The 103,017-nt window shown below is 47.2% G+C and overlaps 4 protein-coding genes across 7 annotated transcripts; 2 read left to right on the top strand and 2 right to left on the bottom strand.

Annotated features, from left to right (window-relative positions):
• Positions 1-23,978: 23,978 nt before the first annotated feature.
• On the bottom strand, positions 23,979-31,196 carry LOC134410782 (uncharacterized). Of its 3 annotated transcripts, none has more exons than XM_063144305.1 (4): positions 31,117-31,196; positions 27,896-27,991; positions 26,772-26,909; positions 23,979-25,037 (listed from the first exon to the last, which is right to left on the bottom strand). In XM_063144305.1, exon 4 carries the CDS (start codon positions 24,997-24,999, stop codon positions 24,076-24,078), a length of 924 nt encoding a protein of 307 aa, XP_063000375.1. In that variant the 5' UTR covers positions 25,000-25,037; positions 26,772-26,909; positions 27,896-27,991; positions 31,117-31,196; the 3' UTR covers positions 23,979-24,075. The 3 variants fall into 3 exon arrangements, with proteins under 3 accessions (XP_063000375.1, XP_063000376.1, XP_063000374.1); XM_063144306.1 differs by lacking the exon at positions 31,117-31,196 and adding an exon at positions 28,697-29,318; XM_063144304.1 differs by lacking the exons at positions 26,772-26,909; positions 31,117-31,196 and having other exon boundaries at positions 27,896-29,318.
• HNF1A (HNF1 homeobox A) lies at positions 29,223-52,055 on the top strand. The gene is made up of 10 exons (XM_063144303.1): positions 29,223-29,573; positions 40,416-40,615; positions 41,376-41,562; positions 43,278-43,516; positions 44,744-44,979; positions 45,688-45,889; positions 46,192-46,383; positions 49,238-49,359; positions 50,313-50,454; positions 51,544-52,055. Exons 1-10 carry the CDS (start codon positions 29,239-29,241, stop codon positions 51,669-51,671), a joined length of 1,983 nt encoding a protein of 660 aa, XP_063000373.1. The 5' UTR covers positions 29,223-29,238; the 3' UTR covers positions 51,672-52,055.
• A 2,778-nt stretch (positions 52,056-54,833) lies between these two features.
• C18H12orf43 (chromosome 18 C12orf43 homolog) lies at positions 54,834-66,367 on the bottom strand. The gene is made up of 6 exons (XM_063144059.1): positions 65,992-66,367; positions 62,689-62,734; positions 59,554-59,652; positions 56,982-57,055; positions 56,451-56,544; positions 54,834-55,559 (listed from the first exon to the last, which is right to left on the bottom strand). The coding sequence occupies exons 1-6, from the start codon at positions 66,278-66,280 to the stop codon at positions 55,193-55,195; spliced, it is 969 nt and encodes a 322-aa protein (XP_063000129.1). The 5' UTR covers positions 66,281-66,367; the 3' UTR covers positions 54,834-55,192.
• Positions 66,368-66,593: 226 nt separating this feature from the next.
• On the top strand, positions 66,594-85,962 carry RNF185 (ring finger protein 185). 2 transcript variants are annotated; one of them, XM_063143775.1, is made up of 7 exons: positions 66,594-66,711; positions 73,642-73,862; positions 75,474-75,492; positions 77,495-77,607; positions 79,280-79,334; positions 81,080-81,197; positions 83,078-85,962. In XM_063143775.1, the coding sequence occupies exons 2-7, from the start codon at positions 73,690-73,692 to the stop codon at positions 83,173-83,175; spliced, it is 576 nt and encodes a 191-aa protein (XP_062999845.1). In that variant the 5' UTR covers positions 66,594-66,711; positions 73,642-73,689; the 3' UTR covers positions 83,176-85,962. The 2 variants fall into 2 exon arrangements, with proteins under 2 accessions (XP_062999845.1, XP_062999846.1); XM_063143776.1 differs by lacking the exon at positions 66,594-66,711 and adding an exon at positions 70,386-70,816.
• Positions 85,963-103,017: the final 17,055 nt, after the last annotated feature.

Raw genomic sequence — 103,017 nt, 5'->3', positions numbered from 1 at the left:
CTGCAGCAAAAAAGGCAAATGTTATGTTGGGGACCATTCTGAAAGGAATTGGAAATAAAATTACCAATCTAATACCTTTATCAAAATCTACCGGTGTGACTACGCTTGGAATACAGTTCTTGTCACTATAGGATAGAAGGGATAATGAAGAGATGGGAAAGGTGTAGAAAACAGCAGCCACGATAATCGAGGGGCTGATGATGCTCCCCATGAGGAAAGGTAACAACATATGGGGATTTTTAGCTTAGAATATCTTCACCCAGTGCATGGTTCAACTGTGAAATTCGTTTACACAAGATGTCGTGATGGCTACCAACTTGGTTGGATTTAAAGGGAGATTAGATAAAATCACAAAGGATCAGGCTACTGGTCATTATGGCTATATCTTACCTCCAGAATCAGAGGCAGATTTTTTGTCTCTATATTCCAGCTGCAAGAGCCGGAGGGAGCTTGGTGGGTTTCCCTTAGGCATCTGGTTGGTTTCTGCAAGAACCGAATGCTGGACTAGACGGGCCTTTGGTCTGTTCCAGCAGGGCTCTTACGTTCTACCCAGTTTCCAGTCCACTGCTTTAAGTTCTGCATGGACAAGAGGAAACCTGCAGTTTTTCTTTCCTAGGGCTCCATCACACTTCCCCCGCCCCCCGGTTTGTTTCAGAGTTTTAAACCTCCGTTTCATAAGCGCTGCAAGGGCTCGGTTTTCGCTTGTTTGCTCTTCCATTCCACCCCGCCTCTTCTCCTTCCTCCTCCAGTTCATTGGTTGTGGTACTCTGATGGGCGTGGGCTCTTCCCCCCACCCTTGCTCTGGCTTTGTTATCTAGCAATTACTTTTAAGGTTTCATCTGGGCTCCGGTTCTGTGGGCAATGGGGTGGGGGTGGGCAGTTGGAGCACTAAAAAGTCCATTCAACTGACTAGCAAGTCCCTACGATGACCGTGCTGGAGGAGGAGAACTGCCTTGCCCTCCCCTTTAGTCATCAAGGTTCATTTAGTACAAGCCCCCAACAAAGGAAAAAGCAAGAGAGGAAAATAATCCAGACTTCCCCCGCACTGAAATAAAACGCAACAAGGGGGGAAGGGGCAAGATGAGGACAGGGACATCCACATACCAGGAACGGCGAGTGTGCAATAACTCGATGGTGTGATGGAGCTCCTACTGGACAGCAGGCTCCCAGGCATTATATGGGAGAAAAGAATGGGAGAATTTATCTATATAAATTGGGGGCGAGTATCGTGGATTACGTTACGATCTCCCACTTTTCTTGCCCTGCAATACTATCTTTTATGGTTGACGGTGGAATTATCCCAATTCCTCCCTCTTTTTATGAGCTATGCAGATCCTATAAGAAATTAGTTAAAGAAAATAAGAGAAATTATTATAAGGAACAATGAAGGGAAATGGGACTGGCGCTTTGTAAAAAAAAAAAAAAAACCTAGAAAGTTTTGGGCTGTAGTATCTAAGATGGAAGGGACATCAGCCCTGTTACTGACGGCTATATTGCCATGACCAAATGGGAAAGCCATTTTAGGGAGGTGTTTAATGATTTAAATAAACAAGAATCGGATTGAAATGCTACCCTCAATCTTAACTGGGTCCATCACTCAGTCTTCTCCCAAAAGCAGGTCTATGACCCCCCTGGAAAAAGTGAAGCAGAAGTTGAGGGGGCAGGATTACAGCTTGAGATTGATAAACAAATGGTCAAAGAACACCTAATTTCCTTGAATGAGTTTAAATCTCTAGGGCCTGATGAACTGCATCCTAGAGTAATGAAGGAGCAACCTTTGTCTATTATCTTTGCAAAATCATGGAAGACGGATGAGGTGCCGGACGACTGGAGGAGGGCTAACGTCCCTATCTTCAAAAAGGGCAAAAAGGAAGAACCTGGGAACTACAGACCAGTCAGTCTGACATCCATCCCTGGGAAAATTCTGGAACAGATTATAAAGAAGTCAGTCTGTAAACACCTTGAAATCAATGCGGTGATCACTAGAAGCCAACATGGATTTGTCAAGAACAAGTCCTGTCAGACAAATTTGATCTCATTTTTTAATAGGATAACCTCCCTTGTGGACCGTGGGAACGCTGTGGACGTCATATATCTTGACTTCAGCAAAGCTTTTGACAAAGTGCCCCATGACATTCTGATTAACAAACTAGCTAAAAGTGGGCTAGATGGAACAACTATTAGGTGGATTCACAGTTGGCTACAGAATCGGACTCAAAGAGTACTTATCAATGGAACCTTCTCAAACTGGGGAGAGGCAACGACTGGGGTGCCGCAGGGCTCAGTCCTGGGCCCAGTGCTCTTCAATATTTTTATTAATGATTTGGACGAGGAGGTGCAGGGAACGCTGATCAAATTTGCAGATGACACAAAATTGGGTGGGATAGCTAATACCCTGGAAGACAGAAACAAACTTCAAAGTGATCTTGATAGGCTGGAGTGCTGGGCTGAAAACAACAGGATGAAATTTAATAGGGATAAATGCCAAGTTCTACATTTAGGAAATAGAAACCAAATGCACAGTTACAAGATGGGGGATACTTGGCTCAGCAATACTACAAACGAGAAGGATCTTGGAATTGTTGTAGATCACAAGCTGAATATGAGCCAACAGTGCGATATGGCTGCAAGAAAGGCAAATGCTATTTTGGGCTGCATTAATAGAAGTATAGCTTCCAAATCACACGAGGTACTGGTTCCTCTCTATTCGGCCCTGGTTAGGCCTCATCTAGAGTATTGTGTCCAGTTCTGGGCTCCACAATTCAAGAAGGACGCAGACAAGCTGGAGCGTGTTCAGAGGAGGGCAACCAGGATGATCAGAGGTCTGGAAACAAAGCCCTATGAAGAGAGACTGAAAGAACTGGGCATGTTTAGCCTGGAGAAGAGAAGATTGAGGGGAGACATGATAGCACTCTTCAAATACTTGAAAGGTTGTCACACAGAGGAGGGCCAGGATCTCTTCTCGATCCTCCCAGAGTGCAGGACACGGAATCATGGGCTCAAGTTAAAGGAAGCCAGATTCCAGCTGGACATCAGGAAAAACTTCCTGACTGTTAGAGCAGTACGACAATGGAATCAGTTACGCCTCCTCCCATATGTACCTACCCGGACCTTAAGATCATCTACAGGGGGCCTTCTCCGTGAGCCCCTGCCAAAGGAAGTGAGGCAGGTGGCTACTAGGAGGAGGGCTTTCTCCGCTGTGGCACCCCGGTTGTGGAACGAGCTCCCCAGAGAGGTCCGCCTGGCGCCTACACTGTACTCCTTTCATCGCCAGCTGAAGACCTTTTTATTCACTCAGTATTTTAACACTTAATTTTAACTTAAATTTAAATTTTACTGTTTTAACTCTGTATTTTAATCCTATATCAACTTTGCTGTGTGGTTTTATCCTGGTTGCGCTTTTTATACTGTATTTCGTAATTGTGTTTTAACCTGTTGGGTGTTTTACTGTGGTTTTAATTTTTGTGAACTGCCCAGAGAGCTTCGGCTATTGGGCGGTATAAAAATGTAATAAATAAATAAATAAATAAATAGGGAGGTTGTGGGCTCTCCCACACTAGAGGCCTTCAAGAGGCAGCTGGACAGCCATCTGTCAGGGATGCTTTAGGGTGGATTCCTGCATTGAGCAGGGGGTTGGACTCGATGGCCTTCTAGGCCCCTTCCAACTCTGCTATTCTATGATTCTATGATCTTGTTACAATTGATGGGACCAAGGCACTGATCTTAAGCTTACAGAATGGGAAGGCTCCTGGTGAAAATGGCCTTCCCCCTGAATTATGTACTTCTTGTGGGTGGTTCTTCTGGCTGGATAGTGGGTGTTCAACCTGTTCTGGATGGGGTTGCACTCCCCCTGAAGGAGCAGGTTCGTAGCTTGGGGGCTCTCCTAGAACCATCTCTGTTACTTGAGACTCAGGTGGCCTCAGTGGCACAGAGTGCTTTCTACCAACTTCAGTTGGTGGCCCAGCTTCATCCCTATCTGGACAGGGATAACCTAGCTTCAGTTGTCCATACTCTGGTAACCTATCGACAACTCCAAATTAGATTACTGCAATGCCCTCTACATGGGGCAGCCTTTGAAGACGGTTCAGAAGCTGCAGCTTGTGAAAAATGCAGCGGCCAGATCAATAACTGGAACAAGGAGGTTCGAAGATTTATCACCAATTCTGGCCCGCTTGCATTGGCTACCTATATGTTTCCGAGCCCTTTTCAAGGTGCTGGTTTTAACCTATAAAGCCCTACACAGCTTGGGACCACAATACCTGATGGAACGCCTCTCCCGACATGAACCTTTCCATACATTGCGCTCAACATCTAAGGTCCTCCTCCGAGTGCCTACTCCAAGGGAAGCTTGGAGGATGGCAACAAGGGAGAGGGCCTTTTCAGTAGTTGCCCCCTAACTGTGGAATGATCTTCCCGATAAGGCTCGCCTGGCGCCAACGTTGTTATCTTTTAGGCGCCAGGTCAAGACTTTTCTCTTCTCCCAGGCATTTAACACCATTTAACAATGCTAAGTTTGTTTTTTAACGACCCCCCAGAACTGTTGTTTTCATGTTTTTAAATTTTGTATACTTTTAATGTTTACTGTTTTTAACTTTTGTAAACCACACAGAGAGCTTTGGCTGTGGGGCGTATAAATTACATTTATATTACAATGTAATATAAATGTATAAATTACATTTATATTACATTGTTATATAAATGTAACAAATGAATAAATAATTTTCCCAGATTGGTGGGCACCTATATTAGCATCCCTCTTTTCTCTTACTGACCGATCTGGTAACCGTCCACCTAGTTGGCTCTCAGATGTTGTAGTTTCCATTTATAAAAAGGGCCACAAGGATGATCCAGCTAATTATAGACTTATTAGTCTACTTGATGTGAAGGGGAAAATTTATGCCAGGCATCTATTGGAGAAATTGGAGGACTGGATTGAGGAAAAGGCCTTGCTCGCTCCAGAGCAGGCTGAATTTCGTGTAGGACGATCGACACTCGACCACTGTCTTTTGCTTAAGCATATTATAAATATCTGATGGGTCTCACCAAACAAATTTTTGTTGCTTTTGTTGATTTAAAAGCTGCTTTTGACTCCATTTCCCGGAAATGTCTGTGGATTAAGTTACAAACATCTCTTAAAATTAGAGTAGGCCGAGAGGGCCAACTATCCAATATGGTGTCTGTCACAAAAAGAGTTAGACAAGGATGTTTACTTGCTCCAATTCTTTTAAATATTTTTTTTAAATGATGTTATAGAGTTTCTAAAGGGTGATTGCTATTTTCCAGTTAAACTTGGACAAAACAAGATTTCAATCCTTCTTTATGCAGATGATGCCATTCTTATATCTCGTTCTCAGGTAGGATTGCGTAGACTGTTAAGGCAGTTTAGAGCTACATCACACTTACACATTTGTCCTGGTTTTCCCTTGAATGATTCCACTTCGTTTCCATAGCGTATGAAAGCTTGCAAATTTACACCTGTGCGCTTGTACATCCCAAGTGTCTTTACACCTCTCCTGTAGCGCATTGCTGTTATCTCACTGAGGTTCACTCAAACACCTTGTTGTTTTCGCCATTGATCTCCAGAGGACAACGAGGATGATCATGGGTGTGGAAACAAAGCCCTATGAAGAGAGAGTTACAGGAAGCCAGATTCCAGCTGGACATCAGGAAAAACTTCCTGATTGTTACAGCAGTATGACAATGGAACCAGTTACCTAGGGAGGTTGTGGGCTCTCCCACACTAGAGGTATTCAAAAGGCAGCTGGACAGCCATCTGTCAGGTATTCTTTAAGGTGGATTCCTGCATTGAGCAGGGGGTTGGACTTTATGGCCTTATAGGCCCCTTCCAACTCTACTATTCTATGATTCTATATTCAGTTGATATTAGCAGCAGCATTACAGCCCTATCATGCCATATATTTTGCATCCAAGACATTCTCTCTCCCTCTCATCCATTACCCCCCCCTTTTCAATGCAATGCAATTCAGTGTAAGGAGAAAAAGAATTATGCCTAGCAGATATTTTAATATAATAAATTCTATCCTCTGTGTCTTATCAACAACAACAACAAAACATTAACAATATAAGTGAAAAAATAATATTAAAAGAAAAAAAATTGGAAGAGAAATACTCCATGTAAATAAAAAGAAAATCCAACCTTCCGATCAATTTTACAATATTGGCAACAAAAGAGGAAAGCTTTCAGAGTTGTGTGATTTTGAAAGCTGCTGAGACCAAATCGCAAATGGATTTATTTTCCCTCATACCAAACGCATTGCTAAAACCATCTAACTTCTGTGGGAAGTTTTGACAGCTGTTGATACTAATTTCCATTCTTTCTCCTCTCCAGGGTTCCAGAGGTGCTGCTGTGCATAGCTTGAATCCCAAGACTAGTTGTCTGCATGTTAGTTTTGTCAGCTTTTATTCTGTCTAATACTTTATTGAAAGTTAAACTTTCCAACACCTGCCAGATAATTTGGAAAATAAAGAAGACTTTGCCTTTTCTACAAAAATGGTTAGAATTGGTGTAACACTTTTTGTTTCTTGACTGATTATAATTTCATACTAGATGGACATAATGACTGGGTTCAGACTAGGGCTGTGCACCGTCTCGGATCGTAATCCTGAATCCGAAGCAAATCAGGGTGATTCGGACCTCCAAATCACCGATCCAAGGTGGTTTGGGGGGTGTCTCCAGATCAGTCTGGACCGGATTGGACCTCTCCAAATCGATTCGGATCGATTTGGAGATTCGGACGCCATTTTAGGTCAAACCGTGTTTTCCCCCCATAAGGTTTCATTGTGATTTATAAATGCATATAACTTTTTTATTTTTAAAGATAAAAGCATGAAACTTGGAGAACCTAGAGATTGCTTCATGTATGTCATGTGTGTAAATTTTCAGACACATGTGTTAAGCGGTTTTGTTGTAATTGATTTTTTTAAAAAAAACTTTAATAGAGAGGGGGAGGAGTTTGTGGGGGTGATTGACAGCTTCATCTCCCAATCATGCTGATTAGTGATCACACCACCACTGTATCCGCCCAATTCTGCTCAAGTTTCCAGCCCCCACCAATCACAATGGTGGAGGAGGGCTTAAGGAGGGAGAGATGCAGAAGACATCTTTCTTATTCTCTCCCTGTGGGGCTGGTGAGACAGAGTGTGGTTTTGGAGCTCTGTGGTGGGTGGTAGATTTGGGGGGAGTTTTGCTTTGGTCTTCCTTTCCCTCTCTTTCTTTGTCAGTGTGTTGATTCTTTCTTTCTTTTCATCTTTCCAAAAAACATGTATCCTTTTCTCTCTGTCTCTGTCTCTGTCTCTGTCTCTCTCTCTGTGTGTGTGTGTGTGTGTGTGTGTGTGTGTGTTGGTGGGCTGCCTGTGTTACTGAAGCAGGCTGTGTACACAAGCACACACAATTGTGTGGGCAAAGCAGCATTATAAAGATAAGACTGCATTATAAAGTCTTTTCTAAGTGCCAGTATTAAATCATAATATGATGATGATGATGATGATGATGATGATGATGATGATGATGATGATGGAAATAATAATAATAATAATAATAACAACAACAACAACAACAGAAAGAGCTTGCAGGAAGTGCCTCCCAGTGAGGCGGGGATTGTCTATCTTGGCTTGCAGCGGCGGAGTCTCCTGGCGCATCTTGAGCCAAGATGGCAGCGGGTTGCTGGGAAGCACTTTGGCTGAAAGAAAGGCTTTCAATGTAGGACCTCCCTTACTTAGTCTGGAGAGCAGAAGTAGAGCAGGGAGACATTAAGAAACACACACACACACACACACACACACACACACACACACACACACCAAGAAAGCATCATTTGGCCTCCATTGTGATCTTAAAGTCACTTTCTGAAATGAATCAGTTTCCACTTTCCAGGAGCAAGATGCACTTGGAAGAGTTTGAAGAGGGAAATCAGACAGATGTGAAGAGATGGCGCTATACAAAAAGCTCTCCGTCTGTTCCCTTGCCACCAGTGCATGCTGTCTTGGTTTTTTGGAAAGATGAACAGAAAGAAAGAATCAACACACTGACAAAGAAAGAGAGGGTTAAGGAAGGAAAGGATGCCTGGCTGGAACAAGGGGGAGGGGGGAAGAAAAAGAACAAGCGCACACACACACACACACACACACACACACTCAACAACAGGAGCAAACTAAAGTTTAACTTAATATAATCTAAAGAGAAGAAGAAAGGAAATGCAAGCGAGAGAGAGAGAACTGGGAAAGGAAGACCAAAGTGACCTTGATGACACCTTACTAGAGCCGTCTTATGTGGAAAAACTAGACTCGCCCACTGGACTCTCCCTCGAAGCTGAGGAAGAGTCTTTTGAGATGCTCTCCTCCCCAAATTCTGTAGAATAAGGACTGCATTCACAGGACGTGGCAAGTGTTTGCATGTTGGCATCTCTTTGGGGTATTTTTTGTAAAGCAAACTTTAAAACAGCATAAATATCCTGTCAGATGCATACACACACACCCTCACACATGGTGGCCAACATGTACACCCTGTCTTTGTAGATGGCCTCCATCCTGCATGAGAGGCCATCCCTTAGCCTTGTCACCACTTCTTGCACTTCTGGCAGGAAGTGCCTGCATCTGCCCCGAGCAAGATGGACTGGTGCTGCCTTGTTAGATGCAGACGCAGGCTGCTGGTGCTGAAGTGCCCTGGCATTTTACCCCTGCTTAGATATGCCTTACAAGGGAGACTGCTTGAACTGTTCCTTTGAAAAATCCAATTTTAAAAAATTTGCGACAAAACCTGTGAACAGATCATTCTCAAAATTTCCACAGATAACAAGCATGAACTCATCTATAAGCTCAATGAGATTTATGTTGATATCTTGAAAATTGAAAAAGTTATAGGACTTTGAGTTACATGAAAAATCCAATTTTAAAAAATTAATTGCAACAAAACCTGTGAACATATCATTCTGAAAATTTCCACAGATGACAACCATGAATTAATCTGTAAGCTCAGAAATTTTCATGCTGCTATCTTGAAAAATGAAAAAGTTATAGGTGTTTATTTCTCCCAATGGAACTCTATGGAGAAACGCATCCGAATCGCGATTTGGATGTCCAAATCTCGCCTCAGCTCCGGCTCCGAGGCAGATCAGGGGAGGTCCAGATCGGTCCGAGGCTGATAGGGCCTGATTTGGAAGGTCCGGATCAGTCTCCAAAGCGGATCGGGGGGTCTGTGCACAGCCCTAGTTCAGACAACACAATAAGCCATGGTGGTTTAAATAATTGACGGTTGGTTATTTTACTCACCATGGGTTATCATGTTGTGTGGAGGGAGTTTTTTTAACCCATGGTTGATTATTTGCCCCAAATAACCAGCGCTGTGCAGAGTTGGCTATTCGAACCACCATTGGTTATTGTGTTGTGTGGAGGGCACCGCTATTTCCTCAGCCACCACTGGTTATTCCATCAGCCACAAAGTTGTGAGGCAAGAGCGATCCAAGTGGTGACTGCTACACTAGTCCAGCTGGCAGGATAGATTTTTCACAGCAATGGCTGATGGGATAGAAGATATTCATAGTTACATTGTAATCCATTGTTCCAATAATTTCTCCTACACCAAGTAGCGCCCAGAGATTTAGGGCAATCTTTTGTACGAGACTCACAAGAGCATCCACCTTTGTGCAATTGCCCTGTCTCGTTCATGGAATTTTATGGAGGATTCAGATGACACCATAAGCCTAGGTTTTCCCACCATTATAAGCCCAGCAGTGCAGCTGGATTTTTATTTATTTATTTTTATACTAGGCAATGCTGTGAGTAATATTGAGTCATGTTATTTTGTCTTAAGGGTGCAGTTCTATAATATACTTGCCTGGGAGTAAGTCCCATGCAATTCAGGAGATATATAAATAACATTGCAATATAAATTGCTCCCAGACAGTGTTTTGTCTTGAATTCTGGTGTTTTTGTTTAGGAAAGTTAGTTTGCGTCTTTTTAAAGATATTCTGTGAATAGTGTTTGAATTGCTTTCCTTGGTTCTTAAAGTTGTGCATTTAGCTTTTGGTGGGATGTCTGGTAAGCTTTTTTTAAAAATTGTTATCACAGCACATGTCTACTCAGAAGTACATTCCATTGAATTAAATGGAACTTACTCCCAGATAAGTAGATATAGGATTGCAGCCTTAGTTTTCAAATCAATGTCAGATTTCCCCCCTCCTTAAATATGAGTTTAGTGTTGATTATTGTGTCTGGGGTTCATGTGTGAAGATTTTACAGGTCCAACTTTAATAGCTGAATAAATCTAGGGGTTAGATTCAGATTTAGTCATATTTACCATAGAACCATTGAAATCAGAGGGATCTAAATTAGTCTAATTTAGGTCCCACTGGTTTTAATGGATCTACTATAAAGCTCTCTAAATCTGAATCCAACCCTAGGAGTGTAAGTAATGAAATCTTGTAGTTGATAATTACAAGTTTTTAACTGATTCATTCATAAAATACACTTTCATACATGCCCATATTACCAAAACCACAACAGAGGCATCCTTTTAAGATATTTGAGGCTGTGTAGAGGGAGATGAGGGGGAGAACAGGGCCATTGTATATCCCTGCTAAAATAATTGTTTTTCCTCTTCCCTTCTCATTCATTTTTCCTTGTGTGTCATGCCTTATTCGATTGCATGCTTGCAGCACAGGGTCTGTCTTGTTTAACTGATTATATGTAAACTGCTCTGGGAGCCGTTTTGGCTGAGAAGTGGCATAAAAATACTTCAAACAAATAAATAAAGAAATTAAGTATTGAAAGAAATATAGGATAACCTACAGTGTAACAACCAAAAGCTACCATACATGTAACAACATGTGTGACAGATTTCGATTTCGTGACAGAAAGACATCTTTGTGTATTGTCCTTTTCATTCCCTAGGACAGTAACACTTCAGAACAAAAATAGCCTTAAACAAGCTATTGGTACCTGGTTGGCTGGACGCTGTGGAAACAGAATGCTTTGGGTCTGATCAAATACAGCTCTTCTATTGGCCTTAACAAGTGTGCCTTTAGCTTACACCCACCAAATAATTAAAATTAGCTCCCACGAATTCATTAGAGTGCAATCCCATACATTTGTACTCAGCAATCCCATTTAATTCAATGGGGCTTACTCCCAAGTAAAGTTGTTTAGGATTGCAGTCTTAAGTTTCTTTCTAGTTAACCTACACTGTTATCTCGTATCGTCACCCACCCAGTGGTGGCTCTTTGCAACTGATGTGTTATGATTTGAACCTTGGGTATTGGGCTGCTCTCTCTAATGTTTTTCACTGTAGCCTTTAATATTGAGAGAGAAACAGTCATTTGCCATATCACAAGGAGAACTCATCTAGATGCCTTCCCATCGAGGAAAAGTCCAGTAAGGAGCAGACAACTTAATCGTGTTTAAAGTAGCTGAAGCAATTCCACTCATTATCATTATGATAATAATAGTAATTACAGCATTAACCTTTCTGGCAACTTTCCCAAGAGAGCGGAGGCGCTCCGTAATGCACACACATCGTAACGACGCAGTGGTCACAGGCTGCAATCTTCAAACCACTTACTCTGAAATCGTCTCATTAGAGCCCCTTGGGCGCCTCTCAAGGGTAAGAGATATGAAGGCTGAATACTTCTAATGGGTGCAGGCAGTGGCACAATGTGACATGGGATTGATGGCGGCCCTCATGCATTAGTGAGATCACTTGAAATGGAGTGGAAAGAGTGGGGAGGAGCCGAGCCCACCTTCAAGAAGCATCTCAGAGTCCGGGGGCAACAGTGGAATCTGTTTTGCAGCCCCTCCTGTCTGGTAGACTGAATCCCTGGGGGCAGGGGATGGTGCGTGGCTTTCCTGTATTAACCAGAGTGCAGAAATGGAGATTCCATGTCACCCAAGAGCTGTGTCTCGATGACCAAAGAGAGTCAATGATACACAGTGCAAGCCCCGTCCGTGGAAAACCCAAGCAACTGACCGTGAGTTGGCCCCAAATCAGTGCTTTATCTAAGGAAGGCCTCATCAATGTCAACTCCAGCTTTGCAGATGACTTTTTTTTTCTGCACCACCCATAATTTTGTAAACTTCCATCATCCCTCCACTTTAATGTAAATAAATGCTCCACTTTCACTCTGTAAGAGGATTAAACTTTAGCTTATTTTTCATCAATCTCTCTTCAAAGCTAATCACAATTATTTTAAATGTTTTCAAGGCAGTTCAGACATTAATGCTAACTCTTGTTATGAAAGAAAGCAATAGAGAGAAACCATGCAGGGAAAATGAAGCTTGTCACACTAAGCCAGGATTGTGGATGTGGGCATGTATGGAGACACCAGTCTGCAGGTCACCTAGCAAACTTAAAGGCAGAAGAGAGGCAAGAAAACAGCCTTAACTGTGGTTTGCTCAGGCTGAGAGACTTAACACAAATCATGCGAACTAACTTCACAGCTAATCCTTAATCATGGTTTAGATATTGGTTAAGCCTTATAGTCAGATTGGAAATGGGGCATTAGTACTTAAATAAACTTCTAGAGGCATTTTCAGTAGAAGCAAGAAGATGCAATTTTTTTTACATTTTGGGTGCTGAGTATGAATCTGCTGTATGCTGGGCTGTATTTCAGCCCCTTCACAGAGGAAATTCTAATAACCAACTACGCTGACACATTTTTGCTGAGGATGAAAGACCATTTCGTTGAAGGTTTTTTATTCCCATTCCTGAGCCAAAACAGGCTCCCAGAGCAGCTTCCATCAGCAAAACAAGACCGTCTGCAGGCGTACAATCTAAAAAGGCAGGACACACAGGGAAAAGGGGTTAGGAAGGTTGCGGGGGGGGGGGGGGGGGGAGGGGACAAAGTCAACATTCAGCAGGGCTGGTGGAATGGCCCAGCAGCATCCCCTCCCATCCCCAGGGGGTGGAGTGGGGTCCATTCAACTGGAGCAGGCCTTGATGTGTCCTTTGCATAATATTATGCTGAAAGGGGAGAGCAGCTGTGTGGCTACCCTTGGTTTGGCGAGACCTAGCTTCCGGCCACATGGGCTGCTATTTGCTTTGCAGGACCTAGGAGGTCTGTTTAATTTGGGTGCTCCTTGGGGAGGTTTGTGCATGGTAGATGGGTGGTACCACACTGTGACTTGGTGGTGTGTTCTGAGGTGTCTCAGCTGCAATTGCTTGGATGTGGGAATGGCTGGGATTGACCCAGTGTGTAAGCGGCCATGGTCTTCCCTGGCATCATTTGCACACATTGGCTTGAATGGGATTAAAAGAATTTATGCCTGTCTCCAGGAATGTCTAACTTTGTAGCAGCTGTGAGGTTGGGGGACGCAGGGACAACTTCCAAACGCAAGGGTTTTCCTTCCAACCACAGTACTTCTTGTCTAAACCATCCTACGCCTCAGCAGTCAACTCTGAGCTTTGGGATTTCACCTTCAAAGGTCACAAAACTGTGCAAGCTTTCCAGATCCACAGCTCTCTTCATCGGGCAAGATGTTACAAAAGAGAAAAACATACAGGTGGGGGAATAGGAGAGGGAAACAATGCTGACCTGATGTGAAAGTCCTGAAGTCAGCATGGTCAGAATCATTAGATGAATGGGGAGGAAAAGGCTGCAGAGATGAAAAATAGGCTGTACTAGGGGATGTAATGGTTTCAGGTGATTAATCCTTCATTTTTGAAAATGTAAAATCCAGCTGTTACTTGGATTTTATTCCCTACAACTACTAAGCAAAACTATCCAGTGTAGTTTCCATTGCCTAGTGCACCATCTAAAGTTATCTGTAGTTTTGCTAATAAAAACAGTCTCTTTTCTCTCTACTTCTGCTTTCACTTAACAAAGAATCTTGCCTAAGGATGGAGACAGTCTTGATCTTTTCTGGCACAGAAACGTATTTTGAACACATTCATGATATCGACATTAATTAAGCAGTCAACCCATATCCCAGGTGCCACAGTGCACAGCATGGGCCCCTATCATTCCGGTCTCATGCTGAGTGCACTTAGAGTACCAAAGGGGAGCACATTGCCTGGGGAAGAAGGGAGGGACGGAGGGGGGGGGAGGGAGGAGCCCCACCCTGTGAACTGCCTGGAAATAGCATGGATACTTCTGATAGACCAAAAGGCAGAAATTGTTAAGGAATCCTATGCACATTTTCACAATGGAATAGCATTTCTCTTTCTTATGTTAGTTGCTGGCAAATTGGAATACAAAAGCCACCTGCAGTTGCACTGATGAAGGCATACCTCTGGCTATTGATCCAGGAGCCAGCAGGGGCCTCATGTCACCAGGCAGCCACATCATGGGTTACTTTAGCATCCTGGCTCAACAGCCCAGTTTGCAAGACAGGAGGGTGATTAATAAGTCATAGAATCACAGAATCGGAAGGGGCCTACAAAACACCCTGCTCAGTGCAGGAATCCACCCTACAGGTTGTCCAGCTGCCTCTTGAAGGCCTCCAGTGTGGGAGAGCCCACCACCTCCCTAGGTAACTGGTTCCATTGTCGTACTGCTCTAACAGTTAGGAAGTTTTTCCTGATGTCCAGCTGGAATCTGGCTTCCTTTAACTTGAGCCCGTGATTCCGTGTCCTGCACTCTGGGAGGATCGAGAAGAGATCCTGGCCCTCCTCTGTGTGACAACCTTTTAAGTATTTGAAGAGTGCTCTCATGTCTCCCCTCAATCTTCTCTTCTCCAGGCTAAACAGGCCCAGTGACTTGTGAACCACCACCACCACCACCACCCCCTCTCAGGTGCCAGCTCATTTCCCTACTTACCCTCTCCAGGTGCAGGTTGTTGTGATGTCCGAACCCAGAGAGGGTGAATTGCTGGATGGTTAACAACATTTTAATGATCATTCTCACAAATACGATGACTTTAAATTCTTGGCAATAGACAGAATGTATACTCTGTATACTAGTTGGTGTGACTAATAGACAGAATGTATACTAATTGGTGTGACTACAACAGTTTACTTCTCAAGAAAGCAGCAGAATGGATTTTTCTTTTGAATACTATCTATCCTAATGGTCTTAACATTAACATAGACTATTCAGTCTATTTGAATTAACTATGGCTGCTGGTTAATTAGTTACAGCAGCATACTGATAAAGAAGCCTCTCAATGTCCTAACGGCTATTAGCTGTTAGAAGAAAAAAATCTGTTTTATTTATTTATTTATTTATTACATTTTTATACCGCCCAATAGCCGAAGCTCTCTGGGCGGTTCACAAAAATTAAAACCATCATAAAACAATAAAAAATAATAAAACCTGTTTGAGGTTTTTCTGCCAAGCTTTAAGCATTCATGGTTAGATTTCTGTTATTCTTCTATGGATAAAAAATATTATTTAACAGCTATATTCAAAAATACATATATATGTTTATACACTGTTTTTTTCAGTGGATATATATATAGAATGAAGTTTGGAACCCCTGCCTTTTTGGCCACGGCATTATCCCTATGGTTGGTGGTGAGTAAGAAATTCTAGTAAGAAATTCCCTTTAAAAAGTTCCTCAGTAAAAAAATATTTCAAAAAAGTTTCTTAGAAATAATTCTTGAATCAAGGCTTGTGTAGCTTATATATAAGAAGCTTATGTAATAGTAAATCATCTTAATAGTCAACTCCTCGTGCTCATATAATTTTGAAGCAAGTAGTTCATTTAAAACAAGTCAATGTAAAATAATAATTTCCTCCGTAATATTTCTTGTATCAAAGCTTGTTTAGCTTATACAAAAGAAAGTCAACTTACTGGTCAATTTATTGTACCTATACATTTTTGAAGTATGTAGTTTATTTAAAAGTAACTTGTAAAGTAAATCAATCAAATACTGCTGATTGATTTTTCATTCTCTGGGGTGACATAAACCTGAAATCTATTATTATTTCCTTCCAGTAATTCTGAAGAAGCAAACAGCAAAAACAGGATTAATTCACACCGGTAGCCTGTTTAGCCTATTGAAAGAAGCTTATGTCAATTCAAAAAATGCTGTTGAGATTTGTGTTTACATTTTGTGATTCTGTGTTTCTATAATTGTATACCATTATTCTAATGTGTATTATGACCGTTTAGGGTTGTTTATTATGTCATATCAACTTTTGTTTGATATAAGTATTCACCCCTTTTTTAGTATTTAGGCTTGTTAACCACCCCAGCCACACACCCCTCACCAGCTTTGAACATCACAATAACCCGTGCTGGGTGAGGGTAATTAGGGAAATGAACTGGCACATGACCGGCATGTGCAGAGTTGGTTAACAAGCCTCCGTGGCTTATTAACTACCCTCGTGTCATGTGAATCAGGTCTATAGCTCAGTGGCAGGGCACATGTTGGCTATGGTGAAGGGACCCGTGTTATAGCAGTTCGCTTTGGGCACTGTTCTTTCCAATCAGAATTGAACATGTTCTGTACAAGCTTTCCTTCCAACTGCTGTCCTTTTAAATAACATAAGAGCAGCCATGCTGGATCAGGCTGTAGCTGCCTGTGGGAAACCCACAAGCAAGACGTCAGTGCAAGAGCACCCTCCCACCCGTGCTCTCCAGGAACTAATGCACAGTGGTACACTGCCTCTGATACTGGAGGTAGCACATATCCATCGTGACTAGCCTTCTCCATGAATTTGTCTAATCACTTTATAAAGCCATCCAAGTTGGTGGTCATCGCTACATCTCGTGGCAGCAAAGTCCAGTTTAGCTGTGTGCTATGTAAGTGCTTCCTTTCATCTTTCCTGAATCTTCCACCATTCAGCTTCATGGGATGACCCCAGGCTCCAGCATTACGAAGGAGAAAAATGTCTCTCTATCCACTTTCTCCGCATAATTTTGTATACCTCTAGCATGTCTCCTTGTACTGGCCTTATCCCAGCTGTTGTAATCTTTCCTTACAGGGGAATTTCTTGATCATTTCGGTTGCCCTTTTTTTTTACATTTTTCAACTCTTGCAATAAAGATTGACAGATTTGTATGATATTGGCAATTTTATTTTCGATTCCTTTTCTAATTATGCCGAGCACTGAATTTAGTTTTTTCACAGCAGCCACACACTGAGTTGACATTTTCATCAGGCACTCCATATAACCCCAAGACCTCTTCCTTGGTCGGTCACTGCTTGGGGGAAGGGGGGATGGGATTATTTATTTTATTTATTTGCCATTTTAATGTACATTCTCCCAGTTTAGAGAGAACCTTTTGGAGTTCTTTGCAATCGCTTTTATTCCTATTCTCTACTTCCTATTCTTTTAACTTGTTACTGCTCCATAGGAAGACTTCTTCTCTTATTCCATGACTGCTAAGTTAGTTCAGGCATTTGTGGTATGGAACTTTGTTAAAAGCCTTTTGGCAGTCCAAGTAAACAATGTATACTGGATCATGGCTGTTCACATGTTTACGGAAACTCTCAAAGAACTCTTAAGGGCGCAATACTACCCGAACCTGAAGGGTGACAGGAAACCTATGTAGAGCGGAACCAGTGGTCTTCACCTCTGCACTTCCCCTGCTCTGCATTTTCTCTAGACGGGCATTTTTGCCCATCTAGCTAGGGCTTTGCAGAGGGGGAGAGACAGGGCTGGGGATAGCGCGTATCCTCGCTTCCCCAGTCTCCTCCCCTCCTCACCCACAGAGCCACCCCTTTCCCTTCCCTCCAAGGTTGCCAGTGTGGTTCTCTCCACCCTGGAAGGGAAGAGGAGCTCAGACTCCTGGGTTCAAGGCCAGAGCGCTGTCCTGGAATCTGTCTCTTTGGATCCAGGAATCCAAAGTAACCTATACTCTAGGAGCCCATAGGATTGCTCTCTATACGATTAATGAGACAAAAGCTGTGTTGATTCTTTTTTAGCAGGGCTTGTCCTTTGATATCAATTTTTTTTATCTTTAATAATAATTTTATCTTCCACTTTAAGAGTAATTTCCAACAATTAACCCAGAACTGGTCCACCCATCTCAAAACCCTAAATCTTCTTGTTGAAACCCATAGCAGCACTCAAGGGACATGTTCATCCTAAATATATGAAGGACTTTCTCTGTATACTGTGATATAATGAGAACACAGAAAAAAGCACAGCATGTGATACAGGACTCAGAGCGCCATCAGACGGGGCGGGGGGGTTTCACTTCCCCTACTGCCGCTTTGTCTTCTGCTCCTGTCCCACAATAGGGATGAACAGCTTCCTCTTTCTTCACACGAGGAAGAAAGAGGAAGCAAGCAACGACCACATGGCCCATTCAGTGGGCGCTTTTGTAGCGCAGCTTCTCCTGCACACTGCAAGAAATGGCGGCAAGTTTTGTCACAGCCAAAAGAACTGGGGGTCTTTTTTTGTGGCGGAAAAATGAACAAAAGGTGCAGGAAGCGTACAGGAGGTGGATGGTGTAGTGAAGAAGACCCACAAAAATCTGTGAGTGGCTAGTAACGAGCATGCTATAAAACACTCATCTGATGACACTTGTAGAAACAAGCTCCATAAGAATCTCAGCTTTCGTTGTTTAGAAGCAAGTTTCTAGCCCTTTAGGCAACAATTGTGATCAGAGGTGTGGTTGAAAAATGGTTTCCAATGATTACGAGACTGGATTTAGTGACTTACGTGTCTCCTTGGGGCTGCCCATGACTCAAAAACTGGAGATGTCATTAGTTTCAGGTCTGGAAAAGAGCTTTGGCAGCTGAATAATCCTCACCTCTTGTTTGAGTGGATTTCAGCCTGAGATGTCTAATGCTCCTCTCTACTTTAAGGTGAGCATGGGAAGACTCAGACTGAAATCCGAGCTTGAGAAGAGTTCCCAGCTTTCTTTGAAGAGTTTCCCTTAGGAAACTGGCAAAAAGGGGCAAATGCCCACCTGTAGGGGACCTTCGGGGAGGGGGGGAGGTTGCCCCACCCACAAAGGCAATTCTTAAAATCAGCCTGTACCAAAGTAACAGAGTCATCAGCAAATTTTGCCATTTCATTGCTCATACCTAACTCAAAATAATTTATGAACAATTTAAAAAGCACTGGTCTTAATGTAGATCCTTGGGAGGTGGGGGCTTCTTACATCCTCCTGTTAGGAGAAGTCTATTTATTCCTTTCCTTTGTTTCTTATTCTTTAAACTGTCCATAAGGAGATCTGTGTCCTTATCTCATAACAGTGAACTTACTTTGGCCAGTGACTTTGTCAAACCCTTTTGGACGTCCAAGTATAGAATGTCTACTGGATCGCCCCTGATCATATGCTTATTGACACTGTCAAAGATCTCTAAAAAGTTAGTGAGACCAGACTTAACTTTCCAGAACCCATGTTGATTCTTCATCAGGAAGATTTGTTCTATATACTTAATAATTTTATTTTTAATAATTCTGTATACCTTTTTATCTAGAACATACCTTAAGCTAACTGATCAGTAATTCTCTGGATGTCACCAAGAAAACATTTTTAAAATTGTTGTTATTTTGGCTTCTTTTTAGTCCTGCGGTTTGGAGGCCAATCTTAAGGACAAGACACATGTTTTTGTTATACTAGTTAAAGGCCACCCAGTGAGTTTCATGGCTGAAGAAGATTTGCACCTAGGTTTTTCTGTTTCAACAGAACACTACAGCCAGTACATCGCACTGGCTGTACTTGGGTACTTTAGGATGCAACATAAAAATAAGTACAAAAAGGAATATTTTTAAAACCTTTTTAAAACAACATTTGGAGCCAACTGTGTTTCTCTTGCGAGGGAGTTCTAGAGGCCAGGGGCCACCACTGGGCAAGCCCTACCTCTACTGCCCACCAACCTTGCAGATCGTAATGGCAGGCCACCACACGGAGCCTCTGAAGATGACCTGAGTGGATGAACATGTCCGTGGGTGCAGATAGTCCTTCAAACAAATAAACTGTTATTTTATTTATAAAATTTATATACTTGCTGTTTTATATCTAAGAAGATTATCATGCAGTGGGGGGGAAAAGAAAACAGAATTCAGATGCAGAATTAAAATATTTAAAATCTGATTATATCCATAAAACCATGGCTAGTCAGAGACGGCTTGTTTAAATAAGTGTGTCTTCACTTGTGCTCAGGAGAATCCCTGCTGTTATCTCTAATCATGGCTAACATCAGGGATTCCTCCAGGTGGAATTGGAGATGAAGCCCACACCCTGGAGGAATCCGTGCTCCACAGCCTGGATGGGCAAACCTCCCCCTGCATTAAACCCTTACGTGCCAATCACCTCTCCAAAAAGGACCGGAACCGCCATAGAACAGGGCCTCCCAAACCCATCTCAGACAGATGTCTGAGAAAGATACCATGGTCAATAGCATCGAGAGCCACTGAGTGGTCCAGTAAGGACACACTCCGTCTGCCCAGTTCCTGGCATAGACCATCCTCCCAGGTGACCAAACCAGCTTCTGTCCCATAATCAGGCCTGAAGCCAGCTTGAAATGGATCTAGATAATCTGCCTCATCCAGAAATCTCTGGAACTGAGAAGCCACCACAAATTTCAGCACCTTCCCCAAGGATGGAAATTATCATACATGGTGGGGTTCAGGGAGGCTTTTGTTAACAAAAGTCTCACCACTACCCTTTTTAGGCAAGATGGAATCACATCTTCTCATAAAGAGGTATTAAGCATTACACATTTATCCATTCATCCAGTGTCAGCTGCTTTTATAAGCCAGGAAGGGCAAGAGTCCAGCACACACATGGTAGGACTCATTTCTCCAAGGATACTGTCCACATCCTCAGGCTGTACAAATGGAACAGTGCCCTTCGTAACTGAACAATCAGAGGCCAAAGTTATATCTACTGGACCTGTATCAACTATGGCATCCAGGTTGTCACAGATCCAAGTAATTTGATCTGCAAAGTGTAGTGCAAATTGATCACAACAGACTATTGAAGGGTCTACATTTTCTTCTTCCGAGCCAGAATGCAACAAGCCTTTGACCACCTGAAAGAGCTTTGTTGGGCAACTCAGTACAGATCCAATGGTGGCAGAGAAGAATACTTTCTTCGCCATCAAGACCATGGGCCCTAGCCTGTGGTTGGCCAGACTCATCACTCTAGCCACCACTCCACTCGTTTCATCGCTGCCAACTCCCTAGAAAACGAGGGAGCCCTTTTGGCTCTACGCATGCCAACCATTTCGCCCATTTCCCCATTCCACAAGTGAACCAGGAAAACCCACAAGAGCCATCAGAAAATCTATCAACCATTATATGGTTGACATATAATGATGTATTAGAATTGTCACAAAGTGAATATAAGTTAAAAACAAGGGAAGAATTGTTGAAAGAAGGTCATACGTGTCAATGGTTTTCTTATGCACAAATTATGGAAAGGTTTAAAATAGTTAAGAAAAATCATGGGTATGAAAGAAACAAAATCTGTATTTGAAATGTCATTAAATGATGAACATGTTATTGCAAAGATATATAAATTGTTAAGATAAGAGACAGAAGATGAGCAAATAAAAGATTGTATGATAAAATGGGCACAAAACTTTGGACATAACATCTTAATAGAAGAGGGGGTTTAAAATTTACATTATGTGCAAGACCTAAAGGATAAGAAATAAATTTAAGAAATAAATTTATTATTATTATTATTATTAAAGAGATTTTTTATAAGATGATGTATAGATGGTATATGTCACCCGTAAAATTAGCTAAAACATCTAAAGGTGCCTCAAGAAATTGTTAGAAATGTAAAAAAAGAAGAAGGAACTTTCTATCATCTTTGGTGAACTTGTAAAAAAGCCAGGACATTTTGGACTCAAATACATTCCTTAATTCAAAAAATATTAAAGGCAAACATAGAAATGAAACCGGAAGCTTTCTTACTTGGACTAACAGACAAACAACTAAAAGAGAAGGGGGGAACTTTATTTTTGTATATGATAACGGCAGAAAGATTGTTATACGCATAAAACTGGAAGAGTGAAACAATACCAACAATGAACGAATGGATGCTGAAGATGTTGGAACTCACAGAGATGGCAAAACTTACAGCGATAACGAGAGAAAGGTCAACAACTATGTTTATGCTGGAATGGAAACCTTTGATAGAGCATCTGAAAGAGATAGAGAAAAATGATGTATTTGTTTGTGGATTTTAGTATTAAGATGGGGAAAGAGAGGAAAAGAGCAGGGATTAGAGAGAAATGAAGTATGATTCTGTGAATCCAATGTATGAGACTCAGATAAATCATAAAGTATTGAATTTGATTGACATATACATGGTAATTAAGAAATTAGTTGGCATTTTTGACACGAAGAGGTGTAAAAAATGTACTTTAACCTTACCCTTAAATGTTTTTATTGTAAGTGTAGTTTATTTTATGTATACTTTTGTTTGTATGTATTATATGTGATGTCTGTGTTGATGTTTTTTAAAAAAATAAAAAATCAGAAAAACAAAAAGAAAGTCTATCAGCCTCCTAAGCAGTCCCCTGCTGAGGCTTCCAGCAAATCTAAACTCTGTTCATGACTTTCTAAACAATCCCCCAGATAACCATCATCCCACCCAACACAGGAAGTGCGCCCTGTTTAAGGAGTTGGGCCAGATACCAGTTGGGATTTCATGGTCGCCTTAGTGTGTATATTGAAGTCTGCCAGTCGGGAGGATGGCTAGCTCAGCAAGGGAGACTGCTGGGGAAGCGGGGTGGGCAGAACCCCAGCGGAATCCCTACCCCAAGCATCCACCTTCAGAGACCCCACTCAAAACTGGAAGACTGTGGAATGGGGCACCTGGACAGGAGGACAGAATCATGACAGGCCGCCGCAATTCTGCCTCCTTGACTGAAACAGAGTGAGGCATCCATGCTCTCTTGGCACCATTTATAAAAGTCTATCAAATAAAATGTCATGGTAGTTTCATTTTCAGAAGCAGGATTTTTTGTTCAAATGCCAGATTAAGTATGGCAATTCCTTTTGCCCTTATCAAACTGCATTTAGGAGTCTATTTTCCTCTCTAAAATTAAGACCTCTCATGTCTCTTGTCTGCATTTTGAATGGATCAGAGAAGTGGAATATCTAAGTATTTTTCATTTCAGCTCTGCAGCATAATGTTTCATGTGCCAAATAACCAACTTTTGATGACATTTTGGTGACAGAGGCCATTTGGGAATGGTGTCTTTATCAGCATGGAGTCTGTATGACCATTTTCTTTCAGATCTTCTTTTTTTCTAAAAACATAAGACTATTTTTGTGTGTGTGTACACCAAATTGTTTACCATTCCCATTTTCCATCATGCTACTCTGCCTCATCTACTCAGATGTTAGAGCCAAGATTGACTAGACGTGTAAAAACATACATAGCAGTCAGTTTACAATTAGCTTAACCTCCCAGAGAGCAGCCGTCCATTCTCTTTGCCTTTGGCCCGAGGTCTACCTCTGTAATGTGGAGCTGGAGAGTCTCCAAAATTGAATCCAACCTTCATGCTCAGAAGAAGAAATACTCTGAGCATGTGCAGTTTCACATTTTAAAATCATTTATAGCACCATATGATTACAGGAATAAAATAGTATTTGCTTCCACTGCACCATTTTGTTGTAGAAAAGAATAACATATTTTAAAGTAAAAATAATAAAAACAGCACCTATAACCATGCACATGACCTGCCCGCTGCCCGTGACTAGAGATCATAGAATCATAGAATAGTAGAGTTGGAAGGGGCCTACAAGGCCATCTAGTCCAACCCACTGCAGGAATCTACCTTAAAGCATCCCTGTCAGATGGCTGTCCAGCTGCCTCCTGAATGCCTCTAGTGTGGGAGAGGCCACGACTTCCCTAGGCAATCAGTTCCATTGTCGTTCTGTTCTAGCAGTCAGGAAGTTTTGGTGTGAAGGCCTGGGGGGCGGGGTGGTGTTGGAAAAATTTGCGGAGAGGAGAACCGTCCCGCCACACAAAGCCTTTTTTTGGTTTTTTTCTAAAAAATTGGGGGGGGGGGGGGATGAAGAAAAAAAATGGATTATGGAATGTTTCATTTTAGCATGATGAATAAAATGTTTAAGGCACAATTTTCTTTGTTACTCAATCAATCACTTTATTACGGTCCAAGACCAGCACAACATTAGTTCAGCAACAGCAACCATACAAAGTAGTACAGATCCTTAGTTCCCATCTCCCAGAGATTTAACAGTCCTCTGAGGTTAATAGGTGACGACGTGTCCTCATAGCCAAGTGGCAGAATTTAGCAACCTTATAGGTAACTGAGGGGTTTCTATCAGCAAGGAGGAACTTGGTATAAAATTCATCGGTGTTACCTGGAAAGTCCTGAAGTAGAGGATGGATTAAGCCTGACCGGGCCTCTGAGTAGAACGAGCAGTATAAAAGCACATGAGAGGATGTCTCTATCTCACCAGAATCACATGGGCATAACCTTTGGGAGACTGGAATTCCTTGATATCTGCCTTCTGTGAACTTGGAAGGGAGAACATTATAGCGAGCCCTAGTAAATGCCCACCTGTATTTATAATATGTAAGGGAGCTCAGATAGGCCGCAGGGCCACCGCCCTGTATATCTTGAGGAGAATGGTAAATATATAGGATTTGGCTTAGATCGTTCTGCAGTTCAATATCCCAAATACGCTGCTTAACAAGGTCTTTGGCCTTTTCCAAGCCTATGGCTAGTAGATGTTCTGTAGAGAACCCATAGGTGCATAATTTCTCTTTGATAATGTTCCACCATTTCATCTGATAATTGTCTTGGAAAATTAGGGGAAGCAGCCCCGCTGGGGTCAGCTTAAGTCTAAGCCAGGTAGATATAGTAATTTGCCACACATGAGCTTCAATTCTAATTAATCCACTCTCCATTCGTAATGTCGCATTGGAGACACTTCTTGGTGTCAGAAATAATGACCTTAAGAAGCCCGATTGTATTTTCCCATATATGGCTAAGTTGGAAAATGGTCCCAATTGTGCTCCATACAAGAGCTGCGCTCTCGATTTTGCCACAAACAGTTTAATTGCAGCTGGAATAAAATTTCCTCCTCGTGTCCGAAAGAATCTCAGAATGGCTGCTGAACTTTTCTTGGCAAGTGAGCAGATATAATTCATCTGTGCTGTTTTCCTTCCAGAAGCTTGGAAAACGACACCTAGATATTTAAAACAAGAGACTTGTTGTATCCCATTGTTATCTATATACCATCTGTGGATCTTGTTGCTATTGGGAAACATCATAATCTTTGATTTAGAGTAATTGATTTGTAATCGGTCCTCCTTACAATGTCGGGCAAGGGCCTTTAAGGCTCTTCTTAGGTCTATCTGAGACAAGGAGAGAATGACTGCATCCTCTGCATACAGCAGTATGGGTAGTCTTTTGGTTGCTATTTTGGGGGAGTGTATGTCTAAAGCTTGGAGCTGTTGGATCAAGGAGTTTATATATATGTTAAACAGATGTGGGGCCAGAACGCATCCTTGCTTGACCCCCCTATTTGCTGTAATTGGGTTGGAGAGCTGACCTTCTCTGTTAAATCTTACTCTAAGGCTGGTGCTACTATACAATTTAGCCATCAACCGTAGTAAGCGTTTATCAATTGTGGAGTTTTTAAGTTTTTCCCATAAATTGGATCTTGGGATTGAGTCGAATGCCACTTTAAAATCTACAAAGGCTGCATATAGCCGGGAGCTCCTGCTACGGGTGTATTTTTCTGCCAAATGTTGCAGAATTAGGCAGTGATCTAAAGTAGATCTGCCTGTCCTAAATCCTGCTTGTTCATCCTCAAGTATGCTTTCTTCCTCCATCCAGTCACACAGTTTTGTACACAGATGTCTTGCGTATAATTTACTAATGGTATTCAGAAGACTAATGGGTCTATAGTTTGCTGGGTCATTCCTAGCCCCTTTTTTATAGATTGGAATTATAATTGCCTCTGCCCATTGCCTTTGTTACTAATGTTGATGGTTTCCTCTGTTGTTGTTTTAAATTGTTTTTTGCCTGCTCCTCATAAACTGGCAAAACGAAAGAGGTCCCTTACAATTCAGGTGTTCCTTCCACTGGTTACAAAAAAGGGTAAAAAAATTAAAAAGTAAATTCAATTTGTAATAATTGTTTGAATACACTGTACCAAATATGGTAATTTTATGCCAAACCAACTTGTACATAATTACATTTTATGTTCCTAAAGTAATAAAGTGACTTTCAATCTGTAAAACATGCTAATATTGCTTATTCTTTTTTTCAAATTTTCCAAAAATTTCCATTCCCCCCACCAAAAATGACCCCCTTTTTCCCCCCATGGCTTCAAAATTTCCGGAAATTTTACTTCTCTACCTGTGACTATAAATACTTTTTAAATTAAGAAGGAAGGATACTGTGGCAAGCAGTGTCAGCCCCAGGGGGAAAGGGGTGAGCTGTAGGATACTAACAAATTGCCCATCACAATATTGGATGGGAGAAGATGGGACCCTGGGCAAGGAAGAAGGGGCGACCGGCTTGGAGGTCACAGCAGCGGCCCTCGCCCGCTACCACATGGAACTGCTTGGGTGACCAGTTGCAGAAAAGCCTGGGGAGGAGGTTTGGCATGACAGAGAGATGGAAGCCGGAGCTTGCAAATGACCTTTTCGGGGAGGGGGGGAGTCATCATCCTACACCCCTGTCCCATTTCTTTGAGTCCTCCACTCCTTTCTATCCACATCCTGACAGTGGGCTTCCTTCCCACGCAGGCTCTATTTTAAAGGGAAGGGAAGGACGCAAAGGGGACGGCAGGCATTAGCACGGGTGCTTTCTGGACACTCTCCCTGTGTTAAACCCCTTCTTCCTGTAACAAAGAGAGAATGTTCTCCAACAAAGGGGGGCTTCTGGGGAGAAGGGGGGCTCCTGGAGCTACCAGTGAAAAAGGCATTGTGCAGCTGCTCCGTCTCTTCCTCCTTCACAGACGTGTTTCCCCCCAGAAGGGAAGATGGAAGCGTGGGCAGGGTTACCCATGAACGCCATCATCGCCATCTTCTATAACCCTGGTAAAATTCTGCAAATGAGGCAGGGCAAGGACACCATCAGAGCTTTGTTTGGATCTTGACTTAAGACAGGATTTTATTTTCCTGCCTGCTAGAATTTGACATGGGATGTCTTGACACAATAAACTGCTGAGTTTGTATACAGATATATTACTTGCACATACAACCAATTAGAGTGAAATAAATTACTTTTTATTATAAAGTTTCATTCACACACAGTGGCACTGTTCATAGTTAACACAGAAAGAGAAAGAAAATAGTCACAATAATTCTGCCTGCCAGCAGAGGCTCCGTCCCCTCTTCCCACCAAAAATAATCTATTTTAGGATTGGGATAGAAGGCAGCAGCCCAACCCATCAAGTTAAGTTTTCTTTTATATTCACAAGCCCTATGACAGCCCTTTATCTAATACCATACCTGGTATCTATTATGCTATATGTTTACTGATTGGTGGTGGTGGCGGTTGTTGTTATTATTATTATTATTATTATTATTATTATTATTATTATTATTATTACATTTATATACCACCCCATAGCTGAAGCTCTCTGGGCAGTTTACGAAGATGGTGGCCTAGCTTCATTTAAGCCCCTAACTCTAAAGCTAAGTGCTTCTCTTCTGAAAATGTCCTTAGTGACATTTTGACTAACACCTGAGAAACTGGAAATGTCCCTAACTTCTCCTTAAACATCCTCTCTGTACCTTGTAGTTGGCAACATATCTAAAAGATGTAAATTAACTGCACCGTCTGTCTTTTCCAAAGTACAAATGACTCTACTACCCCATACAAATACTTCCAGAAATTTACTCTGACGCAGACTAGGCCTACTGAACCAATATTTTACCAGGCCTAGCAATCTTTGGTTCTCTTAGCTCTCCCACCCTATATCTGTCTTGCACCTTGTGGCAGGTTCATATAGCTGTTTGCCTTAAAATAAACACAGCAGACTTCTGGAAAGTGTAGGCAGGCTTTTTCCTTTCCCGTGGAAATACATACCCGCCACCTGCACACAGCCTGCATGCTTAACCCGGAAGGCCTTCTTTCACCTAAGCTCTCCAAGGCCAAGCAGGCGAACAGGAACTAGCCAGACACCTGGGGGGAAACACACAAATGACCAGGTGAGTAGTGAATAACCCTGACATCAAAGCTCATGAAATTTCATCCTAATTCTGTGGCTGTTGCACTAGAGGTGTAACGTTTCTGAAAACATTAAAGTAATGGGAAAGGGTGGTGTTTTTTTCTTGATTTTTTGCCACTTAATGAAAATGAGGTGGGGGGAGACCATTGGGACTGGTAGGGTGGAGGGAGGCCGCCTGTCATAAAAAAATGCCTTTGATCTTTCATATCCGTATTTGAGATTGAGTGTGTTGAGTGTGTATATTCACACACTTAAGTGGCCACTTCAGGTATCTGAAAAAGTGGACATGTCACAGTAAACTGGTTAGTCTTTCAAACTGCCACAGGACTGTATCAATGGGGCCTCCTCAGGGAGGGCAGAAGCATAGTTACTGCAAGATCAGTCCTTACCTCATTTCCGCTCACAGCTTGTGAGAAAGGTACACATTATTCCCATCTCACAGACTTGGGACCAAGGATGAGAGATCATGGTGTGCCTAAAAGCCCATTGTATAACTGGCTGAGGAAGGTCTCTCAGAAGACAGCCAAGCATTCCGATTGGGCTCTGAAAGGCTTATTGCATCATAATATGGTGGTGGCAGTAATGCTTCAGGCACCAAAACGTATTGAGGCAGTCCTGTTTATACTTGCAAGCCACATCCCCTAGGAAACGTGATTTACCTTTCTAGGAGATGCCATTCCACGTCTTGCCATGCCCAGAACCTCCTCTTGACAGTTCTTCTTCAATAGGTGCAAGAACATGTCTGCTTCTGTGCTCTTGCTGGTCTTCTGCGCCATCTCTCAATCACTCCTCTCTTCTTTCTCCTCCCCCCTACCCCCCCGTCTCTCCCTCCCTCCCTGCGCACTTTGTGAACTGTTGCCGCAATGCCGAAGTCCAAAGTTCAGTAACTTGCCTAAGCACACAGATAAATATGAACCTTGGAGAATTTGCATTGCTCCAATGTAAACAGATAGGCAAGGGTCCCTTTATCAGCACTGACTCAGGACAGTTGTGGGGGGTCTGAAGCAGCTAGTTTTTTTGTTTTTTGTCTTGGGGAATTTTGGGGGGTGGGGTGGGGGTTACAAAGGCAGAATCTGCGGCCATTTCTACTCTGCTGACGGTTGGACGTGTAACTTCAGAAACATGGTGTAGCAAAAAGGAAAGCTTGCCGCAATCACGTCCAAAGATTGGGTTCTAGAAGAAGAGGGCAGAAATAAAGACCATGGTTTCAAAACTGACTCACCTTCAGGTGGAATTGCTGGGAGCCCTGTTGGGATCTGGACTAAGCAAGGAGACCCTCATCAAAGCCCTGACTGAGTCGGACCCCTACGCACACCACAGCGAAAGTCAGCAGCCCATCGGCACGATCCAAGCGGAGAAGAGAGACCCTTGCGCAGAAATCACAGCTCTTGCCAATGGAATGGGGGAGTCTAGGATGTCCGAGGAGGAGACCTCAGACGATGGTGAAGACTTCACTCCTCCAATCATGAAGGAACTGGAAAACTTGAGCCCTGAAGAGGCTGCTCACCAGAAAGCTGTGGTGGACAGACTATTACAGTAAGGGCATCTCCTGCCTATTGTTCCTCCCCACCCCTCTCTCTCTCTCTCTCTCTCTCTCCTTTTTCTTCCCTCTCAGTCAGTCTAACTAGCACCTTAGGGTCCACAACTGCTGTAAAGGTTCAGAGATTGTCAGTTCCACAACTGCCTGGCAAGACCCAACTTACACTGTTCCGCGTCGCATTGAGATTATTCAAAAAAAGAAAAGGAAAAAAAGAAAAGGATAATAAATCTAAAATTTCAGGCACAGTGCCCCAAAATCCAATTCAGATCAGAAATGCTTCTATAGTCAGAGGAGAACTTTGGAACACTCTCAGCAAACATTGTCCTCTTTTTGGCCGCCATTTCAGATGTTGTGTGAATGGTTGGGCTGGGGGCGGAGGCGGGGAGCCATATAGAACCAAGAAGCTCCGTGCAAACCCCAAGGAAGTGGTGAGCCATCTTCAAGTGCTTTATAAAGAACAGTGGTGGTGGGGATCATCAACTTAATTGTTTCCATGGCAGACGTATCCAATGGCATTAACTGGAGCCCATAGAACTATCATTATTATTATTATTATTTATTTATATAGCACCATCAATGTGTTACACAAATACACAAACTCAGCCTTATCTTTAATAATCTATAAACCATCTTCTTGTTACTGTGAAGATCTACAAGTTTTTTAAAAAACCACCTCATGCTATCACTCTTAGACAGAACACACACAGTGAATTCTCTAGAAATTAACGCAAACCTTCTCAGCAGGAGTCTAATTGCCTCTTCTCCTTTATTCTTTCATAGGTAGAGAGTTTTAGATACATGCAACTTGATTTATTTTACTGCAGTTAAGCCTAATATTCTTATTGTCACTAATAACCCACCTCCAGTGATGATGGAAGAAGACCTCCCTGTTGGGTTTCCCAAAGTTTTTTTGTACTGAATGTGTTCATTGTTTGCAAACGCTTTCTGATTTCAGCCATTTGTCTTAAAACCACTCCTTTATTGTCTCAGGATCTTGCTTTTCTGGAATTTAATGCACAATCTTCCATTTCTTACTTTGTCTTCTGTCCTTGCTAACAATGAGTGAGTTTCTTGAATCAAGCAAAATTATTCTTTTAAAACTCCAGGCTGCTCTGAAACCTCAGAACATTTCTTGTGGATGGGACTGGGGTGGCGGGAGAGGAGATGTCTCTGAATACAGGGTAAGGATTCACATGAGTTTTTATTATCTGAAAGGGCTCGCTGAAAAAAATATGAGCTGAAAAACAGACCCTCTAGATCAAACTAAGGATCTATTTAATCCAGTTATCTGATTCCAGCTCTGAGAAAACCCAACCAGGGCTTGAAGGCAGGCCACCCTCCTTTTGGGAACGAATGAGAGACATTTCAGGGGATGTGTTGTGTTATTGTGGTGTGTGTGTGTGTGTGTGCAGTGGGAAGATGCTACACACATTGTGATCCTGACAGTTTAAAATCAAGCAAAAAACACCTTGCAATAATCAAGACAAATTAATCAGCCGTACTGAGCCTAGTCGCGGCAAAGGAAGAAGACTCTCTTACCTGACGGCAGAAGGAGAGAGGTGTTAGGACTCCACAAATCCCCTTCCTCCTCCATTGTTTCTTTTCTTTTCTTTTCTTTTCTTTTCTTTTCTTTTCTTTTCTTTTCCCCTCTCCTCCAAAGTCTTCGTCTCCTGCTGCTGCTGCTCATGTTCCTTCCTTGTCGTTCGCCTTCAGTGCTCACACATCCTGTGACCCCTCGTCATCTTTCCCTGAGTCTGTGTTGAGACCTAGGGTCAGCTTGATTTCCGGAGCCTCGCAACTGGCCTGGTTACTAATTATCCAGTGGCGTTATTATTTCTCTTTTGTATTATAAATTTAAAAACGAAAAGACTCAGATAAGCTTTTTGATCATTAACTTCTGATGATTTATCAGGTGTCTCGTCTCAGAGGAAGCCACAAAAGTCAGGAAAACACCTGTCCTCCTTTCCTCTCTTGTTATGAACGTAGATGAAAGGATATTGGAAGGAGTACTGTGGGTGCATATTCCCAATGGGCTCCCTAGTGCAGGTGTAGTTCAGATGTATCTAATCTTCAGCACGTAGCAAAGGCATTGCAACAAAAGTTCTATATAGCACTTTTTAAGCAGTCAAAGCACTTCATACACAGCATCTCAGTAATCCTTCCAGCAACCCTGTAAGGTAGGTCAGTATTACTATGCACATATTACAGGTGGGGAGCACCTTTTGTCTAAGTCCACCTGAATTCATGGCAGATGTAAGATCTGAACCAGAGGTGAACTAGCTCACATTGATAGCCACCGCACCAGGCCAGCTCTAGATGATTTTGTTCTTAATTCTTCCTTGACCGGCCCAGGCCAGAGGGTTTAACACAAGTCTTCAAATGCAGATTAGTTGTGCACTAAGGAACAAGTTAGTGCAGTTCTCTAGAGGAGACAGTCATAGTTAAAGCAGCCTTTGCCAACCTGGTGTGCTCCAGATGTGTTGGACTACAAATCCCTTTGGCAATACTGGCTGGGGATGATGGGAGTTGTAGTCTAACACATCTGGAGGGCGCCAAGTTGGGAAAGACTGGACCTAAACATCCTTTTATCTCCCCTGTTGCCTCTACAATAGAGGTATAGATAGAATCTTGACCCTAAGAAAAGAACTCTGTTCACCATCTTCTCTTCTTGCTGTTCTTCCACACTAAGGGTGCTTGCCAACAACTGGTTTCCCTCAAAATATATAAACCAGTAATTCAGCTCCAAGATCACCATTTTTGCCGTGCATTCACACCTTGCCTTCCCAATGCAGTTACTCTTGAATTCCCATCTTCCCATATGAGTGCTAATCACTTGCACTTTGACCAAGTCTTTGTGCAGTTCTGTTGGGCAGTATTTTTGTTGGCATTCCTGATCAGAACTTGTATACCCTGATCATCCTAGGGATAGCTCATGTGGGGCAGTAGGTAATTAGCCCCACCCTTTGAGCCACCATTTTGCATCTGGCTCTGGTTGGTGAACCTCAGAATTCTAGTAAAAAATAAAGTAGATCCTGTAAGGCTGAAGTCTGCCACCTCTGTTAGGTGACCAAAAATGTCACAGTAAAGTCAGATGCGAGTCTGATGCATGGGCTCTGACTAGCTGAAAACAGTGGCTCTCAAATTCTATATGTTGCAGTTATCATGGTTAGTACTGTTACATGTGACACTTAAGAAATTCTGTTTGGAACTCATGAATATACATAAACTCACATTTTTGTCCATGCAATTGTACTAACATTATTATATATAAACTCATGTTTTCAGCAATGTTCTGTGCTTCATAAAGTTATTAATTAAAATAATAAAAGCTTTAGTTTCCCTTCCTTCCCCACTCACATCTTAAAAACATATACAACGGCTTCTGGGGGATGCTTCAGCAGTGCTGTAGGATTTAGGGGGATTATAGACACAAGCCAGCAGAAAATTCTGTGGTGCAAGCCACAGGGAAACTAACAGAAGCTGCACAAGACCACACAACTGCCCCACAGGTCCTCCCATTCTTCTGCCTTCAAATCCCAAATCTGCCTCTGGATCTGGAGGTGGCTGCCTCACCCCATAGTATGGCTGCACCTGGATTAGATACAGGAAATTCATGTTCTGCAGCTAACTATATTGTACCCTGTATCCAGTAGGATAGAATGTGAGTAAACATCTGCTCCATTCCACACCATTAGTTCACTCCGTTTGCTGAAACAGCTTGGACTTTGGCCTTAGAAAATGTACTGATAACACCAAAAGTACCTAGGCAGGTTTCATAGCTGAGTAACTCCTCTCCCCCACCCCGAGGAGAGGGTAGTTTTTTTCCATAAAGGACAAGGAGCTCACAAGCAGCTATTCCATTCACAAGGGGCGGGGTGGGGGGGAGACAATATGCTATTTCCCAGTGGAGAGCATGGGCTGATGAGCGTACTGGTGGAGAAAGGGGAAACGGCAGCATAACGCCACTCCGTTCTTCATGCATTCTCACAAGCGAAGCCGAGAATGCCATTTCATCTCCTCCAGCAGGGGCACCCTTTGAGGCTTGTTCATCTACTAGAGCTGGGGTTCAAGCTGTGCCCCTCGGAACCCCAAGGTCCCTCAAGAGCTTAGCAAGAGTTCCTCTCGTCCCACAGAAGATCAGTAATGGTAGACAAACTTTCCTGAAAGGCAGTTTGCCCACCACTACTCCTCTTACCCTGCAATGTGCAGCCTCAAGGGAACATGGGGTGCATGCTAGGGCGTTACTTCTGCACTGCTTGTACTGGTAGACAGGCCAATGCTGAAGGGGCTCGTGGAATTCAGAAAAGTCTGAAAACCACTGTGCTATGAAAAGCAGCCTCTTTTTTTTTTAACGCACATGCATTTTCTGCTCAATTTATAGTTGTGGGAAATTAAAATATGGTATTTATATTCATTTAAGAGAACCCCTGAAACATCAAACAAAGATTTCCTTCAAGAGCAAACAAAAGATTTCATGGGAGAATTAAACGTTACAAATAATAAGCCAATCAATTTGGGAAGGCAGGATTGGGGAAAGGGAATTCGATTTTCTGAAGAAGAACCAGGGCATGGTCTGTTTGGGGATGGGAGTTGATTTTGGGGGTGGCTGGGTTGAGAACGACAGTTGCACTTGGGGCTCTGGAATTAAATTGCAACACCACTTCTGTTGTCCCAGGCAGTACCACAGGCCAGCCTCAGCCAGATAGGGTCAAATTCAAGAGATACAAAGCATTGTCAGGGGCTCTTCTTACCTTCCTTCCTCTCTGTCTCTTGCAAGTCCAATTTATTTCAGTGAAATCAACAAGGATGCAGCCTTCAGGGTCAAAGACCAGGAATGGTGGCAGAGGTGGCGATCCTGAGTCCAGGCTTGGTCAAAGGCAGGAATCCCAAATTAGTTTTCAAAGGGATCAAAGGTCCTTCTTGTGCTAAGGAAGGGACTCTGAAATCCACCAGTCCCATTACCCAGGGGAGTGGTGGGGGATTGTGGCCGGCGAAGGAGTGTAAAGAAAGAGAAACAAGATGGGGGCAAAAGAAAGGAAAAGGAGAAAACGTAGGCAAAAAGATCATTACGATTGGAATCCGAATGTTGCATTCCCAGTTCTCAGGATTGGATTTTCTTTTAATGCTAACAACTTGATATTTACTTTCCATTTAAATTTGAGATGCTGCTATAAATTATCAACCAGGCTCTTGTTCCCTTTGAGTTTATAACTAACTACCTGGGTTACTTATTGTTCAGGTAACAAAAGGGAGGTGAGAAAGCCCTTAAATAGTGACCTCAGAACCTAGCAAAAAGAGAGGCTTGAACCAGAGCAGCAGCCTGGCCTTCTGAGGGGAAAGAGAGTCAGGGAAGGAGAATCCTTACAGAGGGGGCTGAAGCAGATGCCAGCAGGCCGAGGCCTAGTGGGCGACAGGGAGCCTGTGTGACAGTGAGCGCCTACAACCGCCACGCCAGCACCAAGGCCATTAGAAATTGCTGGGCAGAAGAAGAGCTCAGAGGAAATCCACACCTCAAGTTTCAAAACAAGGCCCTGCATGTGATCTGTAAGATCAGTACATGCAAGGCTGCTGATGAGAAATCATAGGTAAATTCTGAGTATTTTGCATCACATATTTTCCTCGTAGTTCTTCACTTCTCAAATGTGTGTTTTCTTCCCCCACCCAAATCCATGATGTTTCCACATCTTTTGTTCAAAATTAGCTCAAGGCATTGTGTGCCACCTCATATTGCTTCCCAGCACCCTCTGCAATGTTGCACGGGATCCTGGGGTTGCCCATGGCTGCTTCAGGAACATCCCTCCAAGTCTTGTCTCCACAAGAGGCCCCTCTTTTGATGTTGTGCCCAAATATCTGAGATTACCTTTGGGGCATGTGGCCACATTGAGGGTTTGTGGCCTTCCTCCACTGATCTTGCCTCCTGCATTTTCACCATTGCTTGCATCAGTTGCGATGATTGTTCGATGTAGCAATCTTTTGCCAAAGGCAGGATTGACAGGCTTGTGGCTGGTTGCTTACACCGCGTGTTCGCTTCTTCAACTTGTACTTTGTGTTCACCTGGACTAACTCCTCCCTACCCCACTCAAGAGGTTCTAACGTGGACTAGAACCCACTTCCCCCCCCCCCATAAGAATGCATTGGGAGGGTGGAAGATGCCCACCCTTTAACAGGCTGCCTTGTGTATACAATGGGGTGGACCACTTGTACAGCAAAACATCTGGAGAGCCACAATTCCCATCACCCCTCAATTTTGGCTATGTTAGCTAGGGCAGATGGGAGTTGTAGGCTAAAACACCTGGTCTCAGGGCTGGGCAGTGGGGCCAATTGGCATGGGCCTACGATTTTGAGGGGGCCTACTCGGTGGTGCAAGAACGTTTGAATGGATTAGCAGTTTTGAACATTAACATTGACAAGGCAAAGTTGCTTGATTTTTCTGTTGCTGTTGATGAATTTGCCCAAAGAAAAGCACGTAAAGCATTTCTGAATGTGAAGAAGTGATGTCTTATATACATCTTGCATAAAAGTGCTTGCCATTACCATTTTTTAATGAATCGTTGCGAAGGGCGAAAAGCTGGCGCCAACGGGGGAGGGAGCAGAAGCCACCCACCCACACACCCACACCCACACCCACACTCACTCACTCACTCACTCACTCACTCACTGGCCGAGCGCCCGCGCCCCCGCCTGCCTGCTTGCCTGCCTGCGCCAGGAGGGCCCACCCACGCCTGGCAGCCTCGACTTTTCCTGTCCCGAGAGATCCCGCACGCTGCCTGCACGTGCTTTCCCCTGCCTTCGCGTGGCTATCGAAGGCAGCCCTTGCGGGGAGTGTGCGGGCTTACAGCTTGGCTCTGGGGAGCGGCTTCAAGCTGCCACCGAGACCCCGCTGTCGGGTCCGAGTTCTTCTGGCCACGCATTTGCCCTGGCGGGATGAAAGAACCGCGGGGGGGGGGGTGTCACTTGTGGGCCGTCCAGCGAGCCCGCATCTCTGCCGGCGGGGAGGCAGCTCCGTGGGTGAACGCATAATAAATGCAATACATAAACCGGGGAGTGCAGCTCCCTGGGCCCTCCCGCCAGCTGGAACCAAGCGCCCTTCGCGTCTCTAGGCTGCCATTTCCTTTCTGCCATCTCTAGAAGCCTCCCGGGCATCTGGCGGCGGCGGCGGCTGCTTTTGCAGGATGGAAACCTGGCAAAGTATTGGCGAGCTCCAAATGTGTTCGGGGGCAGGAAAAGAGGCTGCAGGGCAAAATACCCCGACAGGCGACACGGGAGAGAAGGAACGAGATTGAAAAAGCCCCCTGATCCGCCCTTCTCCCTTTTGGCAACCATCCTCCTTCCGTGCGCAAGAGATTAGCCCCATCCCCTGATGCCCTCCAAGTATGCTGGACTACAATGCCCACTGTTCCTATGGCTGGGGGGTGGGGGGTTTACAAGGAAGAATCTCCTCCTCCCCTTCTCTGGAAAGCCACAAGGTCCCCTCCAAAATGCAACAAGCCCCCAAGGCAGCTTTGGAGTTCAGGTGGTATTGTGGGGTTGGTTTTTTTAAATGGGTGGAAAGCACTTTCGGTTGCCCCCAGTGAAACCACTTTCTGCCCCACCTTCTCCACGTCTCCCTTTTTTCTCATTAGGACAGGAATGGGGGGGTGGGGAGAATTTACTCACAATGCAAGCCAATCAACTAATCCCACCATGTCAACCATTTCTTTTCTTCCATAATACAAAGACAGTGGATTGCAATAACAACAACAACAACAACACCCAGCTTTATCAGGAACTCCATGTTCAAAACCATCTTTTGGATCTTTAGACTACTGCTTCACATGCACTGCGTTTCCCAGGTGTACAGGGCCCAGGTGTCTCAGTTTGCTCTTACCTCCCTTACACTAAGAATCGACCTTCCTGGTTCTGCCTGCAGAAGTAACTGTTTTCTAAAGAAAGTGTTCTGTCTGTCTAAACTGTATGTCAAAGAAATGCTTGCGCAGTGAGTGACTCTACCTTGTTTGAAAGCCTTTTTCCTTACGGTAATTTGAATTTGGCTAATACATGCTATTTATTTATTTATTTATTTATTTAAAACATTTATATCCTGCCCTATATCATTAAGATCTCAGAGTGGTGTACAGATAAAAACATACAGTATAAAACAATAAATATGCACAGTTAAAAACAAATTAAACCATGATCCAAGTTAAAACAATATATAATTTAAAAGCAGTAAAACAGTTAAAACAGTTACAACAATGTGCCAGTGAGTTTAACCATCAAAGCCTTTATTAAAAGGCCATGTTTTTACTTGGCGTCGAAATGCAATCAATGTTGGTGCCAGTCGGGCCTCCAAGGGGAGGGCATTCCACAGTCGGGGTGCCACCACAGAGAAAGCCCTCTCCCTTGTCCCACCATAGCATATATGTTGCATTGGTGGGATGCAGAGAAGGGCTCCTCCAACAGATCTAAGGTCTATCTATCTATCTATCTATCTAGATAGATAGATAGATAGATAGATAGATATTATAATCTAAATTAATCAATATATGACTTATTTCAGAATATGTGGTTAGGATGGCAGTTTTAGTGTAAGATATACCGTTATTTTTCTTACAGAGATCTTAACATGTAGGACACAGTGCACTCACCTAGAAATATATTCTGCCCCTTCTGTGCCCGCCCACCCAATCAATTTTTGTTCTGGTGCTGCCACTGGGTACCTTTATCGACAGAGATGACTTGTGGACAAACAAAACAGCTGACTCGAGAAAGTTCAGGACTTTGAAATGGTCAGAGTAACGAACAGCAGAAAGAAGGACGCTCATTCCTGGGCACTCACGGAGTTTGCTCAGGTCCCTCACATGATATCATCTGCCTTCTGCCCCTTCTGGCCTTCCTTGCGCTACAAAAAACCCTTCGTTAAGTCCATTTTTAAAAAACTCGGAATCGCTGCTCTCTCCTGCTGTGTGCAGGAGAAGCAGCGCCACTAGAGCAGCGGACTCAATGGGGCTTTCCTCTTTTGAAAGAGGAAGTAACTTGAGGAAGGAAACCATGGGCAGAGAAGCAAAGGTAGGGAGCGTGTTAACCCCCGGTGTGATGGAACCTTAACTGCTGTGGACATACTCTGTCAGCATAAAGACAGGAGAGGGAGGTATGTTGAGCTGAGCCAGCAGGTGCAAACTTTGTCCTCATTATTGGCTGCTTTTGGCAATCTGCCCAGCCTTCCTGGTTCCACCCACAAGACTTTGATAGCTTTGCACCCACCAACCGACCCTGAAGCACACAGCTGTGGCTTACTACTGTTTGGGGAAGCTCAAAACAGACTGATGTAATTCCTAATTCAATCACTTGCTTGGGCGTATTCCATCTGGAGGAGGCACTATCTCCTTAAAACACCCATCAATGTTTTTGCAACTAAAATGGAATTAGACAAATGCATGGAGGAAGCTTTCAGTGGCTATGAGTTATGGTGGCTGTGGGTTACATCCAATAGCAGAGGCACCCTGTGGCTGAATACCAGTTCAGGGGAACATGGGTGGGAGGATGCTGTCGCTTGGTGGGCATCTGCCACTGTGCAAACAGAATGCTGGACTAAATAGTCCCACTTTAGTCTGACCCAGCAGGCCTCTTATTTTCTTACAAACTTTACTTAAAAATCATGGATTTCACCCAGTCTTGAAGCCAGATTCAGAGTTTCAAAAACAGTAAGAAGTTATTGAAATCAATATTTGGTTTATGATTGGCTTGAAGCTTCCCACCCACAAGCCCTGTCGAAACACGATTAACATGGTACTATTATTCACACAATACAGAAGGCCATAGAATCATAGAAGAGTAGAGTTGGAAGGGGCCTATAAGGCCATCGAGTCCAACGAGCCCCCCCCCCCCCCACCAGCTCAATGCAGGAATCCACCCTAAAGCATCCCTGACAGATGGTTGTCCAGCTGCCTCTTGAATGGCTCTATTGTGGGAGAGCCCACAACCTCCATAGGTCACTGGTTCCATTGTCGTACTGCAAAAATCCATAATTCGGCAATACCTTTATGAGGACCAACCAAAATGCCACAAAAGGTTGTGCACGCTTTCAAGTTTTCCAGAACTCTTAATCAGTTCTAGAGAACTTGAAAGGTTGCACAATCTTTTCTTGCATTTTGGCACACAAGTTGGGCATTAGTGTGGGTTTGGGATTCCCCCCCTCCCCCTGTGGACCAATGCAGCTCTCTTTGTTTGTTTGTTTATTGTAGATTGCATGTATTGCAGGATAGGGGAGCCGAGGCTGAGAGATACTGCAGCCCTGCAGAATAGTCCGGTGTTAATATTGTCTTTTTTGCTAAGTGTAAGCCGCTCCGAGAGCCTTTTTTGGCTGAGGAGCGGGGTATAAGTATAATAAATAAATAAATAAATAAAATATTGCTGGTTGGGCATCTTGCTGGAGTTGAGAACGGCCTACAACAATCATCCAGTGTAGCCCAGTGATGTTATAGCCTTTTTACAATTTGGGGATTAGGTTGAGGCTAGGAAGATAGCATACAACAACCTGGTAATATATCCCAGAGTTGATATTGCAGGTTAGAGGTGGGGCTAATGCTGGCTTCGACTTCCAGCCCCAAATCCCAGTGCCTTGTGATTGGTAGCGCTAGAAGCTTGGTCAAGAAGCACCCAAGGGGGCCAACAGAGTTTCACTATAAAGCACTCTTTGGATCAGGTGCACAAAGGAAAACGACGTGTGCAACAGGATAGAAGACGTCACTTTTACTCTGTCCATTTTCAAGACACACTGTGATTTGAACCCTCTCACTTCACAGGATTCACACAGGGGAAAGTTCTCTTTCACATAGTGTGTTTTCTGTTCCTTCCAGAGAGGATCCCTGGAGGGTAGCTAAGATGGTGAAGTCCTACCTACAGCAACACAACATCCCTCAACGGGAGGTGGTGGACACCACAGGCTTGAATCAGTCCCACCTCTCACAGCATCTCAACAAGGGCACACCCATGAAGACCCAGAAGAGAGCTGCCCTTTACACCTGGTACGTCCGCAAGCAGCGAGAGGTGATCCAACGTAAGTATCGCAACCAGCAGCTCTTTCCGATTCTCAAGGGCACAACAGAGGAGCGCTGGCTCAAGGCAAAGTCCTGCTTGCGCACAAACAGCACAGCGGACCAAGAGGTACAGCCCAGCACAGCAAGGCCCACCCCTCCAGTCACGTGCTGCTTTACCTGAGTACAGGTTCAGAGCAGGCGGCCTCTTCATAGCGGACGGCCATGTCAGCAGAAGTGGGCTCTTCTTAGTTAGGCAAAACTTGCACTAGACAAAAGGAAGTGCCCATCCCCTGCTCTTAGATGAGGCTGCCTGTTGTCTCTGTGCATGAGTTCTCTGGCCTGGGCAATGCCGCCTTTGAGTTCAAAGAAAAGCAAGAGACAACACCTGCTGCAGAAACGCAGTGGCTGGTCTCCTCTGAGAGAAGACAGCCACACTTTCACATATTCTAGATCTTTTTGGATTCAAGAGTGAAAAGAGCCCTCCAGTACCATTTTTAAAATAACAACAACAACAACAACAACAATAATAATAATAATAATAATAATAATAATGCTCAGCTATTGGGCTCATGGAAAATGCTGTGCCAGGCAAATGGGAAAGACTTTTGCTTCTCTAAGTTACTCTCTTCGCAGATGAGAAAAAAAATCACCAGAGATGCAACATATACAACACCCAATTCATGTAACAGAAAGTACTAATTTATCTCCGTTGTCTCCCCAACCCACCTGATTCTGTGCGAATAACATTCCCCCCACCCCCACCCCATTTTGTGGCTCCAGAATTCACACACGCTGGCCAGGGGATCATGGTGGAAGACACGATGGGAGAGGATCTACCGACCAAGAAAGGGAGGAGGAATCGCTTCAAATGGGGCCCCGCCTCACAGCAAATCCTTTTCCAAGCCTATGAGAGGCAAAAGAATCCCAGCAAGGAGGAACGAGAAGCATTAGTGGAGGAGTGCAACAGGTGATTGGAGTGGGGTACTGAAGGATGCCAACACAGGGCGAAAGGCTGCAGTGTCTGATCACATTGAGAGCTGAATAGGAAAATAGGAAGCTGCCTTTTACAGAGCCAGGCCATTGGTCCACCAAGCCCAGTACTGTCCACACTGACTGGCAGCACTGGTTCTCCAGGGTTTCCGGTAGCTCCTACCTTGGGATGCCAGGGATCAAACCCTGGGCCTTCTGCATGCAAAACAGGGGCTCTACTACTGAGCCAATGGAGCCTCCATATCCACAGGCAGCATGCCTCTGAATACCAGGTGCTGGGGACAAAAAATACTTGCAATCCACCACTGGAAACCGGATGCTAGACTAGATGACCTCTGGATCCAGTCCTGGGAGGCAGGGTAATCCCTTATTAGCCAGGATAATGACATGAAAACTCCATGTTCTGGGGCTATATGCCTCTAAATACCAGATAGTAGGGACAGACAAGGGGGTGGGGCAGTTATCTTAATTTTCTCTCATCTGGTGTGGGTGTGGGTGGGGTGACATCTGCAATTCTTGCTACATTTTTCTCCTATATGAAATTAGTGGAAGAAGGATGCCAAGCAAATTTCCCCCTCAAAGTCTGCTGGTCCTGCCCTGTGTATAGAGTCATTTTGTTTTTTAACATTCATTAAGAAAACAAATTATTGATTTTGGGTGGGATGGGCTGATTCCTCCTTCAAGTCCCCCCCCAATCTGTATTTCACCCCAAATTCCACTTAAACATGTAATCAACTCGGAGATGAAACGTGGTGCTAAAAACACACCAGCACAGAAAGATCCAAGCCAATTATAGTTAGACTATAACAGGGTGACCAACTGTCAGGATTTCCCCGGATTTGTCCTGGTTTTTGTTCTTTCCATAGTGTCAGGGGGGGGATTTTCTATAATTTTCAATAATGTCCTGGAATGACACACCTTCCCCTTTAAGGCTGCCATTAGCATGGCTGGAGGGAGTGACATGCTTTCTTGAGGCACATCATTCCCCCACCCCAAGCTCCAATTGAGGTCTTAAAGGGGAAAGTGGGTCATTCATGGACATTATAGAAAAGGCCCCAATTGGAGTGGATGGTGGTGGTGCAGAATGAAATCCTTTCCCCTCCTCCACTCCAATTGGGTTCGTTAAGGTGGCGGGGGAATAACGTACTTTCCGCAGGACTCAGAAAGCTGCTTCCCCACACACACACTAGGTGTCCTCTTTTTTGGTTTCCCAAATATGGTCACCCTAGACTATAATTAACACAGTGGAGGTGCCAAGAGTAATTATCTGAAAGCACCCTTATGGGGGGAGAGCAGGGCTCTTGTGCACCCTATGCTGGGTTCCTTTAAAATTACAATGAAGCAGCTGCAATAGCTGCAAAGGTTTGGCTTGGAACTCTTGCACATTGCAACATCTTCTGGTGTGCTCACAGGATGGCAGAGTCCGCTGGGGACTTCAACACCTTACCAATGGGGTGTGCATGTGTTCAGAAGACCACAGGCCTTTCGGAGAAGAGCAGCCGCCACAACTGACCTTGTCACTGATGGCTCCCCAATGAGCTTAGCAAAGCGTCTCTCTCCCTCTCTCCCCTTCACCTTTAACAAAAGGCCCGTGGAAGCCACTAGGCAGGGCTGCCCCCAGTGGAGCATCTCCTTTGAGTTGAAGACCCCGCCCCCACCCCCGCTCTGACCATCTCTGGCCTCTCTCGGCAGGGCAGAGTGCATTCAGCGTGGCGTCTCCCCTTCCCAGGCCCAGGGCCTGGGCTCAAACCTGGTGACCGAGGTGAGAGTCTACAACTGGTTCGCCAACCGCCGGAAGGAGGAGGCTTTCCGGCACAAGCTCGCCATGGACAGCTACAGCGGGCCACAGGCCGGCCCTGCGCCCACCCTGGCCTCCCACGGCTCTTCCTCACTCCAGCCAGCAGCACCTCTCTCACCCAGCAAGGTTCACGGTGAGTAGCAGGTGTAGAGGAGAAGGGGCAAGCCAGCTGCTGGATTGGGCCCCAGGGCGGTTTTTCCGTGGCGTTAATGGGACAGCCTGAAGGCAGGTCAGGCGGCCAAAACGAAGTCATCTGCATACAAGGCCACACCAATAAACACGCGTGAAGCTCTGCTCCCAGGCAAGTCAAAGCCTTCACCAAGGGAAGTGAGATTCTGCGCCCTTGAGAAGGTTCACTGCCGCCACTCCTTTCCCCGCCCTCTGAACATTCCGTGTGCCTTTCAGTCATACGGCGGGGGCGGAGCAAGGCGTGGTGGAAGGCCCTGAAGCCAGAGACTGTAATTCAGCTGTTTTGGCTTCGGACATTTCTGCAGACATTGGGCCAGTTTGGACATCATGATCAGCCTGAGTTCTGGAGAACCCTGGGTTATGTGGATTAAGCTGCGTGCTGGGTTTTTCTGCCAATCGCTCCTGCTTGGTTTCCCCTGCAAGTGGGAGCAGCTAAACTAACGATGGGCCCTCCATTCATGGTTTATTTATCTTGGTGTCCAACCTGGGGACTCTGGGTTGTCTCTCCTCAAACAAGCCAGAGCCGTAAGACACCAACGCCCCATAGCTCATGGCACGCGTCCAATAGAGTGTGTGCCACTGGAAGTGCAGTGGAGCGGGAAGGTTCAACTGCCAGCCCACGCATGGAAACACTCGTGGACTTGAACCTGAGTATGGCTGAAGGTGATGGATGGAGGTGGTTCCGTTTTGAAGTTAAGCAAGCCTGGGTCTGGGTACTTCTCAGAGGTGGAGGGGGCTTCCTGGGACACTACACTCCCCATCACCCCCCGCCATATACCAATTTGAGGTTCATGGAAAAAGGGCAAGGACACAAACATAGCAAGGCCCTCTGCCTCAGTTCTCCATTTGTAAAATGGGAATCCCAGTTCCCCAGTAGAACAGACTAGAATTGCTTCAAACTAAAATTAACTGACATTTCCCTTTCACCCTTCCCGGACGTAATCCCCAAAGGCTGGCAACGCTTATGGAAGATGCTTAGGCCTGGACTTTGACAACTTGAATCTCCATTGGGTTGGGGGGGTTGTGTAGCTGGGGACCAGCCCCCGGGAATATCTCTTGCAATCTGAACCTGTTGTAGAGATTAAAGAGGGTTTCTGAGATCACAGCTGAGCGCCGTCATCATCCGCACAGGTTCCTAGGATGTGCCTCTGCTTCCTTCTTTTTGCTCTAGAGCAATCTTCCCTGCAGCAGCAGCAGCAGCAGCAGCAGCAGCAGCAGCAGCAAACCCTCACCTTTTCTGACTCTGGCATGAGGTACAATCAGCAGCCCGTCAGCGAAACCGATACCTCGAACGGCAGCCAGCACGGGGGAAGCAATTCCATCATCACCACACAGACCATCCTGCACCAGGTCTCTTCCCCGGGTCTGTGCTCGGCCAGTTCTGGCTCGGCTACAGAAGCGAAACTGGTGAGTCAAGCCCAGCCTAATGTGGGTGCCTGGCTGCTGGAAGGTACAGAAGCAAGGGGGATCCTGCCGCATTCTCACTGCCTTAAGTTGTTCCAAAAATGAAAAAGCAAAAGCACAGACCGCACCGGGCCACAAAAGAGATGGTTCCCAGCACCAAGCAGTAACCTCAATGGCTGTTCCTACTGTTTTTCCCCAGCGTGTTTTGCCATCCTTGGCTTGTTCCTTCTCTCACAATAGCCCTATATGGGCGGGTTGTTAAGCATTCCCATTTTATATGTGAGGATTTAAAACTAGAGACTATTTTACTGGCCAAAGATCACCAGGTTTGGCTCTAGCACAACACAGGGCCAACCTGGTGCCCTCCAGCTGTTGGACTACAACTCCCAGTATCCTCCAGCCAGCGTGGGGTAGTATATTTGAAAAGCATGCAAGAAAGGATCCGGGAAGCCTCTAGCTAGATTTTTTGCCTGTTCCATTAACTCCTTTGGTGGCATTCGGCAAGCCACCCCCTCCCCCCAGTTCTACCCCCCACATCTACACTATGAGATGATATTGTGGCCTTCTTTACAGGCTTGTTGTGAAGACCACTGAGACACCACGTCCAAAGTTGTTTGAACCCTTTGAGTCCTCCTGGGGATATCATTCCTTGCCTCTGGCCTCCTCCCCAAACAGCGTTTTGACCTCCTTGTTTGCTTTCCCCACGAACAGATCTCTACTCCTGGGGGCTCCCTTCCGCCAGTGAGCACCCTGACTGCCTTGCACAGCCTAGAGCAAAACCCGCACGCTCTGAGCCAACAAACCCAGAACCTCATCATGGCGTCGCTCCCTGGCGTCATGGCAATTGGTCCAGGGGACACATCTTCACTAACGCCGACATTCACCAATACGGGGGCCTCCACCCTGGTCATTGGTAAGCGAGGAGACCTATAGGGAAGGGGCATGTGAGTGCCACCTCCCCCGCCGCTTGCACCTTGCAGTAGAAGAACAGCTTTCTAGTTCTCATGGTGCAAGACCCGTTGAAATGAACACGTGCTGCCTTAGAGCATGCAGATAGGGAGCTGGCTTTTAAGGCATGCCTTCATTGGCCCATCTAGCCAGTGCTGCCCTCTCTGATTGGCAGTGGCTCTCCAGGGTCCTGGCCAGCTTGGTGAGTGGGTGGGCTTTCCCAGCCCTGCTGCCACCTGAGAACCTTTGCGGACTCTTGTCTTCCAGGCCTCGCTTCCACCCAAGCCCAGAGTGTCCCAGTCATCAACAATATGGGGAACAGCCTCACCACGCTTCAGCCGGTCCAGTTCTCCCAGCAGCTGCACCCGTCGTACCAGCAGCCTCTCATGCAACAGGTCCAGAGCCATCTCAACCAGAGCCCTTTCATGGCGACCATGGCCCAGATCCAGGCTCCTCATGGTAGGTTTGGGAGCCAAGAAGCTGCCAACGCTACGGAATGCTTTGTGAAGTGCGTCGACCACTTGTGGAATTCACCTGCCACGAGATTGGGGGTGGGGTGGTACTAGCTAAGGCCGCTTGGGAGAAGTGGGAGATAAACCTGCCCTATTAGATGTCTGTTAGGCAGGACAGCTGAGCGGAGCCTCCATGCGCAGGGAGGGAGGATGCTGGTCTGGAGCGCCTTTGACCTGATCCAGTGAGGCCACCTGTGTGTTCTGACGGAGTCTGAGCGGAGGCCCAGTCCAGGGTCTAAGGCAGGGCTGAGGAGCACCCAGGCCTTCAAGCTCCTTCCCGGGCGGGCGAGTACACACAGCCCACAGCCCCAGCCCAAGAGAGCTGCAGGTCTGCTCTGGATCAGAGAGAGACGCCCCAGTGCTGAGAAAGGGTTCGCTTCTAGTGCTGGAGGGGAGAATAAGACCACCACTACTACTACCACCACCACCACCACCACCACCACCCCCCTCTGCTAATCTCCATGGGTCAGCCGAGGGGAGGGGGCTGGAAAATGCGTGAGCGAAATGTGTGTCTTTGTGTCTTGTCTGTGTGGAAAAGGGGTGAGTGGGAGAGGAGACGACACGCCTGCTGGCAGCACGCAGCCCTAGGAACATGCAAAATGAATGCATTGTAAAGGAAGAGCAGGGCTACACGTTTAGACAAACGTGGCCCCACTGCCTCCTTCGCCCACCATCTACCCTCCACTCCTTCCCACAGACAACTCCTTTCATTCTGCTACCTTTTAGAATAAGCCCCCTCTTTTCTGCCTGGCCCAGGGCACTCTTCTGGGAGGAAGCTGCCCTTGCAAAGACAGGCAAGCTTCCTCCCAGGGTTGCTGTGATGACAAAATGAGAACGCCCCCATGGACACTGCCTTGAGCTTCTTGGAAGGTGGACTACTCCCAAACGAGGCTTTGAGTGTGCAATCACCCTGCCTCCAACACAGTCTCGAGGGGTCCACACAGTGGCATCTTCCATTTGCAACCCCACCACATTTTCTCACTACCTTTCCCAACTTTTTCTCTTCACAAAAATCTGTTAATGAGGGAAAGACAACTGGGTCTTAGGACCAGGTCACCTGAAAGGTTGCCCCCCTCCCCCCCCCCATGTAGGCCCACTGTGATCCTCAGGACAGGCTTTGTTGTCCATGCCACATGGACAGTCCCTGCACAGTCCCATCGGACGGCAACAGGCCTGCTCTGTGGTGGCACCCTCCCTCTGGAATGACCTCCCCTCTGTGATCTGAAAGGCTTTTGGTGATTAATAAAAAGACTGGTTTATCTCAGCTTTTCCCAACCATTAACTTATCTAAATGTTGTTAACTTTTTAATGATATATGGTTTTATAATTTGTTGTAAATAGCTTCAGGACTTTAAAAATGGGAAGCAGTACATACACATTCTAAAATAAATTTGTGAACCGCCCAGAGAGCTTCGGCTATTGGGCAGTATAAAAATGTTATAAATAAATAAATAAATAAATAAATGGAGCCAGAATAGCTGCACAAGGCCTGTGGACTGGTTCCGCAAGAAGCCTCGTATTTCAGCAGCACCCACGGTCACCCTGGAGCGTCTGGAAAGCAGGAATTCTCCCGCTTCCCATGTCAGGAGAAACTGCCGTGAAAACAAGCCGTGGTGGGGATGGGGAATTGCTGGCTGCGCCCCGGCTGCTGCTGACGACAGTGGCGCTTGCCGTCCTGCCGTCGTTCGTGTCCCCTTCACCTTCCTGCCCGCTCCAGGCACGGATCCAGGGCCCTTTGTGGTGCAATTCCTCCCCCTGCCCACCCCGCTTTCCGGACTTACAAAGCACCTGCATTGACCTATATATGCCAGACCTTAAGCGGGCTGGGGCTGGCTTGGCTTCCTTTTTAGAACAAGGCAGCTGAGGGTTTTATGTTCTTCCTCTAACACTTAAAGAACCGCTTCCTTGGCTGCTCCTCGCAGTCAGGGCGTGACCAGCGTTCGCCTTCCTAGCACATCTATGTGCGCATGCTTTTGACGTCTCTGGGTAAGTGTGCATGGCCTCAATTAGGGACCATGGTGATTCGGGGGGGATTTAAATCCCCCCTCTCCAGAGTCACCATGGTCTCAGCAGGTGGCGGGGGGGGGGGTTAAAAGTGGAAAAAATTGAGACTTTCTTCTTTTTTAATTTGAATTTCAGCATGGAATGAAAGTGGGGGAGCTTAAATCCCCCTCTCCCAAATTGGGGCCATGCTCGCTTACCCAGAGGTAAGTCAATCATGTACACACGCATAGCTGTGCTAACGTGGTTCACAAGGGGGAAACGCCGGTGCCCTCAAATAAAGTACCCAGCTGGGGGAGGAGGGGGGGCAGAGGGCACTGCGGGCCGCGGGTGTGTTTTTCACCCCTCTTGCCAGGCATCTCTGTAGCCCTTCCAAAGAATTTTATAAAATCTTCTCAATTTTCATAAAAGCAGCCTCTATACTTTTCAGGCCTAACCTGTCTGACCTGGTGCGTTAGTTTTTCCATTAAGGCAATAGACCGCATTTATTTCTCCAAAATGGAAGAGAGCCTTTTCCCCAAGGTGCTATTGTTAGTCATGCTGCTACCTACATACATGTTAATAAATCTATGTTTGAAATTTCTGGAGAGAACACATTTGTTTATTTTTATTTCTTTTGCCTCATTTTTGGTAGAATGTTTACTCTCCACCCATGATCATTTTAATTTCCCCAGGATTTAAAAGAAGTTAGAATGTTCTTATGTAGTGGTTTGCCATGAAGTTTCAGGCCGGCCTGTTCCTAAGGATGGTGTTGTTCTATTATCAGTTGACATTTCTGACGGAGTCTCCCCTGTTTCTAGCTCTGTATGGCCACAAGCCTGAGGTGGCCCAGTACGCCCACACCAGCCTTCTGCCCCAGACCATGGTGATAACGGACACCTCCAACCTCAGCGCTTTCGCCAGCCTGACGCCAACCAAGCAGGTAAGAGGGATTGGCCATGGGGAGGCCGTGGAAGCCAAGGGTCAGAAGCACACTCTGAGCAATGCCAATGCCAGCTCTTCTGCAGCCTCCGCAGGTCGCTCCGGTCTTTCCAGGGCAGGTTGGGCAGGCCTGGGCAGGCTGGTTTAGGAAACGGCAAATTCAGCAGGAAGCCAGCCATGCAAGAAAAACTGGGCTACTGATTTGCAAGACTAGTTAAGCAGCAGGATGGCCTTTCCCAACCCGGTGCTCTCCAGATGTATTGGACTACAGCTCCCATCAATGGCTGTATGGGCTGGAAACGATGCGAGTTGTAGTCCAACACAGATTGAAGAATGCAATAGAACTAGCTGGGAAACAGTAACTCTGGCAGGATTAAATCCCTGGATGCATTTGTTAAAGGTTTAAAAAAAGAGGCAGGGAGGGTGGCCTCCACAGACAGGTGACCCTCCAAGGGGCTTGACCCTCTCGCTGTGTATTGCAGCACGTAAGACTCAGGCTGGAGACCTGACGCTTCTACCCAATTCCCTGTGTGGCCATAGCCAGTTGTGCTTCAGCAGAGGGCTACAAAGGCAGGGGCTTTGGCGGTGGGGTAGGTGGGGGGGGGGACGGCCTGCCCTGAACAGGGTTCCCTCTTGATGAGCAGCCACTCAAGCCAGCTGCCATTTAGCCTTTTCGGAGGCCAGTTAAGAGCCCTTTCGGGCAGCCTTCCAGGCTGCTGCATGCATGGCCCGTTGCTGTTTTATGGTGAGTTTCAATCTGTTTTATAGATTGAATTTTATTTTGTAAGCTGTCTTGAGAACCTTGCCAGGGCTGCAAGGTGTGGCCCCCATTTAATCACTCACCACCATCTCCCTTCCAGGATGATGACTTCCCCTCCAGCCGCCTATAGCCCCGCCTAACCCATTTCCCAATCCAGCCCTGCCCATGCTTCTCCGTGTGTCAATTTCCCCCAGGTCTTCACATCAGACTCTGAGACTCACACGGAGTCTGGGATGCACACGCCACCAGTGCAAGCATCGACCATACACTTGCAGAGCCAGGATCCTGCCATTCAGCACCTCCAGCCAGGCCACCGCCTCACCTCTAGCCCTGCTGGTAAGAGGGCCGCTACTTCAGAGAACATGCGATGGCAGCCTCCTGCCAAATTCTCCCAACAGATAACTCTGGGGGCTTTCTGCTTCTTGGTAGAGCAGGGGAAATCCTTAAAATATTTCATTCTCTTGACAACTTGCACCAGTCAAAGCCTCAGCACTGGACTAAAGTCAAGATCAATTATTTCAAGTGTCTTCCGAAAACAAGAAAAGTCTTATCCATTCCACGCCCCTTTATTATGTAGGCCTAATCTTCTTTATAAAATGATGACTTGGTCTTGGAAAAACCCATCTCCCCTCCTCAAGCAGGTTGGTAGCCAGAAATATCCACGCTTCCTTCTACTGAGACAAGCCCGTGGGCCAAAGGCCCTTCCTTCAGCCAGTCCAGGCGTGGGGCATTGAGCCGGTTCATCCCGAGAGCCGTCATGTAAGGCCATTGCTTGCCCAAGGCCAACCCAACGTCAAGAATGGCAGCCTTCCCTCCACACAACTAACACAGTAGAGTGAATATGGCTTCATCAGGCCAACGGCCAGCCTTTCCACGATGCAGCCCCAGTGAAACCCAAAGAGCTGCCCCAGGGCCCAAAGAGCTAATCCTGAACTCCCTGTTAGGAAAGTAGAGATGCTGCCACCAAACTGAAATTAGGCAGCAACATCTGGAGGACAGCAGGTCCCCCACTCCTGGCTCTATTAAACAAATCTCTGTTGATTAATCGCACGAGTTTTAATCAATTAGTTCTGCATATGAATAACACAAGAGTTCTGCAGGGGGGGGAAGCACGCCTGGGCAGAAGAGGCATTCCCCCCTGTGGGAGAGATGCAAGAAGCATGCCTCTTTGAAGAGGCCTGAGCCTGCCCACTGTGGGTCCAGAAATGCACACCTGAGAAATCCAGAGTGCGGTGCCTGATGAATCAGGGACACCTTTTAAAGTGATGGGCCAATTCAAATGTTGAAGCCCTCCTATGTTTAGTAGCAGGGGGTGGGGTGGGAATATATATATCCTCTTTTGGGGTGTAGGAGAGTGAAGGAACTGCATGGAAGTGTTCCCATACATAAACTCATGTGCCATGCTTGTATCCCGTTTCCCCCCAGTCTCCTCCAGTAGCCTGGTGCTTTACCAGAGCTCTGACTCCACCAACAGTCACAGCCACTTGCTACCGTCAACTCACGGTGTTATAGAGACTTTCATCTCGACGCAGATGGCATCCTCCACTCAGTAACCACAGCAACCAATGGACAATTGATGACCACTGACCAAAGGGGAAGGGGCCTCCTTCACCACCACCACCACCACCACCACCACCGATGCCTGCTGCTCCAGGAAGGGGAGGCCAGCCAGGAATCTTCCATTCGCCTCCTCCTCCTCCTCCTCCACTACCGTGTGCAATTCCTTATTTCACACCCTCATTGTAAAGCTCTGGGAGAAGTTGTGCCATGCAAAACAATTCACATCAGGCTAGCAATAAGGGAGAGCTGGAGCTTGCGCTGTCAAGAGGATGAGAGCCTTTGCAAACAGACAGGACAGGCTGGCTGGCTGAAGGAGCAAAACTGCCTTCAGGACAAGACTGCAAAACCAGCTGCAGTTCTGTTTCAGCTGGGCAGCCAGGAGCCAGCCAGCCAGCCAGACGGCCCTGCTGGGAGGAGAGAAACCGGCTGGGCTACCACAGAAAAGCACCCATTCCTCGCTATCCTTTTTTCTCACAGGTTCATGCTGCAGGCATGCTGTGTGCAGCCACATTAATCTTTCCTTGGTGCAAATAGGAAAGGAAGTGGGTGAACGGGTGGGTAGAATATGACATTTGTACAGAGCCCCAAACTTTCGGAGAAACTGCTATTTCTTTCCCTCCATCGAGATTCAAGCCTACGGGGGATTGAGATAGTGCCTCGAAGGTTGCCTGTGCATTGCCCCTCAGTCCTGGCCAAAGGAGGAAACGGCAGGAAGCAATAGGGCCATTCAGGTGATATTCCTTAGAAACTATAAAAGCTTCTGGGTGAGGATTGTTCCCTGGTATGAGGAATTCTGCTCTAGCCAGCTATAGACTGCCGTGCAGGAGTGAGGCGTGAGGCTTTCGCTAGAAAAGACAGGTACAACCTGCTCCTAAATAGTCTTCACTGGAGTTCTGTCAAATCTGGAAGTATTTCCAAAAGTTCAGTGTTATATTAAATGATGCATTCATAGCACAGACAAGGAATCAGCATAACGGTGAAACATGGACTGTGGGGGAGGTGCAGAATCTGGTAATTCATACTGGATTCTAAAAAAAACATGCTCCATTTTAAAAATAAGCAAACCAAGTTGCCAGTCTTCATAGTAAAAGAAAAATTGGGTGGGTGGGGGGGGAACCCAAATCCAAATAGGATGAGCAGTTTACACAAGTTGCTTAAAAATAAGATGGAGCTTGGCTGAAACTTCCACTAGTCAGGGAGGACTTCAAACAATATGCATTCCTTCACATCTCCACAGGTATTTCCTCCCTGAATCCTAGGAGCCCCAAGCCTCCTTTCCTAGCCTGCAAATCCCTCCCCTCCCAACTGCTGTGTTAACTATCCAACACAGCTTCCGGTATTTCTGATCACAGAAAGTTAGAATTGCGAAGCACAGAACTTTAGCCGCCTTGGCCACCTGCCAGCCCCATATTTCCCCTGATTTACCATTTTGAAAAGCCTTAATAGAGACACATCATTGGTATGGAGAAGAGAGAGGATGGTGTGAACACTGTGCACGGTTCCCATCAAAAGCAAGACACACACACACACACCCACCAGAATTATGCCGCCTCAAAAATGCAGAGTTAATTTTTCCTTCATGTTGAATCTTTTGGCCAGTGGTGATTCAGTCTTCCAAACTGCAATGCCACAGCAAAGCAGGAACATCAAAGACTTTTCTGTTGCTAGAATGAAACCAAAACTGTTCACATCCCAAGTGTTGGGAGGGAAACCCAGAGGGGAAAAATACTGAGCAAGGAGAAATTGGAACCAAATTATGCAAAAAAAGAAAAGAAAAGTTTGCACCATTAATTGAACCCATCACCTTTGCTTATTTTGTGCTCTGACAAACGAGGAAACTAGTATCCGAGGTGTCCCTTGTGACCTGTTGGGTACCCTGAGTCACTAGTTGCCTTCTTAGAGCCACCAGACTCAGACTGCAGAATTAACGGCCTGTTCAGCTGTATCTTGTAAATATATTTAATTTTCAGTAAATCAAATGTGGGATGGAGGATTGTATCTACAAGGCTATTGTGTATTTCGCCAGTTTATAAAGTAAGCAAAGCTATGTTTTAGTGGACTTTTAATATTCCAAAATTTGCGAGTAACAGCAAGGTAAGCTTGTTATTAGGGTAGTCAAAAAAGTGGGCAAGCTTTCAAGTTCAGCAGAATTCTTGATTCTGGATGTTAAGCAAAAACAACCCCAAAAGGGGTATTGGGGTGGGGGGAGATTTTGCTGGGTAAGATTTTTTTTTAAAAAAGCAACAGTGCTTTATACCCCAAGATTTTACATGCTCTTTTTTTTTTTCAGGAGTTGGGTAACTTACTGTTCAGAGCTTTACGAATGTTTTTCCCCAAGTGTAAAGCAGGCCTCTCAAGAGAGGCACTGGCAGTTACCAGGGAAACAGAAGCACCACCCCAAAACCTCTGACAGCGTTTGACTGGCAGAAGGCAGAATGAGATCAACATGCTTCTCCGTTATTACCAACATTGAAGGCCATATGTCCTCCTCTGTGGGTTGAGTAGCCTATGGGTTGGTTTGTTGGTTGGTTTTCACAAGCTCTCTCCTGTTTAGAAGTATACTGTGGGATCAGGCCGAACTTGCAACTGTGCCCTAGAAAGTGCTATTTTCATGTCAGCAACAGTCAGAAGTTGTTATTCTATTCTACATGGATCTAGACTAGTGCATTCTGGTGGGTGGCAAAATCCCTTAAAACAGGAATAGGTGCCTGGAGCCTTGCAGGGTGTATCTCACCCTGGAAGCAATTTTTATTTGGCTTCTGAGAGCCCTATTAAATTTGAATTAAGGTCTAGTAAAACATTTGCCCAGAGATCCACTCCTAAGGAAAAGAGAAAAAAAATATTGAGAGAGCGGCCACGTTTTAAGGGATTCTGTATGCAATGTCTTGGCTATTGACTGAGAAGCCACATCAATCCATGAGGGGGCAAGGCCAAATATATCCAGAAATACTACCGTTAGACACCCCAGCTTATGAGACAGAGATCCTCTGAATCAAAGAGGTCCTTTGCTGCAGAAATTGGATTAAGAAACCAGGGGAAACCAATTAACTGCTGGAAAGGTTCTCTCACATTCTCCACCAGGCCCCAATGGACCTTCCAATGAAGCCGGACCTTCTGCATGAAAAGGAGACCCAGGGAGGCGACTCCAGTTAAACTCTCATGTAGCACTTCGGCAGATTTAATAGCACAAAAATCAATTTAGGAATGGGGAGAAGACACAGAGAAGGGGGAGCTATGAAACAATGTGCTTGACACTAGGAAGGAAGGGAGTTTCCAGTTAGAGCAGCTGCTTTGGTATGCTGGGCAGAAAAGCATCCATACGCTACTACAGTCAGAGTTTCACAGAGTCTCCCGTTCAGTCTGTTCATCTTGTCATCAGCAAGACACAAAAGCCAATGCCCAAATACATTCTCAGTCTTTAAGGTGCCACAAGGCTCCTTGTTGTGTGCGCTGCAACATGGCTGCCCCTCTGAAAATCAGCAACTCTCCTCGGCACCAAAAGTCCGTGGGACCTTCATTCTGCCCTGGCTTGCACTGTCTTCCGTTTCTTCGTCTTCTTCTTCTTCTTCTTTGCCATCACTCCGCCTTCCGTGCCTGTGTTCTCTGCTCTCTTACATGCCCCATTGAGGCACGAGGACCCCTCAGTCTCAGTGTCCGCCTGGTCCTTCTCCACTGAGTCTTTTGCGTCCTGCTCACCATTACTCTTCCCTTTCAGTTTGCTCTTTTTCCTCCTCTTCTTCATGCTGGGCTCTGTGGCCTGGGAACTCTGGTCCTGGCCAGAGTCTTGGAGCACGGCTAACAGTCCACCTTGTTTTAGGATGTCTGCTGCTGTCACAGCAGCTTCCTGGCATCTCTGCCATTCTTGGTCACTGTCCAGCTCGCTGGAAGAGTTACAAACAAAATGGGGAATGAAGCATGATCTACTTGCCTCCATGCTCCACATACTCTCAGGGCAGAGCGACTGCAAAGTTGGATATTACGTGATTCGAGAGGTGCTCCATCAAGCCCTGAACCGGGGAGGCAGAACGTGTTTCTCTGGGTGCCGAAGCGCTCAGCGGGAGCCAGCTCAGCGCCTCCATTTACCTGCCCCAGCTGAAAACAATGCAGCCAACTTAGCATGCACGAGCCAGAAAAACTGAAAAGCTCAGGCACCCCTTTAATGAAGACCTGACCTATCAAGGCGAGGAACTGCGAGGCACAAACAGGCTCAAGCCTCTGCCCTCTCACAGCCCCCAGCCCTGACAAGACACCCTAAAACTCATTCGGGCTCATTCCCCTGGCAGTGAAGTCCCAAACGCCTGCTCTGCACAGAGGGGGGCGTGGAGGGGATTGGAGAGACACAGCAGGACCAGACAGCGAACTGATTCACGCATCATGGCGGCAAATCTTGGGTCATTTAACCTACCATTTGCCCCCTACAAATCAATAGCAGCCTCCATCAAGCGCCACCCGGCACCAAGGCAGCCCTGATGGAGGTGCCAGGCGGAAGGTGCTGGCTGGCGTCCTTCCACCCTGCGCCTGAGTTAGGATGGCTTCATCTGCTTCCGCCCACTGAGGACTTTGCGCACCGCTCCCCTTCCCAACTGGAAGCGTGAGCGGCGTGCTAAGCAAGGGAAACCCCTGCCAGGCTTCGGGGGCAGGGCTTGAGAGGAGGACGGGGCCTTGCCTGAGGCCCCACGGGCCAGGAGAGCTGGCCTGGGGGGCCCATTCAGGTGCACGGGCCGGAGGTTCCCCACCCCTGCTACAGCCCCTGCATTCACACAGCATCTCACCTGGAGCTGGAACGCTGATGCCGTCTCCTTCCAGAGGGCAAAGGTTCTGGTTTCCCACAGTCCCCTGGGACAGATGAGGAAAACAGGCGAAAGCCTAAGCCGTTGGAAGAAAAGAAAAGATGGAGGTATTAGCGACGCCCACGGGCTAGGGCCAGGCTGGGCGCTGCCGGGCCCTCATCTAGACCTGGAGGGCGCGTCCTCCACCTCAGGGCCCCTGAGGTCAATTGCGAGAGCTGGAGGCTGGACACGCAGCACATCCCTGCTCTGCTGACCAACCACGGGGCAGAAGGCGGGACTTCCAGCATTGACCACAGGCCTGGCCAGTCCAGAGGCTCTGTGCTGCCAGGCAATTGGAGGGCCCAATGTCGCTCATGCCTCGCCCCTCCTGCACCTGACTTGCCCCCCCTTAAGGTTTGAGTCCGCAGAGCCCCAGGGTGCTCTCAAGGCCCTGCCTCAGGCTCCTCAAGGACCAGAGTTCCCAAGGCAGCGAGCTGAACACACGGGGGCACAGGGGGGAGGTGGACAACTCACCGTCGTCTTCTGTCCTTGAGGCGGCCATGTCCTTCTGCAGGGGCCAGAGCGGAGGTTCCACGGGCTTAATCGAGCTGAAAGGAAGAGCAGCATTTGCACCACGGAAAGAGCGCAAAGGTGTGGCGTTGCCAAGGCTCCCTGTAAAAGGCCGGGCGTTGCACAAAGGATGTGGCCGGCTCAGCCGCAGCCCTCCCTCGGCGCTCCCCCCGCCCCCAGGGCTGCCAAATGGCCCCACGGCTTGTGCTTGGCCCGCATTCTGGCCAGGGCCCCCCCCAGGGATGGTTTGCCATCTTTCTCTCACTCTTCTTTTAAAAAGAAAGCAAACCTCTAACCCTTTTAGAACCAGAGATGTGAGGCAAAATGTGCAGGAAAGGAAAGGAAATGAACCTCTCGTGCAAAGCACTTGAGTCATTGCTGACTCCTAGAGGGACGTCTGCTTTCGCTGACGTTTTCTTGGCAGGCCTTATAGTGGGGTGGTTTGCCGTTGCCTTCCCCGGCCGTTATTACCTTTCCCCCAGCTAACTGGGTACTGATTTTACCGACCTCGGGAGGATGGAAGGCTGAGTCGACCCGAGCCGGCTGCCTGAAACCAGCTTCTGCTGGGATCGAACTCAGGCCATGGGGAGAGTTTCAGCTGCAGAAACTGCTGCTTTACCACTCTGCGTTTTGTGGGGAACTGGCCGACTCCCACCTGGTGCTACTGTAGCCAGCCAAGACTGGCCTGCAGGGGAAGCCGTGACAGAGAGAGAGAGAGAGAGAGAGAGAGAGAGAGAGAGAGAGAGAGAGAGAGAGAGAGAGAGAGAGAGGGGAAGCCTAGAGCCACAACTGCCCAGAGGTGAAAGCTATTCCCCCCCCCCCCCCAGGACCAAAGAACAACCTGCCCATAGAAAACGATGCTGCAGAAGTCCAGGACTTTTAATATGCCTGTGGCTGCGGAATAACACGGCCCCTCACCGAACAAAGATACAAAAAACTAGGCATTCATGTTCTTTTGAAGTTAGGTCTTATTTTGTTCTTGGAATTTTTTTTTTAGAAAGTTCTGAAGCCAGCCAATGCAGCTGCTTACAGCCTTCCCCATCCTGGAGCCCCCCCCCCCCCCCAGGTGTGTGGGACTACAACTCCCTCCTCCTCTAGGGATGGTATCTCCATAGCACACATTTGGAGGGAAGCGGTGGCGGCCAGAGTGGCGGTGGCGATGATGGCGGCAGGCTTACGACAGCCTTGCAATGTAGTCCACGGTTAATATTGCAGGTTAGAGGTGGGGCTGAGGCTGGTTTGGATTCCCAACCCCAGACCTGCCGTGCAGAACACTTTGTGTGTCGCTGTCAAGGTCACTCCAGTTCTGCTCCCCCCTCCGAGCCCCTCGCAAACTAAAGGCCGTGGCTCAGTCACATGCAGAAGCCTGCTGCTGCACTGAACTATGTGCAGAAAAGAGGCATTTTTAAAAGTGTACAAAGGGTGGGGGGAGATAATCACATTTTCCTGAAAAATAAGAGCAAAATCTGCAATATGGGAAGGCTAACTTTTTATTCATTATTGATTTAAAACCTATTTCCCTGAAAAGGGAATTCAAGGCAGCGAAGAAATGAAGTCAACAATCTTAAAAACCCAAATAAACAAACAAATAAACAAATAAACAACAACAAGAACTTTATAAAAACAGCAGTTAACTATAAGAGCTAAGAAACATTCAAGGGGGATGAAAACATTTCGCCAAATGCCTCCTTGAGGAGCCAAGTTTTCATATACCACTTGAGCAGCCCTGTGTTGGGCCTGGTACGTCTCTGTTGCCAGAGGATTCCACATGGTGGGTGCAGCCACCAGAAAGGTCCTGCACCAGGGGGGACCAACTCTGGAAGGTCCGGGGACCAGTTTCCACCCCTTGGAACCCACGAAGGGCTTCACTGCAGCCATTTGGCAATGAGAAAGAAATCCCATCAAAGCAATAAATACTTCATGTGTGCCCCCTTCCCTTCAGGCACAGGAGTTTCCTGCAGAGTACACAAGAGCCCTTCACCTGGAACATAAGAATTCCCAGACAAAGGTGGCTTCTATTTACAGGTCTCAGAAATATTAAGGGAGCAATCTCATGTCCCCTAGACAGCTGGGGGGGGGGGGGGGGCTGCAGGATTTTTCAGTTTCCTGGCTCCAAGCTCACAAACAGGGCTCTGAGCTTTGAGCCAGGAAACCATACTCCCCTCCCCCTCCCAACAAGTGCCAGCTACCTCTCCGTGCTTGCGGAGATGGGGAAAAGGAGGCATTCCTAGGGGCGGGGAGGGGCGGAGAACAGGGCAACAGCCACACGACAAACCCAATGGCCTCTTTCCCCACCCCACCCCAAAGCCTCTGCGAGACACGCAGGAACACTAATCTTGCTTAAGTCCAGAGTGGGAGGCACGACGCGCTTCCTGCTCTGCATAGGACATCCGTAAGGCTCCACGTTTGGGGGCTTATGAGTAGCCAGGGCGCATCCATAAGGGTGTGCCTGAATTCTCTTTCTTCTGGGAAAAGCTTTCAAAAAGCCTCTAGGTCACACCAAATAACTATGGTTTAATGAAATATTTGCAGCTACCTGTCCAGGATGGCTCCCAGTTTCTTTGCAACGTGTGCTCGAAATTCAGGGGTGGTCTGCAGTTCATTTCCATCCTGCCCGTGACCACTGGCCCTTTCTCTGTTTCAGGAGAACAAACACATCAGTACTTCTTTTGGAGGCTGATAGCAAACTGCTTCCTCGGACTTCAAACAGAGGGACAGGAAGAAGACCTGGAGAACGGGGATGTTCCACCTAGCGTGTGGTGCTTAAGGGAGGCTTGCCTCGAAAGAAATTGTTTAGGTGGCGTCTCGTTACAATGCCGAAGGACTTCTGTAGAGCCTTCCCGTACGTGAGCATCGGCATCAATTCAGTTTGACCACTACAAGACAGGGAGGTATAAGGAGCAGTCTTTAACATTACTAAACTGCAAACCTATGCACACTTACCAGGGAGTAAGTCCCACTGAATTCAATGAGGCTTACTTTTGGATAGGTTTGCACTGCTAGTTTTTAAAAAAAGATGCAGGAAATTACGGAGCTGCTAGTCCAGCTTTCGCCAGCTTGGTGCCCTCCAGATGTGTGGACTACACCTCCCATCATCCACAGCAAGTATGGTGATCATACTAGGCAAAACAGTGAAAAGCATTATTAAAGCTACAATAATTGTACAGTGCAAAACATACAGAAGAACAAGCCTTGCTGAGGACGAATTGACATGGCTTCAAAGAATTCTTTGAGAGCATCACCAAACACACAGGTGAGGTGCTGTAACTGGGGATCAAAAGTGCTTTGGTCAAAGTCCCTGAACAAAGGCACTAAAGTGGTCTTAGCAGTATTGGAGTAAGAAAGTAGATCAGTAACAGTAAGAAAATGTTGACTTTGGGATTGTTAGAATTATTCAATTCTATTTATTTTTAAAACCAATACAATCTTCTTTTTTTAAAAAAAAGGAACAGAAAAGCACAGGGTAGGAACAAACAGGCAGTGAGACGTAAGAGAGGCAAGCGCAGATTAGAGATCAGGGGGCCCAGATAAAGCTTCACGAGTTTTATTCTGAGATAATAACCTGGCAGAAGAGGCACTACACCTTTCCCCATCTGTCTGGCATGAACTCATATCCTGATTTGGAACACACGAGGTCTGCTTTCAGGGACTGGTGTATGTTAGGGTGACCATATGAAAAGGAGGACAGGGCTCCTGTATCTTTAACAGTAGCAGGTGTCATTTGTATGCATGTCACACCTGGTGAAATTTCCTCTTCATCACATGCAGGAGCTATACTGCAGCTATACTGTGACCAGATTTAAATGAAGGCAGGGCACCTGCAGCTTTAACTGCTGTGATGAAGAGAAAATTTCAACAGGTTCTCCATATATACAAATGACACCTGCTGAAATTATCTTTTCAATACAACTGTTAAAGACACAGGAGCCCGGTCCTCCTTTCCATAGGGTCACCCTAGCGTACGTGAGCTTGCAGGAAACTACTACCAGCTCAGAGAACAATTATTGCCACATATGCTTGAGCAAGAAATGCTCATACCTCACGGTGGCAAAACCATCTTCAAATTAAATCAGAGTTCAAAAGTTGAGAGAAGAAAAGCATCCTTCTCAACAGCCCCAACTTCAGTTACCTTCCAGGAAACATCCGAGTGTTTCAAGTGGTAGTTTCACCACCGTTTGCAAAACCACTTTGAGTAACCTCTCTTGAGAAAACAGTGAGGATTTGCCCTCCTGATGCAATGCAAAGTGAAGGCCAGTCATAGCTGGGGATGCTGGGAATTGTAGTCTACCACATCCGGAGGACACCCAGTTGGGGAAGGCTGCCATAAAGAAAGGCTAGGAGCCCAAGCCTATGAGTTGCGCTTTTGATGGAGGGCTCTGAGTTTGGGACCCTCTGCCTCTGCTATGGTGGCAAGAACCAAGCAGGGTGGGAGGAGGAGGAGGAGGAGGTTTCACCTCTGCTCCTCCGCTTATATTGCACAAAGCAGCTAGATGGGCCAATGGGCCTGTCTAGCTGACTCATCTCTATGTGAGTGACAGCCATTTAATCCTGTGGGGACACAGGAAGCAGCTGCAGCTGCACATACAGTTGCAGCCTCTATGTGTGTCTAAATCCGGCCACACGGCAAAGACTTCCAGGGACTCTGCCCCAACTGTCCCCAACTTGGTGCCTTCCAGATGTGTGGGACGACTGGGAGTTGCAGTCCAATGCATCTGGAGGGCATCCGATTGGGGAAGGCTGCTCTACCAGTGCAAAAAGCAGCTGCAGGATTCCTTCATGGATAAGGTGAGCCCATGAAAAGGAGGACAGGGCTCCTGTATCTTTAACAGTTGTATTGAAAAGATAATTTCAGCAGGTGTCATTTGTATATATGGAGAACCTGTTTAAATTTTCTCTTCATCACAACAGTTAAAGCTGCAGGTGCCCTGCCCTCTTTTAAATCTGGTCACAGTATAGCTCCTGCAGCTTTAACTGTTGTGATGAAGAGGGAATTTCACCAGGTGAGATATGCATACAAATGACACCTGCTGAAATTCCCTTTTCTATGCAACTGTTAAAGATACAGGAGCCCTGTCCTCCTTTCCATAGGGTCACCCTATTCATGGAAGGCTCCTGTGTCCAAAACACCTTGCCCTTGGAAAGCACCTCCAAGAGAAGGGCTTTCGTCTAGGAGGGTGTGTATTTGGGCTGGCAGTGGGAGGGAAGGAGGCAGCACTCCAACATATATCAGAGGAGATGCAGTTCCAGGAGGGGTGTCTACATGATTCCCATGAATATATAGATCAAGTCTTAGTTTCTAGTCAATGCACTTAAGATCAAAGAACACAGAAAGCTTCCTTATACTGGCTGAGTTTGGACAACACGCTAATCAACTGCGGGGGGGGGGGGGGAGGGGTTAATAGGAACAGAATGGGAAACAACCGTTGATTAGCGTGTCATCTGAACTCAGCCACTGAGTCAGACTTTTGGCCCATCTAGGCTAATATTGTCGACACTGACTGGCAGCAGCGGCTCTCCAGGATTTCAGACAGGGATCTTTGCCAGCCCTCCCCAGAGATGCTGGGGATGGAACCTGGGCCTTTTGGCATGTGCAGAACAGGCGCTCCCCCACGGAGCTACAGTCTCTCTTACTGTCAGGATGTTCGATTAACTTTTAAAACACAAAAAATACCTGATGCTAGATTCAGCTGATGACAACTTGCTCTTCTTCAAGATACCTGCAAAGTTAAAAAAGAGAGTAAAAAACCAAACAAAACTAGAAATAGCCTCAAGAAGAAAGCTCAGCGCTTTCTTCACAAAAATTAAAACCATCATAAAACAACCAACAAGTTAAAAAACACAAATACAAAATACAATATAAAAAGCACAACCAGGATAAAACCACGCAGCAAAATTGATATAAGGTTAAAATACAGAGTTAAAACAGTATAATTTAAGTTAAAATTAAGTGTTAAAATACTGAGAGAATAAAAAGGTCTTCAGCTGGCGACAAAAGCAGTACAGTGTAGGCGCCAGGCGGACCTCTCTGGGGAGCTCATTCCACAGCCGGGGTGCCACAGCGGAGAAAGCCCTCCTCCTAGTAGCCACCTGCCTCACTTCCTTTGGCAGGGGCTCACGGAGAAGGGCCCCTGTAGATGATCTTAAGGTCCGGGTAGGTACATATGGGAGGAGGCGTTCCTTCAAATAACCTGGCCCCAAACCGTTTAGGGCTTTAAATGTCAATACCAGCACTTTGAATCGGGCCCGGACCTGGACTGGCAGCCAATGAAGTTGTAAAAGGACTGGCGTAATGTGATCTCGCCAGCCAGTCCCTGTTAGTAAACGGGCTGCCCTGTTTTGTACCAGCTGAAGCTTCCGGACTGTTTTCAAAGGCAGCCCCACGTATAACCCATTGCAGTAATCCAAACGAGAGGTTATCAAAGCATGGATAACTGTAGCTAGGCTATCTCTGTCCAGATAAGGGCGCAGCTGGTATATCAACCTAAGCTGATAAAAGGTGCTCTTTGCCACTGAGTTCACCTGTGCCTCAAGTGACAGTTCTGGATCCATGAGCACCCCCAAACTACAGACCCGATCCTTTAGGGAGAGTGCAACCCCGTCCAGGACAGGGCAAACATCACCTCGCCGGATAGATGAACCACCCGCTAACAGTACCTCTGTCTTCTCAGGATTGAGTCTCAGTTTGTTAGCCCTCATCCAGTCCATTACCGTGCCCAGGCACTGGTTCAGAACAGTCACTGCCTCACCTGGGTTTGATGAAAAGGAAAGGTAGAGCTGGGTATCATCCGCATATTGATGACACCTCAGTCCACATCTCTGGATAACCTCCCCCAGCAGCTTCATGTATATGTTAAACAGCATAGGGGATAAAATAGAGCCCTGCAGAACCCCATGGCTTAGGAGCCACGGCACAGAGCAATAATCCCCCAGCACCACCTTCTGGAATCGGCCATCCAAGTAGGAGCGGAACCACTGCAACGCAGTACCTCCAACTCCCAGCTCAGACAACCTATCCAGAAGGATACCATGGTCGATGGTATCGAAGGCTGCTGAGAGGTCTAGGAGAACCAACAGGTTCATTCGCAAATAAAAACAATTCTTGAACATGTAAAGCAAGGGCAGGCAAACAGTTGTCCTCCAGATGTTCTCAACACCTCTCATCAAATTGAGCCCACATGGCCAACAGTCAGGGATGATAAGAGTTGTAGTACAAACCATCTGGATAGCATCAAGTTGCTTATTCATGACATAAAATATGGTGGTGATTATGGTTAAAATCCAGGAGAACAGTCATATAGTAGACTTCTCCAACTTGGGGCACACCAGATGTTTAGGATTTCAACTCCCATCAGCCCCAGCCAACATAGTCAATGGCCAGGAATCATAGAATAGTAGCATGGGAGGCCATCGAGTCCAACCTCCTGCTCAATGCAGGAATGCTGAGAGTTGCAGTCTAAATCATCTAGAAGGCATCACATAGGGGAAGGCTGCCCTAGTCTTTATTGCACGTTGCCCTAGAGAAGGCTGTCGTAGCGCAGCCTGGCAAGGGAACAGGGGAGCCAGTAGGACACTGAGTCACTAGGGGGCCTCCCAGAGTGTATTTTGCTCTTGAAAACCCCATGGCTGAGTTCAGACGACACCCTAATCAACAGTTGTTTCCCATTCTGTTCCTATTACTCCACCCCACCCACCCCGTTGATTAGGATGTCATCTGAACTCAGCCTATTTCTCCTTAGACCTGCTCTGTGCCCCCCTCCAACCATGTACAAGGCAGTGCCATTAGAAACAGTTTGTTTTACATGGTCTGAACTGCTGTTAGCATAAGATTACATGAGGGGTCTTGTGTGTGTCAGAAACAGGAAGGGCAATGTGGAGGAAGGAAACAGGAAGGGCAACGTGAAGGGCATGGCGGTTTCAAAGGAGCAAGAGGAAAAGCAGAAGAAACAGGGGAGTGATTGTGGCACACAGAGGATACTGTAGATCAGCTTTCCCCAACCTCGTGCTCCTGCAAGGTGTTGGATTTCCCCAGCCACCACGGATAAGGTGGTCCCAAACAGAAATACATGTGTGGGAGATCCTTTTTGTACAGGGAGAATCATGACCAGCTGTGTGTCTACATCCAAGTTTGCTGTTCAAAACGTATGGCTGAACCCCCGCTGATCTTGAGATCTTCTGGGAGGGCCTTAGGCCCAGTATGACAGAGAAGCAAGATCTAACAGTGCCTGGTGCCGAGTTTTCTGGCCAGTGGCTGTTAGTACTAAAGGGTCTCGTCAGGAAGATTGCAGTGCTGCTACTTTTATTCCTCCAGTGCTACAAGCGCTTATCGGTGTTGGATTTGTTTTACGTTGTGTGTTTGTGTCTTAGGACCATCATACCGTTAGACCTGTTAAAGCGCAGCCCTACGCACACTTGTCCGGGAGTAAGCCCCACTGAAACCAATGGGACGAAGTCAACGTGAGTAACGTGGCCCATGAGAGTTTTAGTCGACTGATCAGTGGCCTGGCGAAAACAACAGTTCTGGATTCTGCGCCCTCCCCGCCCTTCCACTTCCCCCCCTTCCTTTTTAGGGACGCGCCTACCCGTCGTACGCAGTGCCGCCTCCTTCAAAGGGGCACCCCGCCCTGGGCCAGGGTTCAGGAGGGCGGCTGCGGGGGGGGGGGAGGAGAGCAGCCCCTGCCGAGCCCCCTCCGGCCTGGGGCAGCGGGGGGGGGGGCGGTCAAAGCCCCTCCTCGACGAGCCCAAGAGATGGGTGGAGGAAAGCGGCCTTCCCTCAGCCTGGCGCCGCCCAGCAGTCTCGGTCTCCGAGGCATGGGCCATCCTGGCTGTGGGTGATGGGAGTTGTAGTCCGGTGGGCACCGGGCTGAGGGAAGGCGGGATGAACGGCCGGGCGGCCGCCCCCAGTCCTTTCGTCCCGCGGGAGCCGTTTGCCTGTAGGGGCTTCCAGGGGGCTCGAGCAGCTCCAGGGCCTCCCTACCGCCGGTGGGGTTCCGCAGGAGCGCCGGGTCCCAGGTGGCCTCCCGGAGGCGCGCCAACGCCAGCGCCGCCGCCCCCTCCTCTTCCTCGCCGCTGCTGCCGCCGCTGCTGCCGGCCGCCGCCATGTTGGACGCCCCCTCGGCCGCGGAGCATGCTGGGGATTGCAGTCCAGGCCCCGCCGGCAGGCTGCGCCACGGGAGAGGAAGGTGGTCGCGCCGGCAGAAGGAGCTCGGGGCAGCTGCTCTCCGCCCTGCCGCCTTCCGGACGTCTTGGACTGCAACTCCCAGCATCCTCGGCCTGGGATGCTGGGACCTGTGTTCCCAAGACACCCGGAGGGCGACGGGTTGGGGCAGGCAGGAGTCAGCTGAGCGGGGCCTGTTCTTCCAGCGAGCGCCTTCCCTCAAGGCGTCTCGGACTACAACTCCCAGCACCCCCGGCCGCCGTGACCCATTCAAGGAGGAGGGAGGCCTGCGCTCGGGCGGCCAGGCGCTCGGGAGGCGGGCCTTCTGCCAGGCGGAACTCTACTTTCCGCCGGCGGGGTCCGGGGAGCGGCTCTAGCGGTGGGCCGGGGATTGTGCGATGCGGAAAGCGGCCCCTTCCGGCGCGGGGCCGAACTTCCTGCCGAGAGGGAGATCAGGTGACCGTTGCGGAGCGGGCTGCTGAGGCGGCGCTGGAGTTGGGCAGCCGCGGAAGGCGCCGGGAGGATCCCGCGCTCGCCCCGGTGAGCGGTGGGCCCAGGGCCTGGCAGGGCTCTGGCCCGTGGGGCGGGGGCGAGGGCAAGCGCGGCCGGCCGGCCGGCCGGTGTGGAGCGCCCCTAGTCCCGGGCAGGGCGGGGGGCTTCCTGCCCTGCTGGCGGGGCTCCCGGGGCGCACCTGGCAGGCAGCCCTCCGCTGGAAACGGGGTGCTGGGCTGGCTGGGGCCACCGTGGCCCGGTCCAGCAGGGCTCTCTTCGAATGGAGGTCAAGTCGGTCCGTGGCAGCGGGATACAGCCTCCCCCAACCTGGCCGTGCCTGATGGGCATTGTGGCCCCACACATCTGGAGGGAACCAGGTTGGGAGAGGCCGGCTAAATGGAACCTCCCAGGGAGGAGGGAGGAAGCGATTTCCTATTCCCGGCTTGTGAGATACCAGGATCATTGTTGGACAGGCCATTGCTGGCAGGGCTCCTCTCGGGGAGTTCACCACTGTAAGATGGGGAAAGAGCTACTAGGTGAGATGGCAGGATAAGACAGGTTCGAGGAGGAAGAGAGATGCGTTGATGGCTAAATGGAACTTCCATATTCGGAGGCAGTATAGACATCTGAATACTACGTAGTTTCTGGAGGCAACCACCTTACGGGCTTCCTGAAAGCATCAAGGCGGCACTACTTGGAAGTGGATGCTGGGATAATATTTCTATACCACCATTCTGGGCAGAACAGCCTTTCAAAGTGATTCACCATAAAATCATTACATAATTGAAATGGTTAAAAAATCACAGTATTTCCCCCCCATTCTACCAACACTAAAATAGCAATAACAGTTAAAATTATATCTTAAAAGTGTAGACTAACATCCTTATTCAATTTAAAGCAAGTTATAAATGTCTAGGTACAGGATCCAGACATTCCATGGATCCTGTGCCCTGCCAGGCTACTGCCAGCAAAGCAGGAGGAGGAATGGAGTCAGTTTCCACCTCTCTGTGCTCCTGTTGTCATGTTTTTGTTCTAGACAGGCCCCTGAGCCTGTCTGATGGAGGTGTCCTGGCCGGGGCCGGAGAGGCCATAGGATTCTTCATATCTCCTTTGGCAACCTCAGAAAGCAGCTGGCATTGTTCTTTGCACAGTGGCTGCAGGAGGGGAAGGGATTGGATACTGGAGTCCCCAATCCAAGGTCATAACAGTGTCTGCAGCCTGTGTGAGTGGGTGTGGGCTCCACAGAGTCCTATGGGTCCTGGATGTTCTCCCAGGGCCATAGGATTGCAATCCAAGTCAGCAAGAAAGCCAAACACTTTCTGTGACGACTTCCACAATGATGCGATACCATTGAAAAGGCTATGCCTCTTGTGCTTTGATGGAATTTATCAGTGGGCACCTGAGCAGGCCCGCCATAGCCAATCTTGATTTCCAGGCTAGCTTGTGCAGATGCAGGTGGTCCTTCAAATAGCTTTAAAGCATGTTAAACTGACTCTGGCCCACTTGCATTGTCTGCCTGTACGTTTCCAAGCCCGATTTATGGTGCTAGTTTTAACCTATAAAGCCTTACATGGCTTGGGACCGCAATACCTGATGGAGCACTTCTCTTGGCTTGAACATACCTGTACACTATGCTCAACATCTAAGGTCCTCCTCCAGGTGCCTACTCCGAGAAAGGCTCTGAGGACGGCCCCCAATTATGATCTCCCCCAATGACGCCCCCCCGGCACCAACGTTGCTTTCTTTTCGGCCACAGGTCAAGACTTTTCTCTTTTCCCAGGCATTTAGCGGCATGTGATGAGTTTTAATCTATCCTGGATTTATTTTTATAGTTTCGCTGATGGCTCAAAGTTGTTTTTAGATTCCTCTGTGTGTACTGTCAGTTGTGTGTGTTTAAATTTTGTATATTGTTTTTAATGTTTTAATCTTTGTAAACCTAGAGAGCTTCAGCTATAGGATGATATAGAAATGATGATGATGATGATAATAATAATAATAATAATATACCAGCACTTTAAATTTGGCCTGGAAATGCATAGGCATCCAGTGCATTTGGTACGGAATTGTTATTATGTGCTTGGATCGCTTGCATCCCACGTGCAACCAGGCAGCTGCATTCTGCTTCTGAGCTGTCTTCAAAGACAGCCCCATGAGAGTGGGTTACAGTAGTCTAGTCAGTGGTTTGTTTCTGGTTTTCTGCAGAGTTTCCCATTTTTCTATCTCAGGCTGTGAGGTAAAACAATTGTTATGTTGTACCCCCATCCTGCCTTTACATTTCAGTGCATGCATGCATTGAGATGCCCAAGGAAATGGAAGACTGCTTAGTGGCACATGAAAAGTGCTCTGGTAGAAGCTGCTTTTAACACCAGCTAACATGCAGCATTTTAAGTTAAAACTGGGCTTTGTTCCTCTCATAGCCTTTAAAAATAACTTTGTGTGTGTATGTGTCAGTTAAATACCACAAAATCATTATAGATTTGCAGCACAATTCTATATACATGTTTACTCAAGTAAGTCCCACTATGTTCATTAGGGATTTCCTCTGTGTGTATAGTAGTATTTTTAAAAAACAACAACCACAACTCCTTTGACATGTGCAGATTTTTTAGTTAATCTACTTAGGTCTTTCTTTACTATAAATGTACTATTAGATAACAGTTCCAAACATGGAAAACAATATATGTTCATTACTTTACTGTTTATATTCGATTCCCTTTCATTTTTCCCCGTAGGGGAAGAATGGGTATTAAATTTTCTTAGTAACATTTTGTTAAAAGTTTGATTGGTAGAAGAGAGTGAAAATGGAATATACATATCCCCAGATGGTTATATCAAGGTTTCTCAAATATTATGTAGCTCTCCCCCAAGTTGTACAGTTTCTGAGCAGAGCTGGAAAAATATTTTGGACCCCTGATGTCCAGCCCTGCAAAGAGATAATGGGCCTGTTCAGAAGATACCTTAAAACCTGCTGGTTAAGGCTTTTGGTTAAGCAGCAGGGTTGAAGGTGTCTTGTGTGATGCATTTTGCTAAACTCTGTTCACTCGCTAACCCCAGTCGGACCGTCTGCAGCAGGGTGAGCAGCTCTAACTATGGCTTAAAATGTTGTGTGCGACAGCGCGCCTTGTGGTTAGTGTTAACCCCGGACAACCACAGTTTCAGTAACCGCAGAGCCTGAATTGTCGTCTGAATAGGCCCAAAGAAATTTTGAAAATTAGGAGTGTTACACTATGAGTTTTATTTAGATACCTAGCTGAGCTGCCACATGAGTTTTTTTCCAATCCACTTCTGCAGGTATTTATTCATTCATTTGAAGTTGTTTGCCAGTTTCCAGTGAGCAATGCACCCAAAACATTCTGCTATCACAGATGATCAGGCAAATGGATTTCTTAGAAGCCTGGTGTAAGATTTTTACTTAAAGCGTGTTTGTATCCCACCTTTTCCACAAAAAAGAGAGAGTGAGAGACTTGAGCTGCACTCCTGAACTCGCTTGCAAGGGAGTGACTCCATTGAACAGATTGGGCTTACTTCTGAGTAAACGTGCCTAGGAGTGTGCTGTCAGCGTGGCTTTAAAGCTCAGGATGGCTGAGAGTGATAGAACTGAAGGCACAGTGTAAGGAGTTTTCTGCTGAGTGCAGCAGACATGTGAGTAAAAGAATAATATCCAGATTCAAACATTTTCTCCAAGGCAGGAAGCCCTAGGATGTTTGGATGCTAGCAGCATCATGCTTAAAGAGAATTGTCTGACTGAGTAAAGAAGTGTGTCTGTTTGCCTATTGGCAATATTTCATTCAAAATGTGTGCAGGGACTTCAGTAGAAATGGCTGAACTACTGAAGCTCTGCAGTGCTCAGAAGCATGCAGTCCATTAAAGCTTGCTGGCTGATTGCGGGGCTGCTCTTTGGGGACCTCCAGCAAAATGATGTAACTGAATGAAAAGAGTTCTGTTGAAATAGATGTCTCCTCTTTCCCACCCGCCTGTGTTCTGGTGATGTGGGCAGGAACCCTCTGCGTCTGCTGTGGGGTTGTGTTGCCGTGTGTGAAAAGACCCTTTTTGCACCAGCTCAGGGAAGAGACAGAGGCCTTCCTTGGCTGTGTTTGCTTTTCCTTGGCTACTGCTGCAGAGAAAACAAGCAGAGGGGCTGAACTCGTTTCAGGTAAGCTAGGCAAAATGAAGTGATGGCAAGAAAGTGATTCTGATCTCTTGGGGTCCAGCGATAGCTACTAAAATGTTGATACTCTAGTGGAAGTAGTGTCTTCTCTGACATTTTTCTCACACACCCTGAAGTGTCTCTTGGCTTTACAAGAGCTGGAAGCTTTAATTTGCCTAATTGATAGATTCATCAACTAAAAACTTTAATTAGTAATTTACGAGCAGCAGGCAAAGTTTAATTGGTGAGCTGAGTAGCAAGGGCACCCTTTGTTAATTTGTGAGGGTCTTTTGGTTCTAGTGTGTTGCCATAGCAGGGGATGAAAGAGAGAGGCTTAAGGAAGGCCCTTTCCCTCCTAACAATCAGTGTTGGTTAAATCGGAAGTTATCCTACTTTTCCTTCAATATCCCCAGCAGGCACCTCTGAATGTGACAGATTAATTGAGTAGTTGGTTAAAAAGCAGGTGAGTCTCATTTAAAATGCCTTAGGTGTTTGGCAGCTCCATGTTTTATACATAAAAATTGAAATAGATGAGAGTAAATTGTTCCGCCGTGGTTAATTGCTACTTGTTCTTGGCTTTTGAATTACAATATAAGGTGGATGCTGTTGTAATTGATGGGCAATTACGTTGTTTTTATGTACTGAATTCTAGACGTTTTGTGGTCTGTGAAGTTGAAGTTCCTAGGATCTTAATGTTCATGGACTGCTTTTCAGGTCCAACCCAACCTGGTACCCTCCAGATGTGGTGGACTGCAGTTCCCATCATCCCCAGCCAGCATGGACCCCCCCCACCCCCGGTCAGGTGGCAGAATTGGGGAAGCCTGAAGCAGAATAAGAAGGGGTGAGAGAGGGAGGGAGGAGCGCAGGTGCCCCACACTGACCCGGCCCTTCCCTTCCCTTCCGTGGGCTCAGGGGGAGGCCAAGCCCCCACGGCATCTGTGCGGTGGCCTCGAGCATGGCCCAGGGCTTCTCCTGCACAAGCCCCCGTTGGGAATGAACCTTGTGCCGCTCCTGTCATTGACTTGTGACTTAGACAAGTGGATTTCACCCTCAGAAATCAGAGCCCAACGGACCTTTTCTCCACTGAATTCAGAGGCTGTTCTGCTTGGGCTCCCGAGATGAACGTATTTGTGCTCTTGAGCTGGAAAAAGTAATTTGAATATTCAGATATCTGGTGCTGCTGGAGCAGATTGACCGTTGCCCCCCACCCCCACCCCAGGGAATTGCTGTGAGTGTCTTCTGCTTCCATTTTCTTCTCGAGCTCTCCAGTAAGGTTCCCTTCTGTAGGCAGATGAGATGACAGGCGTAAGCAGTTGCTTGGAAACTTTCCTCAGCAGCTTGGCTTCCTTCTGGGTGTGCTTTTTGCACTTCTGTTCTTGCCCCAGAAATGATTAACTCAAGCTTATAAGTGGCCGCTTGCTTGGTCGCCAAGGGCAGGACTTCGCAGAAGGCAGATCTTTAGCTGCTTTCGACTGCAGCTCCCTGAAGCTCCTGCCAGCATGGCCAAGGGTCAGGAATGCTGGGAGTTGCAGTCCAAAACATCTGCAGATCCACTTTCTGCCCGCGCCTGACCTAGAGCAAGCAGGGGTGGCCTGCTAGGGGATGAGATGGGGAAGCTTTGCAGATAATCTGCAGGCAGAGAAGCGCTGCAGAGGTGTTTGGCCAGGCGGGTTCCTGAACGGTCTTGGGAGCCAGCACCCTTTGTGTGTGCACTTGCAAGGCTGCCTGCATCCCTGGGTCAGTGAGAGCTTGGCCAGGATGGGTCCTGACGCCTCCTGCTTGGCGTCCCCAAGGTCTCCCTTCCCCAACTGCCTCAAGGGATGGGGGCAGCCAGGGGAGTGCAAGCGCCGGCTCATCCCTTTGCCCCCCTAGGGAGCCCAAGGCCTAGGAGCAGCCCCGTACCTGACGGAAGGAAGACCCGGAGCCCTTGCCTTGCAAGGGCAAGAGGAAGGCCTCTAGGGTTTGGGGCGCTGGGAGGGGCTGCTTCCCACGTGAGCCGCCGCGAGGGGTGGTCAGGCAACGCCCGCATCTGGGCTGGAGGGGGCATTGTTGCTTCTCCCGCCACCCTGACTGACCTAAGGGAGCCTGGGTTTCTTGACTGACTGGCCCAGCCTGGCAGGTTGAGAGCAGAGAAGCAAGCATTTCGGACGCTGCGCTACACCCGCTGTGCGATGCTAGAGGCTGTGCGCTGTCTGTCCGCTTTCCATGCTGCTTTGCTAAGCCCATCCTTGGGCTTGGCTCTGCTGTTCCAAGCTTACTGGGAGGTGTGAGGCATAAGTATGCTGCTGCTACCTTGCAGTGAACTTTAGGGACCGTTCATCATAAGTTGCTGTGCTGGACATTTGTGGCAGGAAGCAGCTGGAGCTTGGTGAAAACCCAATTGGAGGCTGGATCTCCTGGGGTCCCATTCCTGGGGTCCCATTCGTGCCAGGTTCTTGCTCCATCCATCCAAGATTTCTCAGATCGATTGAGGTCAATTTGACCAAGACCTGAACTAACTGCTGCCATTGTACAACAACAACAACAACAACAATAATAATAATTCATTTCTTACCCACCTCTCCATCCTGATCGAGGTGGGGAACAACAACTAGTATAAAATACGTAAAATATTGATTAAAAACGTACTATACGTAGTTAAAACTTCTTAAAATACATACTAAAAGCGTCCTAAAAGCATCCTAAAATTCCACTGGATAGGCCTGCCGGAAGAGATCAGTCTTTATAGCTTTCTTAAATGCTAAAAGACTCTTAAGTAGTGACATTTCCTGCTTGTGTCTTGATTTGCAAAATAATACAATGGTGTCCTCTGAATTCTTCCTTTTTTGCAGGTTTCAGTTCTATTGAAGTGCTTGACTGGGCCTGATCAGAAGCCAGGAATGGCCAGCAAAGGCCCGGCAGCTTCTGCTTCCCCAGAGGGCTCCAATGCTGGCGGGACCAGCGGCAGCAGCAGCAATGGGGACAGTGCGGGTCAGGATAGCACCTTTGAGTGCAACATCTGTCTGGACACTGCCAAGGATGCTGTGATCAGCCTATGTGGGCACCTCTTCTGGTCAGTATCCTCCTCATGGTGTCCAGTCATTTATTTAGTGTACATCCCAAAGACGTTGAGTTCTGTACATAAATATTTTAAATTTTACAGTGTTTCTCCCCTCCCCCAGCTGTGTTCCTGCAGAGGGTGTTTGTATTTCAGGGACCCCTGGGAAAGAGGCAGTGGATCCCCTCCCTCCCCCCCCACCCCCACCCCACAGCCAGAAGTATCCCTGCCAGCCAGATGTCAGCTGGGTTGTCAGCTGTCGGATGCAAATGCCAAGTCTTAACTTGGTTGTTGTCCCCAAGTGGAGCAGTAGACTCTATTCCCCATAGGAATGAGTGGCAGCCATTTAATCCTGTGGGGCCATATGAAATGGCTGCAGTTGCAGGTGCCGTTGTAGCAGGCGCCGTTGTCTCAGGGTAGGAGGAGTCTCTGTGATCCCAGCTGTGGACCTGGAGGCAGCCCATTTGCCCTGTCCACTAAGCTCGGTGAGAACCAATGAGAATCCTGTCTTCATAGCCCCACCTCCTCGTTTGCATAGCCCCTCCCTGGTTTTGTGGTCTCCTCAGAGTGCGACGGAACCCAGTGATTGGCTCTTAAACATGTTGCATTAGTACAGTTTGACTACTGGACACCTGTTACTGAAGGAATCCTAGCTCTTCCTAGCTAAGGACCCTTAAATCAGGGATGGGCGATGTGCTGCCTTCCTGCAACTCTTATCCTGTCTCACCACTGGCTGTGCTGGATAGAGCTGATGGGAGTTGTAGGCCCCAGCATCTAGAAGGCCACAACTGACCCACCCCTGCCTTAAAGCAAAGTGATCATGTTAACAGAAGGCAAGAAGGAGTTTCACACTGGCTGACAGACAGTTGGCTGCTGAAAAGGCAGCCTAGGCTGAAGGGGGCACCTCTGTGCGCGCACGGTGGTCATGCTCTGAGACGGGAATAGGAAGCAGCCAGTCCAGGAGCCCTGTTTGAGGTGGAATCCAACCACACAAGCCACACAGTCACTGTAGCGACGCCAGTCAGGCAGCCTTGCCCAGTCCAAGAGCTGCATCCCATGATCTCGTGCAGTGCTGGTGCTCTGGAGTTGGGCCCTGCCGTTCCCTGAGGCTTGACAAGGAATCCTGGAGTGCCCCTGCCCCCTGGGTTGTACAGCACAGCCGGCCAAAGATTGTGGGCGGCACCAATGGACTCAGCTGCACTTAACAGCTCCAACGATCTACTCCGCTGCTCTGGCTGAGGGTGCCCTGTTCCCATCCGTGCTCTTGGGACTGCCGTAATCCAGGCGGATTATTAGGCATTGCTCTGTGGAAACGGTTGTGGAAGATCCTGTTTTTAAAAAGGTGTGGTTTGCCTCCATCTCTTGGCCCCTTTCGGCCATGTGATCTGCACATTGGAGGGTATGAATAGAAAGATGAGTAATTAGAAAACAAAGCATCGTATCAGCTCCAGCGGCTGCCCTTTTCAGCGTGCTGCTTCTTTTAATGTCTTATTGTGGAACCTGCCTTGCTGGATTCCACGCTCCTGCGTGCTCACATGTAATGCTAAACGTGTTCTGATCTTTCCCCCCCTCCCCCTCCCCCTCTGCTCTCCACCTGGCCTGCGGACGCTTTGTGGAACCCAACAGTTGGCCTTGTTTACACCAGGTAAGGCTGGTTTTCTTTTACTTTGTCTTTCATCAGCTTCTCTTGCTCAATCCACATCCTCAGCTCTCCAGAGGTTTCTGAGAAGGTGCAAGATCCCTTTCCATTCCTAAAATGTACTCTGTGTCAAATCCCCTTAAGGCAGCCCAGTTTGGTAATCAGTGTTAACATGCAAGTGTTTGCAATCTGCTAAGAGCATCAAAAGAACCTGCTGGATGAGGCCGAGGGCCTCTCTAGCCCAGCGTTCTGTTCCCAACCAGTCGCCCCCATGGAAAGGCCACAATCGGGACATGAATCGCACCCTCCCGCCCACATTCCCCAGCAAGACACACTGCAGAGGGCGGGGGGCGGGCTTTACGTTTCATTCTTCAGATGCTCCTATATGTTGCAATTAGACAGCACAATGTTATAATGGTAATAGTGATAATAATGGTAATTATTATTAACATCACAATTAGTTTTGGGGTGTTAGGAGCATTTTGTGTACATTCTCTTGGCAATCCCGACAACAACCCTGTAAGGTCGGTCAGTATAATCTCCATATTGCTGATGCAGTCACTTAAGGGGCCATTTAGTAGATACATGGCGAAGGTGAGATTTGAACCAGGCGTTCCCATGTCATGCCCTATACCAGGTCTTACAGGATGGGGTGGAAACATGTTAGGGTGTGGGTTAAAGGCATGATGTTACAGCCCCAGCCTGCTGGATGTTAGAGGCCCCCCTCCCTCCCCTCCCCTCCCCCACAAAATGAATGAAAACCATAAAAGGTGTGTGTGTGTGTGTTCACAAACTATAGAAGAATGCATTGACAATTGTCCTGCAGGGTTGGGAGCGTCAGAAGGGCTGTTCATGGTGCCCAACCCATTTGGGGTCTTGCAGATGGCGCACGCCAGTGACGCTTGGCATTTGTATTGCATTGCATGTCCTGTGGTTCGTGCAAGATGATGATGATGATAGTAATAATTATAATAATAATTAGTAATAGTAATTTATATTGTGCTTTATTACAAAGCACTGTATATTAAATAAAGTAGGTCAGCAGTTTACAATACAATAAATACAACAATACATTCAGCTCTACTAAATGCAAGCAAAAATATCATAAACATTCAACAGTATAGTACAACAATATTTAACAATATATAATATTTAACAAAATATTCAAAAATATACTAAACACAAGTTTACAGCAAAACAGAACAACTGAGAAAAAATAACTTGGTTGGAAGGGCGTCTCTCCTTCTGAAGCCATGTGTCACGACACAGGCCTCCCTGTGTCGTGACAGGCCTTGTCGCCCACAAACCCTCCTCAAGCCAAGCGCCACCACTTGAACAACCTGAGGGTAGGGTAAAACACACCCTTTCCCTCATAGGAGAGGGTAAAGGCTAGAATCTGAAAAGATTTTACTGTGTATGTAATAAGCTGAAGGATATATATATATATAAGGTGTTTATGATAGTAACTGTAGAGCAGATGATAAAGCCAAGCAGACAAGTGGTTTGAGGTAACAAAACTAAATAAACTGTTTATTTTTGTTTAACATACCTTAGTTACTTCAAATTCAAGTTAACCTGCTTAATCTACTAGCTTTAATAACAGTAATCTTAAGTCTCTTGCAATCTTATCTCTTTCACTCTCCACACCACTGACAACCCTAACTGACACTCCCCACTCCCGAGCCACTAACCAATTAAACTCCCCCATTTATACTCCTCCCCACCCTTTCACAGCATCATCAGCCACACCCACTCAGTCCAACATTCTGCGCTCACTAGACATACAAACTTAGACATGCCTAAGGGAACAGAACTGTGGGGTCATGCCACACTGTGCCTCCCAAACTGCAGCTCCAGCCTTACTTTTGAAGTCTCCAGGTGGGTGGGGGTGGGGGAGCAGATGCAATAGCTCACCCTTGATGGTCAGTGGCTCTCTCCCTGAAAGGTGTTCTTTCATTGGCTCTCTAGGGTGTTACTCAATTTTGTTTTCTTGTTTTTTGCCTTTCAGTGGCTGGAGACCAGGCCAAATAGGCAGGTGTGTCCAGTATGTAAAGCAGGAATCAGTCGTGATAAAGTTATCCCACTTTATGGGAGGGGCAGCACGGGACAGCAGGACCCCAGGTAAGCCTGCCTGAAGGGACTTCTCGTACGAGCATCCTTTGTGGAGCCCCACACTCCCACTGAGTGGGGTTTGTAGAAGTAGGGGAGCCTCGGAAGCTGCCTTGGGCTGAGCCAGACCCTGGGGCCGTTTAGCCCAGTATTGTCCACGCAGACTGGCAGCAATGGCTCTCCAGGGTTTCAGGCCGGATTCTTTCCGTGCCCCAGCTGGAGATGCTGCCAGGATCCAAATGTGGGCCCTTCGGCAGGAGCTCTCACGATGAGCTGTGCCCCCTCCCCCATAGCAAATGTGTGGCTTTGGCTAATCTTGTTGCCAGGTTTCTGTGCCCTTTCCTGATCTTATCTGTAGGAATCTGCTGCCTTGAACTAAATCCAAGTTGCAGATTGTTCACTGTACAGGTCATTCCCTACCACAGGATTTTGTATAGGGACGCATGCGATTCCATCAGACCGTCGCCACACGCAGGTGGTTTTCTGATGTCTTGCTAGTAGGCTGCATTGGAAAACTGTGGATTTTCCGGGGATTATAATGACCACTTTTTTCAGTGTTAGCTTAGATATAACGAAACGAGAGAATAACAGTTGTTGGTTTGCTTGTTTGATTAAGGTTGTGTTGCGTTAAAATGAGAGCATAACTCTTTTCGGAACTTTGACAGGAGGAGAAGCCTCCGGCGCCTGGGTTCAAGGGCTTTCTGTGCTCTTGGATGCTTCTTGGGGCTCTTTAGGGGGAAGAGCAATCGTGGCCGGCACGTGCCCCTCAGCGACTGCTTGCCTGCCACTGCTGATGGGTGGTGGAGAGGTCTGTCCAGGGCCCTGTGTTGAACTGAGCCTGGAACGGCTGTGGCAGGCGGGGGTGTGTGTGGTTTCAGGGTAGAAGTTCAGCTGCTCCTCAATTGGGCTGTGGGGATCTGGAATCCACAAGGAAGCTGCCGTGAGCTTTACCTGGGCATCCAGAGGCCTCCCAGTGAAGCAGTGCTTCATTTCAGTCCTTCAGTGTGTTGCCCTCTGGGTGTTTCGGCCCCCCACTTCCATCGACTGAGGCAGCATGGCAGTCATGAGGGCTGAGGGGAATTGCAGTCCAAAGTATCCGGAGGGCACCACGTTGGGGAAGGCTGCTTTGCTGTGTGCCCCTGATTTCTGTTTCAGGAGCAGCAGCGGCGGCGGCAGCCCTACAATGAATTGAGGTAAAGCGGCTGCTTTGGGAGTCGGATTTTGAGTTTTGTTAAGGCGGGGTGGGGTTGGCCTGGGAGAGCAGTGCGCTTTTGCAGCTCCTCTTCCCTTGAGGAGACCTTCCTGGTGGATTGTGTCCCCTCATAGTTAGTGGAGAGAGGGAGGGGACTCCCGTTTGGGTTTTTTCCTGAATGGCCCCAAATGTCTCACCCTGGCAGCAGTGGCCAGGGAGCAGGGCACCAGCGGTGCCGGCAGCATTGTTCCACTGCAGTGAAAGCTCTCTGCCATCTTGTGCCCTGCAAAGTGCCAGGCGTGCCAAAGGCACGATCTAAGAAGAATCCTGGGAGTAGAAATACTAGGAGCTGCAACAGGCTAATCCTTAAAGAGGGAACAGGGAAAGAAGCCCCCTCTCCTCCCGACTGGAATGGGCAGGCAAGGGCCACGTCACCATCGAGTTCCAGAATGAACCAGTGCTTGGCCTGATGGCATTAATTGTCTCTTACAGAGAGAAAACGCCTCCACGACCTCAGGGCCAGAGACCTGAGCCAGAAAATAGAGGGGTGAGTAAGCTCAAATTGGCAGACTACGATGCGTCTGTTTCTCAGAACACAGTAAACATTTACGTTGCTTCATAGCCCTGTGGCTATGAAGAAAAAACCCGATAACCTGAGCTAAATGGAAGACCTGCCCCGTGCTGAAAGACCCCTCTTGGTTTCCCTCCCCTTTCTCTGGGAGCCTGCTGGCTCCTGGAAGGCCCTGCGAGTCCCAGTTCGGTCTCAGGAACAGAGGAACAAATCGCGTTGCTCACTGTCCCTTCAGCCGTTTGTGCATACAAGATAAAACATGGAAGTAAAGTCTGCTAGCTGCACATTTGGCTACTTAAGTCAACAATTTGATGGGAATAATTTTGCAATCTGCTTGTGGGATTTTGTAACATGGATTTTGAAGCCCTCTGCATATGTAAACATACTTCCATGGTAGCTGGGATCATGCATGCCTGTGTTACTGGGGATGTGGCAGGATATGTGCATTCATTTTGTAGACACGGTGGTTATAAATAGCAAGCTCTTGTGTGGTCGGAGAGATGGGACAGGCTGCAGAATTTCCTGGAGCAGAGTCGGAGAGCTTGCATGACCTGATGAAATAATTGCGTATTTCCATGTAAGTCGGCGTGGAGCTTCCAGCGCCTGCCCGTGGGCCTCATTGCTTCAAACAAACAGCTCTGTTGGGTGTGATTAAGGAGCACTTCTTTCTTGATGCTCCCTGGAGAACTGGGGCCTTATGAAATCAGTTGCTTTACTTTGAGGGCACCTTTTTAGCGCATGATGCCAAGACTGAAACTTCTGAAGCAAAGGGTGTGGAGTTGATGGTGGGCACAACATGACCAGTGTGCGAAAAGATGGCCAGTAGCATTTTAGGGCATGCTGGAGGTATCAGCAGCGTGGCCTGTCCCAGAGGGCGAGACACAGGCCTCCGCTGGCACTGTGGCTCTTTTTCCAGTGCTCTGTCCCGCTGTGGGATGCTCCGGCTTTGATAGAAGAACCGCAGCAATATTTATGAACTGTGTCATAGCTCAAGTTACAGGAAGTCAGATTCCGGCTGGACATCAAAAAAACCTTCCTGACTGTTAGAGCAGTACAACAGTGGAACCAGTGACCTAGGGAGGTGGTGGGCTCTCCCACACTGGAGGCCTTCAAGAGGCAGCTGGAGAGCCATCTGTCAGGGATGCTTTAGGGTGGATTCCTGCATGGAGCAGGGGGTTGGACTCGATGGCCTTGTAGGCCCCTTCCAACTCTACTGATTCTATGATGTTTGTGCCCCAGCCGGTTTACCTTTAGAGCACATAAGAGCTAGAAGAAGAGGCCCAGGGAGCTTCAGCTATTGGGTGCTATAAAAACACAATAAATAAATAAAATAAATAAATTCTGCATGTCTTACTGAGCGTTCCTCGTGGCACACATTGTGAATTGAATGGATTCAGGGAGACCCTAGCAGCCACCTCTAAGAGCAGGTATTTCTGTTTCATCTTGGCCTGGGAAGTGATGGAATGATCCAGGCATACCTGATGCAGAGACGAGGAAAGAGTGACCCTCCACCCCAGTGGAGGCTGAATGGAAGGAGGCATGACTGAGCAGAGAGTGGCCACTTCTGCCTCATGGTTGCTGATTTTGTTTTCTCAAGGCCCACAATCAGGGCCCCTTTTCAGCAGACCACAGAGATCCCAACGGGGCAGTGGTTCACTCTGTAAACTTGCACACTTCTTGGTTCCCCCCCCCTTCACATCCACCATTTTCTTCCTTTCCAGGGCTTCCAGGGTTTTGGGTTTGGCGACGGAGGCTTTCAAATGTCCTTTGGAATTGGGGCATTTCCCTTTGGCATTTTTGCGACAGCGTTCAACATAAATGACGGCCGCCCTCCCCCAGGTACGCAGCACCCCAGCTTCACCAAAAATGCACAGCAGAACAATGTGTTTGTGTGCGTTAACTGACCCTGTAGGACTTAATACTTAACTGTGGAATTAAAAATAAACCACCGAAGGAGAGATTGTTTTCCCTGTCCGGTGTGGGAGTGACGGATCAAAAGCAGCTGCTGCTGCTGCTTCTCTTGCTGCTCGGGTAACCAGAGAATTTGAGTCCAAATGTTTCCACTCTGAATAAAGATAGACTTCTTTTGTTTTTAAAAACTTCAGGGAAATGGGTGCTGCTTACCTTCTGTTACTTAAAAAAACCCACCTTTGATCAATGCGTTTCTGCTTCGCAGCTCACCCATGAAGTAATGTTCACCTGCATGTTTGGCTCCAGGCTGATTAATGAGTAAAACCAGTTGAGTCACTTTTGGCGGCCCTGGGTCTGAAGAGGACTGGGCAGGCTCCGGAGAGCAGAGGCCGCCTCCTCCCCTGTGAGTGAGCCAAGGCCTTTTGCACAACTGCCATTCAGCGAGCTTTCTCTGGCCTTCGACGTTTCCGTTTAATATGTAACACCCAACGTTAAGTTTTCTGTCTTGCCACTATGTGAGGATCCAAAGCGAATTTCAAAAACCCTTTTGGCTTGTAATGGAATAATTTATATTAGGGATGTGCTCCGCTTCTAATCGGACCAGAGAAGCAGTAGCGGAGCGGGGGGCTTCGCCTGCCCTTAAGGCGGAGGCGAAGAGGATTGGGGGGCCGGCGGAGCGTGGCGAAGAGGATCGAGGTGAAGGCGGATCCTTCGCCTCGATCCGGAGCTCCGCCGGAAAGATAAGTGGGGTTTACCGGGCCCTGCAGCTGTCGCTGTCGCCCATGCGGTGATGGCAGCAGGCCCGGTAACGCCTCCCGCCCTCCTCTCCCTTACCTGCCTCCGTCCGCGGTCCGTCAGCGTCTCCAATTGAGCCCGTGGTTCCAGCAGGAAGTCTGGGCCACACTTGCGGCCCAGACTTCCTGGTGTAACCACAGGCTCAATTGAAGACGGCGACGGACCACGGATGGACGCAGGTAAGGCCCCCCTCCTCCTTACCGGGCTCTGCCGCTGTCGCCGCATGGGCGGCGATGGTGGCAGGGCCCGGTAACCCCCCCTATGGGGGGGGGGGGACCGGAGCTCCGATCTGGATCCGGAGCTCCGAGCAGAGCGGAGTGGGCACAGGCGGAGTGGGGGCGGGACGGAGCGGGCCGATCCGAAAATGGCGGATCTTAAAGTGAAGCGGAGTGAAGGGTCCGTGCACACCCCTAATTTATATTGCCCACCATGTGCTATTGATGACTGCTCCCAAGAAGTTCTCTTAAAATCAACATCTTTCACTCTTCTCCCACATTTCTCTCTTGAAATGTGCCTGGTATCTTTAAAAGAATGAAGAAACACTTGATAAGACTTGATCTATGTAATGGAGCTTTAATAGCTGCTTATTTTTTCTGGGGCACCATTGCTGTTGCCTTGTCCTTCCTGGCTCAGCCATTTCCAGGGAATCACGACAATCCTATGATAAAGGGGCAAGGGATGTCTTCTAATGAGGAACTAGCTTGTGTGTTACTGCCACGGTTCAGCCTCTGGAGTTGGAAACAGACAGTGTTTATTTATTTAAAGCATTTCTTGGCCGCCTTTCAGAGCAAAAGCCTTCACAAGGTGTGGCTTACAACAATAAAATATATAAAAACAGTTAAAATTAAAACCAATAAAAACAAGCAGAATAAAACAGCAATTCAAAGCCATCAATAAAGCCAGCAAAAATAGCAATAATAATAACAGCAGCAACAACAGTACTCCTATTACCACCTTGTGTGTTTGTGGAGGGGAAATAGCTAATGACTGTCTGTTCTTCTCTGTCTCCCCAGCTGTTCCAGGGACACCCCAGTATGTGGACGAGCAATTTCTGTCCCGCCTCTTCCTGTTCGTGGCCCTTGTGATCATGTTCTGGCTCTTAATTGCTTAGCTTTGCTCCGTACCCTATATTGTACCACGGTTTGTGGGGCTCTGGACAAGTCACGGACTGCTTCCTCTCCCTGTCCCATTGTAAGCCTCTTGGTGTCTGATTCGATAGCTAATGGTGGGCTCCCAGAAAGCGTGAGAAAGAATCTTGCTTATTTCGCCAGAGATAACAGAATTAAAAGTCTCTTTAAAAGCCTCCTGCCGTTCAGCTATGTCTCACGCAGCAGAGATCTGGCTGCCCCTGGGAACCCAGCTTTGAGCTCCGCACTGCAAGAGAGGGAGCCTTGTTTGAAACCTTGTGCCAAGCGACAGAACAGGGGCTGGCCCTGGAGGGAGAGTGTGCGGTGGCCAGGGCTGGAAGCTCTTGCCATACATCCCAGTGTCTTGCATCCCAACACCAGTGAAAGGAAGGGGGATCCAGAGTCCAGTTGCACGTATTGATCAAAATCCAACTTGCTCCGGGAAAACTTTTCTTATACAAACAGGACTTGTGCAGAACATCTGGCTGAAGATGGTGTCACTTGAGGGCTGTTCTGTTTCTGCTCTTATCCACCTTTGCTAGTGACTTTAAAAGTGAAAGGATGAGAGACCCTTTGACCTGAAAAAGTACAATACTTAAAATTACTGGGACCAGACGACGTGAGTTTTCTCATCTCGGGGCTAGGGTTAGGGCTGTTGGGCGTGAGAGGGGCCCTGCCTGTGGCTGCCACACAGCATTCTTCCTCACCGATAAAAGCAGTGTTTTCCGAACGTTTGTGTCGTAGCTTTCAGCTTTTACTTTGGATAGATGCAATTGTGTGATCCATAACCAAACATGTCTTTCCATATCTTTGGATAGCTTGATTGGGAAGAGGGCAGGGCAACCTCTTCTGGAGTATCTCTTGAGTATTTTGCAACAGCCCCCCCCGGCCTATGATTACAATTTTTACATAGTGAATTTTTTTGGTAGGGCATAGATGACTTCTGCTAAAGCAGAGTTTGTTCCTGAGCTCCAAGCCAAGTGGCCATTAATGTGTGAACTTTTTAAAATTACCAAAGATACTGCTTTGAAGACAAGAATTTGGGCACAATTCAGCAGGACATTGTCCCACACAAGACCCATTGAAATGAATGGGTGCTCTGCTTCTGATGGCTTCAGTGGGACCCCTGCAGAAGAGCAGCCCGCTGGGCTTATGCCTGAAGGTGCGAGGCTTGGGGAACAGCGCACGGCGCACAATTCCCTTTCCATGCGTGGGGGGGGGGAGCAAGAGGAGGAATCGCTTTAAACTGTGTTGCTGCTGAATCTTCTGGATCCACAGGACCTAAAATACAAGGATTCCTCACTTTGACTTCCTTGTAAATAGAAGGATGTCTCCCAAACACGTCTGGTCTTTTATTTTGCAGTGGTTTTGATCTTCCCCACCAGTTGCTAACAAACAGGCTGGCTTGCTGAAAAAAATCATGGCAGCGATATTGAACATTGTTGAAGGGGGGTTATTTTTCCTCAGGCCTGATGCCAGGCCTGGGAATGAGGAGCTTGGAAATACCCGAATGATGTGATAGTCCAAGTCAATGCCACAAGAGTAAATAAGGTGAATGGAAAAGTGGAAAAGTCTGACTTGGTTCTTCCAAGCATCAACACAACCAAGTCCAGTGTTTTGTGTGTTTTGTGATGTGCAATCAGCTTGAACGGCCCTTGAAAGCGCAGTGGCACTGTGAGGGGGTCACCCTTTTATGCTACATTCTTCTGTAATGGTTTTCCAAAAGCTTCCAGGGCCCATCAGCAAGCTCAGTCCTTCCCAGCTTGGAAGACAACTCCCCAAATACCCCAGCCAGGTTGAGGAAGGCTGAACAAGGTAAAAGTCTATAATAGGTGGCCTCCAGGATCCTAGGTCGCTTGGATTGGGGGAAACGGCACCACCTGCTGTTGGCAAGGGAAGATTAAGTTGCATCTGTTCATGGGCAAAGGATTTCTTGAGCTGTATTTCTCCCCACTGTTCCTTGAGATGAAGTACCGTGGAACTGAAGCTGTATTTTGGAAAGCAAACTTCTCAAAGGGTTCAATAAAAGCCTTTATTACCATGCAGACATACAATAAAAACTTTGACAATTGGGAAAGAGATTTGTGACGTTTGATTGCCATGGATTTAAATGATATTAAAGCAGATTAGTTTGGGTGTCTTTAAAAGTGGGATCTTGTACTTGGCCAGCTGCTGTCTTACTGGGGATTTTAGAAGAAAGGGACAAAGAACCCGGTCTGACTGTTAAGGAGCTGTGCTGGCCCCAGTCCTACTGATGGAAGCATGGCTTGGGTTGCTGGTATTCTTAACTAGGAAGATCAGACTGTGGCGTCTCCGTATTTCACGGAAACAGCAAAGTCATGTGGCAGCTTAAAGACTAGCAGATGTATTGCAGTGGCAGCTTTTCTGGGCTGTCAAGCTCTCTGTTGAGATAGACATACTGAACTTATCTCCAACTGTGGCAAAAGCTTCTCTAGGCTAATTTGCCTATAAGATGCCACCACAAGACTCCCGGCTTTTTTTGTTGCAACAGGCTAACACAGCTGTGGCCCCCTGGAATTTCATATCTTACTGGTGGATATGAAACTGCCTCTGGATTTCTCCTTTGTCTCAGCCTCCCCCCCCCCCCCCCGCACTGCTTTTTGTACTGTATTCTCCCCCCCCCCCAAATCATGTGTTCAGATTGCACTTGGCCTGTGATTAGCAAAAGATGGCACCACCATGCAACACCATTGTTCACTAATTTTCACTGTTGTGAAAGTGATTTAGAATAAACACGTTTTTACATTGCAGTATGATGGTGTGGAATTCATTTTTTTCTCTGTCATGGAATTGTCCCTGGAGAGGTTAGTAAGTCAGTCTTGATCCTTCACTTACCTCTGCTGGTATTTGGTATCTCCATATTCTATTAGCCTTCTCCTGCCTGATGACCTTCAGACATGCTACACTGCAACTCCCAGCATTATTCTGTCAAATAATGGGAGTTGCAGTCCAGCCTATTTGGAATGTACTAAGTGGGGGAAGGTTGATAGAAATAATAATGGTGTTGTCATATTAGCAAGTATGGCAATTGCGTCCGATGGCTTTCAGCTATATAAAACATATTATTTATTAGAAATGGGGGACGGAGATCTCGGGCAAAGAGGAGAATGGGCCTCCAAATGTCAAAGGCCATTCAGTGTAAGGAAGTGTAAAGTGATGCATGTCTGGGCAAACAATCCCAACTTCAAATATAACCTGATGGGATCTGAGCTGGCAATTACTGACCGAGAAAGAGATCTTGGGGTTGTGGTGGACAGCTTGATGAAAATATCAGCCCAGCGTGAGGCCGCTGTAACGAAGGCAAACTACGTTAGGAATTAAAAACAACTATCTTAGGCAACAACAACAATAAAAACACTACCTCAGCCCCACCCCTCTGGGACGCTCTGGGCAGCCAGGGACCACCTGAGCTTAATGTGCACGGGGGTCGTGTTTCTCAGGAAACTCTTGCTCTCGATGGGAGGCAAATGACGAGGCCTGCTAGGTAATCCACAAAGCTTCTATTAAGCAACAAACACCTCTTCCACCTGAAGAGAGTCTAATCTCTTGGAAACTTTCCCCTAGGCAAAACTATGCAAACTAAGCGAGACAATTGTCTGATTAAGGAGAACAGGAAGCCTTTTCCCAAACGCCCGCCCATAACTTCAAAGAGCCTGGTGCGGAGGCAGGTTCTGGCGCAATGCTAGTCCGACCGACTTTCTCACGCCTTCCTTCCACTCCGTGCGTTTCAGCTTCCGGCGGACCCTGGCATCAGCTAGCTTGTTGGGGTGCTCTCTTCTGGAAGAAAGCTCACTTCCCACTCAGTGTGTAGGATTTGGCCTTGAGGAGATAAGCTCTGGAGAGGGCTGACTCCCAGCTGGGGAATCGCCCATGAGAGCTTTCTCCCCCACTGGTACAGGCTGGCTGGTGTCTGGTGCCTCCTCCTCTAGTTCAGAATCTGATTCTGATTGGTTACCTGAAACACCTTCTCCCAAAACAGGGGCGGTAGGGTTAGACATGACAATGGGTACGGGAGTGGTAGTACGCATTGTGCAGGGCAGAGGGAGATACGCGATGGCAGGGTGAAGTGCCGTTACAGGGGAAGGAATGGTAGATATTTAACACCCATCTTGCCTTCCGGTCATCCTGCCACCCCGGGGATCTTGGAGAACAAACCAGGCCATCCACAGAACCTCTCCTTGGTCCTATGTAATTCCAGGGCAGTTAAAAAGAAAACCCATATCATCTATGACCTCCTTCTAGATGAGGAGGCCGACCTGGCAAACTTCACAGAGACCTGGCTGGAGATGACAGTGACCCGACATGGGCCCAGGCCCTCCCAGCTGGGTACTGTGTTAGCGAGCAGGCGAGGAAAAGTGGGCGGGGGGAGGGGGGAGTAGCTGTGGTCTACAGGGATCATCTTAACCTGACCAGAATTCCTGTCCGGGAATTGAATCACATCAAGTGTGTGTACCCAAGTCTAAAGACCAGGGATAGACTGGGGATTCTGTTAGTGTACCGGTCACCCCACTGCTTAGCAGACTCCCTTCGCAGAGCTCATGGAACTGGTCTCAGAGCTGGTGTTGGAGTCGCCCAGGATTTTGGTCCTGGGCGACTTCAGCATCCCATTTGGGACCAGTTTGTCAGGTGCAGCTCAGGAGTTCATGGCATTCATGACAAACATGGGCTTATCCCAACTGGTCTCTGGACCCACACATTCTGCAGGTCACACCCTTGATGCGGTTTTCAGTTCTGAACAGATGGATCTGTGGGTGGAGGTGATAAATACCTCTGTGTTGTCATGGACAGACCATTTTCTGGGTCTCCAAATGATTCTGTGTACCTGGACCAAACTTGGATCTGGTATCTGTTAACATCTGCCAATATTTCAATGGATTGGAAATGGCACAATCCTCCATATGGTTGTTTGCAGAAAACGTGGTGAAGGTGGCATTTAAGGGCAAAATTGACTGGTTTTATGTCTCTTCAAGAGGCCAAATTAAAACATTCATTATCTGAAAATACTTGGGGGCATGGGCAATGTAATGGAAGGCCACCTGTGCATGGGCCCTGGATCTTCTGAACTGTGTCCCAGAACTTTTGAGCTGCCCCAATTGCCATCATCTGCCTTAATATGTGCCTGCTTCTTCCCTCTGAACTCAGTAGCCTTGCAGTTACTAGGAGATCTTGGGACTCATTCCCTTAGCAGAGTAATAGGGACTGTAGCATGAAGCCACCAGCCTTTGAAGCTGAAGGGGAGACCTGCCACCTTTCTTTCCACAGTCTTCTCATTGGTTTCATTAAGTCCAAACTGCCCAAAAACACTCACCTAGCTTTCTTCAAGTGTGGCTATTATTATTATTATTATTATTATTATTATTATTATTATTATTATTATTATTATTATTGCTGTTTCTTTTGTTGGTTCTTTTTGCTCTTTTTGTTGCCTTATTGTGGAATTTGGAGGATGTCAGTGAGCATGAGGCTGGCTTCAACGTACATTTTGAATTCTAACTCAGTAAATAATAGCTTCATAAATTCTCAAAGCCAACAAAGTGACATCTCACCATGGTTCTCTGAGCTCCGTATCATGTGTTATAGTCCATGGTCCACAGGTAGCATCCAGAGATCAAAGCCCAAGAGCACAGACCACAGAGTGGCTTTTTCTCTCTTCCTTGTTTTTCCTCTTCTGGTTGGAAAATGTGACGACTGGGCCCTAGAGCCCATTTTATTGCTGTTCAAAGTCCTTTTCAACAACCAGAAGGGGAACAACACCTCCTGAGTGAGCTCTCAGGCTCTCAGCAGGCAGCAGTGCCAAGGGGGAGGCCAACATGGCCCATCCATCAGCCAGAGAAGGAGCACTTGAAACGGGCTCGTTTCTCCTCCCTCCCTCTCTCCCAGCCAGAAAGGACACTGGCTGCAGCTGAGAGTTTCCCCCTGGGATGGAAGGAGCATAGGATTGCAGTCTAACTTCCTGGCAGGCGTGATGGGTGTGAGAGTCAAATAAGGCATAATGTGATAGCAGGGTGACCCTATGGAAAGGAGGACAGGGCTCCTGTATCTTTAACAGTTGCATAGAAAAGGGGATTTCAGCAGGTGTCATTTGTATATATGGAGAACCTGGTGAAATCCCCTCTTCATCACAACAGTTAAAGCTGCAGGAGCTATCCTAGAGTGACCAGATTTAAAAGAGGGCAGGGCCCCTGCAGCTTTAACTGTGGTGATGAAGAGGGAATTTCACCAGATTCCAAATGACACCTGCTGAAATTTCCTTTTCAATACAACTGTTAAAGATAGAGGAACCCTGTCCTCCTTTTCACATGGTCACCCTATGTGATAGGAAAGTGGTCAGGGTTTTTTTTAATAGATAGATTGCACTTGTAACAGCTCTGTAGCCAGTAGACAATGGTGCCATTAGGGTAGGACTTTGGGTCAACGTCCAGGGCTCCATTCAAGAGAATTTAGAAGGTCCCCAAAAACAGCAGAGCTGGATCACTGCATTTTGAAATAAGCAAAGTAAAACACATTATCAGAAATACACAAGAGTGGCAAAGACCTAACTGCACCAGTGGCCGTTCGATATGAGTGTTTCTGCATGCGTGTGGAAGAGCTCTCTTTAATTTCAGGGGGGCTGGATGCCAGGTGGAGGGTAGGAGGCCTTGTAGAGAAGGAAGCTGAACCCTAAGATCAGATCATCCATGTCCAAGACTATTCTCTCTCTCTCAACACCAAGTGCTGGGATCAATGAAGGAGACTTGTGGGCTTTGCGGATGTGTTGGACTACAACTCCCCCCCCCCAAACCCCAGCCAGATGTGTTTATTTTATTTATTTATTATTGCATTTATATCCCACCTTTTTCCCCTCCAAGGAATCCAAGGTAGTGTACATAACCCTCCTCCTTTCCAGTTCATCCTCACAACAACAACCCTGTGAGGTGGATTGGGCTGAGAGTCTGTGACTGGCCCAAAGTCACCCATTGGGTTTCCACGGCCAAATGGGTACTAGAACCCGGTTCTCCCGACTCCCAGTCCAACACTTTAGCCGCTACACCACACTGGCTGTAGTGTAGTTGTGGTCCAACACTGTGTTGGACTACAACTCCCAGAACCCCCCCCCCCCAGCTAACACATCTGTCAGGCACCAGGTACTGCCTTCCGCCCACACTGCACATTGACTTAAACGCAGCTCTTGGCTTCCTGGGGGTGGGTGGGGGGGTGTTTCGCAGCTGGCGAGGGGATTCTGGGACTTGTTCAGCCCATCTGGCGGGCACCAGGTTGGAGAAAGCTGCCTTGGAGCCGAACTCAACGTTGCAGGAAAAGCCCCTTGGCCGCGCTGGGTGTTTGGTTTTTTTTGGGGGGGGGGCGGGTGTTTAGCTCTCCTCTCAGCTGCTCTGGGGCACGGAAGAGAAGCTCCCGTCCGCACCACCGACGGCGTCGAAAACGAAGCGCCGAAGCCCGCGTCGCCTGTTGAACGTGGGCCTGAGGCGAGGGCCGCCCCAGCCGGTCTTGGCCGCCCTGGACGGGACGGGCCAAGCCCCCCCCCGACCGCCCAGGCCGGCTTCCGAGCGCCTTCGGACTCCCGCGCCCGCCCAGGAGCGCACCGGCGAGGAAAAGGTCACCCGCGCGGCCGGCTCTGCCTGTCCCTGCTGCGGGGCGGCAGCCTGCGCGAGGGCAAAGGGGGAGGAGGAGGAGGCGCCGCCGCCAGAAGGCAAGCCAAGAAGAGGCGCGAGGCGCGGGGGCGGCCGCCGCCGCCGCCGCCACTCTCCTCTGGCCGTCGAGCAGCTGGGCCGCGAGGGGCCGTGGCCCGCGCCAAGAGCAGCGGACGGAGGGACGGACGAGCGCCAGCCAGGCGAGTGGCGGACATTGGAGCAGGCGGGGGGTCGGTGGGCGGGCGCCTTCCCTGGGAGCGGGGCGGGAGAGCGCCGCCTTCCCTCCGAGGGGACGCCCTCCGCCCTCTCTCCTCCCGCCCCCAGCTGGCGCCGGGGCAGGCGAGGCCGGGCAGTGCCTGCTCTCGACGGGGAGGGGGGAAGCGGAGCGGGGGGCCCGCCCGCACGCCCGCCTGTTGCCTTTCCAAATATAGCACGTGCGCCTCTCGCCAAGAGGGGGGGGGGAGGAGGAGGTGCGCGGTCGGTCGGTCGGGTTGCACCCCCCCCCATTCGCTTCCGTCCGTCCATCCATCCTCCGCCGCCTCCCTCTCCCTCGGTGTTGGGAATCTGGGCCGTCGACCTGGAATTGCGGAGGGGTGGCGGTGGGAGGGAGGAGGAGGAGGAGGAGGAGGGCAGCGCAGAAAGCGGTCCGCCAGTGGCGCGGGCTTTCCATAGCAACCCAGCCTCGAACCCCCCCCCTCTTCCTCCCCCTCCCGAACCAGCTTGGTTTCCCCCGCTTTAGTGTTTGCTGGGGGACGACGACTGGGCTGCAATCTTCTGAGGCCACAGCTAGACCTAAGGTTTATCCTGGGATCTTCCAGGGTTCGCCCCTGCCTGAGCACTGGATCCCCTGTGTGTCACCTAGATGAACAGGTTTGACCCCTGGACGATCCAGAGATAAACCGTAGGTCTAGCTATGGCCTTGGTTTTCTCTGCTCCTTCCCTCCAAATATGCTGTACTGCTTTAAAGCGCTTTATAACAGTTTTGACAACTGTTGGGGCCCAGGACACACTGCATATACAGGTTTCAAAACGTTTTCAAAGTGCTTTAAAGCGCTTTAAAAGCAGTAGTGTAGATCCCCGCTAAGAGGAAGTTTGGTGGGATGACATGTTGGGGCGGGGGGGGGGGGAGGGCGGAAGAGAACGGAGGGATTTAAATTTCCAGTCCGGAAGGGGTTAATTAGGGTGACCCTATGGAAAGGAGGACACGGCTCCTGGATCTTGAACAGTTGCATAGGAAAGGGAATTTCAGCAGGTGTCAGTTCCTTTGCATGCAGCACCTGGTGAAATTCCCCCTTTCATCATAACAGTTAAAGTTGCAGGCGCTATACTAGAGTGACCAGATACAAAAAGAGGGCAGGGCTCTTGCAGCTTTAACTGTTGTGATGAAGCGGGAATGTCACCAGGTGCTGCATTGCATAACAATGACAGCTGCTGAAATTCCCTTTCCTATACAACTCTTTACGCCGCCCTGAGGTCGTAATGATACAGGGCGGGATATAAATGTTTTAAATAAATAAATAAATAAAGAGACAGGAGCCCTCTCCTCCTTTCATAGGGTCACCCTAGGTAGGGGTACATTAAAGGATGGTGGGAGGCGGCCCTCTCTTGGTGAAGGGTAGAGATGTCCGTCGCTGGAAAATCCGGTTCTGTTTTGGCTCGACAGTTCCGTGGTGTGTACGACTCACTTTGCATCTGTGAGCCGAGCTGGGGGCAGTTCCCCAAACTCTAGAAACTATTTTTTCATATACATTTAGAGGGGGTTTCCTTGGAGTTGTGCAAATTTCTGAGCAACTTGCACAAATTTGGCCACTGTTTGTGCAAATTGGGGCATAATTTGTGCAAACTGCTCAGAAATTTGCACAAATTTCCAGAGCTCCCCACCCTCAAATACGTAGAATTCCTGGAAAATCCACAAAACGCAGCAGGAACCCAAATGACATCCAGGGGGGCATGTCTAATAAAACTCAAACCCCCCGCAAAAAAACCCCACCCCAGATTTCTCTGACATTCCCTAGTGGAAGGTAGTGGAAGGTGAGCTGCCAGACAGGCTACTGTATATGTTCTTTACCGTATATGTTCAGGTGTTCTGAACTTGACAGGGCTCCTCTTTGCGTGTCCCATTCACTTGCACCCATGGCTGTTGTGGAACTGTTGTTTTTTTTTTAAAAAAAATAATCATTTTATTTGCAACGGAACAATAACAACGACAACAAGAACTTCAGCAACAAAAAAGCAAAAAAAAAAAAAAGGGGGGGAAGGAATGGAGAAATGATGTCATAAAATGTATCAATATACAGTAATCATTAACATCTCCCTTCATATGGGGGACGGGGGGGGGGAGAGAGAGAGAAACATAAAGTGGGGGGAGAGGAGATTTAACGCTTCCATTGCAAATATATATATTAATATAAGTGGTCCATATATCTAAATAAGCATCCATACGATATTGATGGTTGTAGCAGATACACTCAAATCTAGCAAAAGCAGTCCTTGGAGTGACTGGTGGTGGGTGTGTTCCCGTCCCAAGCTTGGAGTATAAGTCTCTTTGCAGCTGCAAGGACTCTCAGTGTCCATGTTTGCTCCATCTCTAAATCCCCACATCAGAGGGATGTCATTCAAAAGCGTGTGTACATCCACTATTTTCACAGATTTTTCAAGAGCGTAATTTATACCAGCAATAACTTCCAAGCAAAATGATGCCACCCTGGGACATGCTGACATCATATGCCTCCACAAGTGATGAAGAATTTGAACTCATGTCTTCAGATCTAGACAGCACTAGATCTAGACTGTTGCTAGAATGGATCCCCGTTTGAGATCTAATTCAGGACTGAATGCTGGATTGTCCCATGATGTGGAAAATACCTTAGGATGCCTCTAGAATTGGTTGGCGGTGGGGGAGACATTAGGCCTGTTCAGACAACACGCGAAGCCATGGCTAGGCTGCTAATCCTTTTGCAGCAAAGGATTAGTGAGCATTTTTAAAACATGATTATGCAGCCACCATGGTTAGGAATGGTTCACACAACATGCTAATTCATGGTTCACACAACACGCTAAACCGTGATATTTACCTCAAAATGCTTAACCACCCTGGCTTAGTGTGTTGTCTGAACAGGGTCATTCTCTTCCAGTTATAACCCTCCCATGTTCTTCCACTGCTTTTTCCATCTTTTTCCCCCTACCATAAGAGGAAAAGGCAGAATAACTGCACAATGCCTTTTGATTAGAAAAGATACTGATATATTTTTCAATAGATATACGCAAGAAGTAACAGCTCCACTCCACTCTGAACTGGTCAAATGTCACTTCAAAGACTTTGTCCAGTTCTGGACACCACACTTTAAAATTAATTGGAGCGAGTTCAGAAAAGGACAACAAAGATGATCAGGTGACTAGAAACTAAGTCCTTTTAGGGAAGATTGAAGGAGCTTTGAGAAGACTGAGAGGGGATATGATAGTGTTTTTCAAGTACAGGGTGGGTGGTTCTCAGAAGAGGGCTGTAACCTGATCTCTGTCGTTGAGTAAGACATGAAATAACGGGCTTAAGTTACAGGAATGCAGATTTTGGTTGAACATCAGGAAAACACCGTAACGCTCAGAGCAGTCAGACAATGTAACCAACTGCCTTGGGAGGTGGTGGGCTTTCCATTGCTACAGGTATTCCAGCAAAGACTGAGCAGCCATCTGTCAGGGATGTTCAAACTAGATTCCTGCACTGGGCAGGGGATTGGACTCAATAGACTCAGTGGACCCGTCTAACTCTATGTTTCTGTGATTGGTAATCCTCTGGTTTTGAAGCAGTGAATGTCATGGCCCAGTGGGGACTAGAACCCTGATCTCCTGAGTCCCAGTCCAAGACTAACTGCTACAGACCACACTGGCTCTCCGCCTCTGCAACAGATGGAGTAAGGGTCATGTGTCCATCACTTCTAGGATGCTAGGGAGACTTCAGCCTTCTGGTGTTTCCTACTAGTGCTGAATATGAGCCAACAGTGTGACATGGCTGCAAGAAAGGCAAATGCCATTTTGGGCTGCATTAATAGAAGTATAGCTTCCAAATTGCGTGAGGTACTGGTTCCTCTCTATTCAGCCCTGGTTAGGCCTCATCTAGAGTATTGCGTCCAATTCTGGGCTCCACAATTCAAGAAGGATGCAGACAAGCTGGAGTGTGTTCAGAGGAGGGCACCCAGGATGATCAGGGGTCTGGAAACAAAGCCCTATGAAGAGAGACTGAAACAACTGGGCATGTTTAGCCTGGAGAAGAGGAGATTGAGGGGAGACATGATAGCACTCTTCAAATCCTTAAAAGGTTGTCACACAGAGGAGGGCCAGGATCTCTTCTCGATCCTCCCAGAGTGCAGGACACGGAATAACGGGCTGAAGTTACAGGAAGCCAGATTCCGGCTGGACTTAGGAAAAACTTTCTGACTGCTAGAGCAGTATGACAATGGAACCAGTTCCCTAGGGAGTTTGTGGTCTCTCCCACACTAGAGGCCTTCAAGAGGCAGCTGGACAACCATCTGTCAGGGATGCTTTAGGGTGGATTCCTGCATTGAGCAGGGGGTTGGACTCGATGGCCTTATAGGCCCCTTCCAACTCTACTATTCTGTGATTCTATGATTCTAAGGTGGCTGCTGATGTGGCCAGTCTGGGATTGTGGGTGGAGAGGGGGGTTGACTTAGCTTTCCCCCCCTCCGGTGCTGAAAAGGCTCAGGTTGGCTCAGCCGGCAGGGGAGCGTTGTGTATTGAAGCTCCATTTCTATAGAACCCCAGGGACTTCGGAGTCCGCTTTTGCGAGGGGGATTTTAACTCCCTAAAAGTGTGTAGGGGGAGGGGGGTTGTTAAGGAGGGAGTGTGCCTCTTAAGTAGGCAGAAACAAACAGCTGTGATTTTTACATTGGGAGCGAGTACAGTTTTCTGACAAAGAAGCCAAGTAGGGACAATGGAACTTACCGTGGGAGTAGAATCGATTGTAATGACACGGAGGCAACGGAGAGGGGAGGGTATGGGTGAATGTGAATTTAAAAACAACTCTTAATTCAAGGATACCCAATTAAAATGTACTGCCTGACATCTTCCCCGTCTCCCAGCAGAAACCCAGTGGCCATAGTCGTAATTTTTACTAACCTTGTCAATTACATTTTAATTGAAAAAAGCATCAACAAACACCCAGACATACATCCGCCTCTTCCCAATATTCTCCCAACACCCAGTGCCGGCTGCAGGGTTTTGAGGGACCTTGGGCAGGGTGCCCTCGCTGAGCCTCTTTCCTCAGTAAACCTACCTTTTCGCTTCCATTGTCACCACCTGCAATTGCTCTGCATTCCCTTTCTCATCATTGCCACCGCTGGCTTGCTTGACGGGCAGAGAGCTAAGGAGGGAAATTTGTAATGATGAACCAATAGTAGCAACACAGAATCCAGCGTCAGAGGCAGGAAATTCCTACTTTGCCTCAGTCTTCTCCCAAAAGCGGGTCTATGATGCCATGCTTCTCGCCTGCCCAAGGACCTCCACTTCCGTTACTCGGCTCCGTCCTTTTTCTTCTGCTGCCCCTTACGCCTGGAACGCTCTTCCAGAACACTTGAGAACTACAAACTCAATCACTGCTTTTAAAACTCAGCTAAAAACTTTTCTTTTCCCTATAGCCTTCAAATATTGAGTTTGTTCTGACTCTATACTGTTAGCTTCACCCCACCCAGTGCCTGTCTACACTTCCCTGTGCCTGTTTGCATTCTCCTTCCCTCTTTATTGTTTACTACAACTTATTAGATTGTAAGCCTATGCGGCAGGGTCTTGCTATTTACTGTGTTATCTGTACAGCACCATGTACATTGATGGTTCTATATAAATTAATAATAATAATAATAATAATAATAATAATAATAATAATATGACTCCCCTGGAAAAAGTGAAGCAGAAGTTGAGGGGGCAGGATCGCAGTTTGAGATTGATAAACAAATGGTCAAAGAACACCTAATTTCCTTGAATGAGTTCAAATCTCCAGGGCCTGATGAACTGCATCCTAGAGTAGTGAAGGCGCTAGCGGAAGAACTCTCAGAACCTTTGTCTATTATCTTTGCAAAATCATGGAAGACGGGTGAGGTGCCGGAAACCAGATTCCAGCTGGACATCAGGAAAAACTTCCTGACTGTTAGAGCAGTGCGACAATGGAACCAGTTACCTAGGGAGGTTGTGGGCTCTCCCACACTAGAGGCCTTCAAGAGGCAGCTGGACAACCATCTGTCAGGGATGCTTTAGGGTGGATTCCTGCATTGAGCAGGGGGTTGGGCTCGATGGCCTTTTAGGCCCCTTCCAACTCTGCTATTCTATGATTCTATGAAACCTATATGCACCAGTTGCAGGGGGACATGGGTGGGAGGGTGGTGTTGCGCCGGGTCCTGGTTGTGGGTTCCTGGTTGGCAGCTGGTTGGCCACTGTGGCCTGTTCAGATGAGCGTATTTGAACCGTGGTTATGTGGCCACCATAGTTAGGAATGGTTCACACAACACGCTGAGCCATAACGTTTCCCTCAAAATGCTTAACCACTGTGGCTTAGCATGTCATCTGGACAGGGTCTGTGTGAACAGAGTGCTGGACTAGATGGATCCTTGGTCTGATCCACCATTGCTCTTCTTATGTTCTTAGAAAACATGTCACAATTTTTAAAAGATGTCTGCAGTGGATTGTAAAGGAGATAATTGTTATAGACCTTTTGCAAAGATGTGATACTGTCTGGTTGCTTTTATTGGTATTCTGTATTGCTACATCTTTTATTATTATTTTTTGTATTGCTATATTTCGTATGGACAAATCAATTTCATTCATTCATTCAGATTAACAAAGCTTCCCCCAAGAATGCAGAATGCATTCAAAGATTGAACGGACACAGATCCGACATCAGAAATGGCAGCGTTCAAAAACCAGTAGGAGAACGCTTGAGCCTCCCAAGACACTTTGTCACTGACCTTAAAGTGGCCATCGCGGAGCAAAGAACTTCAAAGGGAGATTAGAGCGAAGGACTGCTGAGTTGGAATGCATCAACAGGTTTAATTCTAGCACCAGAGGCTTGAATCAGGATAAAGGATTTTTATCATACTGCATGTGTTAATTGGCTTACCTAGCGCCAGGGTATTTGCAGTATCAGCAACAACAGCACTGTGAATGACCACTGTCAGTAATGTGATCGCCTATCTCAGTACTTTCTTCATTTAATTTCCTTTTGATGTCACTGCTTAGAATTCTTCACCACCACCAAAACCACCAAACCATAAAATAACATTCCTTCTTTCCCTGGTAGTCCTCCCACATCCTTATTCAGGCACTTGTTCTCAGTTGCAAAGATGTTCTAAGGTTTCTCTCTGGAAGGCACTGGGGGGTGGGGTGTAGCCAGCTTCCTGGAGTGCATCTTCTTTGGCTGATGGGAGTGGGCCAGGCTGTGATGTTCTTCCTGGAAAACATGGAAGTCTTCCGTCCCCTGGCCGATGGCAGAGGCCAGAGTGTGCTCTGTAGACCCAGGCAACAGGCAGATGTATCGAAATGGTCTTTCTGGCTGGGAAGGGTGAAGCCAGCTCCCTGCATCTCCTCCTTCTCTGCCTGATGAATGGGGCCGGGTTGGTCTTCCTGTTTCTGGGGAACATGGGTGGGAGGGTGCTGTTGCACCGTGTCCTGCGTGTTCATCCCTGGCTGATGGCTGCTTGGCCACTGTGTGAACAGAGTGCAGGACTAGATGGACCCTTGGTCTGATCCAACAGGGCTCTTCTTATGTTCTTATGTTCTTACCGTGCTGTTCTTCCTGGGAGGCAAGGGATGCAGCCTCCCAGTCGATTGACAGGCATGGCCACACACAGCCAGTGTCGGAAGCTGTTGACGTCGGGCAGTGAGCGGCTGGTGTGAGGATGGTTGTTGTTGGCTGCTGTGAAATGAAATTGTTGCGTTTCAGATATCCAGGGACTAGGCGGTGGCAGAATTTGCCTGTGAAGTGAAGAACAGGGAGTGCTATCTAAAAATGGTTGCTCCGCTTTGTCTTGCATATTTCGGGCGGTGCCCAAGGCCCTCCCGCTCTTTTTCAGATGAAGTTTGGATCTCCTCTGCCCTGTCAGGGTAGGTAAGATTGGGCACATCGCTGCAGCTTTTTTGGTGGTGGCCCCACGGCTGTATTTTACTATCTTATGGATTGTTTGCAAAAAGCCCAGAGAGCTTCGGCTATTGGGTGGCATAGAAATGTAGTGAATGAGATGCTGCTGCTGATTAATAATAATGTGCTTCCTAGAGAGAGCTCCCTGAGCGCTCAGCAAATGCATGTTCCAAAGCCTACATTTCCCAGGCTTCCCCAGAGGTTTGTAGGAAATGCCTATAGACCTTCTCTCTTTTCAGTGGCTTATTGGATCAACCCAGTCATTTTGCAATGGCGTAATCAGTTCTCTTTGTCTGATGGGTTTTTGAGTGTTTTGGCCTTGGATATTACAATCTGCCTAGAATGGATACCAGTTAGATCTTCTTTTTTAAAACGAATTCACACGTTTAAATACATTCAGAGTTTATGCCTGTTGTCATCGAGGGGTTGGGTATTGGGAGATGAGAGTTCAAATACTGTGACTGAGGAGGGTATGGAACATACTGATTAGGGTGACCCTATGAAAAGGAGGACAGGGCTCCTGTACCTTTAACAGTTGTATTGACAAGGGAATTTCTGTAGGTGTCGTTTGTATATATGGAGAACCTGGTGAAATTTCCTCTTCTTCACCACAGTTAAAGCTGCAGGTGCCCTGCCCTCTTTTAAATCTGGTCACTCTAGGATAGCTCCTGCAGCTTTAACTGCTGTGATGAAGAGGGAATTTCACCAAGTTCTCCATATATACAAACGACACCTGCTGAAATTCCCTTTTCTGTGCAACTGTTAAAGATACAGGAGCCCTGTCCTCCTTTTCATAGGGTCACCCTAGTAATACTGATGGCTACCAACCATAGCAATAGTGCTGCCTGGCTTTTTAAGGTCTTCATTTTAGTCCCAGTGGTTTGAATTCTGTCTGATTTTGGAAGAGGGTTTTTTTTTTTTTTGGAATCTATGGTGTGTATTATGGTGCTGTTGGGTAGTTGTTGTTGCTGCTGTTTTAAAAAAATTGCTTGCAGATTTGATTATATTTTATTGTGTCTGAATTTGTACCAGCAGGGGTGTACAACCTCTTTCAACCCGAGGTCTGAAATCCATTTCAGAATCTCTTGGGGGTGTCATGTCTAACCCTACTGCCCCTGTTTTGGGAGAAGGTATTTCAGGAAATCAATCAGAATCAGATTCAGAAATAGAGGCGGTGGCGCCAGACACCAGCCAGGCTGTACCTATGGGAAAAGAAGCTTTCATGGGCGATTCCCCAGCTGGGAGTCAGCCCTCTCCAGAGCTTATCTCCTCAAGGCCAAATCCTACACACTCAGTGGGAAGTGAGCTTTCTTCCTGAGGTGAGCATCCCAACAAGCTAGCTGATGCTAGGGTCCGCCGGAAGCTCAAACGCATGGAGCGGAAGGAAGGCGTGAGAAAGTCCGTCCGACTAGGATTGCACCAGAACCTGCCTCCGCACCAGGTTTTCTGAAGTAATGGGCCTTTGGGAAGTAGCTTCCTATTCTTCTTGAGCAGACAATTTTCTTGCTTAGTTTGCAAAGTTTTGAGTAGGGGAAAGTTTCCAAGAGATTAGACTCTCTTCAGGTAGAAGAGACTTTGTTGCTTAATAAAAGCTTTGTGGATTACTTAGCAAGCCTCGTCATTTGCCTACCATCGAAAGCAGGAGTTTTCTGAGAAACACGTCAGTGGGGTGAAGACAAGAAGCAAATGGAGTGGGCCCCCAAAACACTAAAAATACCAGTGTATTTTAGCTTAGAGCTCTTACTATGAATATCTAAGGTTTATGAGATGCATGTCAACCTTTTTGAATGGTGGTGGTTGTAGGACACGTAAACAGGAAGCCACCAAACAATCAGGGAATCAAGGGGGAGGGGCTAGGCAGAGGGGTCAGTTGAGCAACCCTGGAGGGCTAAAGTTGACCCCCCCCCCGGCCTGCCGTTCTGCACCCCTGGCCTAGAGAGAGGAAAGGTGCAATCCTATGCATGTTAAGACCGTGGGGGAAAGGTCCTACAACTCCCAGGATTCTGCATCTGGATGGGGGATGCTGGGAGTTGTAGGCCTTTTTTTCTGTCTAAACATGCATTGGATCGGCCACTTAGTCTATGAGACCTTTAAGAAATCTAGAATAGGGGGGGGGGAAACATGACTATGCAGTAGGACCTTTGTTCAGCCCTTGGGGTGCTTACAGATGAAGCTTTTGTTGTGAAATTGTCCCCATCTCATTCATGGAATTTTAACAGGAGAAAGGGGGATTTCGTCATCTTCTATTTGTAACCCTCCTATGTTCACCCACTGCTTCTTTCATCTTTTTTCTTACCATGAAAAAAAGTACTCGGTTAAGGAAAGATAGATGGGATATCTGTGTCACGCCTGCTCGTCGTTAGGACTAGGAGCCCTTCGTCTCTGGAAGCATCGTGGGTGTTAGAAAGCGCACAGATCTCTGGACTGCTGCCCCCTGTGGAGAGCTGCTGACCTGCAGATGGCAGCCTTCTTGGTGAAGGCCCCTCCACCCACACAAGTTGGCCATTGGGTCCTTCTGCATGGGAAACGGCATAAGAGGCCTTATTGTCCGCGTTGAGCTTTGCTTGAGAAACAAGGTCTCACTGATTTCTATCGTGTTCTTGTACTCTTGATTGCTCCATGATCCAGCCTTTTGGTTTGTCATTTGGTCCTACTTTGCTACTTGGCTTTGACCAGAAACCATAGCTCCTGGGGCAGTATAAAATGGGGGTCCTATGTAGACTAGACCTGTTCACTTTAATGGGTCTACTCCATGTAGGAGTGCCGTTGGATACTATCCCATGGTTCCCAGTTCCTGGCTCACATCAGACTGCTGTCAGGCCTGACACCTAGCTTCTCTTATTAAAAATTAATTAATTAATTAATTAATTACACTTATATACCGCTCCCATAGCCAGGGCTCTCTGGGCGGTTTACAGAAATTCTAAAATTGAGGTAAAAACAAGTATACAAAATTTAAAACTCTAAAACACAGAACATACACACATAAAGCATTAAAAACCGATTAAAAACTAAACATGTGGGTAATTAGGATGTAATTACCCACATGTTTAGTGGGTAAAGTAGCTGTTGATGGGGTGGAAAAAACCTTCTATCTGAGACCTGACTGTTGTAAGAACAGACAATACTGGGCTAGTTGGAACACAAAGGGCTCACCTACACCAAGCAGATATTCCACTATGAAAGTGGTATGAAAGTGGTATAAAAAAGGCAGGAGCCACACGACTGCTTGATAGCAGTATTGAAGTGCACTGACAACTGTTGGGACCCATGACACATACCATATACTGATTTCATACCACTTTCATAGTATTATATCCTGCTTGGTGTAGATGTGTAAATGGGCCCCAACAGTTGTCAGTGCACTTCATTACCACTATAAAGCAGTAGTGTGGCTCCTGCCTTTTCTATACCATTTTCATACTGCTTTCAGAGTGGAATATCCTGCTTGGTGTAGATGAGCCCAGAGTCTGACATAGGATAAGGCAGGTTCCTATATAAAACCTCAGTTACCCATCTTTAAAATGGAAATATTGGTGGTCCTATTATACAGGGTTATGCTGAAGATAAATATGGTCTGACTCTACATGGAATTAAACGTCATGTTTCTGGGCATTTTTTTTAAAAAAAATGGAAAGAACATCTAGTTGTTTTAGATTCTGTTTAACTAGCTTAGGGGGGAGTAAAAAAAAAGATGACGACAGCTAAAAAAGATTAAAGGTGCCTGTGTTTCTTTTCATAAGAAAGAAACCACATGTTATGTTTATTGCATAGCATGTAGCTGAGAATAATCTCTTCTCTTTTCCTTTTTTTTACCCTGCAAAGGGGACACACCCGTGGTGCAATGAAAAAACTGAAGCTGCACATATTTACTCTAGAGTAAAAAAAAATCCAAAAAACTATTCTCAGCTGCACACTATGCAATTAATGTAACAGTTGACCCTAATTCTATCTGGACCCGTGTACTGGTGGCTTTCTCTGGCATTTCGTCAGTAAGGCGGCGCGGGGTGGGAGAAACTGAGTGTAATTGACTTGATCTG

The sequence above is a fragment of the Elgaria multicarinata genome, chromosome 18 (genome assembly GCF_023053635.1).
Source record: "Elgaria multicarinata webbii isolate HBS135686 ecotype San Diego chromosome 18, rElgMul1.1.pri, whole genome shotgun sequence".
In the NCBI taxonomy this organism is placed as follows: domain Eukaryota; kingdom Metazoa; phylum Chordata; class Lepidosauria; order Squamata; family Anguidae; genus Elgaria; species Elgaria multicarinata.
This window is presented reverse-complemented; position numbering and strand designations above follow the sequence as displayed.

What these genes read in the sequence shown, in the direction of transcription:
- LOC134410782 (XM_063144305.1), bottom strand. Translation starts at nt 24,999, where the DNA reads ATGAATTATATCTGCTCACTTGCCAAGAAAAGTTCAGCAGCCATTCTG.
- HNF1A (XM_063144303.1), top strand. Translation starts at nt 29,239, where the DNA reads ATGGTTTCAAAACTGACTCACCTTCAGGTGGAATTGCTGGGAGCCCTG. An exon ending in TTAGTGGAGGAGTGCAACAG is followed by an intron (nt 41,563 to 43,277) that starts GTGATTGGAGTG and finishes CTCTCTCGGCAG; the next exon opens with GGCAGAGTGCATTCAGCGTG. An exon ending in CGGCTACAGAAGCGAAACTG is followed by an intron (nt 44,980 to 45,687) that starts GTGAGTCAAGCC and finishes CCCCACGAACAG; the next exon opens with ATCTCTACTCCTGGGGGCTC.
- C18H12orf43 (XM_063144059.1), bottom strand. Translation starts at nt 66,280, where the DNA reads ATGCTGGGAGTTGCAGTCCAAGACGTCCGGAAGGCGGCAGGGCGGAGA. An exon ending in CCTGCGGAACCCCACCGGCG is followed by an intron (nt 62,735 to 65,991) that starts GTAGGGAGGCCC and finishes TTAACTTTGCAG; the next exon opens with GTATCTTGAAGAAGAGCAAG. An exon ending in CATCAGCGTTCCAGCTCCAG is followed by an intron (nt 55,560 to 56,450) that starts GTGAGATGCTGT and finishes TAACTCTTCCAG; the next exon opens with CGAGCTGGACAGTGACCAAG.
- RNF185 (XM_063143775.1), top strand. Translation starts at nt 73,690, where the DNA reads ATGGCCAGCAAAGGCCCGGCAGCTTCTGCTTCCCCAGAGGGCTCCAAT. An exon ending in ACGGGACAGCAGGACCCCAG is followed by an intron (nt 77,608 to 79,279) that starts GTAAGCCTGCCT and finishes TGTCTCTTACAG; the next exon opens with AGAGAAAACGCCTCCACGAC. An exon ending in CTGAGCCAGAAAATAGAGGG is followed by an intron (nt 79,335 to 81,079) that starts GTGAGTAAGCTC and finishes CTTCCTTTCCAG; the next exon opens with GGCTTCCAGGGTTTTGGGTT.